The sequence below is a fragment of the Strix uralensis genome, chromosome 4 (assembly GCF_047716275.1).
Source record: "Strix uralensis isolate ZFMK-TIS-50842 chromosome 4, bStrUra1, whole genome shotgun sequence".
NCBI lineage: Eukaryota > Metazoa > Chordata > Aves > Strigiformes > Strigidae > Strix > Strix uralensis.
Genome location: NC_133975.1, coordinates 126798980 through 126917461, shown reverse-complemented (window position 1 = coordinate 126917461; position 118482 = coordinate 126798980). Strand labels below are relative to the sequence as shown.

Genomic DNA, 118482 nt, shown 5'->3' with positions numbered 1-118482 from the left:
AGAGGCACGGCAGCTGCTGCCTCCGGCCTGCGGCTCGGGCGGGGGGAGGATCTGCTGCCCCCGGAGCCGCCGTGGGGCGGGGAGCGAGGAGAGGCAGAAAATGGAGAGAGGGTGGGCTCGACAGCAGGAGCGGGGAGGGGGGGAATCAGCTGGGCTTGGAACTGAGGTGCGGTAGAAAAGGCTGTAAAACAAGAGCGCAGTAGAGAAAGCAGGAGGAAATAACATTTCCATAGCAAAGCAAGATCTGCTTTGGGGACGAGACAGGTTACAAAGTACAGTATTTCCCCTCGGTTTTTTTTACAGTTTCTTGCACCGTGCTTACGGCATCATGGTGCAAAAATACGAGTCAAAACTTTGAAATAACAATACCGCAAAGATATTTTCATGATCTGTTCAGCTTGACCTTGGCTTCTAGTTTCGCTGCAAAGAATTCAAATAGGTAATCCCACAACAAATACTGCAAGAACCTTTGAGCCTCTCTGGACTTTCCTTTAGAGGCAGTGTGGCTGCTGTTCCCTGGAGGATCACTGCTAGAAGAGTTCATTGGTATTGTTCTTTCTAGTGATAGCGTCATCTGTGTCTGAAGGTTCATAGTCCCCTCTTCTTATCTTTTTTTCCCTTTTAGATACAATAAGAGGGTCTTGACATTTTTTTGTGTGCTTTTTTTTCCCCTCAATAAATGCTCCAGTGAAATGAGAAGATGTCTGATGGCTTAAAAACTACATCATCTACGTTTCTGATAAAGCCACTGAAAGAAAACTTGTGAAAGGTTCTCAGCATTCTGTCTTCTCTGAAAAGCTGAGAAACTATCTATGTCTCATCGAGGTATGACAAGATTTGATTATTCTCAGGAGAAAACAACTCTCACGTCTCACATGTGGGAAACAAAACTTGCAAAGTCAAAATGGAAAAATCTGGACAGACCTGTGCAAAACAATACAGCTCAAAGTATTTACTAGAAAGCAAACAATCTCTGATAGGACTAAAATAGTGATATAAAGAATTTAATTGAATTGTAACCACGATGTGATAAAGAGAATGATAAAATTTTAGCTATGCACTGAAGTTTTGCATCCTCCTACTGGTTTCAGTAAATGAAATTTTAACACCAGAGTTAAAAAGAATGGGTGAAAACCTGGTAATTTCCTTAACAAATAATTTATATATTGAGAAAGCTACCTCAGCCCATGAAACTTTCTCAGCTGAGATAATCTGCAAGCAAAAGCAGAACTGATGCCTAAGTTGAAGTTCTAGAGACAAAGCATGGAGCAGAACTGGAAAGAAACGTCTGCAAAGCAACCTGATAGGGGAAACTGAAATGAAGACAATAACTGCATACAAAAAAAAAAAAGGGGGCAAAAAATTACTGGTTAGAAATGGCAGGAGACTTTTAAATTGAAAGGTGATTCAGAACATGTACTCAAAGCTTCTAGACAATTGAGAGGCATCGCACCTGGTGAGATGCTGCAGAGCAACCTGCTTGCTGATGAAATGACTAACACGGGTGACGAGAGAAAATGATGCAAACCAGCTCAGCAGATCTCTCCTAGGAAGGTGGGTCACCACTGGCACCCATCAAAGTCTTCAGAGCAAGTGGCAGTCCGGAGAGGATTTGAAAGCACTGGCAGCCTTTATAAAAGTGTGATCGCCGAAGAAGGGTGAATGGGATATGCTTTCTGTGTGAAAACTGGAGGTACAGGGCTGGTTTAACAGGAGCAGGCACCGCCTCGACCTCTCCAAGCAGGTCCAAGGTGCAGATCCATCCTTAGAACATGATGGGGCTTACTTGAGCTGGAGCCCCTGCCCCAGAGGATGAGGGCTGAGCCCAGTGGAGCTGCTACCCTGAGCCCCTTCCCTTGGCTGGGCCGTGGTTAGCTTGTGCTCGGCGTGGATGAAGGATGGGCCCGGCTTCAACCTGCGAGAGTGCATACGCACATGGGCTCCAGCCGTGCCGCTGCCCCCGCGGCAGAGCAGCAGCGGCTGCGGGAGCTGTGCTGGCAGCCAGCTCCGGCTCTCTCCATCCCACAGCCCGCCTGCTCTCCCGGGAGCCTCGGCCTGCCTCTTCCTCCGGCGGTGGCTGGTACCGGGTGGTGTGACCTGCGTTACCATGCTCGCTGGAAAGCAGCCACTGCTCCCTCCCTCCCAGCCCCCTTCCTTCCCTTCTGGAGCAAGCCTGTGCTGGGCTGTGCTTGATGCCTCGGGAGCTTTGCTGCTCCTTTCTCAGAGCTGTTCAGCCCCTGCTGAGCTGGCCAGACTTTCACACATCGGCGGTGACGGGAAGGCTGCTTTAGACTTGGACAGTGTTTATAAAACCGCAGAAATTAATAGGAACTCAATGGCGGGGAGCAGGGCTGAAACTGCACTTTTAAAAGACAAAAAAAAAAAAGACAGAATTTCCAGTTTCTTTGTGCAGTTTCAAGCTGCACAAAGGATCTCCCGTCTATGGCATTTCCAGATTACAAATGATTATAATAGTAGTGGGTTTTAATAGTTTTAAAGGGCTAATGCAGATAATCATTCTGTAAGTGAATAAGAAACAAATACGTGGAGAGTGAAGTTCCACACTTTCCACTGGATCCCTGTACTGATATTATTTCTAGCTTGTGGAAAGGTCTCTCTGAGGGAGTGTTTCTTGGGCTGTGACAGGCACTGTCTCTTAGTCAGTGTTTGTACGAGGCTTAGTACAGAGTTTCACAACTGGTGGCTTGCAAGCCCTCAGATAAAGAGGGTAGGAAAATTAGTCAGGAGATTGCTTAAGCTTTGAAACAGTTTCAGCAAGGTAGGACGGAGTCTTGTCTAAATACCAATATCGAGCTGACAGTGAAGTGTTTTCCACTCTGCACTCCTCCGTGGCTGCAGTGTTTTCTGTCTCTGGTCTAGGGGCCCTGGGATTTACGTAGCTGGGCGAATAGTTCAGAGTACGGCTGTGCAGTCAGAGGCAGGAAAACGTGTGCTTGCACTGCCGGCGCTTGGAGCCAACCAGACATGACTCAGCCCTGAACTGGAAGCCGTGAGCTGTCGTCAGTGCAGTGCTGGGCTCTGGCTAGCGAGGCTTATTGAGAGACAAGGTGTGTTAGCTCAAGCTCTGTGCTGTACTGGCACGACTGCGGGAGGTTTGGAAGAGTTTTGGCTGTGATCCCGCCAGTTCAGAACGGGGACAGAGCTTGCTTGCCTCTGCCTGCTAAAGACAACGTGGACTTGCTCAGAGTCTGTATTGTTTCTCTCATAATTACCGTTTGATTAAAGCATTTAAGATATATTTGTCTTTTTAATTTGGCTCCAGAGTAGGGCAGGAGGCCCACTTGTAATGTACCGTTTCCTTTAAGCCCAACCTGGCAAATTCTGATTACCTCTGAGATAGGCAGCATTATGAAACAGTCCTGAGTGCTTCTGCAGACAAGCACATTCCTGCAGCAGAGCTAGCCTAAAAAATCCAGGAGCAGATGGAAGAAAGGCTGAGGAAGGTAATTAAATGTGGCTGTTCCCTAAGAAGTAAGCCTGTTGTAGCAGCTCAGCTGGGTCCTGTAAGCCAGGTACAGGATACAGCTTCATTGCGTGTGGTCTGCAGTCACAGCACACTGAATTTAAGAGAAAGTGTTTTCATATCATTACACCGTGTTAATGTGTGGACCACCAAAGGCAGCTGAAAGTTCTGCTCAGCTGTCAGCAAGGGTAAGCTTCTGCTTCGCTGCTCTGAGCCAAGAAAGACTGTCACTCTACCTGTAGGAGGGGGTTGGACAAAGAAGCAGGCATCTGATGCCTGTAAAACAAACCAAAGCGTCCATAGTAAGTGAGCGAGCATTTGTGAGCTAACTGTAGCTTGATGTTGGACGATAATGATGCTGGCATCAAATGTTAGTGGCTTACAAAATGAGAATAGCGTAGTCAGAGCACTCATCGCACCAATTAATCCACGCACCAGCTAATACATGTCTGAATATGGCAACAGTTGGCTGCCTGTATTAGCTCAGCTGGGTGTTTGTGCTGGAGAAAACTGAAGAGTGGTGGTAGACAGGTGATGGGAGGGCGGGTGTATGCCTGTCGGTGCAACAGTGGCAAAGCAAATCCCTTTTTAGGCAGAAATCTGTCTGCCTCAGGCCACCAGCCTCAGGCCTTAGGTTTTATGGCTGTGGGTATCTGATCTACCTCCTAGGAGGCCAGGGGGATTAGGGGTGACGTGAGCTAAGAAACAAGTGCTTTTTAAGAACTTGTACAGACTAAGAAACTGTGAGCTAAAACCAGTACCACTGTGTTTATCCAAGTCAGCTACTAACTTTATGGAACTGATAATAAATTGCTAAGAAGAGGTATTAATATGTTTTGACTGTAGGAAATGCAGTGGAAACAGGACACAGAAAAGCTGTTAGGCTTGTACTAGTCTGCAAACTCTTTTAGCCTGCCTGGCTAAAGTGGTTGTGTTGGAGTTAAGGAGCCTTCACAGGCAGCTGTAGAAGTTGCTGACCATGAGTTTCTTCTTATGGTGAAAAGGACCTGAAAGAAAAAGTGCCCTCATGTTACAATATTTGTTTATGCTCCTCAACCACCAGGATGTGACAAAATAAAAATGAAATAAATGTTTTCAGCAAGATTTACAGTTGCCAGCCAATTCAGAGAAAGTGTTCTCCATGGTGGGTGATAGGCAAAACTATAAAAGCCAAAGGGATTACAAAGCAGGCTTAAAAAATTGCCGCCATGAAACCACAAATAATGTGTATGCACGCTGGCAGGCAGGGGCCAACAGCCAGTATGTGGCTTTGTGTTGGTAGTGGACATCTGTGGCAGGAAGGAAGCCCAGATGATACAAAGTAAAGACTTTCAAAGTGGTACCTAGTGAGATACTAAAACTACAATAGAAACCTCTAGTGGCAAAGCACCATGCGCTGTACCAAACAGCAGAAATCTCCAGATTATGCAGTAGCAGTCAGCAAAGATGGATTTTAAAGTGCTGAATGTTGTTTGCAGTTTATTTTAAGGCTTCTAAGCCCTCTTCTGGATCATCATGATAGTTTTGTGTTTGTGAGGGACAGGATTGTTTTGTTGTTGCAAAAGTGTTGCATTATAAACGTTTTCTAATAACTAGAGGAACACACCTACTTCTTTCATAACAGGGATTTTCTTTTAAACATACGTTTTGGACGCTTGAATGCCATGTTGTCTGGTGCTGCTTAAAATATGTGTTCCATATCTAAGCATAAATACCATAGGATATGACAGTTGCTATAGCAACTAAGCATCTACTATTAAATAGCACCCACAAGCTCAGAAAACATGTGCAGCCTGTCACTACACAAGGTATTCCTTTCTTCGCAGCAAGCTAAGTACCATATTTTCATCTTGGGAGTTAGTCTGTTTCTGATGAATGTGTTTGTGCTGTGCATGTGAAGATCTTTTTCCCCCCACCAGCTCTACCTTCCTTTGAAAACTGCAGATACTGTAAGAACAAAATAGCCTGAAGCGGTTGCAAGCTGAAGAAGTTAATGAATAATTCCTTTTTCATATATCCTTGAACATATATTAGAGTGTGGCTTTCAGATCTTTTAGGCCAGATTTGAGGCTTACACCTTTGCTGTTCTGCATCTTTTGATATTACAGTGTTTTGCTCTTGAAACCAGCCTTTTGGAAGGCACTGTGCTGTTTCTAGAAGCCGTGTCCCCAAAAATTACAATACCAGTGGGAAACTGATTTCTGCAGTAGTGGCAGACTGGAGCATCATAATTCAAAATCACAGTTCAAGCTAACAAAACTTTTAAGAATATGTAGGTCAGTTATTTACTTTTAAGCTTGCCTTAAAGTTATTAAACATTTGGACCGTGAAAGCTAGGGGAAAAAAGTAGAAAAATAAGAGCATTGAGTTTCTTATGCAGTAACTTAATTCTGGTGGTTGAGACTTTAGCCATTGACAGCATTAGTTGTTTTACATTTTCTGAAAGAGAAATTTGATTTTCCTTAGATCTGTCATAAATAACGAGAAGAATAAGATTATGCATCAGTAAGAGAGATATGCTGGTTATAGAAGTTGACAGTTTATCTGCAAGTTAAAATGACCCTCTGTGCTCATTGGAAGAGTAGACGAAGACTGTGATGACTTGTTGGAGTGTTTGGACTGTTTCCAAATTTTGTTTTAGAGTCTGGTGAATTGATATGTTAAACTGGAAAACGTACTGTATCCACAAATTATTGCTTCTGTTGATTTGATGGTGACTTATCTGAATTACACAGTCTATAAGAAAAATCATACGTTATAGTAGGAACATAACAATTTAATGAGGGTATCAAAAAAGCAGCATAAGAAGTAAACTAAGGTGTGAAAAGGCATATTAAAAATGTGGTATTTTTACCATATTTTTTCCCGAGAGAATGATTGCTAATGCCTATCTGCCTTATCTGGTTAAAGGGTTAACCCAGTTAGAAGCATGAGTGTGAATGCAGGTAACAGGCTGGTCTCTGCTCTGGTCCTGTTCCTTGATGGGAATGACAGCTGTGACTTTTGTAGCAATAAAGGAATGTTAACTCATGTCTCCTGGTGCTCTGTCAGTAGCCAGTGGTTTCCCGGCAATCATTTCAACATGTCTAATGTTAACGGAATAATAAATCTTTAATTGGCCTTACTTAATCTGACTAACAAATCGCGCCACATGCCAATAGACTTGGGATAAAGTCACCGGAGCTGCACTGAGCAGTGGTGCAGGATGATGTGGAGAGTGGTTTGCCACGGCAGGGAGGTGAAGCGGGGCTCCTGAAAGAGGTGTTTAGAATTTGCTGGGTGTTTAGATACCACAGGGGCTGAACACCCTAGATGGTATGTTTGCCTCCTGCCACTTAGATCCTCTCCAGGGAATCGTGGACAGATCCTGGCAAGTTCCATCATCCTCCATTTTTTATTGTGTGATGCAAAGGAATCGTCTCTCTCTTTTTTCTCCCCATGATTTTTCTTGCTTGTTTTCAGTTCTGGTTTTTTTTGCTTCTTGTTTTTCTGCCTGTTTGTAGACACCGTTTGAAAAAGGTTGTGTGTTTTTTCGCTATAGCTGGATAAACACTGTGACCCAACCTTGTGTCTGCCTCAACAGCTATCTGTGCGGTAAGCATCAGTGCACATACACACACACACACATCTCGTCGGACTGCTTTACCTAGCAGCATTAAATCTTACAAATTTATGATTACAGGCTGCGAATTTAAAAGATATAAGCGATACTACTTTATTTTCTTCCACTGTGAAGTCCACCATGGCCAGCAGGAGAAATAGGCTAGAGTCTGGTGCCCTCTTGTGACTACATTAAACTCCTCCGAAAAACATCATCCCGTGACTTAAAAGCCATCACGGCTTGAATTACACTGGAAAACACAAATTTAACCAAAACAAAAGCTGGAAGTATAGAAAAGGGGAATTAACCTCTCAGTGTCATTTCTGAAATGAAACTTTTGCTGCGTGGTTCAGAATAGAGGCAGTAGACTCACGACCCATAGTTGACTGATGTGTTGAATAATTCAATTATATCTTGTTGCTTTCATAAAAGCTTTTCTTCATGTTAGTCAATTAGACATGATACTGAAGCGCAGACAAGTCAGGATTATACACTAATATTGCTTTACATCATGGAAGAATGTGTCCAAGCTACATAAAAAAAAAAAAAAAATTTTTCTCCAGATTCTGGAGGTTTGAAGTCATTATGATCTGAAACTATGGGCCAGCAAAAAAAGTTCAGATTCACACTTGATTTTGCACAGTCTTCAGGGGAGGAGGGCTGGTTTCACAGCTTTAGTTTAACTTCATGTTGATTGCTTTGTATTTTCAGTATATTGTATTTGTATTGATTTCAGTATCCCCAGAGAAAAAAAAGAGTATTTTCTGGGATTTTTCCATGTACAGTGTTATTTCCCATCTTGGGATTTGTCTAAGAAATGGTTCTAGTATCTGAAACTGAATGCTAAGAAAACAAAAAGACAAATACTTAATATAATTTCCAGCTTCTTCCCTCTCATGAGAGGGGAACATTTCTGGTCAGAAGAGGGAGTGACTGGTCCTTGAATAAAGCAAGCAGGGTCCACTCAGCCTCTCATTAAGGAAAGCCCCTTGCTGAGTTATAAAGTCACACATGCCTTTGAATTCTGCTTTCGTGGAGTACTGACGTTACCTGCTGACATTTCGTTTCCCATCGAATCTTTTCTATTATTATGTTACAGTCTGTCTGTATCCACTTCACACCTCTGTGTACAAAGGAAGTTCCCCATTTGACCCCTTTCTCTTGTTTCTGATAGAAACTTCAGATTTGTACTTGGCCTGGCTAGAATCTCCTGCCTTTTGTTGATGGGCCATTCCCACAGTGATGGTCAAGAAAGCAAGAAGTCAGTCATACTCTTGAGTTCCCTTGTTATTTAATGTACATTTTTTTTTCCCCTTTGCATATTACTGCATGCAGTCCTGAGTTTAGTTTGGGGCTTGTGCATTTGTTATCTTTGGGACACAGCTGTTACTGCAAGCAGTGCGGCTAAGTGTGCCATTCCACTGAGAGCTATGGACTGTTCATTTTCGTAAGCCTCATTCTGAACAAAGATTTGAACAAAAGGATTAGAGGTAGACAGGAACCGTACATGCAGCTAAATGGAAAATTACAGGATTTTTTTTTAATACCTTATCAAATGTCCTTTATCCAACATATTGTCAAGTCACCTATAAATGACAAACATAGCATAATAAAAACTACCTGTAGTGGGTAGTGTGAGCCTGGTCTTCTCAACTATATTTAAGAAAGGCAAAAAACCCCCCTAAATTAATCAAACAGGTGAGCAATAGTGCTGCTGCCTCAAGCATATCAGGCTCACACTGTCAGAGACCCATTCCAGAAATCTGGTGCTAAGAAAGTGGTTCCCAACCCACAACAATAGTGCCAGGAAGGGAAGAGCTTGAGAGGCAGTGTCCACATGGGTAGATCTGAAAGCACTGAGGATTTTAGAGATTGTTACTGGTGGATTAATGTATACAGAAGTTGCAACAGCAAATGCTATTAGTGTTACTGATTTTTTTCAGTCCTGTACCCAGAGAGGTACTACCAGCCTTGCGAGGGCTTGGCCCTGAGTATTTCCAGTCTGGAAGTCAACTCTGGATGGATATTACTCTTACCTTTTGGAAGCAAGAAAACACCTCCAAACACCAAAATATCCCAGTGAGAAAAGGTCCCAGTGAAGTCCCCAAGGGTCTAGTGCCCATGGTACCAGAAGGAGACCCAAAGTTAAAATGAAAGTCTTCATTTTTTTTTTTCTGATGCCCCAGCATAAATAGAAGCAAATAAAGTGCTTTGAATCTGACCCTGAAAGTGCTGACTCATTAGAATTTGTGCTTTAGTACCTCATATTTGCCTCCATGCCATTCACTGCCCCCTTGCAGTAAGCTCTGAATATGCAGACGACACACCTGCTCACTCTTTCTAGTATCTCCTGCAAGGGCTTGTATTTTAAACCGAGAAGACAGACAATGCTCAAGGGAAGAAGTGTCCCATTTTACAGATGGGGAACTGTGATACAGGCTGATGCATTTCTAAGTAGCTTTCTGAACACTCAGGTATTTGCATACTTGTTGAGAACATCTGTGACTTTAGGTTTGCAAGGCTTTTCAGGACTTTGTACATTGTACAACACCCTTTCCCACAGTATCTCTCTTCTCTTTGATTCTTAACCTACCTCAAGAAAATATTTCACGACAGACCTTTGAACATACAGGGGATGCTCTGTGATCATGGGCTGAAATGTATGGGCTCTGTCACAGGGGGGTTCTGAGAAGGCTTCTTTTGAGGTTGCTCGTGTAGGTGATACTCATGTGATGTTTTGTGAAATTCTTACCACATACCTTATCATGTCTCCTCAGCAGACTTTCCATCTGTCTGCAAGGCTGGTTTTTGCTTCGTTATCTCTGAGCATTTCTTACAGGATGGAGTTAGAGAGTAAAACCCTAGAAGCTGTCAGTGATCTGAATTACAGTGATGAGATATAATGAGTTTAGGGTCCTACTCTTTCTTACAAGTAGCTCATGGTGGCACCAACTAACATGTATTACCAGGATATTAGTATTAGTCTAATTTGAGATAACAGATTTCTCTTTTTATGGTTCACATTCCTTTCACTGGAAGATTGCATCATGAGGCCATGCTGCATCCCTGGTGCAAATATCCAATATCATATATTCTATTCAATAGAAATTTGACATTGGGTTGTACAGGATAGCAGGGACTAAATCAGACCAACTACAGAGTCACCAACTCCAGATGAAACTTTGTCAGGCATAGAGAGTCTAAAGTCATTCATATCTGGATTTGGCTGTTCTGGTTTTGTCTGGGATAGACCTAATTTTTTTTCCCCTTAGTAGCTAGAATAGTGCTGTGTTTTGGATTCAGTATGGGATTTGATAGGAGAAGAATGTTGATAATGTACTGGTGTTTTTTGTTGTTGCTGAGAAATCAAGGACTTTTCAACTTCTCATGTCCTGCTAGTGCAGACACAAGAAGCTGTGTGGGAGCACAACCAAAACAACAGACCAAAACTGGCCAATGGAATATTCTATATCATCTAACATCATGCTCAGTATATAGATAAGGGTTGATAGGGAAGCTCTCTCTGGCTTTTGGAATTGTGGGTTTAGGATTCTCTCTTCTCTGGGATCATTAGCTGGGAACAGGCTGGGCATTGGTCAGCAGGTGGTGAGCAATCACATTGTGCATTACTCATTTGTACTTGTATTATCACTATTACTATTTTATTTTATTTTATTTTATTTTATTTTATTTTATTTTATTTTATTTTAATTATTAAATTCTTTCTGTCTCAGCCTATGAGTCTTCTTACCCTTACCCCTCCAACTCCTCCATTCCCTGGGGGTGGGGGAGGATGAACGAGCAGCTGGGTGGTGTTTGGCTGCCGGCCAAGTTTAAACCAGGACACCTGTTTTATATAACTATCCTCTTGAAGGAAAACTTAATACTGAACATGAAAGCATTTCTTAGACAGGAATAGAGTTTTATAAGTGAGTTACCCCAAACAATTACTTAAAACATGCAGTCTTTAGAAATAACTTAAAATTTATGAATAAACAAACAAATCAGATATATTGTCTGCCAAAACTAGTTTGGCCAGCTGTAGTTCATAGCCAGAAATTATTCACTTCATGCTTCACAGTCATACTTAAAATAATCAGCAATCTACTTATCTCCCAGGTGCATTATGAATGTCTGAGACACATGTAAAAATAAAATCATGTTTTATTTATTCAGTAGCCCACTCCTCTTCAAATCAAATTATGGACGTTACACCTGAGTAAATGCTGAATACAAAAGACAGTGAAATATATGAATCTTACCCCTGTTACACTGGTGAGCAGCTCACCTGCTCTGAGCCATACATGTGGAGACCTAGCTGTCTAAAGATCGAATTGAGAAGCACAGTCTAGGTTTGGTTCTGTACTCTCTCCCAAGTCATCTTATAGCTTAAGCTGAGTTGAGGAAGTCGGGGGACAGATCCAAATAGCTGGGCTGAGAACTGCAGATCTGATGTAGTAGGTGAACCCCTCTTCACAGCACGAAGCAGTCCCTGCAGGCTCACTGGTAATGTCCCTGCAGGAGGAAAGGATGGAAAGATCCACACAATCAATTCGTCCTTCAGATCTGCTCTGACCTGAGTAGTGTCCTTTGCTGTGTCCCTAGCAAGCGTCCCAGTGCCAAGACCCTTCCTTTGCCTGTATGGCACAGTCAGATACTGTGTGACAAAACAGATTGCATGCTTCAATTTATCACATGAGGAACAGTCGGCTTATGGGATAGTTTAACAATGTGGAAATAGCATTTCTTGATGTCCTCACTCAGATGTAAAGCTGCTTTTCCATTTATCCAAAGAAGTCAGAATTTGCAGTTTTCCCCTGTGGATACATTGCTTCGTACCCTGGCCCTTAATCTCTCTTATGGAATATTTTAGTTTGGAAAGCACCTCTGGAGATCATCTAAGTCATCTTCAAAGTTGGATCAGGATGTACAGGGCCTTGTTGCCCCTAAGATTTTTATTTCAGAGTGCATCTGAACAAAGAAGCCCCAAGGATTTTCATTAAGAGAAGATGCATAATAATATAGTAATTCAGAATGGCGTGTAAATTAGGCAAGGCAAAAGAATGACATACGTTGCATCAGACCCTGCTAATCCCTGTCCCCTGCACCTATGGCACTGGGCTCCAGTATTGGTTGCTCTAAAGAGACTCACTTTTTATCAGAGGAAAAACATCAGATTTCTAAGTTCATTGAGATACCTAATTTGCATCCATTTCAATGAGTTTAGAAGTCCGTATCTTTGGTTTCTTCTAAATTCACTGTTGTTATTCATCAGAGTTTTACATTTAGACTATGAAAATCCTGAGGTTGGGGCAGTTTGCATACGTGTTCAGAGATTAATCACCAATCCTCTGGCTGACTGGGCTGTTGCGAGCAACGCCTGCTGCTGTTTTTTTTAGTAATGGAAAGTTTGATTTTCAGCAGAGTTACAGATATTCAGCACTTTGCAGATCTCTCCTTGATACCTTAGAGAGTTTGATCTCTGGGATGCATGTGAAAATACAAACCCACAGTTTGTTAATTAGCATCACGACAGAATTTCACATTTTTCCAAGAAACAATCTGCTATTCAGTTCAGTATTTTGTGAACTACTTTTGAGGACACAAACATTTCATTGGTAGATGCCAGAGGAGTCATTAAATAATACAAAAATTAAATATGTCATAAATACAGTAAATTGAGGAAATGCCATTTTGGCACAATTCTGCTTTGCAAAAGTGTATAAGAATAAAGCATAATATACAGAAATACTTATGACAATTTTAAAACATTAACAACTATTGTATTTACATTAACACTGGCTAATGTGAGTTCAATTCAGAAATGTGAACATTAATAACAATTTAAAAATATTACAGAAATACAACATTGCAGATGAAACAGAATGACGCTGTGAAGCACTTTACAAACTTGTACTCAAATAAACATTCAATTGATTCATGATCTTTGTCTGTTTTACTTTGATCACATAAAAATATGAAGAAGCTGTTTAGATAAATATTGCCAGATTTGTATCATTCTTTTTTTACAAATTCTAGTTTCAAGGCACAGGAAGCTACTATCAATAATTTATTCATAGCGAAAGTGGCAGCAGCAACAATGAAATCTGCCCCAGCATAGTCTCATGTACGCACCACCAGCATGTCCGAGGGAGCCTCTCCTTGTCAGTAAGGCACTTAACTCTTGTACAGACTCCTACACACTAAAACTTGGATCAATACCAAAAGGGAAGTGTTAGCTTAGTCAGAAATGAAACACAAGTTCAACAAACGTTCAGAGACGGCATAAAACCAGTCCATGACGCCACTCAGAAATGTATACATTTTCTATATAGTTCAGTGCATTCCAGATTCAACTGCAAAATAAGTAAAATCAACTAGTTGGGAAACATCAAGCATCAGACTTGTACGTTTTAAGAATTTCAGGACAGTGCAGGATCTTGACTAATACAGTAGAAGTACTGTTGATATGTGTTATCAGGCCGCTGTTTTGTCCTTTAACCCTCCCCAGAATGTGCAAGGTAGATAAAGCTGCATACTGAAGTATTAGGAACATTTTCAAGGCTCTCACTGAAAGACTTCCTCATTTTTAATATTTTCCACTGGTTAACCACAAACGTTAACAACAGAGTACGTGTATGAGAATCTGAACATGTACCTCCTCAAGGGCTAAAAATTTCAACTATAGGAATGGGCCCTACATTGTTCTCCTCAGCAGGGATCTTTTTTGTCCATCTCTGAAGATAAAACTGGTTCTGAATTATATGAGGAAAAGAACCAGTCCAAAAAATAAGCTTTTAAGATTTCAATTTGAGTCAAATTACTTAGTTTATCCCACACATCCTTCACAAAGCAATACTGTCACCAATGAAACCGGTGGAAAAACCTTATTGTAGGAGACAAACAGAAATACGAAGTATTGCTCCAGCAGTGTCCTCAAGGAGTTGCTGGCCCATGCACTATGACAAAACTTCATACGGATGTCAGCATGTAAATACTCGTGTGCTGCAGTCTGCAGCCCACAGCTGGTGTTAGGAACTTCTTATTTGTGTCAGCAGCTAACTGCTAGCTACCACCTTCTTCGTCTTTGCCACTATTACAGATCTTTTGAATGTCAGATGAATCTGGTATTTCTTTGTTTTCTTCTCTTAGTCCTCCTTCCTGTGATTCTTTTGACATTTTCAATTTTATGCTGTCAGTCTTTTGATTAATAGATGAATTTAGCCTGGATGAGTTCAATCTCCATCTTCTCAGACTCCTATAAAAATCTTTTCTGACATTTTCACTAACCAGCACATAGATGATTGGATCAGCAATGCTGTTTGCAGTGGCTAAACACAGAAACACTGTAAAAATTGAATATATATCCTTTTCAAATGGACATGAGCAATTTTGATGAAACATGAAGTATATGGATCTTATTATGAGTACCACATGGTAGGGAGCAAAGCAGATCAGGAAAATGACAATAATGGCTATAGCCAGATACTTCACTTTGGCTTTTTGGTGACAAGTCAAGCTGCTGCTTGTTTTTGTACTTTGGAAAATTTTGTAGTTTGTGAAAATGAGGATTGTGAAAGGTATGGCAAATCCAAATAGGAATCTGGCAAAGCTGAAAGAAGCCAGTTTTATGTCAAGAGGCAAAGTCTCAAAGCAGGTCTTATTTTCTGGATGATCTTCCATGTAAAATACTGGAGTGTGGATTATTGCAACCACAGCAAAGAGAAAGCACACTATTATAATTGCCTTTTTCTGTCCTCTTCTCCCCCTTGACTCCAGAGCATACACCAGTGCCACGTAACGATCCATAGAAATGCAACACAAAAGCAGAATGCTGATGTATATGTTGCAGAAAAAGATGAATCCTGTTATTCTGCAAGGCTTTGCACCCATAGTCCACTGATGCTCATTTTGCACGTAGATAATCCAGAGAGGCAAAGTACTTAAATACATCAACTCACACAATGATAAACTGAAAATATAGATGGCAATTACTTTATTCCTTTGGATTTGTACAAATGTAAGCAGGGAAGTTAAGCAATTTGCCGGAAGGCCTATGGCAAAAACAATGCTGTAAACAGCAACCAGAAGTGTCTTGCTGTCTTTGTAGGGAATTCCTGTGCAGATGGAGCTATTATTTGTGTCTGTGCAATTTTCCATTATTCTTTTTCCAGCTGGTGTTTCCTGAGAATCAGAAGACAAGGTGGAAAGTTAGCATTTGCATCACTTAAAAATGTGTCAGTAAATGTTATGGTCCCATAGGTGCCAACAGGACATGTCAGGAAAACAAGTTGGATGCTTGTCTTGGGAAAGCATCTAAAACAAGTTTTCCAAGACCTGCTGGTCTTCTGTAGTGTTTCCTGGGAGTCAGGTGTGATTTACTTCCAGGAAAAAGTACCTTTCTTCACAAGGAATTTCTTGACTTCAACATGCCAGTTCACTAAGACAGGGTAATGGGGACTGTCCCTACACCAGGCTGCCTCACAAATAAGACAGAGCTGCTGATCATTTACTGAAGTCACTTCCCAGAGGAAATTAAGGGCATTGGTCTTCAATTCATTTTTTTCAAACCGAATAACAAAAAATGCCACCAGTAGAGATTTCAGAGGCAGACTTCCAAAAGAAGCTATCATTTATGGTCAGTCAGATGGGGGAACCATCTGAAGTGGGTGGTGGTAGTTGTTCAGAGACCACCCAGCATTCAGGAACCAGAATCTGGCCACTGGCATGTACCTTCACACTGTTTACAACACAGTGGTTCAGATCTAGCTAATTCATACTTCTGTCCTCCCTCCTGTTAATGAATAACTGCAGCTGAAGAACATAAGCTCGTAGTGGATATTATACCCACCATATAATACCCAGCCAGTGAAACTGCCTACCATATCTGTTTGATGCCTCTGGGAAACAACAGGAAATAAAGGCAGTTGGAGGAAGTAAACAAGACCAAAGAGAAGAATATCCACATATTTAAGAAATGGAGGCAAAGAAATTTAATGCTCTTTGAACAGGAGTGGTTATGAAAAACTCCACCTTTCTGTGATGACCATGCACAAAAGCAGACCTGGCATTTGGTTAGTGTTAAGGAGTGCTAGGAGAAGCATTTCTTGCAGAGTCACATGATGACTTCCATGCAGAAGTCTTCGCCAAGTGAACAGAGGAATATGGAGGTGAGTGCACCGTAATGGTGTTGTGTGCCCTTAAGAATTGTACTTTGCTGTATTTGTGAGTTGAAGATGTCCATTGTATAACATCCTCGTTACAAAGAGGTCTTGCCTGGCTTAATCTTTTGGGCATTCTCTTATGGGGTGGACATCTGCTCCAGGGAACAGCCAGCTAACTCCACAAGAAGGAGATGTCTTGACAGAGACTGAGTCCCTTCAGACAGAGGAGGGGCATGAGCTTTCCCAGTCCACACTATGCATGAGCAATTTCTCTAGCCCTGAGTTCATTCAGTGGAGAAGGTAACTTTTAGCAGCCTCAGAACATTTATTTTTGCTTGTTTGGGTCCATCTCAAGCAAACCAAGGAGAAATAGTCTGCTTCTAGTGCAGTGGGAGCATCTCCTGCATCCCTGAGAGGGTGGTAAAGCTGGTGGGGCCGTTCTTTCCCCTCCGTGTGGGCAAGAGTAGTCCCGGGGATGGCACAAGCAGCTCTACCCTGAATGCCTAACAGAGCACCTGTCATGCAAGATCCCTAGAGCTTGAAGAGCAGTCAGGTCCCCTGACTTAGTTTAGTTATCAGATAATGAGAACGGTGTAAGAAAATGGACACAGGTTGCCCTGGGCTGTGAGACTCTCACAGCTGCACAGTGCTAGCCACAGCCATAAACACCAAGAGAGGGTCTCCTGACTAATGTTCAGAGGTGTTCACTTCCACCAGCTACCTCAAAGCAGTCAGAGCCCACTCAATGACAGCAGCTTCTGAGTGAAGATGTCCTGGCAAGTGAGCAGATGGGACAGAGGCAAGTGTACCTGCTGTCCCCAGCACCAGCAGCAGAGCAAGCTGTTCCTTGAGGGGAGGATGTTTGAAAGGGGCTTCCACAGACAGAGGAACTGAGAAAGTGCTCTGTACATGGAAGAAGTACACAGAGGGTGCAGCCATGCTCTGCAACTATCTTCCACTTCCCCTCTGTGGCAAACCATGTTCCACTCGTGCTGACATGTTGATGAGGGTTAGTGGGCAGCCGGTCGCTGCACTAGTTGGTCCAAAGTGTCTTGCCAGAGGGTCACATCCCTCCACATCTGAGAATCAGACCAGAGTCCGGTGGGTATGTTGAAGCCCTCTCAAGGGGGATCTGAAGTTTCCTTTAGTTTCAAATGCCCCATCTTAAGCACAGCTGGAGAAGAGGATCCTCACTGCTGTGAGAGGAAGACAGCATGGTACTCAGCAGGGCTGCGGCAAGGTTTCTGCGTGAGAGGGTGTAAAGTTACTTCCCTTCTTTCCTAGCAGTGAAAGTGTACTGATAGCTGGTGTCAACTCAGAAAAACGATGGTTGCGATAAGGACTGGTGGTGACTTGTGTTTTTTGCTGCCTCTGGGCATCTGCCACCCTTGGTGAATGAGGTGGGGTCTTCTCTGGGCCACCAACCGAACCGCTGTGTAGAGGGGATAAACAGGTTGCTTGATTTCAGGGTCAGCAGCGGTTCTTTGCCCAGACCTCACCTGGGACGTGGCATATGAGAGCTTGTCCTCAACTCAGACGTGTCTGACCACCGTGAGAGCTGCAGTACACCTACACACCACAGAGTTGTCTTGGAGACCTCCCATTCTAAGGTAAAGCACAGCAGGTGAATACAACTCGTACGTGAGGCAGATGGTGACAGCCAGGGTGGGGCGCGGCACAGTCGCACACCATCTCGGTTACTCGATGGCTGTCTACCCCAGGCATGCCTTAACAAAAAACCTTTCAAGAGTGGTTGAAGGTGTGCTCTCCTCCCCTCCCCCTGGGGTTTGAATGCTTCTCTTGACCCTGTGTTTGTCTGAATATTCTCCTTTCTGCACTGCCTACACCTGGTGTTCGCTGCTCATTGTGCGAGGGCATGCTTACCCCGGAGGTATTTGCCTCGCCAGCGAGCAGCCAGCGATGGTGCGGGGCAGGAAGGAAGTGGTAGAAGAGTTATTCTGTAGACACATGGTTCCAAATGTTTCTTTCTCTTGACTCCCTCCTTCACCTCCTCCCTTCCTGCCCTGCTCCAAGTCTCCTTCCCATGCTTAGCACCCATGAGTGAGCCTCAGGAAGGAGATGCCTATGACTTTTTAAGCCGCCTGCATGGACCATGCCTTTTTTTCTTGGCTTTTGGCATATGGCCTAAGCCACAGGGCTGAGGCTGAGCTGAAGAAACCTCCACCCTTAAATGACTGTCAGCTGCCAGGCGCAAAGCCTCAACTGACAAAGTGCAGCCACAGGCGTGACTTTACACTTGTAGAGAAAAAGCATGTGCTGAATGCCTCCCCTGACGGTCTGGCCTGTCAGCTCAGGAACCTGGATCCTTCCCAGCAGTAATGCTCTCTGTCCCAGCCCCATATCAGGAAGGAAGAGAGGAAGGCATCCATTTGCTCTCCTCCCTCACCTTCTCCTGGCTCTCTTCTGGCCCTGGCCAGAGTCTTCTGGCCCTGGCCACCTGGGCATCCAGCCCCAGTTCTGAGCTTCACTTGTCTCTGCTCAGCTCTCCATGCTTGCAGGGGTGTTTCCTCCCCAAACTGAAGATCAGAAAGGAGCACTCAGCAGACTATGAAATTTTTCTCTGTGACATTGCCCCTCTTCGAATGAATGTACTTTTTTATTGTCTCAGGCCTTTAGAATTTGCTGGTTTGATACTTGGCTCAGCCCAGAAAATTCCCGGTTTTGTCTTCTGTGGAGGCTGGGCTGTGATGGATGTATCCCCACATCTCTCAAATATAGCATTCGTAACTGTACTGCTTTATCTAAAGAGGCAGCTGGCTACCTGTGAGCACTTTGTTGTTGTCCCACACTGATGTAGGTCTGGAGCAGGCTAACTTGCATATCAGATATTCATTCAAATAAAAAAAAAATAATTACACAGCTGAAAAAAACGTACACCATTTCAGTGTTCATTTTCTGCTAATATTTGTGATGAGAAATTTTAGTGATAGAAACATTGATAGAACAGCAGAACTTAAGAGATTTATCACATCCAGCATTATAAGGGGTCAAACATAGCTGTGATGCCAAGGATGGATGATATCCAAGAATGCATTTGTGAGAGACAAGCTGTTTCAGTGCATTAGGTTTCTTGGCTGCCCTGTAGCTTTCTGTTGAGCAAAGCCGTCCAAAGTAGCTATTCTCACCTTTCTGTGATCTATTGTGTTCTGCTAGGGCTCACCACCATTTACTAGGTGTTACATCAGGTCCTGGCTGTGATTTACCTCAACAGCTCAATGTATACTTAACAACACTCTGAGGCTTCTTGCTCTGTGAGGCTCACTGCACAGAAAAACCCTCAGTCAGCACGTGCATGTTTCTCACCTTCGAGACATACAAAACATCTCATCTTCCAGGACAGAGACACCACCTCTGGCTCAGGAAACACCTGACAAATCTCTGGAAGATGGGGTACTCCACTAAGGAAGATTTGCTGTGTGCCTGCTCTGTATTTACACTCTTCCCTGGACATCTGTTCTTGGCCTAGGTTACAGCCACAATATTGGGGTAGATAGGCCTAGCATTTCTAATGTTGTTGTGTCATGTTCACACTGTTAGATGAATAGTTAATTACATTTCTTACTCCTAAAATGGAGTGCCTACATGCTCTAACATATTGAGATCTTATGGAGAGAAAACCCTGGAAAAGGGCAGGGCACCTGGAGATGCCAAAGTAGAAAGGGTTGTAGATGGAAGAGGCATGATGGATGTGAAATCCCATTTTCTTGAGGTGTGGTGAGAAAGCATCAGAAGTGTCTTGCTGCAGACCCACCAAGCAGGGCTGTGAAACCAGATCGAGATTGACTTCCTTTTCCTCACCTTCTCTTTGACCCAGTGCACTTTGCAGTCCTTGGGGCAGATGGCCCAGATTTACCAGGAGGAATGGAAAGGTGCTCTTTCTCAGGCTTTCCTAGAAAGTGACAGAATTCAAATACCAAACTGGTGTCTGGTCTAGAAATCAGATCTTCCATCTTGTGGACAGGGACCAAAGCACTGGTTTGTCATGCAGGAGAGCCTGTGCGATGGTCATCTGTTGTCTCCCCTACCCAGCATCAGGAGCACTGAACTATCCTACAGAGGTGCCCTACTCAGCTCATGGGAGATGAAATCATGAACCTGGGATGCTGTGGGGATGTGGTTTCACACCACACCCATGACAGAATAACATCCTGACTGTCACCGTTTTTTCTCTCTGCCTTCTCTCTGCCAGAAAGTTGACCTTTCTGAAGTGGTTCACCAGGGTCAAAGCAGCACCAGGGCTGGCACAAGGGAATCAGTGGCAAGTAGCGCCTGGCCAGAAGTGGAGCCGCCAGAGGCAGGTGGAGGGAGGGTTGTACTGAGAGCATCTTGGCCATAGTGTGAGCTGCACCCTCTGTCAGTCTCCAGAGGCACTGCCATCTCTGCTGATGATTTAGGGGTCTTTGCAACCGAGTTACCCAACCGGGCACCTTCTCTGTGGATGCTGCAAGTCCTGAGCGGAGCGCTTTGGGTAAGCAGCGCATCTGGCCGTGGGGTCACATGGAGATGGACCGCAGCTCTAACCACATCACTCTCCTCAATTCTTTTGCCTTGAAAATGCCACTGCTAAGCCCTGAAAAGTGTGTGGACTTTTGTGAGCCTGCCAGCTTAGAGCTTATCACTTCAGAGTGAATGTAAAGATCTTCGCTGGAGTCTGGTCTCTGAATGAAGCAGAAAAGGCTCATGGACGGTGCAGGGATTTGACTGGTGGCTCCTGCTGCTTATGTGGGCCAGTTGCATTAATATCTGATCTTCCATCAAGAGACTGAAGTGTTTTTGCTAACACAAGGTGTAAAGAGGGAAGTGAAAGCAAGGGGGAAAGCAAAAGGCTTTATTTTCCTTTTATTTTTTTGCTTTATTTGTCTATGAGCTACTCATGTAAAACTGTTTCAGTTTCCAACACAGAAGTTGGAGTGATAAAAATAACCCCTGTTAAGAAAGGTGAAAAAGGAAATTGCAGATACAGTTACAGGGAAGAGAGGGAGAAGTCAAAAAAACCAATAGTTGAACAGAGCAGCATTAATCTTTGGATTAATTCGCCTGAGATACAGAGGGACAGAGGAGAAAAAAGACACAGTGAAATCCATAACATGAGTACAATTAGATCAGCAGAGCACATTATTTCATGTATTTTTTCATTTTCTAATAATTTTCTGATCATCGTTCTATGCCAAGGATTATTGTTAGAGCTGAAAATTTTGAGGCATTTATGTGGATATTAAGAATAATTTTTAAAAGCGCCATGCTTATAACGGTTAAGATAAAAACAAACTATTGCTTCACACCTTCCTTCCTGCCCCCAATATTCGGAAAGGATAACAACCTGCACGTTTTAAAGCATAAATCAACCTTCAATGAAACAGGACCTGGGTTTCTCCCGAGGGGTTTTGTGTGCTTCCCTTAGTAGCATGTGGTACTGTAACTATTTGACACGAGAGTACTAACATGATGTCACTCTGACCACTCAGATCTATCATCATAAAACATCAATTCCCAGATATGACAGATATGCCACCAGCAATATCACTCTTATTCTGAACCCGGGCTTCTCTTTCTCATGCAGAACCTACATGACCTGCCTGTAAACTTTTATGACCTATTAAACTTTCCAGCCACTAGACTTTGTGTCTGTTAACTTTAATAGGAAGTAAGAAATTGCCGTGGGTTATTTGCTCTGCTGTTCTTGAAAGTAGGAAAAATGTTTGTGGTATCTTTGTGGATAAAAATAAATTATGACCCATTAGCCCAGCAAGTCAGTGAACTGGTTTATTTTTTATTTTTTTTTTTCCCCAATTAGTAATAAGTAAATTAGTAGATGAAGTCACTCCTACAAGCAAGTCTCAGCAGACAAAAGAAAAGCAGTAATGGCTCCACTTAATCACCCAGCAGACCAATCCTTTTTACTGACAGAAACAAGATAGTGGGATTTGAAACTATACAGTTTCAAATTTGAATAGAATAGAATATATGAATATATAATTTTGAAATTATATAATTTCAAAACTCTGTAGAGAAAAAAGGGAGTTTTAAAGCTACAGGACTATACTGGGAATTCCACTGGAGCACAACTCCATCTTAAAATATCTACCTCCATCCTAGCTTGATCAGAAGGAAACCACCCATGGGATTTGAATGCAGAGACAAATAAACACTGTGCAAAGCAGATTTAATGCCTAGACAGGGAAAAAACTCTCCATGTAATTCCTGAAAGGTGAAAGTGGCAAGTTTCTTGTATTTGCTAGATTTCTGTTTGAGTTTTACCCTCTTTTGAATGCTCCCTGGCTGCTGCAGCTCTGGAGAAGACTCTCAAGAAACAAGAAAGACCTCTAAGCAGCCTTCTGCTGAAGCAAGGCATGGCATATGCTTTCTTTTGGTCACCAAGTGTTCGGGTAGGTTTTTTGCTAGAAGCAACCACCTCTGCGTCAGTGGTTACACTAATCTCCAACTGCAAGACACTGGACAGAGAGTACTGTGATGAAGCAAGTAATCCCTCTCTTGACCAGTGCTGGTTAAAACAAGCTATGGAGCATTTGTAGGCTGGAAATAGCTGCTGTGAGGAGGCAGCAAGACCTTGGGATTAGTTATACAGCCTTAATATTTAACTCTACACTGCAGATATAAGCAATCTTATTAAAAAAGGAAGATTTTTGTCAGAAGAGAGAAGACATTAATCATTTGCCATTCAGGAGGGGAACTCAGCAATAATTTCTGATGAGAGGAAGGTGTTTGATTTATCTTGTGATACACTGTTCATAGATGTGAACTCTCAGCAACTAGAGAGTTTAAATACCTGTCTGTGGGCATTTACATAGCTCCACACATCCACGTTCCCTGTCCCACAGTCTGCAACTAAATGTACTATTTTGCTCAAATAAGCAGCTGTGAATGAACTGTCATATAATTCAGGGTTGACAAAGGACATCGCTTAAAATTGTGATCCTTCCATAAACTGGGTTTCTTAGTGCCATGTTACACTACCTTGTGAGGAACTACAGAGGAGAGAAGAATGCCAGGCAGGTAACCCCTCAGGAGAAATGTGTAAACGAAAGCTCCTGCTACAGGGTTTAAAACCATCTTATTCAACACATCTAAACGTAGGTAAAACTACATGCATGTCATATGTAGTAGATAGGAGAAGTTCACAGATGAAAACCAGATCCCAAAATCCCCCTGTACCAGTGGACTTTTTTTCCCCAGTCTCATGATTTGGAGACCATGACTCATGATTTTGGGACTTTTGGACATGGCAAAGTTTCTCAGTCTTCTCTGAGAGCATCAGAGAACGACTGTTGCAGGGCAGATTTACTCCCTGGTACCTAACAGCTTGTCTAGAAAAGGTCCCACAGCAAGAGTAATGGCTTCATGGCCAGGAGAGCCATCAGGAACCCCAGAATTGCTGTCATAAATTTGAGGCTAAACTATAAAGCCTGTTGGGTCAAAAGGCTGAGAAAAGCGTAGGTTTTGGAGCAGAGCCAGTGTAAGTGAACAGCTGAGAGCTGCCCCAAGACTGGTGAGTTTTGTGCTGCTGATTCACACGCTGTTCTTCACACACCTTCTTCACACACAAAACCAACAAGCACTTGGGCTCAATGCCTCCCTAAAGCTATCACAGCTTAATTGATAGCCTTGGCAGTGGGGACTATTTAAATAAGGCTTCTGTTACTTGAGCGGCTCATTTGGAAACCTAACTGGCCAGACTTTCTTGCTGGCTTATGTTGGAACTACAAAATCTTGGAAGAAGGAGATGAGAGGGGGGGTTTCCCATGCACAACTTCTCAGACCCACCCCAGGGTGCTCCTGGATGTCAATGCACAGCCAAGTGCCGGCAGATTTGACACTAAGGGCTTATATGTGGATGAATATTACTCTGGACTCCTGAAAGAGCAGGCTGGGGTATGAGGGAACAGCTGTTTTAACAAGGCAAGGAGGTCTGGCCATGCCGGCACACTGCTAAGAGCTGCATGTGTCTAATTGACAGGTTTAAGGAAAATCCATCTCTGGGTGGCTGAACAAAGAAGTGGTAAGACCTATGTTCAAACCCCAAGGTGTGCTCCTAACAGAGATGTTCTGTCACCTTCTAGACTTTAGGATCTCCCCAGCAGATACTTATGGACACCTTCCACCTGCTTCCGGGCCTCAGTCATCCAGGCCTTCAAACAGGAGACTCCTGCCAAACCTCTGGCACCTCCAGTTAGCATCACCATTGCTGGGGAAAACCAGAGCAAAAAAGATGCACAAAATAATTTTGTGACCTGCCAGACTTGGGCTTATTGACATATTGCTTGTAATTGAGAAGTCTAGCTAGGGTCCCCTCAAAATGGCTGGAGAGCTGCCAGTCAGAGAGGGACCTGGGGGTGTTGATTGACAGCCGGATGAACATGAGCCAGCAGTGTGCCCAGGTGGCCAAGAAGGCCAATGGCATCCTGGCTTGCATCAGAAATAGTGTGGCCAGCAGGGACAGGGAAGTGATCTTGCCCCTGTACTCGGCACTGGTGAGGCCACACCTCAATTCCTGTGTTCAGTTTTGGGCCCCTCACTACCAAAAGGACATTGAATTACTTGAGCGTGTCCAGAGAAGGGCAACGAAGCTGGTGAAGGGTCTGGACCACATGTTGTACGAGGAGCGGCTGAGGAAACTGGGGGGGTTTAGTCTGGAGAAGAGGAGGCTGAGGGGAGACCTCATCACCCTCTACAGCTACCTGAAAGGAGGGTGCAGAGAGCTGGGGATGAGTCTCTTTCAGCAAGTAACAAGTGATAGGACAAGAGGTAATGGCCTTAAATTGCGCCAGGAAAGGTTTAGACTGGATATTAGGAAGCATTTCTTTACAGAACGGGTTGTTAGGTGTTGGAATGGGCTGCCCAGGGAGGTGGTGGAGTCCCCATCCCTGGAGGTGTTTAAGAGTAAGGTTGACTTAGCGCTGAGGGATCTGGTGTAGTTGGGAACTGTCAGTGTTAGGTCAATCGTTGGACTGGATGATCTTCAAGGTCTTTTCCAACCTAGACGATTCTGTGTGATTCTGTGTGAAAATTATTTTGTTTTTGTCTAAAGTGAATGTGTATCAGCAGATGGGATCTGCAAAACCTGTGAAAACCACAGTGCCTTGTATACTTGAAACAATCCTATTTTTAACAAGCAGTTAAAGACAGTATTTACAAGTGCTCTGAACTCAAACATCAATATTTCCTCCTTTTCCATTTACCATGAAACTCAATTTCTTTGATCTTGTCCTATGATTCACTCTCAACTAATTGGAGAACTACCGTTTTCCTTTTTTGCCATCTGCTTCACCCCCTATAGCTAGCTAGCTCACGTACCAGCAGCAGGGTTTTCCCCTTTAGACCTTAGTTATACCAGCAAAAACTGTGACGCTCAAAGATTCCTCTTTGCACCTACACGTGTCTCTGATGTCTCTCTAAGACCACTCACACCTGCTAAGTCTCCCGTAGTATCTTATCGAGATCCTCAGCTGCGATCTCTTCCGTCTGTTTGTACATCTACCCCAATGAGCATCTCATTCTTCACTGGGACTCAGGGTCTACCCTGAAAGATATTAATGTAAAAATCCCAGCTACCAGATATTCCCCAGAGTGTCCATCTTTAAGGATATCAATATCATACATTGTTTCTGATAGACCCTGTTCTGAATTTCCCACTTCTCTCGGACCTTTCCACTCCAGTCAGGCCCTGCTCGCCTGTGCACTGATGCAACCCACTTCACTTTCCACTTAATTTTCAATACTGAACCTTTGGTGTTCAGGGACTTCAGGTCGGCAGCAGGATATTTGGTTCTTGGAGAATGTTTTTGTTACATGCTCCGCTCCATCACCAGCAGCAGCTAGGTCCAAATTTTAGATATGTTTGGTAGTATCTATCTGTACTAAATACCCTGGTTTAAAAATAACATTCATTCATGAAGGCAGATAAAAATCAAAGCAGTGGTAGTATAAGAGACAGATTCTGTCAAGCCTGACATGCTCTACAGAAAGCAGCTGTAAAGATGATGGAATTTCTGCTAGTATGGTGGGATCCTTGACTACCTCCTCCTCCACTGCTCCATTATAGCCCCAGCATAGGAGGCAGGGCTAAGTGAAAATAGTGTTCCCCCATATACACTAGCCCTCAAAGGGTTCAGTTTAAAGCACTGATTTTCACACAGTGAGGCACACCCCGCTCAGGAGGCAATAACGTGTGGCAGAAGGACATGAGGAGGTGTCCAATCTGCTAAACCCTGCCAGGCCTCTCCATGCATGAAACATGCACAGCAACCCTGGAGCCAGTAGCAGTGGGGACATATCCAGATGCTTTTGGACAGGCAGCTGAGTCTGTTCAGGGAGGGAAAAGGAGTCAAAGGAGATAAAACCAACCTCAGGTGGAACTGCACTGAACTGCTCATTGCTAATTATACCCCATGGCACACTGAAAACACAATAGGTTTGCACTGAGTATCAAGAAAAGGCAAGCAAAACCTGAGCTTGTGCTGAGCTCAGGCCAGATGTACAGGCACTAAGCCATGGAGAGCAGCCACAGAAACCTGTCCTCATGTCATCTGGCACAGCAGATCCTGCAGCTGCCACTCCAGCCACGTTGCTGTTGCATTGGGACCCCGACTGCTAATGTGAGCAGTGGCATGACCCTCTTTATAACTGCAGCAATACTTCTCCGTGCTTCCCCTCTCCTGGCTCTTTCTGGTGTGGGAACCACTGACTTACAGGCATTTTTGTAGCCTCTTGTATACAAAAATAAAGGAACCTGGCTGGCAGGGCAAAATCATTCTCCACAAAGCTGTGAAATTTCCATTTCAGCTCCAAGTGGGACTGAGTTTTGTCAGGGCAGCTGAGTTAGTTGAAATCTTTCCCTCAGGCACTTCTACTGTGACAACAATGCTATTTGTGTGATCATGATGAGGCTATAAGATCGATGTCTCTGTGAGAGGTATGGGAAATTCTGAACCTGAAAGAGTCATCTGCAGTTTCAGGCAGAAATCTGTACAGAGGGGGTGCTCAAATCAAACTGTGAGTATTTGTTTTCATATAGTGTCCTGTGAACAGATCTATGGAAGAGTTCTCAGAAGAAAATCAGCCTTGACCACTGAGTGCTAAAGAGCCGAATAAGAGGGTTTTTTCCCCTTCTTCTTCCCCCCTCTGTGAGGTTAATGGAAGTTAAGCAACTGTTGGTTTAGAGGCAGCAGATGATCTAAATGGGATTGTGGGAAGGGCAGGTTAAAACTAAGCTCAGATGCTCCTTGGGTCTTTGTCAGAGTAACAAATTTTATGATAAAATTCCAAGAGAATCCAGTAGCTATAGTCTGTAGTGCTTCCTTATTGCAATATAAACACAAACAAATGGGGGAGGTAATAGGGAGAAGAAAAGCAATCACAAAAATCCTATGAGAAACTAAATTCAGGAAACAATTCAGTTTTATCAAGTCAACAGGTCAGCCCGGCTCTGGTAGGATGTTTACTCTTTGCTAAATGTTATTCGGCATAGGAAAGATCCTCTCTGATCTTAGAATATCTCAAAGCAAAAGTAGCATCCTTTAAAGTCAAAGGAGGGAACCCAAACTGATTAATTCTGCCCACCTACCAGTGTGGCACGATTGCTGTTACCAACCTGTGACTTTATCACAAGACTTGTGGTCTCCTTAAAGCTGTAGCTACTACGCAAAATAACGGCTGTGCTAAATGCAAAGGAATATCAGCTTTCATTTAAAAACAAGGTCTCTGTCTTGCTGAGGAGAGCATTAAGCATGGTCCTAGAATTTTTGAAGTCTCAGAGAAACAAGTAAACTCCCAAAATATTCGGCAAAAAAAAAAAAAAAAAATCTGAACTCAGTCTCCACATTTCTGAGTGCCAGAGATCAGCAGTACTGTGTGAATAAAAGATAGAGAAAAAGAAGAAATGTAGTGTATCCAATTAGTCACTATAGACCAGCAGGTAAACATCACAATAAAATGCCTGTCTTGCCTTTCCAGTAGAGTAAGGATGAGGGGAAAGGCTGGATGTGAATTCTCCTTTTGGTCTACCAAAGGAAGCCCAGCATTCGTGTTTCTAATACAATTCTGTATTCATGCCTCATGCTCTGCAGTAATAGTTAAATCTAACCTCATAGAAACCTGTATCCTGCCAAAATCCTTCAATCCTAATTATCACATATCCCTGACTGGAGCTAAAGCAGTTTTGCAAGAGAGAAATATGGAAAGGGAATTCATAAAGAAGACAGGTAGCAAGGACTCCATCAACTGTAACAAACTCTCATTAATACAGACCCAACAACACTTTATGTCTGTTGTATCAATCACAAGGAGATTTAGACTTTGGTGAAACATCAACAGAGTGCATTTCTGAGCACAAACACACAGCATGGAGAAGCAGTAATCAAAGCAGAACAAAGCAAAATACTGCTAAGTAGAAGTAATGCCTCGCCTCAGGGACAGAAATCACTTACTTTTTTTTTTCTCTGGCTTTTGCAGAAGAGACGATGAAGTGCTCCAACTCGTGTTGTACTCACAGGCTGCTCTGTAAAAACTGCAGGAAGTTGCTAATGATACCGCGTACAGTCATAAGTGGCGTGAGCTAAAAGAAAGTAGATTGCTCATGACTTCATCAGGCTCCCAAAGTGTGTCACTTGTAGTTAGGCACACACTTATAGATAGGAGGGCGACTGGAATACCCCATCCTTGAAAATCTTAGTCCTGTCATCATCTGAGCAGGTCATTGTGAAAAGACATCTATGGCAAGAAATATCTTTGGGGAAGATCCGCTCCTGAAAAGATACTAAAAGAGTGAGAAGAGGCAGAAGAAACTATTTGCTAGTTACTGTAAGTAGAGTATAATAGAAAGGTGAAAAAAGAAGTGGTCAGGACAGGAAAATGTGGAGTTAGCAGGAAGATAGAAGGAATAAAGAGCATTGTGCTGGTGGGTCTCTGTGTAAGTGCAGCCCAGGGACTGAGGGCTATAATCTTTCTATCAAGCAGAGCACGCAGGATATCAGAGTTTCTGCAACATTACTGCAAAGTCAAAGGTTTCAAAAAGTCTTCTGAAACAGCCTGTTCTCATTGCTGTCCCCTGTATTGCTTTCAGATATGAAATAGTACCCACGCTCTTGCAGAGTGGACTTGAGATTGGCCATGCACGGCTGCTGCCTTTCATGAGTCAGTGGCTCAGGAACCACGGCTCTGTTTTAGGAGGGGGCCTGTGAGAAAGGTCATGCTTCCTGCCCCCTCTGCCAAACCAGACAGCACAGTGCAGGTTGGGGGGGTTTGGGCTGCTGCTGATTGACTTCAGCCTTTAATCTGTCCTTCTTGCTGTGCCAGCAGAGCTGCAAGACACGCACAGGTACACTTGGGCACGATGAGCTGCTGCGGCTGGCTGATGGAGGAAGCAGAGATTGACCAGTGCTGTCAGAAGAGCAGCTAAGAGAAAAGAAAGCCTTAACAAGGCAAGTGGTTTCTTCCAAATTCTGTCACTTGTACAGGTGTGAGAAGATGTAGGTTCAGCTCTTGTAACTGCCAGAATCCATTTGTGACCAGAAGTTTCATATCTTGGACTTCTGCTATGGGTGTGCATCTTAATCACTGTGCTGATATGCCCTGGAGGGACAAGAGACCAATGAACTTCCCCAAACCCTACTGGCTTGGGCTGCCAGGCCCTGGCAGAGGAACAAGATGCCTGCAGTAGTTGCGTGTTCCTTATTTGTACAGTGGAGGCAACACCTACCCTGGGTGCTACACATATATTCCCTTGTGTATGTATGAAATGGTTAGGTATTTAAATGGATTAGGAGCAGTATTAGAGCCAAATAGAAGGGAATGGTGATATGAGGGAAAGATCATTCTGGTTGCAATGGTGCTACAAAAGACTGAGAATGCTAAAGAAGATGAGTTGGTGGTTTGAGCAGCTTTTAGAAGAAGAGTAGATTTGCTTGAGTTTCTTAATGGCAAAGAGCATTAATACAAAGGAGCATGTGAGCTTTACCAAGTGCCCTAGCTCAGGCTTTAAGTAACAGAGGAACAAGAGCCCAGTTTTACATTGCCAGCCTAAACCTTGTTTGTGAGGCCTGTTCCATGTGTCTTTCCATGTGTTACCCTGAGAAAGTCAGTTATGACCAGATTTATTAAGTTTTCAGTCAACTTCCCGATCAACTTCCACCAATCCAGCTTGGTGAGCCGCTTGCAGCACCCCATGAGGGTCTGTCAGTGCTTGCAGACTGCTGGGAGCGAAGGTAGGACAAGGAGGAACTGGGTTACAACCTAAGGCAAGCAGATAACTGAATTTACTTTTGATAGCTGTATCAGAAGTGAAACATTTCTTCTGTAAGATAAAATAAATGCTTGGCATGTACTTTCATTCTGGGTTGAAAAAGTTACTTCGGTTCAGTTCTGCTAGAGAGGGTTTCTGGGGAAGGATATTTCTGTGAAGAGCACTTCATTCTCAGGAACCAGAAGGAATTGGGGAAGAAGAGGCTGAAGACAGTTTGGTAGCTTCCATATGTGGAGGTGAAGGGGTGAAATTTGTGTCTGCACCAGCTCAGCCTGACTGGACATAGTGCTGACCCAGTCTGTGCACTGCTCCAAACCCATGATTTCATCCTTGTCCTCCTCTGTGTGGATATCAGACCCAGAGGAAACCATGAAGAGGGATGCAAATAATGTTTCTGAGATGGCTAGAACTGATTTATCTTGTAGATGACCATTCTTCATTCAGAGATGTGGGACAGAAAAGGAAAGATTGCTCTCTTTCCTGAAGAACAGGAGTTTTTGTGGAGGCTGCTGTGGTATTTGTGATGTAGCAGATCACAGTTCCCATTTAGGTGCAGTCAACTGTGCAGTCAAATACCTGCCTGATTATGCTCTCTGTGATAGTGTGCTTACTTGCACACACTGATATAGGGTTTAGGATATTCAGAGACACATATACATTTACTAACTAGATTTTATGGTGAAACATTGAAAGTTGCGTGGTTCTCCATAGAGAAATGGAATACAACGTGCCTCTGTGCCCTTGAATCTTCCAGACAGACCTGAAAAACATTACTTTTAGCCACTGCTGCTTCATGCTTCTCTCAGTGATATGGCCCCAGTCAACATCACCCACAATCATTGCCCTAGCAAGCTGAAGACTGATGCCAAGATTTCACATTGGAAGATGCTTTCAAAAACTTTTGACAAGATCTTTTGTGACTGGAGATGAAAACAGACCCAGCGCTTCTGTGGGTGGCAAAAACAAACAAAACATTTCAAGTAAGTTTAGTCTGTATTCAGTAGAGATAATACAAGCAGTACAGCAATATAAATTTTGGCCTGAGTTGTATTGCACTGATGTCATATCCAGGCAGAAAAAAGATCAGATAAAGAACCATTTATAGCAGAAGGCAGAAACCTTCTGGCCTCTGTCTGCATCCAGTTGAAATAAATGGAAATGTTTCTTTGAGCCTCAGTGAGTTTAGATTGGACATTTTGGGCATATTTCTTTCTACCTTTTAATTGCTGGGTGCTATTTAGATAGTTGCCTTTAAGATAGCATGTTTAACCAAGTTAAGCTTCAATCGAGATGCTTTCTCTGCGCTCTTCATCATTTTCCTAGTGGGGTACAGTGACTATCCAAAGAATAAAGGATAAAAGAGTCCAGCTTTGTTTTAGCTCACTGCTGCATAACACAGACCTTTTTTTGGGACTTTTACAGCACTGTGATAGAGAAAATGCTTGTGCACCATTGACCAGTAAACAGAAATAACTGTGGAAGACTGATGGGGTACAATGTCTTTGAAAGACTTTCAGACTGAATTTTTCACTCCCCTTTTTAATTTAGAAACTATCAAGGGAAAAGCTGTTGGGATATTTGGCATTTCCCTGTTCCACTGCACATGAAAATGTTCAGTATTAGTGTTGTCTTCCCCTGGTTGTGACCAACATGAACCTATGAATGGAGGAAACCTCAGATCATCTGCCTCTCCTACCTCCACATACAAATGAGCACAGAGACATACTTGCATAACAGGTCTGCAAAAGATTACCCAAGAAGACAATTTTTGTACAGTTGTACATCTTTTTTGTAAGCCACTGAGGCTCATTTTTCTTGGAAAATGATGGAATATGGCTTTAAATTTTGCAGCGTGGAAAATGAGGAAATGAAAACAGCTCCTTGAAGTATGGCTCTTGATATGAAAAAGCCAAATGTCTGGCCCTTCTCTCATTCCCAGACAGCACACTGAAGGGGGCCTGAGCTGCAGACCTGTCTGGGGAACGCTGTAGGTACAGGATGGCAAAAAGGACTTTCTTAATGATAGGAGCAAGGCAGAAAAGTGCTCAAGACTAGGACAGCAATGGCCAGGGGCTAAGAAGCATTGAGGGCTGAAGTCTGCTCAGGTCTGTGCTCCTCTGGCCAAGCACTGTACCAGTCCCCTTGCACTGGTATGATACACAAGTGTGCCTAACAAAGAGTCTCAGTAGCTTGGGGTTCAAAGTTGCTTTATCTGTGACAGTGGCTGTGATGCTGTTGATCTGGGACAAAGACAAAAACCAGCTGTTGTGTTTTTAGCAGTTGTTATGAGGATCAACCACAAGCTGGCTCCCTCAAGTTAGTGTGGGATGAGCTCTGTGCTAAAACCAAAGCTCAGCTTCCTCCCAGCAACCACGTACCTACAGAATCTTCCCCTTACACATGCAGCGTAGCTCTGCTCTACCCTGACAGTCAAGCCAGAAGAGTGGCAAAACCATTCTGAGCTGACCTAAGCCCAGCACAGATCTGGCTTCCCATGCATGTCCAGTCCATAGCATGCAGTCTGCAGGAAATGCAGGAACCTTCCTGTTCTGCTGCTGGAAATTAAATGCAGAAGTATCAGCTGCTGAGATTTTTGATGCACTGGCTTTTTTACGTGTGGTGCATGCTGTGCTATTGTAAGGCGGGGGACACAGTCATATTCCTTCTGGTTTGTCAGGCTGTATAAATACCTGCATCTCACCTCTGCGCTTGAAAATCCTTCTGCTTTTGGTTTGCCCATTTTTGTGAATGGCATGTAGAAATTTGGTCATCCTCAGTTTTCGCTGATGCAGTGATGTACTGTGTGCCTCAGGAGTGGAAATCCGTTAAGTCATATATATGACTGATGATGCCCTTATCAAGGAAAGCTCTCTCACTCCAAAGAGAAAAGCCCTATCATGTTTGACATTCCTATCCCTTCATGCACTGAAATGGATATGTACCCCAGGAAGAGCTCCCTGGCATGGCACAGCTGACTGTCACATGGCACATCTTAGAGGCCTTTGACTCTACTGACTTCTCTGGGGCAACAACAGATTTATCTTCTGCATGGTAAGCGTACAGAGGTGCCAGTCTGTACGTAGGGGTCCTTGGGATGAGGTGGGGTACACAGCTGTGTTATATCTAACAGCCTCTTTGGGAGAGCCTGCTGCCAGCGACACACCCGCAGCCGCAGCTGAGACCAGCGAGTGCTGCAGCAGCAATGAATTTAGTTCCACACTTCAAACTTGATCCCTGAACGTGCACGTCCCTGGACATCCCAGCCCGTCCGCATTGTTCTTTTGTTCAGCCCGAACTGTCAGAATAAAAGGCAACCAAAAACTATAGACTCAGATAGCAGACTGCCGCGCTGCACCACCATGTCGGCTCTGCCGCTCGCGCTGCACTTGCAGCCCAGGTCGCAGCCTTTTGACGGATATGTTTGGCTTTTTTTCAATAAAACCCCCTCCTTATACTAGGAAACTTTAACACCCACAGAGTTAAAAAGGTTACAGTCGTTAGTGCATGGGGGAGGAAAAGGGTGCGGTTCAAAGAATATGTGTTTCTGATTTTTTTTTTTAAACTCAGAGTAGCAGCAGTGATGGGCCAACACCTGAAGTCAGTCTAACCTTAGCAAACTTGGAGGGAAGAACCAATTGCACCTCTGTAGCATGGTCTAAACCCTTGAGCAACCACATTTATCTCGTGGTGCAAATATACAGAAATTCAAGCTGGTTTTGCACCTTTTCTGCACAGTGCTGTAATTTCAAGCCTCACTTTATTTTTAACTTGGAAGGCTTCTGTGAAAGAGCCAAAAGCTGATGAAATTGCAGTATTTCAGTACGCGTTAATGGGATGATTTACTGAGGAGGTACGAGTTTTTAATGTGGCTACCCAGAGCTCTGTGCTACTGCACGGTTCCTTTGATTTTGGTTATTATATCTCGGGTTACTACAAAAACTGTGTCAACAATGGAAACAAAATCATAAAATTTGTCCTCTCCAGTGGAGTGAATGGCTGAAGGAGGAGGAATCTGCATACGCAGAGTAAGTGCCTTGGGCAAACCTGGGGTTTGGATCACCTGAATCCCACTCAAACACCTCTGCCATATATCCAAACGTTTTTTTTAACCCCTGTTGTTTTCCCCCTAGCCTCCAACAGTTTGCTCTGCAGCCAGGATTGATCAATCTGATGCAGCAGATTTGAAGGGCTCTGGTGTTTACGTTGCACCAGCTCCTCCTAGTATGGTCAGGCAGCCCTGCTGCCAGCTCTCCATGGCAAAGACGATGTTAGTCCACCTTGGAGACCTGCAGCAAGCCCTCGGAGGGTGAGTGGCTTTAGAAAGCTTGTACCCTGCTAGGGGAAAATGCCTCTGAGCTGGCAGGAGCCTGTGGGCTAGCCCCAGCACGTCTGCACTGGGACCTCATTGCTGAAGAGCACCTTAGAGAAATACCACAGACAGGAAAGCAGGAAACATTTTGCAGAGCAGAGATAACATTGACAATAATGCTCTGTAAATTGTTTGATTTACTGATTCACATATACAGGAGCTGCCATGTAAGCATCACAGGAAAAGGAAATGGGACCGAGAAGGAGTGGGAGGAAAAAGGCAACAGGACAACAAAACAGGTTGGCAGATTTCATTGGGGGCAAGACATAATGTCCTGGGTTTTGTCCTGATCATGATGTGTTGTGGAGGTCTGCGATCACACATGGACACTGAGGATGAGTCCTTTGATGCAAAAGGAAAAGTCTGTATTTATTAAACAAAATGGTCAACTTGCATCATCTTGGAATTCTCCTGCACCAGGAATTCCCTCTTATACAGCTGGAATCACCCTGGGCATGCTAGCCCTTATCTAGAGCAAAGAGGTCCCTGAGAATTTGAACTTCAACACCTCTGTGTGGTGGAGAAGTGGTTGCAGAGCAGGCATGTGATGGTAAGAGTTGTCACCCCTGTGCTCCATTCCTCAAATTTTCTCAAAAGCCTCTTTTGCAAGAAGACCTCAGAAGTCTGTGTGACTTCTTGTGCGGCGAATCTTCCACATGGCATGAGCAAGCAATGGGAGACACACCTTCTGCCGGCAGCATGTATCTCTGTAAGAGCATCAGGGAGGACCTTCTGCACAACTAATGTTTTTGAGCTTTTGCATGACTTTTTGTGATCTACCTGTCTGTACCTCAATGAGGGATCTCACAGAGCTGCACAGGCTCTACTGTACAATTGTTTCTTCATTTTGCTCCACTTTCTTTGTGTCACTGACCTCCACTGGGGAAACTGAGGCTCATATGTGTGTGATGATCTGGGTGATGATTCTGCTCTGCAGTGGTCAGGCCACGGAATCGCCTCCTGTGGAGTTAGACAGTTACCTCTGATGCCTTTCTTGAGGCATCTTCTCTGATCCTTGAGGGATGCTCGCAGGTGTGAAAGGCTCCTTTCAGTCTCTGCTGCTGTATTGTCACAAGCAGCTTAATGTTTTGGAGAAAGTGCCTGACATTCAGCCTTCAATTAAAGTGAAAGCTTTAGTGGGGCACATATCCTGAGATATTTGTGTCACCTTTTCTCAAATAAATTCCTCAATACAGTCTGAAAAAATAAGTATGGTCTTCCTTAAGATTACTAGGTATGTATACACACCAAGGGGAAAAAATCCAAGCTTTTTCCCCTCCTTTCCCACAAGTTTTTCAGATCTTCTTACTCCATCATAAAGACGGAACAGACAACAGAAAAATAGAAATCACCCTTGAAAACGCTGACTTTTGAGCTCTGGCACAATTTTCTCAGTATAGATTGGTCTTTCTATAGACACCTGGGATTTTGGCTTGTGTTCAGCAGTTTCCATTTGCTTAAACAATGAATTTACAGCCTTATTTTCCAAATACTATTTTCATGCCCTACTTGATGCCAGCAATGTATTTTTTGAAGATGGATTTGTGAAGCAACCATATTAATTGGAAAGATTCTTTAACATTAAAAGACATTTATTACACCGTCTTTTCTCCTGACACTAACAGCTTCAATCATTTTGTAAATAGAGCTAACCATGGAAAGATAGATGGTGTAGCTTCACCTGGTGCTGGTGTGGTACAGACATATTTTGACACATGAGACTGGTGATGGGAAGTCTGTCTACCCTGCAGTCTGTGGTGCGTGAGAGTGATACCTGAGTTAGCTTTTCTAGAGTGAGTTTGCAGAGTGGAAGCAGGTGGACCTTGACACCACAAAGCTCTGTGTACTCCAGGTTACCCAGATGTGGGATGGTTTTGCATGAAACTTCGGTGTAGGCAAACCTGCAGGCTTCAACATATTAAGAAATGCAAATATCTGATAATTCTCCACCAGCTTTGGTCGGGTATGTGGCCAAATAATGGGAAGGAAACAGATGCAAGTCAGTTCTGGACTGATCTTGTGGGATATTTTCATTAATGTCATCTCTGTCTGAGTCTTTGGTTTCTCTGTTTAAAAAGACAGCTGTCATGTCTACTTCCTTTGAAGATGTTTCGAGATGAAGTCACAAAATATACTGTATGAGACCCAGGTATTATTACAAATTAAAAAAAATACTGGTACCTACATGTAATGAACATGCATTAAGTTCACAGAATTCTACAGAACTAAATGCCAAGACTTCTGCTGACCTGACTGGGCAAAAGCATAATGGTGTGCTGTGCCAACACCACCACTCAGATCCCAGGCCAAGAGAGCCTCTGGCAGGAGAAAGGCAGGTTGTAGTCCAGCTGCATCCCAGAGCTGCAGCTTATGGAATACGTACAGCAGATAGATGGGTGAAAATAAAGCATGTCTTGTTAGGCTCCTAAGTAGCAGATACCCAAGAAAACACTGATACAAGCACACCCATAAAATCTGACCTCCATTTCTCTGCAAATGCCCTTTCTTGTCCTATCACCGCAGGTGACATCCAGGCACTTTCGGGAGCAGGAGGAAAGTGCTATGAGGATAAAAAAAGAGAGAAGATGGTCCAGAAAGGATGCAGTGTCTTTGCTCTGCATCCTTTCAAGGTGCTTGAGATGACTAGATGTTGGTGAGGGCTCTGGGCAGTGATAAACAAGTTAATTCCTTCTGCAGACAGATGAACATGAGTATCTGTGGGTAGCTGTAGGAGCAGCCGTTGATATCCTACATGCGTATTTGGGTGCCCTGGAGAAACCTGACGTATTACTACAGCCAGGCAATCCATTTGCTCAGGACTTCTTTAAAGACCAGGAAAGCAGCAGCCACAGCAGAAATGTTGGTCATCAGCCTCCTGTTGCCCACCTCAGGTGATTCATGTCTCATTTGTTTTGCTTTGTATAAAAACAGCTACTTGTGCTCTCAGCCTGCTCCCCAGCAGACCTCCCGAAACAGCCACCTTAGTCCTGCAGATTCTATTGAGTCCAGTTTGCAATATTTTTTATTTATACTGTACAGCTGACACCTTGTTGTGTGGACCAGACTGCCCTTTCTTATAGGCACTGTGCAAAAGCAGCATGAAGGGAAACCAGAATGCTGCAAGCTGCAATTTAATGTAGCATCAAAATAGCTGTTTCAGGGCACAGGTCCAGAAGGCAGGGTAAGCCAGCATCACAGTCCGCTTCTATCCAAAGGAGAAGGTCCAGCTCCCTTTGAAAAATAAACAATAGGATAGTTTTCTGCCATTTTAGTGAGAAGAACTGGCCCAACCAAGGCTCTGACAAATGCCAGAGATGGTACAAAGGTGTTTGGCAGCAAAATGTTACGTTGGCTCAGCTGGCTGTGGAACTGCGGCTTATATCAGTCTGAAGCATGTGCTTAAGATGCTTTATGAATTGAGGTCTTATTACTGGACCAGAGCTATGGAGTTAGATCTGGGCTGCTTTAGTAAGTGGACCTCTATTAGAACAGCGTCAGGCTCCCAGGGGCTGTTCCTATTAGCACATGGCAGCACAATTTAAAAAATGCTTTGCTTCTCCTGGCTGCCTGGTGGAATGACAGCTAGCCATATGTCAGCTAGTTTTGTTGCTTTGAAATTTTATTTTAAAAAATTATTAATAAAATGGACACAGGCCTGTTTCCCTAGAAAGCTTCTTAGCAATCCAAAGGCATAAAAACAGGAGGAGAGAGTGAAGGCTGGTGTATTATTTATAAAAATCCCATCTTCTGGTGTTCTGTGGTTCCCCCATAGTGGTTTGTTGTAACAGATTATGACTCTGTCATAGTAATCTAAAATTTGTGCACCTATTCCTAGCAACAATGTTTTCTGTTAGGACACCATCTTTTATCTCCCTGTTAGAGGGGGTATTACTAGAAGCATCAGCGGTAGGATAACAAAACAATAAATAATCTGACAAAACCCGTTTGAAAAATACTAGCAGCATGGTGGTATTTACTCTTCAAAGTCTAATCCATTATTTGGGAATAAAGAGAAGCAACCTCTTGTAGTTAAAAACTGTGTCAAGCTCAATCACAAAATCAAATTAAAAGCTGTATTCAAATACAACATACTTTATAAGGTGAATTATTACTTCATTGAATAAGAAATTCAAAATAGTCTAAAATGAGCAGATTCTATCTGCTCTCGGTCTTTTTTTTGGTACCATCGGATCACAAATAGTCCTTCCTTCCATGTCTGCTACTGAATTTCAGTTCACTTTATTTTAGCATATTTGAGGGGAGTTTGTTTATGGTATAATTAAGGGGAATTTCCAGATGGAAAGGAGGAGTTAGTGCACACGAAGCTGGACTCTCAGCTTTTCTTGTAAGCTTTGTTTTTTTTCTGGGAAGGAAAAACCAAAACAACAACAATTCCCCTTTACTGGTGCTTTTTCATCTCACTGTGTAGGTGGCATGTTGAAATAATAGTTTGATGGAGATTAAAGGAAGTGTGACTACTATGTAACTTCTATCAGAAGGGGGAATCCCAACTCTTTAAAGAGCATGCGCAACTAGGCATGAGTAGTGTTATTATAGGGTTCAAAAGAAAAACCAGCCCAAACAATCCCCTTCTCCCAAAACCTCCCCTGGATTTCCAGTATGTGTAAAAGTGGGCCGGGTCCTTGACTGGGGAGGTTTCTGCCAGCATTGGTGTACGGTCGCTGAGTCTGGGTAGGGTCGACATAGCGCTGAGGGATCTGGTGTAGTTGGGAACTGTCAGTGTGAGGTTCATGGTTGGACTAGATGATCTTCAAGGTCTTTTCCAACCTAGATGATTCTGTGATTCTGTCTCACCCTCATTTCACCCTGTTGCTCTGCGTTGAGTCTGGAGAGGTCCCACTGGGTTAAAGCATCTCCTGCAACGATGTGCAACCTTGCTCTGGAGATGCAAAGAATGGAGTACCCCACTGTGTTTGGTCACTTTCCATGGTATTTTGTCCCAGTTATCAAAGAGCACTGCTGAAAACTGTCTCATTTCTTCTAGGCTCAGTACGCCTGGACTCAGCAGAAGGCAGTGCCTCATTTAAATACAGGGAGTACACCTGTTTAACACACAAGGAACACACCTATTTCAACCTTCTCACCTAAAGTAAAGCAGTCTTTAGTTCCTGGCATTTTCTTCCATGTAAATTCAAGATACAAAAAAAGGCATAACTCCCGGAAGTCATTCTTAGTAGAACAACAGACACTTAACATGAACCCCCCTTTCTGTGCAGCCCACATCTAACCCACAATCTGTTTCCTCTCCTTAGATCTGTGGTCCCTAGGTACTTGCAGCTAAATCTTTCCATGTGCCCAGTGCTGAGCAGCAAAGCACCTAATCCTGGTGTGGATTCAAAAACGTGCTGAAATCATGGTCCTTCTCCCCAAGAGTCTCAGTACAGCAGATCTGCAGTGGGGATAACCGCATCAACAGCTCCTTCCAGAAAATGCTGCTGCACCCAGGATTTACTTTTTAAATCCTGTTGTAACTTTTTTCTGTAGTATATGGCAATCCAGCAGCTGTAGTTCTTGACTCCCCAGCTGGTGGTGGGTACAGCCCGTGCCTGTTGGTTCCTATGGGGATCTTAGTTGCTCTGGAGAAAAGATCTGATGAAGAGAGGAGGGGTAGAAGAGGGTGAGGTCTGTACCTCTCACACCAAAAGCAGGCCAAGTATATGGAAAATACATTTACATTTCAGAAAGAAAGTGATTGGGGAACTGGCCTGCTGACTAGGGAACTTGTCTCTCAGAAGGAAGTCCCAGTCCCTGGTGCCAAGGCTATTTTTGTCTTTTAACAGACAGCTGTAATGGATCAAATGGAGAAACAGTCCTGACAGCTGGGCCCAAAACACAACTGTTGCCCATGCACATCGCCAAGGTCATGTACAAGGCCAGATCTGCACTGGCAAGGCTAAAAAGCCGTGGTGATAACTAGGAATTCAAGACACAAGTAGTTTTAATGCAAATATTTGTGCAATTAACATGCACACGGTCACAGGAGACTGAGAAGTGATTTAATGTGATGAATAAGGTCTAAAGCCAATAAAAGACCAAAGAGCAGAGCGAGTCCTGAACCTCATACAGGATGGTGTTTGCTCTGGTCTTTGCAGATTGCAGTTGTAGGTAATTCATGGTTTCCTTTTTTCAGATTGCTTTGAAGAATACACCCATGGGAAGTGTGCGGACAGCATAAGACAGTAAGAGTGACTTTACTGGGGGACCAAAGGTCTGTCTAGTTCAAGATCCAGTCTCCAGCAGTGGCTAAAAGCAGTCCCTGGGGAGAAGCATTGTAGCAGAGGCAGCACACATTATCCTCTCCCCAAAGCCTCTCCCTGACTCCATGAGTCTGCAGGTCATGGAATACTTTAGCCTTGATCTTTCTACTACTATGCATGAATACACAAAAGTAATTTCCCTTCATCTCTGCCTACATGTAACAACAAATACCTACTCACAGTTGTGTCATTTCCTTGTGTTAGAGGACTGTAGTGGGAGCCTGTGCTGCGGTCATTCATTTGTATTTGAAATCTCTCCCCTTCTCCAGCTCTCACATCAGTTATGGGATAACTTTTAGTGTTTTACAGGACACAGTTTTGTTTCCTGGTACAGCATCCAATGCCTTGGAAAACTCTAAATCTATCATGTCTGGGCCAGACTCATAAAGGCTGGAACTCAGTTTGGCAAATAAATCTTGTTGTTCTTTTGAAAGATTCTTATTAGCATCTGCAACACTCCCACCCTTAGCTCACAGTTGTTTGCATCTCTCACTTCTATTTGACTGTACTTATCCAGTTCATCCTCTTTTCCCTTTTGGAGTATCGATGCACTGTGAGCATTTCCTCAAATGGAAGCAGGAGAGATGATGTCATCTCTTTCAGGAATGCTAACTAGTCAGACGGCTAATTTTAAATATTTTTCCCTAGTAGACCTTGTTTATCATCCTCTCGATATTACTGAGCAAAAATGTCCATCATCAGTCCCATGTTATACACGTACATGATCTGGCTGCTTTGTGAATACAGACAAGTATATTTTAAGTACGCCTTCTTTTACATTGCTATTAATTTTACTACCTCTCCCTAGTGATATTGCTGTACTATCGTTAAACTACTTTTGTTCTTAGTAGATGTTAAAACAATTTCTTTGCTCTGTCTGTTCTGAGGTGTTTCCAGATGGTTTTAATTTCACTTACTCATTTCTTACACTTAGTTACTTCCATCTTATATTAATTGGCAGCCATTTCCCCCTTTCACATCTGTGATAGATTGCTTTTCTATTTCACATTGATTCCTTCATTTTGTCACTGAACCAGGAAGAGGCTTTTTTAACATGATCTGTTTTTATTCTTGACTTGGAAATCCCAACTTTTTGACCATTTGATAAACTCTTCATCAAAGGACTCAACTTTCATTCAGATTTTTCTACCCACATTTTTTCTACCAGTGAAACCTTCCTTGAGTTAGAGAACTTAACTTTTTAATGCTGAGTGTTTAGGACAGTCAATGCCACAAATAATCAGGTCACAACCATGTTGGCTGGTCTTCAGAGAGCAACAAATTTTCTACCCAGCAGTTAGTTCACCATGGTATGTCGTAATGAGTGATCTCACCTTGGGTGCAGTACCTGCTGGATTAGAGAATTCACCTGTACCACCTAAGTGCTATTTTTCTATTGGCTGCATGCATCTCTGGCATACATCTCCCATTCTGAAGTCCTCCATGGATACAGAACTTTCCACAAATTGGGTAAGAGTTTAATGAATAATGGGTTTAAGGAACAACTCATCCTGCTTTTTGACTTTCTGACTTTGTTTGATGGTCTGTGGCAGTTCATTCTGTAGATACTCTGCCTCTTCTGCTCAGCATCTTGTAAATCTGACTTAGCAACTCACATGCTGATAGTGATGATATAAAGAACTGTGCCAGTCTGCCCTTCCTAATCAACAGTTTTATTACAGTAATCAGGAAAGTCATCTCACCACACTTCCGTGGCATTAGTTATGTCAAATTCCTTCACAAGTAACATAACTTCCTGTTCCTTTCATTTGTTATTGACTTTTCTAGCACCAGTATAAATGACTACAAGTTCTCATTTTTTCTCATTCAGTTTGCTGAGTTCTCTGTGTGTGGAGTTGAAAGACACTGACTTTCTCAGCACTGTCTTTAGTGCTGCTGGTCTAATCAGCCATGTATGTCCCCCTGTAAAAATATGTGGAACCTACATGTGACGGTCATTCTTTTTCTGTTCCTGCTGTTACTCATCTTCCTCAAGAATAGGAGACAAGCAAAAGCACACCTGGTTGCCTCATACCCGTTGTGCTGTTCACCTACAGCATATTCCCAAAGTTCTTCTGTTTTGCATTGATATGTCAGAATATCAGTCAAATACGAATCTTCCTTTTTGTGTTCAGGCTATTATTTCGTATCAGCTCTATCTGGATGTAAACAAGAAAGACCTGAATTCTCATGAGAAAATGTTTAGTTTTAGGAGATTTCAAGATAACTTTTGCTGATCTGTTGTATTCACATGAACATAGACAAGCGAGATTGACTCTAAACCACTGTTACAGTAATGAAAAATGAAACATCATCTATAATATCTGGGTCAAGGGAAGGTGCTTGTGAGAAAAGCTGTTGTGGTGGGAGTGTCTTCCAAGAAGGAGGAAGGGAAGAAAGTGTGAGACAGTAACAGCAAGTGAGTGTGTATTTGAGAAAGTGAGAAGCATGGTGAGCCAGACAGCCTCCTTGGGGAGCTGCTGCAGTATGTGGCAGGGCAACACAGTGCCCAGCATCACAGTCCCAGCTCCTGGCTCCCAGGTCCCAGCTCCCACACTATAGCCAAGTTCACCTAGGACTTTCCCGGGTGGAGGGGGTGGCCTAGCTACTGGTTGCAGAGCCTAGAATGGGCTGGAGGAACTTAATGGAAATCTTGAGCCAGAGGAAGGCAAATTCTGCATAAAGGCAGAGGGCTACTGAAGCAGATAGATGCTCCGATCCCAGGACCCACAGCATGGATGCTGCATCAGGTAGTGTGAAGAGGTTTGGATGGAGCCTCCTGAGAGCAGTCAGGAGCATAAGGATGGAAAAGAGTCATCATTGTGTCAGATCTAGAAAGTCGGGATGAGACAAAGATATTACAGTCAGAGGAGGCATAAAAAGAAAAGACAGGAAGAGTGGGCTGGTGCAGGGAGGGCAAGGGGGTTTCTATAGCTGTGGCATTTTGGATAGGAAGTCAGGCAAGAGGAATTTTTGCCACTGAAGGTGAGGGATGGTGAAGAAGGTGTGGACAGGAGATTTATACTGTGAGCGAGATGAGAACAGCCCCAGAGTTTGGTGATGTCATAAGCAAAGGTGTAAGTTATCAAATCTGACTTCAGGGAGAGAATAAGAAGACATGAGAAGAAAAGCAGAGTGAATTTGTCATGAAGGTGGAGGAGAGAGTTAGCAGGAATGGGAATGGGTCTAAAAGGAAGGTTTATTGCAGTCTTTGAGCTGGTGGTGGGACATGTAAGAGTTCACAGCTACAGAGAGGTCAGACTAACAGTACAGATGAAAATATCCTTCTCAGCAAAATGATTATTGTGATAAGGAATAGGGACGAGTTTGTCAGGGGATGGACTGACAAATGGTGATGACACATCCAGTGGCAAGGCCTGCAGAGATGACTTGTGGGACAGACACCAAGGGAGCAGACAGGGCTGAAGGTTCACCAGGGAGGATCTGGATGGAGTCATTGTACCCACCACCAGGTTTGTTAGTTCCTCCTCAGAGAGGAAAGCAGTGAGGAGGAGCTCAGGAGTAGAGACTGGGCAGATGAGCAGGCAGTATCAGTTGTCCTGAGAGGTGAAGCACGAAGCCACCAGTTTTCTGAAATGAGACGTGGCTACAGGAGAACTGAGAACAACTGCCCAAAATGGGGAAAGGGACCGGAGAACTACTCCAGGGATTTACCGAAGAGAAGCCAGGGGCTCCCCCAAGAATGACCGAGGCCATCTAGTGATGGCCAGGAACATTGCGGGGTTTTCCCTCCGTCCCTCGGGCTGGTGGCATGGTGGTGCCTTCCCACTGACTCAGAAAATTTCCCAAGGCCCTGCTGAAAGTGCTCTCTGCGTGCATCAAAACTGTCTTGTGGTTGTTTTTTCGGGAGATTCAAAATGCAAACGAAGGTTTCTAGCTCCTCTCTGTCTGACTGGGAAATAGAGTAAGTCACTGGGAAAGCACGTGTCAGAGGGGAAATGGGTTGCCTGTATGTGTGTCTGCTTATCTGTCCCCAGGCAGGACCTCCTGGACACTTGGACAGCTGGCTAGAGGTGCAGAATCGTAACTGCCACAGCCAGTGGCAGTGTCACCACCTGGCCACCTCGCCAGGGTCACAGCTCCAGATCTGAAAGGCTACATGAGAAATGGTCTGAATGAGCCCTGTTTTCGACAGGAAAGATAACTTCTAATTCTTAAAAGTAAAAATTTTACTTTACTTCATTACTGCTTTGCTACTTTACCACTTGTGGATAACCTCTGCAGCCTCCCTCAGATGTAGGTGCCTTCTTTCCTCATGCTTCCATGTGTCTGAAGGACAGAGCCTGGACCTGCACCGGCAGAGGAGCATGACCCTGCCCGAGAAGCCACTGGGGAGGAAGCCTCAGGCTGGACCAGGAGCCACTCAACAGAGCTACCTGCTGCTTATAGCAAGCTGCTTTTAATTTTCCACTTGGCTATTTATTAAAGAGACCCTGCAGCAGTGGTGAGGAGCCCGTGCACACTCTCGGTGTGTGAGTACTTAATGGTGCTCATTTACATTTTGCCTGTGTTGTGTTAGGCTGGCTGCTTTGATAAATATCCTCAAATGCCTGCTGTCCATGCAGAGATCTTCTTGTTCTTGTGTGACTTTCATGCAGAGGAGTCAGAAATGGCACGGAAAAGCCATCACAATTTAGTGATCTGAAGGGAACCTTTCAAAGCTTATGCAGTCAGGGATAGCTTCTTTTTTTTTTTCCTGGGTCACTCATTGTAAAACTATTTGAGTTACTCAGGGATAGAGAAAATTATCAAAGAGTTTAGAAGAGGCAAATTCAGACATGCCTCAGCTGTGCAGGCTGCACATCCAACCTATTTGCTTGTAGAAGGAATGTAGCTGTTTCCATGTTGAAAAAATAACATGACTAAGATGTGTGTTTGAATAATAAAGCAACCCAGTCTGGGGCCCGCTGAGTATTAAAGCAAGACTCAGCTTGTAACATGTGGCTTCGAAGTATCTTGTACCTCTAACTGACAGATGATTTTTTTGTCTGAACCTCTCGAACCAAAGGAATTCAGAAATGGCCCAGTCTGACTCTACAAATACTGGTTCTGCAGAATAGATGTGATCCTCAGGGCACGGGGCACGACTCCCTGTTCCTGCTGAGCTGTCAGTCTGTCCCCCTGCTCCTCTCCCCACAGCTGTAGCTCCTCTTGGCTTCACCTGGCTGGATGACCCTGGTCTTGGAAACTGCTCAGTCCTGGCAGGGAAAATACCTGAGACACTGTGGGTACAATGGGCAAAGCCAGGGAGGCCCCGGTGAGCATTAGACTGCAAAAGTGGGATACAGAGAAAGGTCTCCTGTGCCTCTGTGGCTGTCACTTGCGCCAATGATGAGAAAGAAGTTGGGAAGAATGGTTCTAGCATTTAGACTTTGAGGGCATTTGTTGATCTGCTCAGGTGCTTTGAAGATGATGGATAACAGCCAGACTCACTGCTTGGGCCATTCACTTTTTTCATTAGTGTTTTGGAGAATACCAAAACATACCAAAAAACCCACGGAGCTGCGAATGACTCTAGGAGGCCCCTTTCAGCTGCCATTGAAAGGGTTTTAGACACATGTTCAGCATCCCTGGAGAACAGTAGCTTCATCTGAGTGATTGGCACTGATCATATTAAAAATGTGGACTGGTGGAGACTCCATCTCCAAGACTTAAGACTGTTCCCCTGGCCCAGGGACAAGCTTAAAATAACAACTGTGCATCATCTTCCCATGGTTTGTCCTAGGTTTTTCTACACAGAGCTGGTAGGTGGTCTCATCCCACCCAAGATTTTACAGAGACTTTGTTTTCCTCACGTCAGTCAATATATTTTTCCTAAACCACCAGCACTACCACCACCACAAATGAATAAATAAATAAATAATCCTGCATCCCAAAAGGAAATCAATTATTCAGGTTGCTTTCTGGGTATAAAATCTCTGGAGCAGTGACATTTAGGAGACTGTGGATCAGCTCCTTTGCAGTGTCATGAAAATTTCATGCTCACTTGGCAAGGAAGTTGATGAGTCAGGCAAATGAGCTCTTATGCCATCTCCCTGACCTGGATACAAACATACAGAGTTTCAGATTACCACTGTGGGTGTACAGCTCAGAGAGGAAGAGACCCAAGTGCATTTAGGCCTTCGACATCCAAGGGAACTGAATTTCAGATGTGCAACACCCTTAGGGATTTTTTTAAAATTTCAGCCCTGGCATCCCTAAAATATAGCAACCTTACAGATGGATTCTTGGTTTCTAAATGCAAAGGTTCAAGTCAAGCACAGGGCATCCACCTGAGAGTAACTTTATTGCTCTACTGGGACTCACTCCTCCTGCTCCTGGCCATTCCTGCCACAGCCAGCAGAACTGTCCCATGACCACATATTTCACCTGGTCTGCCAGAGTATGGCTGGAGGTGGCAGACAAGCGGAAAGAGAAAATGTGTCAACTATTTGCTAAAGTTTTGAAGTTTAAAAAAGGCCAAGAGTGGGGAAAATGAGGGAAAAGAAAGAAGGAAAAAAATCGCAGTAGACCCAGTAGACAGGTTTAGCCACAGCAAAACCAAATAAAACAAAGTGAGAATCTGGACTTTTGAGTTGCTTACGGTTTTGATGCAGCAAGTTTGCTATACTGTGCTGCTTTATTTGCTCCTGACTGTCTCACTCCCACGCTCTCCTGAAAGGCATCAGGACCAGTTCATTCACCTCGCAAATCTTTTCTGCTTCTCTGATGGGGCTCCTGTGAGCCCAGGGATGCTCCAGCCTTGAGCTGAAGGACTCGTACCGGCTTTCACCAGACGATGTCACGCTAATCCCACAGATGCTCTGCAGCCCGGAGTTTATCTCACAGCCACAAACACTGCAGTGGAGGATGGCTTTCGTCCTGCTGCATTAATGCTTTATCAAGCTCTCCTTTTTGTACCAATCATGCAGTACAGAAGGTACCATTAAGGCTTTAAAATTTAATGAGCTCTAATAAAATCTCCCCCTGTGATATACAACCTAACCAAAGGCTATGCTGCAGGAAGGTCACATTTGTGTATGCCTTTATATCTTTCCCTCCGCTCTGTTTTAACTGTATATTCCCAATCACTTAAATAGCATTTCTGCAGCTTTATGTTGTGGAGTTATTGCAGATTAACTCCATAAAGGTACGTAGGTATCTAATTGCCACTTTGAGCCTAACTCTAACACAGGGACATCTGCCCCTCCCAGATGTAGTGTTTACATTTCTGACATGCTGATATATGCAAACCTGCCTAAATCTTGGCTTGGCTGAAACGATCATGCCTAAATCCTTCTTGATGACTTCCCAGCCCATGGAAACAAACAGGAAGTCCATCCTTTCTCCTGATTTGACTAAGAGTTCATCCTCTAAATTTACAGGACACAAGAAGCTCTATCAATGGCTGTATCGCATGAGCTTTCTCAGCGCACCAGTAATCTGCACTGAAAACAGATGCCACAGGTCTAAGCCCTCTCCCAGGCTGTTGGAAACCCAGACTGACCCTCTATTTTCTATGGTTTATGCAGAGCCTCCCACAACCTGAAAAAGTGCTGTGAGCATCCAACTGATTCTCTGGGGTTTGGTCTCAGAGTCTCCTGCTGAAGCTATTCCATGTTGTATAAATAATTAAACATTCACTGGACCAGAGAGAAGAAGTGGAAGATGGACTCTCCATCCCCATAGTAAGGACACTCATGTGTGTGATGTGGAAAAGTCAAGTTATACGTTCCTGCTCCAGTGAACAACTAACTAGCAAGCACAAAGTGGAACAGTTCCAACAGGAAAAGCTGAAATCCCCTTTTCCCAAGACCATCCAGGGCCTGCTCCTTTGGGCATTTCCCTGAAACAGAGGAGAAAGGAAATCAAGAGCAACCTGAAAAATCCGCAAGCATCTTAGATGCTGATATAAGAGCTGAGATGTCTCTGTGGGAAGAACCTGAGCTACCTCACATAAAGCCTGAAGCTTGAGCTGGGTCAGAACGGTCCATCCAGCTCCGTGTCTGTCTCCAGCCTTGGCTGAAGGCAGGTGTTGGTGAAAGAGCAAAACCACAGGGTAAGTCTTTAATGATACCTCCCCAGGATACACAGTGGCCCACCAGAAGTGATGACTTTCACAAGTGGCTATAAACACCTGGTCACCTCTCCTGGGTTCCCCATGGGTTATTCTTGTGTCTTAACCAGTTAGCTCATTTCTTAAACCCCTCATTTTTCTTATACCCTGTGGCAGAGGGCTGGACATACAAATCTGAGCTGAGAGATTCCTGGGGTGTCTGTGTGCCTCAGAAGTGAGCACTGTAACTTGTCTGCAGGTTTACTGTTGTGCAGCACCAAGCATTGTGCATGTCTGAAGCCCACAGGCACCACCATAGCACAGACCTGAGTGCTAGTTCTGTTTTGCCACAAGTGACACCAGCCTCTATTTTTTTTCGCCTGATGCATTTCTTTAATGACCTAGTTGTGCAAGAGCATCTGGGATGATTTTATTTAGTCTCAGATTGGGTTTGCTTATTTTGCAAAAGGACAGGGGAAAAGAAAAAGTGCTTCTTTTTGAAAACCCCCCTGAATACTTAATAGTTAACTTCCATGCACTGTCAAAGGATGTCTCAATTCCCCAGTTTGTTGCACCAATTTTAAAGTGGAGGCAAGGTGTGGCAAGAGAGTCAGTGTCTTTTATAAGTCCCTCTGGTATATTTGGACAGAAAGGCAAGTGTCCAGGTCTTGACTGGCCTGAAACAGAAAACTCCAGGCTAAGTTTAGGAGCTTCTGTTTCAGACCTGAAAACAGTGGGAGTATCTGAATTTGTCCAGATCAGTAGTTGAGTTAATGAAAAATATTCCTCTGCAGACCTTTCCCAAAGGATATCTTCAGCTGGCAGTGAGATTCAGCTGAAGTGAGTGAGCTGAATCTGCAATAGTACACAGAAGATCAAGGCTCTCCTGTAGGCTCCTTGTTAGGAAGGTTTTTAAGCACCTTTAATGTGTTTGCAGTTCCCCTGACTTCAAGTCAAGCTCTGTACTTAACACGTTAAAAAGTGGAATGACTTAGCTTTGGAAGCCCTGGAGACTTCAGCAAGAAGTCTTTTGACCTCCTTGTGCCTTAATCCATCCAGAACATGAGAGTGAAAAATAAACAGCACCTCATTAAAAAAGAAATAGATAGTGTGACTGACCTGAGCTTGCCTTGGTAAATAAATTACAAAGCCATAAAACTGCTTGAGGAGCTGCCTTGTCCCTTTGAAACAACACCCACTTTAGACTCTCTCTAAACACATCTTGCTGGGGGTGACGCAGAGTAATTGCCAAGGAGATGTTATCATTATCTACCTGTCAAGCCCCCATACATTCTCCCTGGGCTCCTGTCTGAGCTAAGGAGAAAGTACAAACCAGTGATGAGAGGTCCCAATAAACACCAAGAGAACAATTAACCCATGAGCTTTCCCAGCTGTTCGTGCCGCACAAAAGTGTCGCAAGCCCAGATATATACCTGTGTCTTTCTCCATACTCAAAGGACTCACCTTGATAGTTCAGCTACCCTGGACATTTAGATGCTGGTGCTCTCAATGCTGTTTGCTGAGATGCCCCGTATTTCCCTGGTAAATAGTGGGGTTTGTGAGGCTGGCATGAATAAGGAGTAAAACGGTCAAGGATTGCTGGGAGAAGTGTTGGAGGAGAGATCGGAGATCTTGAAGATTAAAATAAACAGCAAACCAGGCAAAGTTTGGTGCTGATATGAGTTGATTTAAGCACTGAGATGACAGAGTTGGTCTGAAAGTCAGTGTCTCTATTTCAGCACCAGATCTGAATGCAGAGTGGAAAAGTCCCATGGCTGCAAATGGAAAATGTGTCTCTATAAATGCATTTGTAGGGAGTTCACCACAGATGGTGATTGATACTATTATAACAGGATTCAAAGTGGGGAAAGGCTCCAGATATCACGTGACCAGATGAAGAACGGTCCCCTACCACCAGACTGCTTCAAAAGCAAGCCTGAAGCAAAACACAGCATCCTGTCAAACATTGCAAACCTTCAGCCCCTTCCCCAGTGCTGCATGGATTACCTGCCCATGACCTGAAACTCTCATCCTGCCCATTCCCTCACCTCTTCATAGCCTCTCGTTTTGGGAATGCAACCTGCCATGGGTCACATGAAGAGACTATTTTGGCCTAGACATTTAAGCTACATCAACAACTGCCCCTGTACTGTGTCCCATAGACAGGTAGGATGGCAACAGGATGTTTCCTCCTGTGTGTAAACAGAAACGTTCCCAGCAGATCATGGTCCTGTCAAAGAGAATGTGCAGACTTGCTCTTCAGTAGTTGCAGAACTTAGTTAAGCAGTGCTTAACTAACATGGAACTGGCGAGGAAAGATACAGTTTCTTGGCATGGCCTTTCTACACTACATTTAAATTCTTGTGTAATTAAAAAGAAGCAAGGAAAAGAAAATCCAAACCACAACAAGCACCACTTCTTACTGCTCCCCCTGTGCTTAATGAAGTCCTGAAGACTAGAGAACTGTACAGACAAGACTCCTGAGCATGGCAGACCAGAGCTTATGGGCTGTATCCAGTCTGCTGCTGGCACTGCACACAGCCAACTACTATAGCATATGTCTGCAAGAAATCTGTAAGTGATTCAGGTCACTTATTATCCAGGACTGCAAAGCTTTGCTACAGTGAGTGGAGAAAAACAACTGTGGCACTTACATTAGGTACCCAAATGCCCTTTGACTCGAGCAGGAGGTGTGATTTTGTGTGTTGTGTCAGCTCCTCTCCCTTCTGCTTAGCTGTGTGAAAAGCTCCATTGCCACCAGACAGACGTTTTAAGATGAGGATGGAGTTTTGTCTTCATTTTTGAATAGCTAAGCAGTGACTCTGAATGAGTTTGAGATACATTTGAAAAGCAGCTAAGTGATAATCTCTGCTAGACAGGATCATTTGAGTGGAATCATATTTATTATTTAATTTTACTATTTAGCACTGCATGACGTTGTTCATCTTGAGGCAGACATTTGTTGAGAGAAGTGCAACAAAAGCACAGCATTCCATATGGAGACGGTCAGTTATATTTACATGATATAAATATTCTATTACATACAATGCAGCAAAAGGAGCTGTTTGCTCAGGGTGAGCTAAAGCATTTTGCTGGCCTCCTGTCATGGCAACTCATCTTGGGCCAGACCCTGTGGGCTCTTGCTCAGCAGGGTTTATTGATGCTATCAGTAGTGGCGACATACCTGCAAAGGTCTTACAGGTACAAACCTCCTTGGCTAAGCCACCCCAGGAGTCCTTGGAGTTACTCTAACACACACTGTTTTCCAGCTAGGGCTTTCTGAGCAATGTGGATGACTTTACGGGCAGAGTTCCTCGGGCTAATACATGCTGAGCTGTATTTAACTAATGGGACATCTTGGAGAGTAAAAGGCTGTGCAGTGTAAATAGGAGCTCAGGCCTGGTCATGACTGGGAAATATTGCTTACAGTTAAGATCTGCACACTCCAGTGAGATAGTTAATGCAGTTAGTGTGGTTAAAATCAATGGGCTGTGATAATTTACCTCAGCTGAAGTCCTTGGTGTCTGCATTTCACATGGCTTTTCAGTGCTTCCTTTAAACTCTATTAATTTAATTCTAACATTTAATTGCAAACAAACTGACTAATGGATCAGTTAAAGAAAAATCAACTGTAAAGGGTCAAGGATTTAACCTGTCCTATCTCTATTACTCCCACGCAGATATTTCAGACCAGTTATTTGCATATTTAAAATCTAATTTGAGTTGTTCATCACATTGAACTAGGTAAGCTTTCTTTTTTTTTTTTTTTTTTTTTAATGAGAGATGTAACTTCAGGGCACTATTAAATTCTAATTAAAAATCAGTCAAAAGCACCCTTCTCTTAGTGTTTGTGCCTGCAGCAACACTTCCACTGTGGTATCAAAAGCTCAGTTCATTACTTCTTAATTATTTTTGCCTTGAGATGCTTTAAGTTCTCAGAGGACCTGTTGGATTTTCAGAGCGTTGTCTACATAGCGTTGGCTTGTATGAAGCAGCCGCAGCCAAATGACATTCAGATCAGGAATTCTTACCCATGTAATCCAATTTGATACAATGTCTGCAGCCTGCCAGCTTTCGGGAATCTGAAAGACCCTTGAAGCTCACAACACAGAGGATATCCTGCCTGGAGCTACTGATCTTGTAGGGATTTTCCTATCTCCCTATTCCCAGTGTTGGTATATAGATTGTTTGGGTTGGGTTTTTTCTGGTGAAGAAGATCATGATGAATAAGAAACTCGACTTGTGCCTGCCCCCCAGGAAATCTAGTTTGGAAGTCCTTGAGTTGGCCAAGATTTTTTTGCTCCACCAGGCTCCTGAAGATGTGCACGTTCATTTACAAGATAAGAATCCTGCAATCATGATCTCCCACTGCAAATGATTCATTTCCCCTCTTGGCCCGGCTGTGTGCGCACGTGTCTGAGGGTGGTGAGCTGGGGGCTGACCAGTGCCCTGGAACAAAGAAAGGAAAAGAAGGGAAAGGGGTGGAGGAGAATAATCTACCCAGTCTCCTGGGGAACAATTTTTACTGGTTTAGGGCGTTTTCACCTGAACAGTTTTTGTGATGAACAGAGCATAAAGGGGCCCATGGTGGCTTGAACATCCGAGCAGTCCCCAAACTCTACAAGACAGGTTTGACAGGAGGTGTGAACCAAACTTACAAACGTCCCTCCAAGCTGGGCTGAGCATTTGTAGTTGCTGTCTAAGCCAGGGGAGACCTGGATGGTATAAGCTTTCACTAGAAACCTTTGTATTAAACCTAGTTTGCACAAGCAGACCCTGTAACTATCAAAGGCAATAGTTCAAATCTACCTTCATGTGTATCCAAGTCTTCTTGCTGCAAGGCACAGAGCTAGATGGGTGTGACTGAGGGAGCTGTGGATGAAAAAAAGTAGAAATGGGGAATGGGGAAGGCTTAAAATGAGGTTTTGAGGCAATGTCAGCTTTCAGATTCTGAGGTTTTGAGTCAGTGTCAGCCTTCAGATTTCCTCTTGGAGAAAGTGCACAGAGAAAGGGTAAAAAATTAAAAATAGAAGGAAAAGAAACCTCAGCAAGTGGATGGGGGCAAGGCATTTTGGACCCTGGGGAAACCCCCCTCCGTTCCGCAGGGTATCCTGTCCTTATCTCCAGTAACGTTTTAGATAAAGCTTGCCTCTCCTTTTCTCAGATACAGATTTGTGGGCAGAACAGAGGCTGGATATTTTGCTCCTCCTCCTCTCTGCTGTGGATGGTGAGGAAGCTGATCAAGAAAACTGATGGGACATCTTAAGGGGGACCAGATATGAATTATCTGCTCAACGCTCTCTTCTCAGAGTATGTCCACACTTGACCCAGCAGAAGCAGATCTCAGGGCTGAGGTCCTGAGACACATGCCTCCCCCTTCCTTGTTCCCAGAGCCACACTTAACAGGAGGCTTTAGTAATGGATGGATGGATGGATGGATGGATAGATATCTCCACAAGGCTCAGGTGGTGTCATTTACATGTTATGGAGGCCAGGACAGATTGAAAATCAATCCTAGGTTTAGTCCATATGCTCTAGGATTTGATGCTCCTGCTATGTCATACAGCATCAACACTAAATACCAAGTAGCTACCAGTTGATATAAGCATACAGTTGAGCTGAGAAAGCTGCAGCCCAGCCTGGGTCAGGGACAGCCAGTCACATTTCTTGCTGTCCTCAACAAAGAGTCAAAACCTCAACCTTCTTGATGCTGCAGTTGTGGATGTGCTAAGTCAGTGTGTACCCTTCAGTTGTGGTCAGTGCTATGTTGTACAAATGTAGTCATGTCAGTCCTAGAGAGAAGCCACCGAAAGTCTCCTCAGTTTTGATTTTGAAGTTCATTCAATTTTGCCAACACTTGGTCAGTGAAAAGCAGCAGACCTGACTCTAATGTGCCCCAGAGATGTCTTCATTCAAATGTCAAGGACCACAGGGGCTCTGGAGCTTAGATAGGAGAAGACAATGAGGAAGGAGGGTTGAGTTCTTAACTATATCAGGTAGGAACAAATCTGTTCTGGCTTTCCATGGAGGAAAAAATCACAGCACAAGACTGTGCCAAGGCCACAGTGGTACAGAGATGGCAAATTTTGGGGGGACAACAGGGGGCCCTTGCCAACTTCATGTAGCAAGATAGAACCCTTTTTCCTGTTACGCTCTGGGATCTCACAGCTACGTAATAAGCTCATAAGGGGGTACACAGAAGGGACTGGGCAGAGTGTGAAGAGGCCATGGGCTGTGTAGCAAATGAACCTAAGCAGGCATATTAGGAGGGGTATCTGCCTTACACTTTGTATGCACGAATAGGCTGACTTACTGTGCCTTCCCAGACCCACTGCTTCCCCTCTGCACTGAGTGCTCATGAAAGAGGAAATAGTCTATGGTCAGGGAGCCTTGGAAGATGTTAGCCAAAATTCTGGGTGGGGAGGTGAGTAAGGCTGCAGGCTGGTTTTAGCAGGAATCCCCTACATATTTGAACCTACCTCCTTTTCTTTTTCTGTCGAGAACACCTGACCACAGGGCTCTTGCTGCAGTGTGTGCAAAATGTCCTGGCAGGGAAAGCAAGTCACTTGTGAAAGACTTCCTAAGGGAAATGCTTACATCCACTGAGGTTTAGCATACTGGAAAATGTACAAAAAGGAAAAATTCTTGTGTAGGACAGAGGATGGCCTGGATAAGATAAGTAATCTTGTCAGTCTCTCAGAGCCTATCTGTTTATTTACACCACGTTGCGTTGAGCGAGTGTGTATTGGCATTCTTCCAGCCTGTACCTCCTCACTTGCATCTGGGCAGAAACCCATGAAAGAGACTGAGCCCAGCTGGAGAGCTGAGCATGCAAGTGGATCTTCTCCCTCACCCCCTGAAACTCTCCCAGTCCCTCTCCTTCTCTGCCCTCCCTGCCACCCCTTCCACCACCTGGCAGAGCATGACCCTTGGAGTACGTGCCTCTGACCACCCTGCCTCCAAGCCATTTCAATGCCGAGCGCTCGCTGCTCCAGGATTACTGGGAGTAAGTTTCCAAGGAATTCATTTGTCATTACTTGCTAAATAAATGGAGTCTGATAAGAATCTGCATTCTGCTTCCATAAAAATCTATAGATGGTGTATCTTGTGTCTAAGTAGTTTCTCACAAGAACGCACAAGTCACTCATTCTTCTCCATAAAAGCCGGAAAAGTCTGCCTGGATCAGCTGTTGTGGTTAATGCTTGGGAGGGAGGCCTCTGCTCTTTCATTATCAGCAGTCACCATGAAGTGTTGGACAGGGAGGGCTCAGCAGCACAGCAGGAAAAGAGTTTCATATCTGGAAATAATCTTGCAGAAGTCTCTCCTAGGGCTGAAATTCTTGGCAGGAGCCTTTCATCCGAATCCCCTGAGACAGCAAGGCAATGGGCTCTCGTCCTTTGGTAAAGTCTGGCAAGTTTTACATATTTTTAAAAAGCAATTATTATTTTTTTTTAACTCCATATGACAGGAACCATAAAAAGAATACATCTAATCCCTTTTTATGATGGACATAAACCAGCATATTCCACAAGCAGCATCCTTGGCATTCTTCTTAGGGAGTGGGACTGGCTCAGATCTCCAGAGCACCTGAAGACCAGATCTTTAGATGCTTAATTGCTGCTGAAATCAGTGTGATTTAGTTTCCTACTGAAATACCTTTTCAAATCAAGCCTGTGCTGCCTTACATGTGTTGATGCATGTATCCTCATAAAATCTCTATGAAGCAGGACTGTATTTCAAGGTTTTGGGGTACAGGGACAGAGTAACAGATGGTCATGTTTTCTGAAGAGCCTGGAGTAAACCACAGCAGTTTGAAAACACCACCCCTGCAATTTGTCCAAAGTCTGGGAGAGAGCCTGGGGGTAACACTCACATCTCCAGCCTCCAAACCTGGATTTCACAGGACCAAGCAGGCATCAGCTAGAGCTCATTAGCTCCGGTAGTCTTTTAATTTTTCTATTATTGCATATACTTTTTCCATTATAGAAACATCAGGCACTGGGGAGGGTGGGGAAGACTTTTGTGCTTCAAATAGGTCTTCACAAAAGGGCTAAAAAAAATCTCGCAGAACACCCAAGATAACATTGTCATCTGTAATATTAGTAATGCACTCAAAATGGAAAACAGTCTTGTGAAACTCTCAGGTTGCTGTTTTGTTTGCTCCTTATTAAGAGTTAATAAACAAAACTGTTTGGGTTAATTTTGTCATGTGTACTGCGAGTTGCTAAGTAACATGGCTCCACTCTGCCTGAAGTCTGTGTAGTGAGACAACTGAGAGAGGCATTAAAGTGCTATAAAATAAATGGGATGGATCACATTATATTGTACCAGACTCTGGCTTGGCATTTGGAGCATGGATTTTTTTTCCCCTTTCTTTGTTTTTGGTCTAGAAAAACCAAAGATATGGAGACCACCTGACGTATGAAGAGCAAAGAGCAGGTTATGCTTTTGGCCGGCGGGATGTTGAGCAGCTCTTGCTGGGAGATGATGCCTGCAGATCCCTTCTTGCTGCTGCAATCATTGCTGGGCTGGGGGCGATGTGCAGCAGGAGGGCAGACACCCAAGGACCAAGGAGGACAGTGAGGAAATTGTCTTGGTTGTCACAAGATCTGAGAAGTTTATGAACAAGAGTTTTGATCAGCAACAGGTGGAGGTCTTGATGTCTCTGGAAGGTCCTACATGGTGGCCCATCACCGCAGGGAAGGCACACTACATGCTGTGTATGTCTGTGGTGCTACAGGGACTAGAGTCCTGCTAGATTTCCCTGCTGCTTTCCAAAGAAAAGCCTCTCTGGAATGGCTTTTATTTCCTAGCAGGGCCAGGCAGGACAGGCTGGACACAGTTTCAGGAGCAGGGCTGGGAGAATGGAAGGGCTGGATTAAATGGTGACCATGCGAGATGCTCAGAGCAGAAACATGTCTGTCTTTGAGGGATGGGAGAAAGGCAATGATTTTGCTGCAGCTTTCAGACAAATGGACTTCTCTTTAAAATGGTGACTGTCATATGAATGTAAATTGAGAATTATTTTCTGCAAACAAGTACAAAAAGAGGTACTTGTGTGTAAGGTCTAATTTCATACTAAAAGCAACTAGCAGAGAACAAGACACTATTTTAATAGCAATAGAGATGAAGCATGTTGCTGGGCTGGGAATTATGAAGGAACACTTAAATGTTTTGTCAGATCTCTTTTGTTTTGCAGGCATTGTTCAGTTTTTGAAGAAATCTTAATTTGGATATGAGAATTTCAATCTTTCAAAGGGGTGTTAGCAGCAGCGTAGTTTGTCTCTGTCTTGGTCTCCTCCTAGGACAGGTTACTCTTAAGAAAGAGGCGTTTATGTTTGGGCTGAGGATCCTAAAGGAAGAATCACATACATGTTTCTTAGGATCATTTCTGTTCCAGGAGTGAAGATGTAGTCTGAATAAAGCAAATCATTCTGGGAAAGTCTTACATTGGTCCATTTGTATGGTGAGCCACAAACTTTCAGCGTATGTTATTTTAGAGCAAAGACTAGTGTTTTCATGATACAGTTTTACAAATGTGAAATTTCCCCTTGAATTCAGTGACTTTAAATAATATTAATTATGCTGCAAATCAAGCAGGGGTTAGGGGAGAGAAACAAAACCCAGGAATACCAGTCAAGGCAGATGCTGGAGGAATGTGAGCAGTGCAAGTTTCAAACTTTACAGATTTCTCAGGGCTAAACTAATACTTGTCAGGATGATAAATACCCACCCCAAAATTTTCTGGTTTTTGATGAAGTGTGGGTGGTAACTTCTGGGTTTAGGAATCAAACGGCCTCTTCTAGAACATACCTAAAGCTGTTTCCTGCCAATAGCCAGCTAGAGATCCTTCAAGTGCCTGCAGACAAGACAAGAGAGAGGTCCTAGCACCATCTGGGGTTATAGTTAAAAGCCCAGATTGGCACTTCCCAAGATCCTACCAAGAATGCTTTAAAGGATACTTGGAGTTCATTTATGGCTTCTGCAAGCAGAAGTTGGGCAGGATGCATTTCACACAGCTTACGTGTAAAATTCATATAGATTATGCATATGCAGTCTATTTTATTTTGCCTGCAGTGCCTGACATAGTACTGTCTGACAATGAATCATACAGATCCAAACAGTTCAGTGTGCCACAGATTTAAACATGTAAGTGCCATTTCCTATTGTCCCCAGTCCAAGGAGTTGGTAGAACGTCATGTTAAAATAATAGGGCTGCTATTAATAAAGCCAGCAGACTCTGTATTCAGCACTGCTACACGACAAAACACATCCGTGAGGCAGAGGTTCTCACCTGCTGGCACAGACAGCTAAACCCAGCCGTGCTGGAGCTGCTAACACGCTTCTCAGTCTCACTGGAGACCCTGTAGAAATACTGAGATGATTAAGACAAGACAGAACAATACAACTAATGCAACCCAGGAACTGACACTGCTTCTTAAAAATGCTGTTTTGTGTATTTCTGCTGGTGGAAGGCGGACTAAATCACTGGCACTATGTCAACTGGTTGCCTTATTTGTATGAAGTTCGTTATGCCAAATAGCTGCCTGCTCCGGGGACTACATAGACACCTTCAGATCTCAGGAGGAGGGGAGATGGGGACACCTATGTTGAACAGGAGTGTCTTGGGAAAGTAGCAACAACAGCAGGTTGAGACAGTGGGGTGTCAGGGCATGGTCAACAGGCCTGCCATCTCCCGACAGCAGGAGGAAGTGTGAGTGACAAAATGCAGTGCAGCCAAAGGATTATTTGAACACTCTTAGTCAGTCAAAGGTGTCAGGTGGATTATAGATACTTCTGATTGCACATCGTATATTCTAAAATTAATTATATTCCAACCTGGAAGGGAACTTCCCCAGACAGACCATAGCTATGTGAGTGATGATCACTTGCTGGACCAGCCAGCAAGAACTAGAAAAAAACCTCGGTCAGAACCTGAGGCCCAGATTCATTTTCCCTGTCTGTAAGGATCTAACTGAAGTGCCTAATCACCATGGCTTCTTCCAAAGAGAGGTATTGGGAGACACCTAAACCCCACCTCAGTTGTGCTTTGGAGAGGTCTGGCTCTTTCTGAGTTGCCTTTTGGTGCTTGGTATTGTGGGGAATGAATCCAGGACTGAGCAGCACCTGAGCCCAGACCGGGAAGGTTCCTCTCCTCCCCCTCTGGGAATGCAGTCTTTTCTCTGGTTGTTGTCTTCTGCCACTTTTGTACCCATCTTTAGTTTCACTGCATCCTAACCTTATTCTTTGCTGGAACTCCTTGATACCCAATCTCCCTCCCAAAACGCTGACTCAGGAATGCTAACACCAAGCCCTTGAAACCCTGATATTTCAAAATTATTTTTTCCCTTCCCATCCATCACAGCGAAAGCCATATCCCTCTAATTATTTGCTTCCTGAGAAAGATAAGCAATCTGTTGGTCTGCTTGTCCATCCTATCCTCATCTTTGCTTCCCACTGCAGATGGTCCCATTGGTCTGGTGCAGATAGGTCACACAGGCACAAGCCCATTTAAATTAGGGCTCGAATGATATTTTAAGTGACACATAGGCCTCTCAAGGGTCCTTCTGAGACCAATTGAATTTCAATTCATTGAGAAAGAAGTTTCTTTCTGAGCAAAAAAGAGAGAATTGAATGGGGCTGTGCTTTGCTACATGGTGCTGAGGTTGATATGGCAACAAATGTTCTAAAAATGGTGAAACGCAAATGATATTCTCCTGCTATATAAATAGCTGCATCAAGTTGTTATGGAAACTGTCAAGTAAACTGGGTTAAGAAGGGCTACTCTTTCTGCCCTCTTTTGCCAAGGCTTTCTGAAATGGTTTGTACCAGCACAGTACAAGAACGAGGACCCACAAAAACTGGGCGATGCATTAGAGAATCTCTACAAATGAGGTGGGATGGTATTACAGCATCTGTCCTCTTTAGAGGCTGGGTCTTCTAATGAAGTGCTGTACTTGCTCTGTTCTGATGATATACTGGTGGAAGTCATGATGTGGTCTCACCAGAATCCCCTCCTGGAGACCTGGGGCATGATTCCCTGTGGAGACACAGTTGTGTGGGTAGATTTTTTTTCCCTGAAGGCCCAGAGCAAACGCTCAGGTGGTGAATGCCAGGTGGAACTGCAGTCACAGCTGTGCATACAGTAAAACACTTTTGGGGCAGGCAGGTAGAAGAAGCTTCCATCAAGATTAAAAGTGTAATTCAGTGGGTTTTGAAACCAATATACCAGCTGTGAATTGGAGGGGGCATCATGTATCCTTTGATGGGAATATAAAAAAGGTGTAAATCAAAGCAAAAATGTTGAATTACACCTTGGGCACCAATCTTTTGTCTTAAAGATATTCCAAGAGTAGATAGACCCAAAACATTTGAATCGTCTCTGAAGGATCCTTCTATTCTTCAGCCGAGAGATTGCTTTGACATCTTGTTTTCAACCCCAGTCCCTTTTGTGAGCTGCACAAAGGCATCACTTAAATTAACCTCTCCTTGTGAGATGCCCACTGTGTTGTATTGTCAGATGGGTGATTCTGACATAATGCACTTGTTCTTGATTCATTTTACGTCCTTAGGAATTTTCCAGTAATGAAATGCAACTTGATCTCTTTGAAAGATACCAGGCAGGTAAATTAGCCACTCACCCTATTAATGCTGTCCTGTTATTGTCATTGTATCTGTCCAAGAACATAATTCAAGCAATATAACTGTTTATGGTATGCACAGCCTTCTTATCTTTGTTTCCACTGATACAGTTATCTGGCACCTATCCCTCTCAACACAATCAAGATTAGAGTCAGAGGGAATGAGGTTGTTGAAAGGTTTTCCTTTCATATTTCCAAAGACATGATAGCAATGAGAATTTTAAAAGGGTATTACTGTGTTGATGTACAGTGGGTATTCAATCCCTATAAAAAGCTCTCTGTCATACATTTGATTCACCTTTCTAGAGCTTAGCAGTCAGCATGCAGAGTTATGCCACAAGGGGTTAGTGGAATGTACTTTGTTCCTGTGTATAAATAGCTAGCTTTTAATAACGAGCATTCAAAAGTATGCAGAAGTGAACAGGATGTTAAGACTGAGGAATCCTTTTCCTCTGGAGCTGTGCAAAAAATAATAAAAAAGATAATAAAATTTCACACATACAGAGAAAAGAAAGTAGAACACAGCAAGTTGGCTTGGTGCCAGCATTACAAAGAGGGGCAAAAGAAGGACAAGAAAAGTTCCCCTTTCTCTCTGGGAGTAAATTTTTGCCTTTATCCCTTCAGTGAAGAAAAATTGCCATTTGTTTGGCAAAAGAGTAGTATGGATTGACAATGGGGAAAGGCTGCGACTCAGGGGTCAAACGGTAAAAACTGTGCCCTGCAAACCACTTTTGAAAACTGAGTAAGTTGCACCATGCTCATGCTGGGATGAAGCTCCCGTGGAGAAGGACCTGACCCAGCTCCAGGCCAGGAGGACAATACTGCAGGGTGGGTCGGGGCAGGAGAGGACTCCTCTAGCTTCTTGGTGCTTGCTTGTGAAGCAAGAGATATTGTTCATGTCACACTTCACTACAATGTGGCAGGCAGGGGAAACCACAGTCAGGGCAAGGATGATACTCGTGTGGTCCAGATGAAGGGTGCAAGCATGGTGGTCTGTCCTTCTGCACCCCAGGTGTCCATCTGTCTTGGCCATTTCAATTATAAACTCCTCAGATGATGGACCTTTCTCCCTGTGGGCCTGGCACAACTGGGGCATGTTTCTGGTTGTGATCTCTGAGTCCTATATTGTATAAAAATATGAATAAGTAATGAAAAGTAATAAGGAAGAGGATCATATGCTATGGACATGGGCAGCAGTAAAAAGACCTGAGATAGGTTAGTAATGCAAGTATTTCTACTGAGCGGTAAACCTTTCAGAAGGAAGGAGGAGAGGATAAAACAGAACAAATCAAGCGCACAACCGAGAGAAAGAAGGAAAGGTTTCTGGTAAATGGCTCCCTGCCAAGATGTTCAGGCAGAGAAAAGAAGAGAGCAATGTTCAGTCACTGGGGCAGCAGTGCAAGGTGTTTCGATGTGCATTTTATATGACAGAATTGAGGATCTAAAAAAATCCACAGAGGGAGTATCAGCCTCTTCATTTGCTGGAAAATGCAATGTCTGTCTACCTCAGATGGCTACAGCCCTGGCAGGGAGCAGGGGAATTAACTCTTCTACCTGCACCATGTCTGAGAGGTTCATGGTCACCTCAGCAGGGATTTCAGAGGCTGGTGGCTGTCCCTATCTCCTGGAGCAGGGTACCTTTGCCCCTCTGCTGGCTTGTGCACAACAGGTTTGTGGGACAGGAGCAGAGCCACGGCAAATGGCCCACATGAAATAGCGTACCGATTTTTCTTGGCTTTCTGCTGATTTGGTAAAGGGGCTAAGACAATACTGGATCCAAACCTTTCCTGAAGGCATGAATATGTCTAAGCTACTCCATGACTTCATATTCATCACTTTTCTAGCTGAGCTCCATGTGGGATTGTGGGTGCAGGTGATACGTGGCATGAGAAACGCTGGGTTTTTAGCATTTGTAGTATGATTTTAGCATGGGAACTGGCAGAAGGGAGCTGGACGGTCTTATGCTCCTGAGACCTGATGAACAAGACTGACTCTACAGTGCTTTATACTAGGGCTCTGCTTTCAGAGGTCAGTCATGCAGATTATAGGAAGTACCTGCAGGATTATATCTGAAAGATGAGCACTTAGAAACTCTGTATACCAAGGTTACAAGTTTCTGTTTTGAAAGAGTCTCACAGCCTGAGACTTATTCCTGACTATAAAAATGGAGAGTTAGAATTGATGACATACCTCCAAATGAGGACAAATAAGTGCAAAGCAGAAGCAGAACTACGGAATTGAATTGAACATTCACATTTCCTGTGTTTTTTCAGGTCGTTTTAAGGGAGACCTCAGTGGAAGAGCAAGCTGTTGACAATTCCTCAGAAGTCATATAGCTCTTAAGTAGCTCCTGGGGAAAAGAAACAAATAAAACACCCCCTGCATCTCAGAGCACTGGGCAGTGATTTTCCAGTCCTTTCCAATTGCTTCACATTGCGTGGGCTGAGCAGTGATTGGGAGCTATTGCATTTTAATGCCAATTTTCAGAAAGATCTTTCTCGATGTCTACTCCACCTTTGTTTCCTCTTTTCTTTGTGGTTTGGGTCCACCCAGACTCAGAAGCCAAAGAAAAGTGGATGGGCTGATTCACTAGACTTTGCACTTGAACGGCTTCAGACATTTTTCATTCATTCCAATCCTCCTTGGAGGCATTCATAACATTTTTGTTATTTTTTTCCACAGCCGTACATGTATATACATTGCACTATCAGATAGGGTAATAATAAGCATTAAAGAAGGAGTGTGCTTGTTCGCGTCTTCTAGGTGATGTAAGACAGAAATGTAGCCCTCACCTCAGCTCTCTGTAGCTCTGCAGCCGCTCAGAGACTGCCCATGGCAACATCTCTCCTGCTCGCCAAGCTCTATCCATTTCTTAATTTCATGTTCTTCCTTGGTACCATTGTTTCTCCCTGAGATCAGGATGCACGTCCCAGTTTCCTGCTGCTTTTATTCCCACTCAGCCTGTCTCATTTTAGCATTTTATTTCTGAACTGAAGCTGTTATCAGCTATGTTGTCAAGCATGCTTTGTGGTCATCCCTGGAAATGTGGTCTACTACCCCATAAACCTAAGGAAAGTTGGCACTAGAGGGCAGACACATGATCCTTGCTGTTTTCTTGCCTGGTGGGAGCTAAAAATTCCGTGTCAAGTCCTCCCAGGAGTTACAGTACCTTTCAGAAATCTCCTCCCCTCTTTTCTTTTCCCAACAGTGGAAATGCTTTACATACTTTACAGATGTGTAAGGCTGTTACGTAAAGCATCACATGAAGACAAGGACTCTTGCAAATAATAAAACTGCAGGCTAGTTGAAACTGGCCCCCTTATTTCATTTTCCTTAACAAAATGTAAATCTACACCCACACAAACTATGTGTGCTCGGAGCAAAACAGTATTCCACATTCTGTGGCAGGGAGGGAGCCAGTCTCGTCGAGGGGCAGCTACCTGGCCACACTCCTTCTCCGCTGAGCTCGTGCTTCGTTTCCACACCAGATTTGATCAGCCTGGGCATCAGCACGGGTGCTGGCAGAGGCACTGAGGTGAGGAAGTGGCTTGCCCGTCTATAACTCATCGGACAGCCTTCCTTGAGGACCTGCCCACCCCTGTGGGCTTTGCAGATGTGGGTTGGAAAGTGCTCAGTCTGTTTTCCTTCAAGCTCTTTTTCACATGTCCAGGCAAACTTCCCACTGGATGCACTAGTACTGACATGGGCACGAGCGCAAGGAACAGGAGAGGGGCTCTGTCCAGCTGACGTCCAACCTGGACCTTCTCCATTTCAGCAGCCGGGGTTTTGTGCCCTCTTCCCTCCTAGTTCTTGCTGGAGCTGTCCCACTTTCACACTAGCTTTCATTTCCACTGTCCCCTCATCTAGTTTAAATATAGACTAATGATAATAACCCTACCTCCCACCACCCCCTTCAAAAGAAAGAAAAGTCCTAGCAATCTAGGAGCAACACTTCAGTGGGCACCTCAAAAGCACTGCTAAAGAAGTAACTAAGTCACAGGGCAACCTGCAGGACAAGACATTTCTCAATCCTAGGAAACTGTTTAACATGACTAGCTTGAATCAAATTAATTGTCTATTATTCAATTAAAAATAAGGAAGTAATAATACAAAACCTTATTTAATTTCTTTCTGTCATCAGCCTATGTAATCTGCAGTTTAATGAACCTGATGGGCTGTCTTCACATGAATAAAGAATTTTACCTCAGGCCACCTACTCCAGTCATCACTGGGGGATGGGGAAATCTCAGCTCCATTAACAAAGGAGAAGTCCAAAGGTGCTGCTCTGCAGATGGGACAGGACAATTCCCCATTGCTATTAAAGTGCCTTAACTGGAAAGGGCGCATTTGGGCTTGCAGAGGGACAACATGCCCCATTTTCTAAGAGCAATGACTCCCTTTTCTCACATATCTTTCGTGACAATTCATTTCCCTTCCTCTTCCCAGAGGTGACATGTTTTATATGCAGCTGTTTCATAATTCCCTGTCAGGTCCCAGGAACTGCAGTGTGGACAAAGACACATGCTTGTGAAGAAATCCTTCCATTGAGCAACCAATGCACTGGCTCTAACCCAGTCTCCAGGAAAATTGTACAGAAACCCTTAGCTTCGTGCTCTGCGGAGAGCCTGGAAGAGGAGTGCAGGCTGCCTGCAAGCTGCTTCTTTGCTTCTCCCACCTCTGGACACCAACTCAAGGCCAGGCTTAGTTTCCCTGAAATTATACTCCTTGAGGCAACATTAGAAAGCTTCATCTGCATGGTTTTGCCCCACATAATCACCATCAGGTCCCTTTCTCCAGCAGAGTTAAAGAACATAATCTGAACTGCTTCTCCATGTTTTCTGCACCTACACACAATGTTCCTGGTGCAGTTGGATAAGATGAAGTTCAACAAATGGTCAGTTAAATTAGACTTGGAAAGTACAGCCAGTGGGAATAGGAAAGATAGGGAAAGGCTTTAGTGGAGATGGTACACTGCTTAACCCTGGGTATTTCAGATGCTGATGGAACTGGTGGTGGCTGTTGCAGTATTTCTACCCTACTGAAGCGCAGAAATTGGTGGCCAAGAGTCACCAGTTTCAAGAGTCTCTCCTCCATTTTGGTCTCACTTCTGAGTTTAACCTCCATTTTTTCATGCTCAATGAACGTGCACACGCACGTTTAGTTATATACTCGGTGTGCGTGCCATTTCTCCATGCTTGTAACCCCTGTCAGTCATGTGAACCATCCTGCAGCAGACACTCTAGTTTGTGGAGGCTGTTGGGCCAAATAAGCGATCCTAAATCCTTCATGATGCCAAAGTGAAGCTGCTGCATTAACAAACTCCCTGGCGTGACAGCCCCAGCCTTCATGGCGATCCATGCTCTCTTCTACCTTCGTTAGCCTTATATAATGTTACTGCTCAGCTGCAGCTAGTGTGACACTGGCTCCTTTGTGTGACTGTAAGGCTTTTGTGCATCAGCCAAAATGCAATGCTAAACCAATCAGGATAATAAACAGCCAACTCTTAACATGCCATTTCCGAACAGGGGGTTGTCTACGATTGCGTAAGTTATTGGAAGTGTCTGTGTCTGGGGTAAATCTTGAGGCAAGGTGGGCTCATCCTGGGGGCAGGTGTCCTGGTCTGCTGTTCGTACAGCACCAGATACTGCGCTTTGTGAGCAGTCGATGGAGAAGCCTCACCTGGCAGCCAGGAGCGTTATACTGGTGGATGGTGGGAGCTGATCACTGCAATACTGGTGCCTCTGACACCTTTGCCATCCCGTGCTCTGACTCCGCCTGGTGCAAGCCATGAGAACCAACATTTTTGGTAGGATATTGTGGAAAGGGGAAGCAGGAGCTGTGGTGACTCAGAGCTCCCTTTTCCCAGGCACGATGTTCTGGTGGGATTCAAAAGCTCCCTTCCCTTGGCAGAAGTCTCCTCCACCACTGCAGCTCCCAGAAGGGTGGGTCCTGGGCCCTGGGAAGTGCTTCCGCTCGGACCTTCAGGATGAGCCTGGCCTGACGCTGTTACAGCTGTAGGAGGGGCCAAGCTTTTCTTGTCCTTCACCCCAAAATAAAACAGAGGCACGGAGGGATTGCTTGTGAGTCCAGGCCCCGAGTCTGAGGAGAGAGGTCAGAGGATTCCCCGTGAAGCAATCAGAAATCAAGGGAGCAGATGATAAAGAGGCCAATGTTCCTTTAAGTCAGCACGCAGCTTTCCCCAGCTGCCCGGCCAGCTCTCTGGCATTTGAAGCACTGTGCAAATAAAGATAACGTAACATGACATCCTGTTAGGAAGCTCATTAACTGGTCGAGGAGCAATCAGGATGAAGCACTGTGAGTGGATTTTGGCGTTGGAAACGCCATCAGCAAAGGCAGCCGGCGCTAAGGGTAGGGGTCACCTCCCCGCACCCAGGGTGCAGGGTTTGTAACGGCTGCTGGTGGGGTGGACGAGCCCCGACTCGCACCTTGACCTTCCTGGGTGTTTGATGTGTGCCCCAGGGGAGACTCAGCCATGCCACTGGGCTCGGGGTCACTGCAGGAGGTGAAGGGAAATGTTTGGGTGCGGAACAGTCCCAGTTTCAGAGATTCCTGCTGTCCAGGGACAAAACCTCTTCCCTGCAGCCTGTTGTTATGGATGGTGGTGGCAGTGGCTGGGTCTGCAGGCTCCTCTGCACGTCCGCCACCATGCACAGCATCTCTTTTCTAAAGCAGCAGGGTTCTCATTCAGAAACTAGGCTATTTTAAATGGAAATAGTTGTTTAGTCACAAGCTCAGTTCTCTTGGTCTTCTCTGGCAGCTACTCTGAGATGTAACTGGTGGGTTGCCCTGTGCAGTGGTCAACAGAAATTCTGGTTTGAAGTAAGCCATACATCTGAGAAAACATTATGCCAGCCTTTAATCAAAAGGGAAGGCTGTTAAAGCTGTCCATCAAGAATTGCAGCTTCAAATGCCTTGTGCCCTGGGCTATGCCAGTTATCATGCCCAACTCCAACATCAGCCCACGGCCAAGCCTAACCATTGCATTGTGGCACCCCAAGCAGCAGAGCAGAGCAAGATTTAGGCTGCACAATGCCCGATCATTTCTGCTTCTTTCCAGTTTGGTGTCCTTGTGACTGAGTCCTCTAGCAATCACCTGACTACTGTAATTTTGGTCCAAAGCATGTGACTTCAGTTATCATCCCTGAGCTAAAACATGTATTGCAAAATTTAACATATTTCTGTACAGTCTAGAAAAACATATTCTTGACTGGGTATGACTTGACACCTTTCTGGATAGCATGACTACTTGTCTCTTAGTTTGCCCAATGGGAAATGTATATTACCAGTAAGCCAGCATGACATATCAAATTCTGCTCCCTGAGTAAAGCATATTAAAATGCCATTTTTACATCCCAAATTATGTTTCATTATGCAGTCAGTTACAATTTTGACAGCAGCAGTGCACAGAATGCATTTCATATGCTAACTAAACCAGACTTTTTTTGCTAATTTGCTGAAAAAATATTATGGTATATCTATGTTTCTGGAGTGAAAAGAAGAGCAGCATCAGGGATGTAGTCTGTGATCTTTGTTTTGGGTGCTGATTGTAATCGTACACTCCACTCAAGATGAAGTGACAGACATTTCACCCAGTATTACTAAAGAACCATCCCATTTTATGAATTTTTGTCTCATTTTAAGAATTTATACACAGCTCTGTAAAAATACTTGTTTATATATCTAACATGCTGTTGAACTAGATGATCATTGTAGGCCACTTCCAACTGAATTATTCTATTCTACAAAAACAATTTGCTATTTCAATAGGTTATTGTCATATAAGATGACACATTTTTCCAGATGGCTTTTAAAATTCCTAAGTATTTCTTTTAAGAAAGAGAAGAAAAGGTGAAACTAGGGTTACAGTTTACTCTAAACCATATTGAAAATCTTTTTGTCTGTAGAGGTGGATGTGCGGTTTAGAACAGGGCAGAGCAGAGACCGTTTCTCTTAACACATGTTGGCAAATATGAGAGATTGCATTAACTTTATTTTCTTGAGCTGGTCTCATGGCTTATGTTGTTTACTCACTCAGGGAGGGAGGGGTATAAAGTGCCATCACGCCTCTTGGGATGGGCAGTGGTAGGACAAGCTGTGGCAGCAGGGAAGTGACATCTAATTGCCACCTACTTTATGACGTTGCTTTCTATGTGACAATCAGCTCAGCTGGAATTGGGTATAACCTGCATCCATATCCAGCAAACGCTACTTCCTACCATCACTGGGAACAAAATCAGGAGCCAGGCTGTGCTTGAGGTGCTGCCAGTCTTTTGCCTTTAATATTGCTGTCTAGACCCTGCTGTTATTCAGGGCTGCCTACAGCCCTCCCTGAAATGACTTCCCTATGTCATCTGTCCCTATGCATTTGTCCATAGTTTGGCCTGGAGGCACCCCAATGAGAGCTCATGTACCTGTTTTGGGTGTTCATCAAGCAGTTCATTCTTTGTGCTGTTACTTCTCCCAGCTACCTCCTGCTCCTGACTTTTAAGCAGCATTTAGATACCGATCAGCACAGCAGAATAGATCAAAGATCTGTTTAAAAAGTAGTGTTACATTAATATATGACCTATGGGGATGGTGTGTAGTGTGCAGGGGATACCCGGCATATGGCAAGGCTCTGAGGACCCTGAAAGCCCAGACCCTGCCTGCCCACGCTCTGCAGAGCAGCCCAGAGGCTCCCTCTCCCCGGGCACCAGCACAGCACCTATTGGCAGTGCTGCATTCATTTTGGCTCGTGCCAGGCCAGCAAAGCATGATAAGAGATAATTAGAGATTAAATAGCAACCTTTTATCTTGGTAAACGACAGTTACTTCCTTGTAGGCTACCTACGTTGACAATGAGTGTTCAGGACAAGCTGAACAAATCTGTTTACTTTGATCCTGAATAAAAAACCTGGGAGAAGCTTCCCAGTCCTTAGGCAAGGCAGGATGGCAGACTCCAGTGGCTTCGGCTGGGAGCCTCCAGTGAGAAGTTTTGCTGGAAATGGATGCGCACCCCAAGTATCTGCCTGGGTCGGGCCGTGCAGCAGCAGAGGGCAGTAGCTCAACGTGATGCTTCCTCCACTGCAGGCAACTCCTTCTTGTCTCACAGCATCTTTTCCTACAGGTTTTTACAGCCTCCAGGTCGACATGCATGCTATTAACGTCAGTCATGCCTTTTAAAATAAATCTGAATGTCCTCTGCAGGAAAGGAGGAGTGCTTGCCTGTACTCCCAGCCTCTTGCAAGGCACCCACAGGCAGCACTGAGTGCCTGCAGCTGACTCACTGCCACAGGTGACTTGGTGCCTCTCCATCAGCCTTGGAGGTGGAGGTGGCACAGGGGAATGAAGGCACCGTGTGGGATGTGTAGGGTGGAGCAAGCCTCCCGGGAACTGAGACTGAAGAGTCAGAGTGGCTGTTGTTGCTCGTTAGGCTCTTCTTTGCAATGGATTTGGATCCCACACAAGAGTCTGTCTATACAGTGCAATTAAGGCTTTCAGCAAAAGTGGCCATAAGTCCTTGGCCAGTGCTGTCTTCTGCAGAGTCCTGGATGTCAGTCTTTGAGAATAAAACCAATTCCTATCCTATTCAAGGGTAGTTTCCAGTGTAGTACCGAGCACCCAGACCTTGCCTCAGCAGCATAAAAACCCCCCTATTCGCAGTCCTCTGCCTTGTGAATACAACAGAGTGACCCTGAAGCCAAAAACTCTTAGGACACAGCCTCATCTAGAAAAACAGGCAGAGGCACAAAAATATGATTCCCTCTAACAGTCTCAAAAGCCTCTTCAGAGACTTCAGAAACCCCAGCAAAGAGAAGGGAAATAAATCATGGAAACCTGTGATGAACCCCACCCTGAAAATACTGGTGTATACACTGTTGGGGCAGAGAGTAATAAAACCAATGCACATGCAGCAACATGGCAGGTGGGTGCTCACAGCCACATTTTACACAATCCAGTGCAGGTATGTGAGTTATTGCCTAGTGCCCTCCTTCCTCTCTGAGACACAGTCAAAGAGCTGCACAAACACGTTGAGGGAGCTGCAGGTTATATCTTTACCTGCTTTGGCAAGCTCAGCTCAGTCATTAGCTGGGTGAAAGCTCTGCCCCACAGCAGGTCCCGGGAACTACAGCTGGCCCAGGTAGTACCTGGTCTGTGTATGCTGGCGCGTAGGCTTGTTTCCCAACGCAGGTCTGTGAGCTGTAGCTCACCCCTAGCCCTCCTTGGTTCCTGCAAGTGCACGGCATGGGGCAGCTGCTGGCTGACGCTTTGTGCAGGAGAAAGAGTCATGAAGGGGGACAGGACCCTCCAGCACAGAGCAAATCAGCAGGAACAGCATGTTCCCCTTGCCTCTGTGGTGTGTGGCTGGTCTCCAGACCCAGACAGACCCCCAGGAGGGCTGGCACTTGCTAACCCCTCCGTTTCCCGTGGGGCTGGAGAAATCATGGGCCGCGCTTGCTGCAGCCTCCCAAGAGTCTGGCTTTTCCATGTCTGCAACCATCTTTACTGTGTGCCCTGCTGCTGGTCTGCACGCTGAACCTATAACCTTGCACCAGACCTTGGTCTTTCCTGCCTGCTGCCATCCCAGGGAGCAAACACAACAGGAAGGAGAAGGCCATCACGCTGGAGCGCTTCCTTCTCGCTGCCGCAGGGGAACACCCGGCATCAGCCCCATCCCAGTGACAAACTTCCTTGCGCTGCAATCCCCTCTGCAGGCAGGACCATACACTTTGCATCCAGACTTTCTGACTGCAGTCACTTGCACCACATACAGAAATACAGCATTTATTTTTAACCTAAAGAGCGTCACCCAGGTTAGGGTTTCATACAGAGACCCTCGGAGCATTCAGGCTGGATCAGATTTTTAAAGATGTTAGCACATTATAAAGCAATACATTCGCTGTCTGCTTTCTTCACTTCTGTTAGAAGAGAAGGTCCATCCAGCACCTTGACGTTCCAGACACAGTTTAGGTACCACCAGGACTTGCTAAAGGATGTTTTTGGAATGTCTAAAACACCAGAATTAAATGGGATCCTGTCAGTCTGATTGTCTCAAGGGGTTTCTTGTCCACTTCTTGGGCCCTGCAGGTTCATCGTTGTGTAGCTGTGCACAGGAGAACACTCAGTCTGTCATAAGCAATACTTATCTCTAGACACCTAACCCTGAAACTAATGAAATCAATAGAAAGAGTAAGTATCACCCCAGACAATCTTTTCCTCCTTTACAGGAGAACATCACAGCTCTGCCCTGTCTCAGAGGGCCACTGGGGTGAAGTGATGTGACTGAGGGCATGAAGTAGCTTGGTGGCAGAGTCTCCAGGTCCCTTCTGCCACACTCGGAACACTGGTGTGCAGAAAAATGTCCCCAAACAGGTCACCACTGATGGCACAAGAGTATTTCAGAGCCTCACGTGGCTGAAGGAAAAACAGAAGTCTTGTGCAGATGAGGATGAAGAATCAAAGCATGAAGTGAGAATGAGGGAAGAAGAGGTCACTTCTGGATGGCCTAGAAACTCCCAGAGCTGAGATCTGGCTCTTGATCTCTGGTCAGAGGGTCGGAGACTTGAATCTCACTGATACTGAAGCAGCCCATGACACAGACCTTCAACAAAGCCATCTGGATTGCTGGTCTTATGGTGATGACATAAAGGACAATCTTGGGAGAGAAAACCAGCAGTCCCAGCTGTCACCAGTGCTTATCAGAGCTGGAGGAGGTATTGATCATAAAGATTTAAAGAGGAGGATTTGGAATTATCTGGCTGTTAATAATCCCCAGGCACTACCTGTTGCTTGCTCTGTAGATGGCAGCACAAGGAAACCAACCAACTTTGCGAACTCCGTGCAAGGCAAATACACAGGTCTATCATTAACAGGGTCAGTGGAGGGAGTTATTTCACCTGAGACTTGAACCACTTTCAATTTTTAACAGCAATGAGTTAGGAAAACGAGAAAGAAACCACAGCTGCAAACAAGTAGTAAAAGTAATTTGCAAAGAAAGAGAGGTCCTATGTCATGTAGAGATAGTCTTCAGCTCATAAAAACCCCAATGGCTACCACATAACCATAGATCAAGAGAAGAAAGCTATCTGAATAGATTTATTAAGTGTCTGTGTTCTTTTGGGCACAAACCTGACCTTTAGTCTGTGTTTAAATAGCAAAGAGGGACTCATCTTGATCCCCAAATGTTTTTGCAAAAGGGGTTGGTATGGCAAAATTTATCAAAACACAACATGTTCTAAAGCGCTTGGAATTTCCACTTGAAAAATGTGGGTAGCTAATAGTTCCTGATCACCTCCTCTGTGTATGTGCCCTGAAATTGTTTGGTTGCATTGTGATAAAGCTTGGCTTTGCAATTCCCGTTGAAATACGGAGCTTTTGTTTTCCCTTCCACAGAGCGCATTTGAGAGGGAGCCTGGAGGGACCTTCATCTTGTGAACTCCCAGGGCTGCTATTTCTGAGCACTGATTTCCTACTTGGGATGTAGATCTTGACCTCCATGCCCCACGCTGACTGGTTTGCATAAACAAAAGAGCATCGCAAAGAAGTCAAAGCCGGATGTACCTACAGCAAATAAATCTCTTCCTCTCTGACAAACAGAGAATGAATTGACCTCTTGCACGTCATGTCTGGTTGTCTGACCAAAACTGTCAGTCACAACTTTCCCTCTGGAAGCCTTGGATGAGACAAGGGATAAAAGGGACATAAAAGTGACATCAGTAAGACTAAAACAATGAATGACAGGATTTCCTCTACCATCTCCATTACTTGATTCCTACAAGTTTTCCAATCACGGCTGGTCAAATCCCAGACAATGTCTGTGTGTGCATTTGATTCACCCATGGCGAACTAATAAACCATCTCCTGTCACTCCCTCCCTGTGTCCCAGCCCCATTTTTGCATTCATTTTCTGGAAACAACCCAGCAAACAAGTTCACCAGTGTGAACCTTTGGGCTGAAGTGAATTAAAAAGCAAACATCTGGGATCTCTGCAAACAGGAAATCCACCACATTTCTGGGCTGGAAACATGCGTAGCTGAGAACCGGGTGCTTTCTATGCTCAGGCCGTGAGATCCCTGGGAGACGCCCTGTAATCCACACATCCAATCAAGCCCTCGCAGTTCTCCTCAAATTTCAGATGGTGAATCCTAGAAGCACAATGCTAGGAGTCATGCCACAAATTATGGCACGAATTATTATATCGTGAGTCAAGGGAAATTAATCTGTGACTACTGAACATTGCTCCTGGATAATTTGGCCATGCCCAGACTATGGGGGATGTGAACTCCAAGGCAGAGATTGTCTCCTCTCCAACCTTGTGGAGGGGGTCCTTTCCTGGTGAACTGGGGAGATGGGAGGGGGAATCATGCATGGCCAGCCCTTGTCCCAGCACAGATTTGGGGCTCAGGAGAAGAGTGCTCATTGGTTGCATGATGACTTTGTGAGTAACCATGTGGCTGCATCTGTTGACTGGATGATTTAGAGTGAGATATTTGCTCAGCTTTACTAACAATGTGACATGTGACAAAATGTCACAGTCAATTTCCTCCCAGTAAGATTTTCAGCCTCAGTCACACAGAGCTATATTTTCTGGCATACACCAGCTGGCCCTGTTGGACCTGCACATATTTATGCCAGCTAAGGCTCTGGCCCAGTAATCTCAGTAAGAGATAGACATATAGATACATACATGAATATCAGTCACAAAGCTGCTAGGAAGATCTCCAGTTTGCAGGGACAATATGCAGGGCAGCCCATAATGAGAATCACCCTTGTGTGGGCCATGAAACGGTGGTGTGAGATGTCAGAGTACAAGTGCTGCCCCTTGGATACTAGCGGAGGCTTTAGGATCCTCCCTCAGCCTTCCAGTTACCTGTGAGATATGGAAAAACCTCCTCCCTATGGACACACCACAGGACTAACCAGCCCCTGCCAAAGCCTCCTTCCAGACTGCCCTGGGAATGGCAAAACTGAGGCAGCAGCTGCTGCAGAGAAGACCTTGGAAATGGGGTCTGCCCAGGACCCTTCCCCATCCCTTTCATACTAAATTGGTCCAAGAGATGCAGAGACATCAGGGCAGTGGGGGCCAGGCTCCTGGGTGTATGCTGAGCTCCATTCTCACATCTGGGCCGACCTACTGCACTGGTGTAAATCCAGGCTAATTTGGGCCCCATTGGTTCATGTGGGAATGATGCCTGGAATGCGCATCTGTATAATTTTCATCCTTTTTTAAGCCCTGTCAGATTCCAGGCTTGTGAAAAAACAGCATGTTGGGCAGGGAAGCTCTGCACCATTGACCAAAGTAAAGAGAGGATTGGCATGCTGCTGGGAGATGCTAAATTGTCTCAATTTTTCAGTGCAGCCTGGAAACAGCGTCTATTTTTTCATACCCTAGAGGTTAAACTGGGAATCCCACCTGAAGCTCTGAAGCTCAGTTCTGAAAACCTCTGCATCTACCTCTGCAAAGGACGTGCCTTTCTGTGGGAAAAAAAAAAAAAAAAAAAAAAGGATCGGGATTCAAAATAGAAGGCAATCAGGCAAGTGAATTCTTGGTGGCCTCAGCTGCTTTATATCTAAGAGGAATGTAGCTCATGGATTTGTTTCCACCTTTCCCATTCTTGCTGTGCTTCAAGGAATATCATCTTTCCTTTGGAAGCATCATGTGTAAAGCAAAGCAATGCTATAGTCCCTGCAGTGCCCAGCGTGTTTCTGCAGGAAATCTGGAAAGGACAAGGGCTCAGGTTGCTGTTGAGCTGGTCACAGACCATTCCTTCATTTTGGGTCTGGTTCTATGAGGCTGAGCCCTTCATGGGGGCTAACCGGGACCAGACGTGGCTGTTGAGTACAGATGACCCACAGGCTGCAATCAGTTCCCTGGAAAGGCTCCAGGTTCATCCTTTGGATTTTGCATGTGCTTCCCCACATGCAACCTGGTCCTACTCCTGCCCTCCAGCCCCTGCTTGGACTCACTGGAAGGCAGGGGGGGAGAGGAGGAGAAGTAAGGGAAAAATATAAAGGAATGACAAAGGCTCCACCCTAATTCCAGTTTAGCTACATCAGCAGCCTTCTGTTTTTATGGATCTTGAACTTAAGAATTCCTCCCACCATCACAGGGGTTTCTGGTGCAACACAGCAACCCACAGTCTGGAGGAAAGAGTCTCCTTGTGCCACCATTCGATTGGTTCAGTGCTCCATGAAGATTTTCTGTGTCAGCCGTGAGCACTGGGTAAGGATTAGGAAGGCTTCAGATGGTAGGGAAGTGTCTCACTCATTTGTTCGTTGGTTTGAATGTTGTTTTAAGAGCAGTACGGTCTCTTGTTCTGCTGCCCCAGTGGCCAACTCCCAGCGCTCGCCTCAGGTTTACTCTGTCAGAAAGGTTTGGAGTATACACCCTCAGGCACCACCTATTTATCTACACAACACGGCTGTGGGAAGGGAAGTGCTGTTAGCCCTTAAAAAAATAAATTAACATAGAGCGATTGACAGGCAGATGAAGGCTCAGAACCCCAAAAGGACTGAGATAAAAATCAAAGCGAGGTGAGGAACAAGGCCATGTGACTTTCCCAGGGGTGGCACAAGTAGGACACAATTGCCAACAGTCTGGTGGTCCCTGGGGGATGTGCCACTCCTCAGGGCATCTGGTGGCCATGGCATGAAGCACTCGGAAAAGACTCCTGAGAGGAGCAGAGGCTGGCACACAGGAGAGGCTAGCCATTCTCCTGTGTATCTTAGGATGCAGCTCAGCTAGTATCATATCACGCTGGGCTAGAAATCACATTTGCTTGCTGAGTTCCCAAGATAAAGCAGCATATAATATCTTGGTAATTTTCCATCCATCCATTCAGTCTCATACACTCAGCATTTGCTATCATCAACTTTATTGTCTCTTCCAATGCAAACAGCCCCACAGCTCAGCCTTTATCTTTTCCTTCTTATCTCCAGGCTTCCAGGCTGGGGTAGCTCTCTGGAAAAAGTGAGGTTTTTCTTGAAGAGAAACACGACTGCAGGCAGTTCACTTCAGATAGACTCTACTACTTCTCACTCTTGCAGTGGGGAGGCAACCCTGTTAGGAGCCCATTTATTTTAAGTGGAATACTTCAAAAACTGGGAAAAAACCCCATCCTGCTGCTGAAAGTGTGGGACTTTCATGACTCTAGCCAGCAGAAACCAGGGGAGCCCAGTGGTCTGACAAAACTGACCCTTCTCTGCGTTGCTCGGTGTTTATTCTGAGCAGGGCTTTCTGATAGGAGTTTTCCTTGATCAGATGCTCCCTTCCTGATGGCTCTGCATACACCAGCAACCAGAACACAAGAGGACACCTCACATTTTTTCCAGATAAAAGTAGACTCCAGGGCACATGGGGACAGGAAATGTTTCTAGAAGATGCAGGGAAATGGAGCAGAAGCTTCTCCAGACCATCACTGGTGGCAATGAGGGTTCAGGGAAGGATGGCAGGCATTGCCATGCAGTCCATGCTCAGAGCAAGGCTTGCTGGGCATGATGCTCATGGCATAAAGTTTGAACTGCTCTACGTGCTGGAAATTGTATCAAGCACTCTACCTACTTAGTTCGGTTTCTTTAAAAAGTCATTTAAAAGTATTTGGAGAAGCTGAAAGAAGCCTTGACTTGAAAGAGGAAGTGTGGATTGAAATCCTAAATGCTTTCAATACACTAAGTCCACATGTGAAGCATGATTTAAACTGAGATATGTGTTGCCTAACTCAAATGCTTGTAGTGACAGTTACATTAACCTCTCTGGCACCAGAGAGAAGATCACATCCCACTAATACCAGCTCTAAACAACAAAATACATGCCAGTTGAAAAGTTAACACGCAACTGGCATTATCTCTGTTTTCTATCCAGGCTGTGCCAAGATACTATTTTCTTATGAAGACTTGATCCAGTTCAATTTAGGGAAAAAAAATAAAAAAAAATCCATTCTCCGAGTCTGAATCCTAGTACTTGGCAAACTGCGCCCTGGCGAGTACACTTCTCTAAGCAGGATACATCTTGTCTGCTGGAAAAGCCCAAAAACCAACACCTCAGGGTGCATTATTGCAGGAACTTTTCATCATGAGGGAGCAGTTTCCTGAAATCACACAGTGAAAAGGGTGCGGGAAGGTATGGAGTTTTTCTTCGATTCTACCCTAGTGAAAATACCTTCTGCAGAGACAAGATTACTTGTTTGCAGGCTAGACTTACGTTGCACCCTCTTGTTCTGAGGGCATGTATCATCACGAAGCACAGCTGAAATTTGGCCTGTCTCAAGGTCAAGGGAAGTGAGCCACCTGGTACGCTGTTGGAGGGGACGCTTTGACCAGCTCCTATATTTGGAAAGGCCATAACTAAGCAGAGCTTGAAGACTGAGCACATCCTCAAGGTCTAGAGTGTGGCAGGACCTCTAGGATCAGATCCCATGGAAGCAGAATTGCCATAATACGATGCCGAGAGGTGCTATATAAATATGTCGTTCCCAGTGATTCACTCTTCCCACAGATTCTTGTCTGTGCCGTGTTTCTATTAGTGTTATAAGCAATTTGTGGGTGAGACGGTGTTTTACCAAGGACAATATCTGTGATTCAACACTTTCTCTCATCTTGCTAGTTTGAGAGCATGTGAAAGAGACGTATGGATACAAGACACATTTTGTAGTTCCTCTGCATACTGGAGGGTGTGATTGCTGAATTCTCACTTCCCTGACCCAAACCTTTTTGCTTATCTCTACTGTGACTCTGCCTAGAAGCTCCAGCTGAAACTCAGGTGGTGGTTGTGCTGGGTGCGGTACACAAACGTGCCCCAGATGACACCCTGGCATGAGCAGGGGCCAGGCTAATGCATATTTGCAAACTCTTCTTCTCTCTCTATCACACACCCCCCCACACCACATTTTTTGGAGAAAACATCCCTGTTGCTTGTTCCCCACGCTCCCAAATGAGAACTATCGAAATTGCCTGACTGTGTGGCTCCAGATGAAGCTGTTGCTCTGAGCAAGTACAGACAGACAGAGCAATTGCTATAGCAACAGAAGTTATGTGTGAAATCCTTGGGAACCGGTCCTCCTCCTCCTCCCCCATCCATTCAGGTTCCTTTTCAGTTTTCTCTTTTTTTTTTTTTTTTTTTTTTTTCCCAAGGTGCCAGTATCAATTCATTCCTTGAGCTGAGCACCTAGGGAGATGCTTTGAAAACAACCCATCGGGTTACGATAGCATGCCACCAATTACCACAGTGGCAGGACAACTTTGTGGAGCATCTTATTGGCAAAATGCATCCTGCTGGGTCTTGGGAAAATCTTAATAAGGCAAATTGAAAGAGAGCAGATAGTGGGAGGTTTGCTGCCTGCATTTAGGACCTCAAGGGCATATACCATATTTGTTCCTGATCAAATCTGCACTGAACTATTTACTTTTTGAGGCGCTAAGTCAACAGATGTGCATCAAAACAAATTAAAACTATTTAATATCAAGCTGCTAATGGTTAGAACCACACAAAATAATGCAGGTTATTAACCCCATAATAAGGAGCTCATTAAAATGTGAATTACCAATTAGGTTACTTAAGAGTTCCATTAGGAGAAACACGAGCAACAGAAAAACCACTGAATATTTGCCAGTTGCTGGGTGCAACACACTGCAAAGACTGATGGCCAGGGAGATGTGTCCAGCTGGCATAGACTGGCAGAATTGCCGAGGGCTGCAACACAACCAAACTGTCTTAAATCAGAACAGGATCAAGTTCAAACATCTCAGGGACTTGACTTGGACCTTGAGGAGGAGCATTTTATGCAGTGAGTGCTGGAAGTTTCACCAGTGTTCAGGATTATGGACACCAATGCTACCACTCACATTTGAGTTTGGATTGACATTTAGCTTCCTGTGGCAAGCAATGCTTCCTTTAGGTCAGAAGGGGCGTATTTAAACACCCTATGGACATGACAATCAGCCCAAAACTTAGCAAAAGCTTTTTATGTTGTAGGATCTGACAAGAGGGACATTTAATGGGACAGCTAAAAGCAGCATGACCTTGCACATGGACATCCTCAAACTGCTTTGGAGAAGAGTTTTACTTCCCAAGTCTGTGCCCTGCATTTTACTGTTTTACACAGCTCTGGGGTTTTAACTTATTCTTTCCAGGTACTAGCATTTTTATGTCATCTGGAAGGAGCTGGCAGCCTCCCACAGCTTGCTTTGCTTTATATGTGTAAAAATATATTTTCCCCAACATACTGAAAATGGCATGCACAGAGGAGACCTTTGAGCTTTAGTTTGTTGCTGCATAAAAGCAGCATAGTAACGTGCTCATGTTGAAATCACCAGTTCCCAAATGGCATCCTTCTTGCTTTCCCACTCACACTTCAGCGGATTTCAGATATCACCAGAGAATCTAAGAAGCAGCACGTGCACTGCCTGGCAGACAAGCTGAAGGTATAGAAAGATAGAGACAGAAATACATATCAGCTCTTTTTCACTCATACACTTAACTCTCACAGACCCCAGACTTGAGCTGAATAGTCCAAAACAGGCTTTTAAAGATATCAAGACTGGGACAGAGATTTAAACGTTTCTGACTTAAGAAAAATGTTTTTTTTAAAAAAAATCCAAATTTTCCCTTCTGAAGGCAGGGAAAGCCACAAAGTGGCAGGCACTTCTCCAGATGGAAGAAGGAAGAAACATGCTCCAGGAAAGGCTGGGGTGATGTCTGGGTGCATAAGGCAAGGTCTGTGACAGACACAGTTTCCTGAAGCTCTCTGAAAGCACCCAAAAGGGGCACTTTTTCCCCAGAAAAGGAGCCAGCATTGACCCTGGGAGGACAACAGCTGTGATAAACCCCTTCTGTTGCACAGTTGAAGCTCTATACCTCATGGACCACAGCACCCGGGGACATCCGTTACAGTCAACCTAAATGACAGTCTCCCTATGACTGAACTTTCAGGAGGAGGTACATTTAGTCAAGTAAATCATCCTCCACTTTGACAACACCCATCTTTATCCATGCCTCAGCTTCATCACCCAACATTTGCTTTATGTTCTTGTTCAATCCTTCTGGTTTTACTGAGGTAGCTGGTTACTATCCATGTTTCCTGTTAATAAATGCATTAAGGAACAGCTCAGCTGAGCATATTCCCTGTAGTACAGGCTGTGGCTGGCTGTGGGGCCAAAGCACAGCGATGGATATTTGTAGGCTCCCAGAGCACATGGGAACAGCTCCCATACAGCTGAGCTGGGCTCTCCCCTCAAAGCAGTGGGAAATCTCTGCAGTGCCAAGCTCAGTGGCATGCCAGGTTGTGCCCCACTGTGGGGTTAGACTGCACTGCCTAGTGCTGGGGTGAGCTCAGCTGGGAAAGTGGCTTTCGCTGTACTGGAATGTCACTCCTGCAGCTGGCACACATTTGGGAAAGCTCTGTTTCAGCCTCTGTTTAGGCCAGCTTGCAGTCCCCATTGAAAGCTCTGCTCATGACGCTTGGTTTCACTCATGGAACCAGCAGCTATCCCAAAGACATACAGGCAAAATGAACCTAGGGTGGGGAAGAACACATAGGAGTTAGCTGCTCCATCCCAAAACATCATTGGTCCCTGATGGGCCCCCCCGCAACATCCCATGGGGAACATCAAGGTGTGGAGATGAAAGACCACACAAGGGATCACCAGCACGTGGCGACTCCAGGCACGTACAAAGCCCTGCCAAAGCAGTACTTTCATGGGGCCATGAGAGCAGTGTGTGTGTACTTCTTTTTGATACAACTAGACTGGCACTTCAAGGGGAGGAATTATGTGAGCGTATCAGTAATATCTTTATGCATCCCAAGGTGAACATTTGAAAGTTATTTAATAGGCAAAACTGTGCTTTGAACAGGCAGCAAATCAAGGTCATCTCATTCAGCAAAATCACAAAGAACAGCAAAAGTGTTAAATCAGTTTGGTCATATATTTACAGTGAATAATTTAAGCAGCACCAGAGTTGAAGCCAAAAAGATTTGCTTCAATGCTGTTTCCAGAACCACTTAAAATGGTAAATTATGTTCTTCTATCCCACTGGTCTTATGGAAACTCAGTCACTCCCATCATGACTTTGTAAAGGATATTTGCCTTAAAGATGGAGTGGGGACAGGTCCTGTTCTCTTTCGCCTTCCCCAAGATGTTAACTTTTACCCATATGCTTTTCTGCGGACAGAAACTGAGATAAAACAGGTGACTTTACTAGCATTGTTCCAGAAAGTGTTAAAGATGTTAAGTAGATTTTAAACTAGAACTATGCTGTAATCTCAGCTGGTATAGACTGACATATTTCCAATGGTGTAATGGACCTATGCCAATTTACATCAGCTGGCCACAGCATAAGATGTTGAAAGCAATTGGAAAAACTCATCCGATATTTAAAAGCAACATATGGGAGCAGCAGAGACTCCAGGAAGACACTCCATTTAGGATATTTGAAAACAAAATATATCCTACTGCAATGTGGAAGGAGGTGTATCCTAGGACAATCTATGTCCTGTGGACAGTAATTATAATTTAAATGTTATTAATATCACTTCACATCTTACTTTACACTCATTGTCATGGCCTTTTAGGGCAAATGAGTAGAAAGTGAATGTTGTATTGCCATATGCGTGTTTAAGGAAAATAAATTTTAAATGCACCAACAGAAATGCTCACCCTGGCAGGACTTGATTTTGCAACTCAAATGCTGCTGCTCATAAAGAATATGTACAAAATGTAGAGATTCAGATAGTACCAAATCTGAAGAAATTGGTATTCAGTGGCCACAGAGGCTATACTTGACAAATAGACTGGTCACTGTGAATTGTCCCATCTACCTCTGGGACTGAAGTTTTAAATGTGTTCATCACACCCACATTCATCAAAGTAACCTCGAGAGAACATCAATGTAACCTGGAGAACTTTACTCAGCTGGGGTCTGTCTCACCTTTGGTTTACATGAAAGTTCAATCTGCAAGCTTGTCGATGCTCAAATGCACAAACGGCGCTGTTTGTAGAACAGACACTATGAGAGGATGACACAGACAAACATGGGAAAAGCGTCTGTTTTCTCACTCTTCCTTGGCAGGAGGTTTAAGAGAACAGTGCATATTTTATAGTGATTCAGCATTTGAATACCTAAAAAAAATCAATATTTCCAACTCTGTTTCCCTTATGTCCTTTTACTTCTTTAAAGAAGCTGCAGTGATAAAAGCCTTATTGTAAAGATTAGTCTCATCTATAAATGCAAAATAAACCTGTGATTTTTATTAAAAAATATGAGCCTGCTATTGCTACAGGGTTTATGAAGGAGGTTTAAGTTAGTCCCAGTGAAAAATTCAGATGGGGCACAATGTTAAAAGGTATTTTGTCAATAGAAGTAATGTTGAGGCAATTCAAATTTTGGCATGGCTTCTCCAGCTTGGCTGAAAATCTCGTTTTTTATCAATGTACTCATCATTTCTACACATTGAGCCCTTCACAGACCTGCTCTGAAACCCAGATTTCAGTGTGCTCTGTGTCAGGTCACTTACGACTGTTAAGAACAGAAACAGAAAGCAACATGTATCAAACATAAATTGAAAGTGGCACATCAACACAGCAAAGAACTCCTGGTTTGCAAACACTGACACCTCCCCTTTCATCCTGTTTATTAAAACAAACTCATGCAGGTATGGGTAAGGAACACTGAAAGTGAAATTTTAAACTTTCCTTCCCTATTAGCTACAACTCCATCCCTGCAGAAGGCTGAATACAAGGGCAAAGCAGTACCTAACCAGGTACTTTAGGCTTCTGTTTATGGACTTGTACATGACCTTGTGGGGATGATTTAGGTGGAAGGACTCAGATCGCTATCAGACTGTTTCCTTGTAACTCTATAAATTCTAGGGCAGTTGATCACCCTGAACCCAATGAGTTCAGGGGCAGTTATGTGTGAACTCCTTTGCACCCTGTTAGAGCTTTTTTTCTTACCAGATTGTCACTGTGATAAGTTCTCCAACGAGAAGGGTTAATTACTCTGCCCCATTGGCAAAACCAGTGATTCTTCATGCTCTTACAATGACTACAGAAGAGCCACATGAAGAATTGCTCTGCAGAGTTGTTTCTCCAATGACTATGGTGCCTAACATAGTTTATGCTCTTGACTTTCAAGCATCTGAGATTGCATGAGATGACTTCAGGCCTGGATGTGGCTCTGAGTGTCCTCAGACACTTTGGAGAACAAGCCAAACAAACCCAACCAGGCAGCAGAACCCGCTCACCACCATCTCAGCACTGACTTAGCCCCACAGCATACAAATGCTTTGCTCTTAGCCTTACACGGGTAAAAAACATTAAAGTTAAAAGGAAAATCATATGCATTATGTACAACAAAATGACTGGTTTATACCATTATGTTTTGATTTCCTCAGGAAAACTAGGACAATTAAAGGCAGGAAGGAAGATCATAAATTTGAAAGAAGACTAGGGGATAACCGCTCACCTGAATAGGAAATTTTAAATAGTCTATCATTGACTCACCATGATTCTCAAAACAGTATACCTTACACTTTTACTCTTGCTTGCAAAACATAGAGTAGATATTATACTATGAAATAAAGTAGACTTGCATGGTAATCTGTACACAGACTGATCAAATACCTACATTAGTTTTAATTATACATGTTACCCTCTCGTGGTGTAGACATATAGTGAAAATGAGTTCTGGGAGCCATTCCATGAAAATGAAGAGTTAGTCTTCAGCCTTTCAGTCACAATAAACTCTCTATCACAAGACTTGGCCCCTTTGTAAACCACTCAGTCTCTAATACATTGCCCACACCTAGACAGATATATATGCCTCTTTAAACCACAGAGACAGACTCATGTAATAGTTAGCTGTGCTCTGTAACAGTTGTTTTTTGTAATAGTCTACCTTTGTATGAGAGAATATGGTGGGACAGCTGAAATTAATGTAAATAACAATAATGTATATGTCCACAATCAAGATGAGGCGTTCCACTGTGCAGGAGGTTGTGCATCTTTATATTAAATCTTCTCTCCATCTCCCCCCATTATTTAATGGATAAAATAGAAGAAGTATGAAGAAAGGTAGTACTATCCTTATCTCCTGATAGGGAACTGTTGGACATGAGGGTAGGAGAATTAAGTAGCTTTGGTTCAGGAAGTCATGGGCTAGAACTAGGAACTGTCCCTGTACTACTCATCCCACCATCTTAACCACAAGCCTCCACTTCCTCTCATTTAGTAACACCAAAGTAGTATGCAATTTGAAGATTAGACAATGTAATATTTCCTTTGAAAATATAATAGCAATTTTGGGTCTTTGTTTACTAGTCCCAAATCTAACAATTGTTCACATATCTGCATATTCCCTTTTGATTCTCTGAAACAATACTTAAGGAAACACTACATTGTCCAGTCAGAATAGCAGCCCTGAAGCCTTGGAATGCCCCTTAAATCTATTTTCAACAGCTCATAGTTACCGTACACACATGGCCTTTCTCTGATAATCATGCTCAAAATGCAGCTAACTCAGCCAGCATTTGAGCAAGATGGTGCCTTACTATGGCTTCTGTGCAGCCAAAACACGCTTCTGAAACAGGCACGGTAACCAGAGATGAGCAGATCCCAAATATTTTGATAGGCAGAGCCCCATAAAGCATCAAGTTAGAAACTCAGCAGCCCACAAACACCCATGACTTCAGTGGCCGCTTCAACCTGTATCTAAGCAGCAACCCACATGAGTCAAGTGGTGGGAGTGAATTTCTCATTCCCTTCCTTCAGAGCTTCCGTTAGTGTTGCTACAGTCGCTGTTACGGGCACTCGAGTGATGCTGTATGATTATAATGTGCTGTCACCCTCCCAAACATGTAGGCGGATTTCATATCGCTTACATATAGCAAAAGCCTTTCCACCGGGAAGAATTGCCAGGAATTCCTTAGCCTACTGTGAGCAACACTGACTGAGCAGAGAGGTGAAGAGCTGCCACTTCTGGTGAAGATCAGATAAGAATGAGGAGTGTCTCTACTGGGTGCAAATTTAAGAGCAGAGGCCCTGCTGTGGACACATCCTGTCGCAGGTTAATAAAGGCTTGGAGATGACGTGTGTGAGAATGAAGAAGAACTGGCCAGCTGGTTATGCACATTTTGAGGTTTCTGGATCAAAAATTACATTGTGAATCCCAGCCAGAAGTCAGTAGGCAGCCAACACAGAGAAATGGGGGCACTGGTGGAATGAGTGGTCCAGCAGCTTTGTAAGGTAACCACTGAGATTTCCACTAAGTCCTCTCATGTTTCCCCAGATTCTGTGGTGTTGTCCACAGAAGAAGCAGAGACACTCAGAGATTATGGACAAAAGTAGGATTCTAGTGTAGTGTTAATCTCCTCTACGGTGAAAGTCTAGTTGATGTTATGAGCTAACAGGAATGAAGCCCTTGAGGTATGACATCGTAGCACAGCTTTCTCCCAGTTCTCATATTGGAGAACTGTGGTACTACCGCAGGGATATCAAGAAGGAGGTGAGATTTATCTCTTCTCTGGCCCACGTTGATTAGTTTCCAAGAAAGGGTAATAAATAGCACCACTGGAAAGGACATCTGCAATTCTTGTGCTGGGATTGGACTTCTCCACGCGATAACTCGTGTCCTTTCTTTACCTACCATACGTTTGCCTTGACCATCCCTGGCTGTACACACATGAAGTGATCTAACTCCATGCAGCTGGGATTTTTCACCTCTTCCGCAGCAACTTTCCTTCCACTCCCCATAACACTTTGCCCCCGGTGTTCAAGCTCTGTTGATTTTGCTTCCATTTTCACAGCTTCTGGCCCAAGGAACATTGCTGAAAATTTGTCTGTAAGCATGCTGTGAACTCTAAGGCAGCCAACTGGTGGCTCTGTGTAGGTGGAGAACCTAACACAGGGCCAGAGTGTAGGGTGGTTTTGAACCCTATTCTTCTGGATGATAGAGACCTTTCCAAGCCAGTCCTGCTGGAGATCTTGTCAAGTCATCAGATCATTACCCCCTTTCCCAGCTTGAGTGTGGCCCTGTGTGTGTAGCCCCACCATTGCTAACTGATGAGCCCTGGTTTTCCCTCCCACTCAGCAGCATTCTTTCATGGTAAGGTTTGTCTCTATATCAGACTATACCTTGCTGCCTCCTTTTTTTCCAGGCTATGTATGCATTTATTTCCTTTGATCTTCCTAGTAAATAGGTCATTCCTTCCACCCTCTTGTCTATACCAGTTAATCTATAACATTACCTGTTTGCCTGCACTCTTTTCAGTAGGCCCTGCCCCAAGTGGTATTCCTATTAGCACTTCAAAAGTGGATTGATCTGGATTTTTTTACAAATTATCAGTTTTTAAATGAATTATCAGTTGTAGTTTTCTATCAACACTTGCATCTAAGGGTCTTTTCTGGATTATTCCCTCCACAGTCTCTAGCTTACTCTTTTGACCTCTCTTCAGTGAGCACTGTTACCATGTGGAAGTTTCTGCACAGATTTGTTCAATTTCTTGCTATTCCCACTGTGTCCCACTATTCATTTATTGAAATCCCTTCAGGATGGTGTTTCTAATACATGATTTGCAATTCACACTCCAGCTGGGTGTTTTCTTTGAATTTGGTTGATGTATTTTTCTTCTTCTTCCTCAATGCTACTGCAGATGAATATAATGTCCAACACAGCAGGAGTCCCTGAGGAGCCCAACATGGTAACATTTACAAGCATACTCTACTTTCTGTTGTAGGAGTTGATTTTAATCTCTTTCATTGTAATTCTCTGTGTCCACCCTACATCTTTCTCGTTCTGCTTTGGGCCCAGTTCAACCACTGTTGAAGCCAACTGTGTCTGCACGGAATCCTTTAGGGATAGATCAGGATCTATGGGAATATTATATCTGAAGAAACTGAATAAAATTACTTAATGAAATCAAGGAGCTCTCTCCAGGAGAGCTCTCTGTACAACAGTTGTCTTGTCAATGAGTGAAACCCTTAAAGGCAAATTTCCTGAGTGACTCAAGGGACTGTATGCCCCTCCTCCTCCCACCAGCATGGCCCACTATGGTGTATATTCCATCTCACATGATGGATAAGCAGCTGATTATTCTTCAGTCTCCCCACCCAACACACACACCCTCTGTGGTTTTCCTCCTCCCATAATCTGGCTGTAAGGTCTATCACTTGGATGCAACTGCTTCTCTTAATGTCATCTGTCTTTGTGTAACACATTTCTGTTTCATTCTTCATGCAGAACAACTACTAGTAGTTTCTGATTATTAGAGACCAAGTTTCACCTGGAAAGGATGTTAAGTTAATTGATTTGTAATTCCCCTTTTGGAAAAGAAGTGTGATGTTTTCCCTCTGCCAGTCATCAGGGCTTCCTCAGTTCTTCAGGAGCACTTGAATATAATGGATAATGGGCCTAAGAGTTTTCCAGCTAATTCCTTTAATACCCTCGGGTATGTACCATCTGGCCCTCTGTGCCGATTTGAATGCATTGTGCTCTTAATATTACTTTGCTGTTTCTTTAATGATTTTGCTAACTTTTAGCTCTCAGCTTCTTAGCTTTCCTTTGATTGCTCATTGCACATTATGTTTTTAAAGGAAATCTAGAAAACTGAAATAGTTGATGATCTTTTCCACTCACTACGTATGTGGCAGAACCAAACTCACTTTTAAAATTCACCTTTCATCAAGAAGCATTAAGTCTTAAAAGTCTGAGCTGCAACTATTTTCTTTTACCCTATTCAAGCAAGGCTGCATCTACAGAACTTTTTCTGCTATTTGAAAGGTCCTATGCAAGAGAATTTTCTCTTAGTCTAAGACCCTATATCCAAGTCTTGTCTACTTGATACTGGTAGGGAATTTTCCCTTCTTCCTATCACATCCTATTTTCTCTCTCTCCAAGTACATTTATGTGACCCTGCCTACATCCTTCAGATACTTGTAGACTCATGTCTGCTATTTTCTTATCTCTTCACAGCTTATATCTAAGCATCGCTTAATCTTCATAAATCAAACCCACACCAAATGACCTGATCATGTCTCTGCTCTTCTTTGAGGCCTCTGATTTTACAGTGTTTGGCATTGGGATGCCAAGAAATCAACAGCAACCTTCCAGCTGTATCTAAGCCAGGCCAGTTAGTGTAATGCCCACTGAGAATGGCATGGGTCTTTTGCAATGCAAGCTGGCTGCCAGAAATTACATGTAGATTGTCGTCCTATATCACCTCAGCCTTTCCTTACGTGGCTGCTTCTGAGTGTCCTTCAGGGTTATTTTTTCCTGAGTGCTGGTAGCCTATATTATTCCAGTTTCATTGTGTTATTTCCCAGCCACACTGCTAATCTCTGTAGGTACCACAGTGTAATTTCTCTGTTCAATAGCATTCAAAACTCTTCCCATTTTAGCATCAACACCATCTTGCTGTACTCTGCATTTCCTCTGCTTACTTATACATGACTTGCTTTCATTTTTCTCCAACCTTTTTTTCCTATTGTCCCATATTTTTTCCAGAATATTTTTCCGTTAAAATGACTTCTATAGGATTTTCTTTTCTTTTCCTTTTTTTTTTTTTAAAAAAAAGTATTCTTCTTTCTACATATGCATGTTAGACACGACAGGTTTATACTATATATATATATAACATATATATAAAATATAGAGTCTTCTTGAAATAGCTACAGACAATGATAGGTCTACCCACATCCTGGAAGATGTAGTAAAAGGTAAGTAAAATTCATTAGATGAAAAAGCAAGTAGGCAGCACATCTACCAGGGCATGCTCCCAGGATGGTTTCAGTTTGGATGTGAATCATTCCGTGTACAATTCACCAAGGATAGAGGGGGACAGTCTCCTTGCTTCTCACTTTTAGGTGGCACTAGATGAGAAAGCTCCTATCTTATCTCAGGTCAGACTTGCCAAAAGGACTACGCCGGACCTGCTCTGCACTTCTGACTTTCCTCAGCTCCTGCATGGGTGGGGAGGCAGGAACAGAGCAGTTCAGCCTCCTAAACCCTGTCACCTTTGATGACATCGATACTGTTGGCTAAGGGTATTTCCAAGGCTGCTCTCAGGACCAGGTTTGCCTCCCTCCTGCATTGCATATGCCCTGAGCATAGCCATAGAGTGCCATGGAGGAACACACAAGCCCTGCATATCTCTTCAGTCCCAACACTCAGGGTCCTAGCAAAGACATGGGGAGCCCCCAGGCCCTGTGCACGACATTAGCGAGGAGACCCTTGGACAGCACACAGCTTGGATGGCCTTCAGGCCTCTCCAGAAGCTGCTCTCAGTGCCACGTGGACATTGACTTCAAGCCTGGTAGTTGTGGTTGCCTTCCCTTCACCCTGACTTTGGAAAATTGTCATGCCATGGTCTCCAGCACTCCATTCCTTTGGCATGTCCAGCAAGGTGGTGTCTGGATATGGACTAGTCTGTGCCTGTCAAAATGCTGGATGGGAGGCAGACCAGGATAGGGTACTGGGTAAGTTCCTTGAGCCTTCAGGCTCCAGAGGAGAAATGACCCCTTTTTTCTCCTGAAAAATGAAAGAATTGCAGAGACAATAAACAAAGGGCTGCATTAAAACCTGTGTTTGCAGGAGATTGTGAAGATTTTAGTGATACTGTATTCCCCTGCAGGAGGAGGGATTAAGAGTGTTACAAGACAGATTTACAAACCCTGGAGAGAGTAAGTATCCAACAGAAATCTTTGGCAATATCCTTCCCTTCCTCTTCTGGGTCTCACCCTGGCTTCTGGTAACACTTAGAGAAAACCACCAGCTCTTGCTTATTTTAATATGTTCTCTATTTTGCCCTGAACCCAAATGAAATATCAAAGGTCTGGCTCAAGCACTTGCAAGTAAAAATAGGTCTAAAGCCAATATATTTAAGGCCCTTGAATGATATCTCTGAAATAATTAATCCTAAACCCATGAGAGGGGAATGGTGTTGTTTGTTAAAGGAATGTGTGTTGTGCTGATAGTGGACAGTACTGACATGTACAGAGCAATGAGTGATACTGCAAAATGAGAGGAAGGTGAGAAAAGGGGCATGAAGACTGCATTGCACTGTATTGTGGAAGAGGAACAAAAGATATTTAAGATAAAAGCCAGTTTCAAGCTGCCTTTATTTTCTCTTCTAATCTGATCCTTCTCTTCCCTTCTTAGAAATTTAGATTTGAACATATCTTTCTTGGTACACGAGAGTACGGTAAAGCTTGGTACATCCGTGGTACACGGAAGCATGACCCTCTTTCTCCTATATAATACTGCAATTTGTTTACTACCACCCAGGACTCATTTATTCTCTGTGAGTTGCCCATGTTTGAAGTAAAATAAATGAAGGCTATGAAAGCATCAGACACATCCCGTGTAGTTCCTTTATATCAGCCTTCTGTCTCTATTGCTCTGTATTTGAACAAAACACTATGCTTTCTACTTTCTGTCACTACAAACTTTTGTTTTAAATTCCTTTGATTCACGCATAAACAATGTTTTCTTTGTCTTTCTTCTAGCAAGGTAAATGCACCTTTGCATTTTTCCTTGCTGTCTTTACATCTGCACTTTCTCACTGAAACTTGGGCAAGGATAGCTTCAGCCATTGCAATACCATTACCAGGTGAGATTTTCTGAAAGAGATCAGTATAAGTAACTGTCTTTCTCTGTTCTTATGTTTTCCATCACCATTTTTCAGCAAATGGTTCCCAAATGCAACATTTCTAATTAGTATTTCTCAGATATGATGGAGGGGTGCCACAGGGTATTCCACAGACTCCTGCCTGTCTTGACAGACAGTTTATGAAATCTCTGGAGTTGTGAAGGAGACTGTCTTTAATAGGACAGTATTCAAAAGAAGTTGGAAAGTATACTTGATTTTAAGCACAGATACACATCCTTCAAAGGCTGCTTCATAAGGAAACGCATTGAAGTGAGTATATCCTTATGGCTCACCAGTGAGGGACATGAACATGGCCATATGGAGCAGATGCAGGTTTCAAACCACTGTCTGTGAGCAGTGCAGTCCAGAGTCCCGTTAGCTGAGCCAGAGAAGAGGAGAATAATGGGTCAAAAATGGACAAATACAAAGGGGCAAGTGCTGGAGGGTGTGAAAAAAAACAGACCTATGACTTGCAGCCCTCAAGGCTGCTCTATTAATATGAGGGCTTGCTGCATTTATTTAAGCAGGATGAACAGGATGAAAAGATCCTGTTGGCGTTGGATGCTGAGGCAGAGTTTAAGACATCCCTGACTCACAGCTCACAAGCTGGGACTCGTTTTGCAAGTTCAGTCCCTGTTCAGATAGAATCAGGGAATGTCTCTGGGCTGGATTGCGAAGGAAGCAGTCTTGCCAAATATGCTCTGCCCACAGCACCGTCCAGACCCGTCAGATGATATTTCTTCTAATTTTACTAATGTATGCTTGGCCCCGATTCCACGCTACCTGAGGCTACAGCCGTAATAAAAACACGGCACACATGCTGTGGGTGGGTGCATGCAGCTGGTGGGAGTTGAGGCACGTGAAAACGAAAAATACAACCCTTTCTTAATTGCAGCATAGAAATCAAGAAGTGATATTCTTCTCATTCCCTGCCTTCTCCTTCTGTCTGTGGCACACCCTCACCCATAGCCCTATCAGTTGCCAGAGAAGATGACAAAAGGTTTCCTCTGTACGTAGATTGCTCCATACCCTGAGCAATGCTTAGATTTTCAGGCAGAAGTGGGCTTGTACGCCACACACAGCTTGTATTCAGGTGTGGCTCCTATGCTAGGACCATCCCACGTACCCACCTTGTGGATTACACTGGTGGATGGAATGTTGGTGGTCTAATCCTTACCTGAGGATGAAACTGTCAGGCATGGTCCTGCCACGGTCATGCAGGACATCCACTTCTAGGATGGAGTGAAAGAGCCTTGGTCACACATTTGTCTCCTACCCGTGAGCTGCTTCTCTTGGGCAAGCAGGTTGTCTTGCAGCTCTGGGCTATGTGAAAATCTCACTAAGCAGCTCATGGATTTAGAAAATTTGGACTTCTTTGGGCCATGAGTCCTGAATATGCAGCTTATAACAACATCACCACTGTCTGTGTAGAAAAGAAATTAAAACTGAGGCCCAAGAGAAGGCACAGGCTTCATGGGGAAAGCAAAGCTAGTACTAGCATCCATGGGACTTGTTAATGAGGGGACATGGGGAGCCTATTGACTTTAACCAAGATACAGTGTTGAGCCTGGAACTGGACATCCGTTGTTTCTGGGCCAGGTGTGCTGGCTTGGTGAGGTCGTTTGCCCTGGGGGAACATACCTCCAGCACATACCAGTACTGACCCTCACCCTGAAAGGGAAGGGGCAGAGAGGAACTCCTTGAAGCAACCCTTGTTTCTGCTCTCAGAATGTAAACACAGGCATTAGAGGGATACTCCATCAAAGTACCAGAACATGCTGAGGTACAAGTATCATGCTCACCACTGAAACCAGCCAGCCATTGCAGCTCTTTATCTCCCTGTCACATCACCCCACTAACATGTTCTCCTGATATCACTTGTTAGGGGTCACCTTGTTCTCTGACGGCTTTTCCCACTGGAATCTCTTGCAGGGAGAATCAGCATGGGTTAGAGAAACCCATGGGTAGTGCTGAGAAGGCAGTTTATGCGCTGGGAAATTTGAGATTTTTATGGACCTGTAGAAGTTTCAAGCTTCTGACTTTAGACTGGATCCTTGTTTCTGAGCTTATAGTAAGCATTGCAGACACCAGGAGTATTTTCAGTCTAAAAATTTACATTCATCACACATAGCACAGTCTATTCGTGTTGATTTTCAGCAACAGCATTTTATTTACTGGCAGCATTTTTTGCTAGCTGATGTTTAGCCACTCAACCAGCTGATGCTCAACCTTGCAGGACGATATGCAAGTAAAGATGATGCAAGAAATAAAAAATGGTTACTTCCTTCTTCCACTTCTTCATATTGAGTTCACACAGTTAATGACTGCTTTTTCACTGGTCTGTGCTGTCATTTGTCTCAGATGCCTTAAAAACACTGGCCCAAGCAATCTACTGTCATATCAACAGGAGTTTCTTTTCCTCACTCTCTCCAAGGGAACCTCCACCCCTCTCTAGGCAAAATACATGAGATGTTAAGGCTTAAAATTTATGGAGCTGGATTTAAAAGCCAGGACGTCTCCTGGTCTCAAGGGAAGGGAAATGACCCTTGGCTTGTTTTGCAGTCACTCCTTTTCAGAGAAGGAAGTGCTAATAAGCGTTCACTTGAGGCACAACAGTTTAGGACAAATGAAGGCCAAAAAGCAGTCGCATAATTGCTGTGACTAGGAATAAAGAGAAGCCAAGGAGAACATGTGAGAAGTTTCCCTTGTGAGCCGTGCTCTACGAGCAATACACATCAGCAGTCATGCCAATGTCTGAGGTGGGAGCTACCAAACATCCAGAGCTGTCCCTGGGGGCTGCTTCCCCTCCCAAAGCAGCTCAGCTGGAGTCTGTTGTGGGAGCTGGGTGGTGGGGACGAGTCCATGGTTGCAGCAGGGTAGAGGAGAGAGAAGGGAGAGGCAGCACTGGGAAGAGGAAATGCATAAAAAATGCTGCAGACGTTGGTAGGAGTTAGACATAGAGAGAGTACATCGCACACCCTGCAGACACATGAGTGCTTGAGCAGTTTGAGAAATAGCTCTGAAACCTGGTCACGGTCACCCAGGGGAAACCTCAGGTGAGATTTCAGAGCACAACACCCTCAGTATCTTGGGATCCCTCCTGGAGGTGTGTCAGAGCACTGGCTCCAGCTGCAGCCAGCACCTTTCCCCTTGTGATGAGGCTTCCCACAGCATCCCTGGTGGGGACCTGTTGTCTTGGCTGTGCCACCTCTGAGTGGCCCACGCTTGGGTCCCCCCACACACACCCCAAAAGTGACCATGCTTTAGGCCCCAGGGAACACCAACACACAGCAACATGGACCAACTCATAATGCAGCTGGAAGTCAGAAGGGGCCATTAGTTTTTCTTACCTCGCTTGGCAATCACAGACCATCAGATTTCACCCAAGTACTGGGTCCAATGACTTGGTTAGGCAAAATATCTTGGTCTTCTCAAGACTATAGGGTCTCAGTCAAAAGTCTGGAAATGGGATAGACCAATCCTGCTGTTGTCTGATGACTCATCAGTGGCAGAGAAGGGCTTGGATGAACTGTACCTCCATGATACCAGCAGGCAACCAGCAACCCACTACCACAGAGGAAGGCAAAAAGAATGCAGGTCCTTGTTGTCTGATCTGAGGAAAAAACAGTTTTGAACCCCAAACACAGTTATCACTTTGACACTCAGCAAGTTAGAGTCAAAAGGGGATGTGGCAACACTGCCATGTACAACTGTTGCACCACTTTTCTTGTTGCACTTCCACTTATTGCTCAAGCACTGTCCACGACCCTTCTGTCCAGGATTTGCCAGTGTTATACTGAATAAGAGTTCAGAGTGCTAGTGTATAACATCCTCATTAGTAACTGTTAATAGTTCCCAAACAATGTATAAAATGAACGTAAGTAGTTTCTTAATGAAAGACTTGATTCACACAAAAACTTGTGCATGTCACTTGAATATTACAAATAGCTGATAAGAAAATCAATTATCAAACAGTAAATCTAGGAATCCTTGACAATAAATTATTTTGTGTTCCTCATTTATATGGCCTTCTCTTGCTGTTACATACTATGAAGTCTCAGAAGGGGATTTGCTGTCATATATGTATGTAAACACACATTCCCACCAGATCTTTCAGAGATGATACCCTTCTGCATTGTCCTCATCTTCCAAGAGTGAGGGAATGGCAGCACCTTAGCCTCTCCCCAACAAGCAATTCATCAATCAATAGAGGTGATTATCCCACTGTATTTAGCATTGGTGTGGCCTCACTTTGAGTACTATCTGCAGTTCTGGGCCTCACAATTTAAGGGAGATGTTAAGGTACTCAAATGCTTCCAGAGGAGGACAACAAAGCTGGTGAAAGGGCTGGAAGACATGTCCTGTGAGAAGCAGATGAGGACTTTGGGCTTGTCTAGTTTGGGTAAAAGGAGGCTGAGGGGTGGCCTTATTGCTCTCTACAGCTTCCTGAGGAGGGGAAGTGGAGAGGGAGGTGCTGATCTCTTCTGTCTAGTATCCAGTGATAGGATGCATGGGAATGGTTCAAAGCTGTGTCAGGGGAGGTTCAGACTTGACATTAGGAAACATTTCCTTACCAAAAGTGTGGTCAAACACTGGAACAGGCTTCCTAGAGAGGTCGTCAATGCCCCATGCCTGTCAGTGTTTAAGATGCCTTTGGACAATGCCCTTAATAACATGCTTTAACTTTTGGTCAGCTCTGAAGTGGTCAGGCAGTGGGCTAAATGATCATTGTAGGTCCCTTCCAACTGAAAATATTCTATTCTATTTGATTTGATTCTATTTGATTCAATTTGATATCCTTTGCCAGACACCTTTCCCCTTAGCCCTCAGTTGCTGGCAAAGGCCCCTGCTTGCCTTCCACACATGCCATGAAGTCCAACTCCCCTGGGGACCTGGTTCCTCAACCCAAGTCCACAAGAGAGAACTGCTAAAACAAAATCCTCTCTCTCTGTGTCCTGGTTTGGTGAGTGTGACTGAATGAGACCTGCCAGCTTGACGCCTACACTAATGCTCTGTCCTGGGGAAATGACACCTGAGCAGTTCCAGTAAGCGCTGCATCCTTTCACTGCCTGCTTCTGGGAACTCCCGGCTGAATCACCTAACCCTCTGCAGATGTACGTGCATTTCCTACTGTTTCTCTTTGTCTCTGGAGAAACCAATTCATGTGCAGCCTCTTAGGACATTTGAGGTGTGCTGGCTGGCAAGGCCAATCAGACAGAAGAGTGTTTTCAGGAACACTTCAATTTGCAGGTCTCTCCCTTTTGCTGTCATATTGGGAACTGGAAGCATCCTGAGCCTTCAGAGGGAGGTGGTAAATGAACAAAAATTATACTCTTAGAATGCACCTACTCCTGTAGGAGCCATGAGCTTGTATTTTTGTCTTATTCTGAGGACAGAGCCATGTATGTGAGAACTATATTGAGGACCATTGCAGGTGGTGTTCTTCTCAATAATGTCCAGGAAGAGGGAGTACAGATGTCGGATTCAGAGGGAAGAGTAGACCCCACACCATGCAATCTTGCCCTATTGTACATAGTCCCTTCACTAAGGAGTATTCCCAGTAGCTGGATAAAAGCATGTTGTGTAGAAAAACATCCTTTCTTGCTAGAACAAAATGGGAAGGTGAGATGTCAGTGGACTCCTTACTGCAAGGCTGGATTTGCCAGGCTTCATGTTGTTTGGTCGTGTAGTACCTTCACTAGTAAGGCTGAAAAGTCTCTCCAGTTCCCCCTGTCAGATCTCTTCCAAGTGGAATTACCCACCCCCAGTGATTAAGTCACTTCTCAACCTGCTGTCTGACAAGCAAAAGTCATTCTAGTTCTCAATCCACAAAGCTCATTTTCCAGCTGTAGCCCCACTTCTCTGATCCTCCTTTACACCCTCCAGTGTCTTCATGTCCTCTTGCTGCCCTAGCATAAGTCATTCTTGTAACACATGCAAGATTGCTTTCCTGATTACACACCACTTCACCTCCTATCCCTTTGTGAAAGAACTAGACTTTTCTTGTCACCCCACTGCATAGAGAGCATCTCTTGACATCACTGGCATGGCTTCCCAAAGTGGCCTCCCATCCTGTAGGTAGACCTGAGGTTTGTTTGAGATGGAGAGCTTGCAGCTGTGCCAGGCTTCCCAGATAGCATTTGTCAGATCATAGATAGTTTAAGCAAACAGAAATTTAAAGAACAGGCTGACTATCCATACCCCTTGCTAGCCAATTTCTACACATGTTCCCCAGTAAAATTCCCAAATGAGGTCAAGGCATTTAACTCATTATCATCATAGAGTTCCCCCCAGACTGAAGGGTGTCCAGACATATGACAAACACTATATCTAAGTAATATGGATCATCAAAATCCACCACTGCAACACAGCTGCTTTGGACTGGAACACAGGAGTTATCCCAAGCCATCAGTGTTACACAACCATTGCCTAGAAAGGAGGAAATCAACAAAACTTCTCTGGTTTAAATTGCAGCAGAAAATTAAGTAAGTTAAAACTAGTCTTGGCCAATGACACTCAAACTCCAGCATCTGGGAATGGGAGATCATGGTGGTTCTAGTGGCCATAAGCCACCAGGAAATTAAAAGTAACTTTCTATTTGGGAGGCTTGAGGCCAGCAGCGCCATGGCCCCTACCAGCGCTGAATTAGTCCTAGGTTGACCCGGCCTGACAACACTTCCTGCAACATCTGGATTTTCTTTGGATATCTCTGCCAAGTTGCATCTTGTTCCAAGACTGCTGAGTTCATGAGGCCTGAAAACAGACAGCTGTCTGAGAGCTGGCAGCATCAAAGGCAAGAACTCTGCTAAGAGCCTGGTTATCCATTTGCCAGCAATCACGTGGGCATCTGCCCAGACCAGGCACAGGCTGCCGGGGATGCTCCAGACTTCACTCCATTAGCAGCCCCACTGCTGTGTGGCAATGGCAAGGTTGCACAGGGCTGGCCAGGTCCCGTCCCCATCCCTGACAGGTTTGCCCAGGGTGGCTGCACACGCGGAGCAGCCTACTTTCAAGCAAGCTCCAACAGGAGCTGCTCACAGGGAGGGATTCTCCCTCCGTTACACAAGCGGACGGTGCAGGAGGGTGAGTCACGGCACCTGTGAGGGCAGCTGAGCAGACAGGTCTCCCCCAGGAGAGATGCACCTCCTCAGCCCCTTGGGCCAAGCTTGTCCGTGGGCACTAACTCCAGCTGAATATTCCCCATGTCTTGTACAAATTTGCACCCAAGAAGGGTGCTTTTCTACAGATCCACTTAACCTCTTGACGCCATCTACAAACCACATTGTAACATGCATTAGAACAAAACAACAGATCTGGTTGGCAAACAGTCTTCCTCCTTTGGACTATTGGGATGGTCCTACAGGACATAGAGATGCATAAGGACATGAGCGAACATTGCAGTCCCTGGTGGCACCCGTGGCACTGGGTCATGATGGCTGGTGGAGCCAGTCGGGGTGTCCGTGCTGGCGGTGGCACGGTGGATGACATGCATTACAGGTGTTTCCTCAACAGCACAGCTGCCTGGGCTGAGCTGAATTTTTGAAGAAGAAAGCAAAGCCCTGGTGTAGTGTTTTTGTGCACGTGGAGGGTGTGCCGCGGAGCCAGAGTGTCTGGGACAGCCGCAGTCAGAGGAAGCCGCTGCGGCTGCTCGCGGAGGAGGAAGTCGGTGTCCCAAGGCTGAAGGCAGGGCGAGCGCTGGTTTTTCCCGGAGAGCAGGGGAGGTGGCGGGGGCGAGCCGGAGAAGGGAGTCCAGCCTAAGAAAAGAGCACGGAAGGAAGAGGCTCAGAAAGTGCTGCTGATGTGGACGCGGACACGGAGGAGAGGGCTGGGAAAGGAGCTTGTCCCTACAGAGAGGAGGACGCAGCTTTTGCAAGATGTGGGAGAAAGGACTGAGGTTTTGAGCTGGAGCGAGTAGAAGGGACAGGGACACATTGGGCAGACATGACTGGGGGAGGTGGAGAACTGCTTCCAAGTGGAAAATAAGCCAGCAAATGGTGGCTGGAACTGGAGGGTAAAAATTGAGTGGACTAGGAGAGAGGGAAAATGTCACTAGTGACTGACAGTCATCATTCAGTGTTGCCATAAAGGCCCAGGCTGAAATGTGTGTGAGCTGAGAGGCATCCTGGAGCAGCCAAGGTGAATCAAAACCAAAAATTTGCCCTCAGGTATCTGTAGCAAACACGCAATCAGTCTTACTTTATACCCATGGCTTCATTTCACCATCATTTTTGCTTTGCTCAGTTAAAACCCTTAAGCTTTACCTGGCACCATTTAAATCCGATGGAAGGGAGCGCAAGAGCAGGGAAGAGGCATATATTTTTTTCTGGAAAATCCCCACGTGCCTGTACACAAGCAGAGAGCAGGCCAAAGTCATGCAGTCAGGAGCAGGCTAGAAACATCCAGCAGTACGTGGGGCACGTAACCAGCATGTGCTGTAGGCGTCTCCTCCACTGCATGGGGAAGCCAAGCCAGCAGATACTGGGGTACGCAGCTCCAAGGTCAATAGCAACTAGGCATGGGGCAGTGCCAGGGGAGGATTTATAGGGAGCTGGGGCAGGAGAAGAGGTCTGCTGTGTTGCAGCCACACAGGACAGCTCCCCCAAAAGGGGTCAGATAACGGTCCTTTCTGGGTACGGGTTTTACCAGTCAGTTCTGCTAAATCAGATCCAAGTACTTCCTTCCCAGTCCAACCCAGGACTAAAAACTGTGTCTGTTGTTGTGTCCTAACACCTTTATTCCTTTGAATGTACCCTAGAGATGACCTAATCAACTACTGATTGAGTAAACTCCTTACCCAAGGGCAGTGCAGCATTTAGCAACAGTCTGCAGCGCAACACAGGGTCTTTGCTCTCCAGTGCATGACAATTCCTCAGTTTATTCTGCTCAGTCCCTGGCACTCGCTGACATCAAGGGGTCTGCAGAAATCAAGATGGGAGATGACTGATGTTAAAGCTCAGCAGTGGGATCAGTCTGCAGAAATGCTGCCTTTGGCTCAAACTGGCTGGAGTTCAGCAAAGAGATGCGTAAGTGAAGAAGCACGTGTTGCTGATGTGGATCGTAAATCGTGGGCTGTGGGCTGAGTTTCTCATGTTGGCATCTGATGCGTACCCAGCAAGGTTTTAAAACAAGTAGCTCCAAGAACAGCCAAAGAGGCAGAGCTGAGCTGCCCAGGGCTGTGTGTCTTGTGACTGGAGACTCTGGTGTCTAATAAAACATGAGATGTGGCTGTGGCTGGGCTGTTACAACATCTTCTGTAGACGCCCTTTGTGTCTGCTGTGGTTGAGGTCATTTTGCAGCTTTTCCCTGAAAGCTAATGAGGTTTTGCTTTCCTTAAAGCAGAGACAAGTATTCAGAAAAGTATTAGGAGTGTAGCATATCTGAGAGACATCCCCTCCTGCCAAATGTTTGTTGCAAGTGGCCAAAATGATCAAAAGTTGACCTGGAGGGAGAAAGAATGATACAAACACACTTCTAAATCCTGACTAGAGAAACTGCATGAAACAAAGATACAAAATTGTCATTTTTTAAAAAATTCAGTAGAGTTTTACTAAGGAGAGGCGTGTATTGTGGCTATCACATACAGAATTTGGATGTATAAAATATTTCTAAAATTATATGGCACTCTGATGTGTGTTATTACGTGTCTATTTGGGGGGTTTATGTGCAACAGCCCTAACAATTAAGTCTGTATAATTCTTGCTAAACCATCCTGCAAGGTCAGAATTGTTGTCTGTGCTTCACTAAAGAGAAGAGTTGAGGTCTGTGAAGAACAACTTGTCCAGCTGGAAAACATGTAGGACCTGCATTGTCCCATCACACGTGGGAGAACAAATACTGTTTTTTCACACCAGCATTTTTCCTAAGAGTATCTGCAGTACTTGTTCTGACTACTGGCAATCTGTGAGACAAGGTGACAATGTTCCAGGCACCAGAGTAATTTGTAATAGCATGGAGCTTGCAATGGAAAGTGTCAAAAAATGGCTTCCTACAAACAAGACCTAAATTCACCATTTCTGCTCCTGATGAGCAACACCTTAGGCAGTTCCGGATGTCGTCTTGATTTTTAAATATGACTTGGAGAGTGTTAAAATTAATTACAAGTACCAAGAGCTTTGCAGGTTCTGCTGATTTGGATGGAAAAGCAAAGTATATCCTTTCTCATTTCATGATTCAGCCCCATAATTGATGGTTTCAGTTCTGATGGCAAAAATCACCATGGTAGTAGAGATGCAGGAATAGTAAGCCACTGTTCAGATTCCCAGCCTGATCTTTACTGTCTGAGTTGTAAACCTGAAACTTGTACAAAATAAAAGCTGTATCATCTTTCTTAGCAGACAGGGAATTTATAGAGCGCAATATACAATTACCCTACAACATATATTCCTTCCTTTAGGAAGAGGAAAGTCTTTCACTAGAACTTGGCATTAAATATGGAAAACTTAGTTTAAATGGATTAAATATTTGTCAGAAAAAAATCTTGGCAAATATATATGCATATATGTATATGTACACATACATGTGTGTATATATATACATGCATACATATATACATAAAATCACACATACATATTTACATGAATTCACCATTTCTCACCGCAAGAGCCTTCTGTTAGTGCTGGGTGCAGGTGTTTGCCTGCTGAAAATAGTATATGCCTGATGTTCAGGCAACAGTTCTTACCAGCCCTGCCTGCCAGTGGCTGCATCCCCCTAAATATTACTGAGCTTTTACAACCTGCCTGAATAGCTGAAAATAAAGACCTTCATTAAGAAAACTCAAGCTGGCCAGCTTGGTCTTAGGCACCTTTCTCTCTGCTTTCAGTCTGAAGTCAGTTTTCCATGAATCAGGGAGGAAAATCCCAATAAGAAACTGGTAAAAGATAAGGAATGCACTCAATACAGAGATCCAAACAGAAATAAGGGTGTGGCTTGTGTTTCACCTTTAAGCATGAGACAAGAGAGTGGACATGAAATACCTCAAATAGAGACATTATCAAAACACAAACCATATTTTCTCTTACAGCAGCCTTTGTTCAGGGAATCTGACAGTAAGGTCTAGAAATGAGAGCGATGCTGAATATATACCAGAAGGGGACTTTTATATCTGTAGAGTCAATGCACAGAACCAACAGTGAGCACTTACATGTGTTGGGTATCTATAGATGTTGCACCAGTGCAATAGAGAACCATAGAAATGAGCAGCAAGCTGCCCCAAAACCTGTTCTGTTTCACTCAAGGAAGACTGTGTTGTCACCTGGTGAGTAAGCACATTCCCAGGGAAAAAGCATATTCATCAAGAGTATTGGAGCCAGGAGGAACTGAGGTGCAGGGTGGTGTAACTCCACCAGCTCGGATCTGAAAGCCACACTGGGCCAGTACATCCATTTCTGGGTTTGACCCTACTGTAGCAAGCTTGGTTTGATCTGCACCCACCGTTACCAGTTGTGCCTTAGCAGTGAGAGTGCTTATTCACTGGAACAAACTGGGCAGGGATTTTTTAGCATCTGGCTGGAAGCTTTGCTGTAGCCTCAACACAAGTGATAGGGCTCATCTCAGGGGTCACTGGATGAAATACCATGACCTGTAACATGCAGGAGGTCAGTCTAGGTGACCTAATTGTCCCCTTTGGCCTTACGCTCTATGAATACCCCTGCAAGACCAACTGCCTTAATCCCTTACCAAAGAGATGGGGGGATAGTGATCTTCTCTCGTAAGACTTTCCATCTCCATTACGGTGCACACTCTTAAGCAGCTCACGTTCACCCATATGGTCAAGCACATACTTTGCATTTGTCTTCTTCTCTAGTGTTAATGATCCTACCAGATGCATTCACATATGACTGCAGGAAATTCACCCAGCATGTGCAGTCGTTTTGGAATAGTGCATTGAGTAAGAGATACCAGCTTTCGGGGGGTGAGCGTGGGGAGCTCGTCTTGACTCATTCCAGCAAATTTCAGAGAATGAAAGACAAATAGGTGAATTCTCTTCTTTCTGGCAAAGTTTCCTGCCACTGACACAAGTGTTTCTTCAAACAAAGGATTTTCCCCCCTCCTCAGATGTTCTCAGACACTGAATTTGTAATATCTGATAACACACATTTCCATAGCAACAAACAGTGATGACCCAAACACAGGATTATGTGACTTCACTCAGAGTCGAGCAGAATATTAACAAGGATACTGATAGCTAATACTTTCCACTTCTGTGGCACCTCCCTGCAGAGGATTTCAGGGAGCTTTACGCACATCATCCCCAATTTGCAGATGGAGAAATGAAGAGATGTAAGTGACCTATTCTGAGATCAAGAAAAAAGGCTGGGCTCAGGGCGCCCAGGAGGAGGGAGGAGAAGAGTGGCAAAGACCAGGTCTTCTGGACTGTGAGCAGCACATGGAGCTGATAAGGTCCTGCTCTCTCCCATCCCTGAGAGCTGCTTTCTTTGGGATAACACATGCACCTGGCTGCTTCCCATCCCCTCACTCTACTCCCTCAGAGATTTTCTGGGGGTAAAATGGCATTTGTAGGTCCAGCTGCCCTCTGTTAGCATGCAATGGGCTGGCGTTACTCCCCTAACAATCCCCAGGCTGCTCAATCCATTGTGACTGGGCCCAAAGGCACAGAAGTTTCATTAATTCAAAGTGATTTTCTTCAGGTGATGCAAAGGCAGAGGCTGTTTTCAAATACAGGGTGCCTGGCCTCAGACCTGAAATACATGAAATGCAAAACCAGAAGAATAAACTTCATCAAAGGGACGTTAAAGAAGCAACTGGGTGAACAAGTACCATGCAATGTTCTACTGGAGTTGAGAGAGGGGAGAGAGATCCTAGTGTCTGAACTTATACAACACATCATGGAAAACAACTTGTATCTCACTGACGGCAAGTTGAAAAGACTGTTGCATCTTCAGAAACTCAATGAGTCTTTTAATTTCAAAAGAAATTTAATGAAAATGATAAAAGGAAGCACATCCCTATCTCTCCTCCCTCGGATAATTGGGTGTAAATACCAGCTTCTTTTCATGCATCAAACCTTTTATCTGTAATTAGAATTGGCTTCATCCAGATCCACTGGTATCCCATGCAAAGAGAGTTCTGATGGTGTAATAAAATGTCATGTGATTATTTATTTATTGTTATAATACATGTCAGAACAACTTCCAGAGATTTGTCTGGGTTTAGAAATGAAGATCTGAAAGGTTGCTCTAAACTGAAGCCCAAGAAGAGGTCCTTTCGCATGTCTCTCTGATGGTGTGCTATCATGGTTGTCTGTTCCCTGTGTTCAAAGAACAGGGGGAATTCATTCAATGAAGCATTTAGGCATGCGTTTACCTCCAAGAATTGTAGAAAGTACCTTTAGAAACCAGAAGTTAACCACAGGCTTAAACCGTGCTTGAAACAACCTAGTTTTTTTGGTTTGCTGGGAGTTTCAGAAAACCAATAAAGCTTTAAAAAAGCAGATCAAATAAAACATTTTTTTCAACCCCAATAATCTGCTTCACCTGGGACTACTTGAAGACATTTTTTTACAGGAGACCTAAAGGATAATTTGGAGGGAAAGGGACCAGCGTCACAGAGGTTTTTGTAAGTGCGTGTAGGGTAAGGAAGCAGAGAGTGGATGTTACCTGTATGCTGCAGCCCAGTGAGTAGGATGTCCACCTACTGCATGGGAATCCCCTTTTGCTGCATTGGGTTAGCCACATAAACCTTGGCTCTTCCTTCCTTCCCTCTGGGTGAGTGGCTGAAACACCTATTTTGCGGAGCGCTGGTTGCATGCACCCTGTTTTTAGGGTCCCTCTCAGAAGGTTGTAGCTTGCAGGGGAGCTGTCAGAAATCCATGCAATGTGACCTCCACCCTGAAGCAAATAAGTGGTTTCTTATGTTAGTAATGCTGACCCAGATATAACGGGAGAAGGGTTTCTTTTCAGACCTGCAGATGTGTCACATATTATGAGAGCACCAGAGAAAATTGTCCTATACTCAGTCTGCATCTTCTTACCAGAAATAAGCCTCCCATCAACTTTTCTCCCTCCCATTTGAGATAAGTTTGGGTTTTAAAAAAACAAAAGTACTTCGTTACTCTCAGGGCCTTTTAGAGGGAACTAATAATATTCTGTGACAAAAGACCTGGCTGGGTTTAGGGTGGAATTTCTGAGCAGCACTCTGCACCGAGGATTTGAGGCAACCCCGTATCCAGTTGCTGTCCTGGTTCAGGAAATGCTGTCTATGTGTAACAAAAAAAGGTGCAGTGTAAACTAACCGAGTGTTAAAAGTTCTAAGCAAGATCATAAATTAACATCCACTATGAAAGAAAATACGTGTATGTTACTGCACGCAGTTATTACACATCTCTGCTGGAGAACAGCTGCAAAATCCCTGAGCAGCTACTGGAGCCGCGGTCTCTACTACCCAACTCAAAGAGATTTTAGCTACGGCTCACTTACTTACCCTCTAGAGAGTCAAACTGGGCTTTGGAAAAAAAGAAAAAAACAACAAACCAAATCCTCAGAAAAACAGCCTTACCTTGGACTTTATGCATGTGACTTGAGCAGTCAGCCTGTCAAAGGAGAACTGCTTTGGTTTATAACTCCAAAGCACATTTTCTTGAGGCTCATTCTAAAGAAGAGACTTTTGTTATTTTTGAGCGACATAGGGTGTTGATAGATTTTGCAAAACATTTTGATACTGATGGAAAGCACATTTCTATTTTATCCCTGTGGCTGGAACAAAGTGGACAAACAGTGCTGTGTCCAACACGGATCAGGTCACATTTGTACCTGGATGCTAAAATGTCTCCAAACCTTCAAGTGAATTCAGGGACAGAAACATTTTGCATGACAATTTTTTTCTGTTAGCTCCATGGTACCTATCACCTGCCATACTCTTCCTTTCAGTGCTAGCCTAAAAAAAATAAAGGGAATGGGGATTTTATATCAGTCAACGAGCTACCTAAACACTGCAGAACAAAACTGAGGGACAAAGAACATCATTCATATAAATTAAACTCAGCAGTTAGAAGTGACTTGGAAGTCAAAGTGCATGAGGTGAATGCCCAAAGCAAGCTGCAGTGCATTCTGCTGAAGTCCAGAGGAATCATCATACCCTAAGCTGCTTGCAATGGCCTTGCAAACTCTCCCCACCACCAGTAGACCTATTACAAGCAAGAGGCCTGCCTAGAAACTCAAGTACATCTCTGTGTCCTCTGATACATCCAGATATGTGGACCAAAGAAGCCGTCTTGAGTCCTGGACAGATGTTGGCCCCATCCCCTTGGACTTCATTCAGGGCCCACAGTAATCCCCAGTGTGCTAGGACCCTGTTGGCAGACCTTTCACTCATTGTTTTCTTCAAATAAAAAGCAGGATATGACGGGCTGAATTTTGCCCTGAATTCTGTGGATAGGATGACTCAGAGACTGGGATATTTCAGGGGGAAAAGAAAGCGGGCTGTGTGGTTGCTGGGAGAAGGAAGGTCTTTGCAATAAGGAAGCTGATGCAATTAGCCCTTGCCGTTAGGGAGCCTGGGTAGCCTGCGCTTGGCTGTGGTGGCAGCCAGACGCTTCTCCTCCTCACCACATCACCGCAGACATTTCTCCAGCTAAGTCAGTGAAGAAGCACTGCAGGGGAAGTGACTTTGATGTTTCCTGCAGGCAAGTATATATAGACCAGCCAGTGCCTCATGCTTTATGCGCATGGCCAGGTCAGGGTGGATATTACACTCAAACATGCAGGAGTTGTAACACAATGGATCTGTGTGTGAGCGAGGGAGGGACCAGATCCTCAGATGCTTCCTTCCCCACCCTGCCCCAGTAGTGGCATGCACATATATTGCTTCTTCTCCTTCCTAAAGAGCATGGCCATTTCTGACTGCAGGCAGCATTCCCGTAAGGGCTCACCTTCAGGCTGACTACCATGCACCAGGCTTAATTTCCACCACTTACATTATGTAGAATATTGCTTGTTACTACTTTTTGCGAGATGGAAGTGAAAATAACTTTGGAAACCCCAGACCACTTAGACCTTATAAAAGAAAGTGTTTAATTTCTTTGCAAGTTACCTAAGCCCTTAAGAAAAGCTTGGAAGGAGGGGACTATGAAAAGAGGATGAGAATGAAATGAAAAGATGGTGTTTCCAAACAAAACACTAAACCAAAGAAAATTCAAAATTTTGAAATCTTGTTTGACCTTTTCATCATCTTCTTCAACCCCTCGCATCCTTCCCCTACACCCTCCGCTACACAGCATGTGTTTGTATTTGGCTGGGCCAAAACTCATGGTACTCCACCTGTTTTCATGAATAGCATTCATTTCTCCAAAACTCTGTTTGTGGGTTTGTTGAATGGACTAGTTTGCACAGAAACCCCATCCAGCTCTAACACTTGAGTCAGCAGGAAGTTATAGGTACATTTTTCTTTCCTAAAGTGATTATTAAAGCCTTTTCCGTCAAATCCCCCTGGGAGTAGAGCCTAAGGAAAGGCTCAAATATGGGCTGATCTGTAACATCACTATTGCTCAGCAGGGAGGCTTGTCCCCAAGGTAACTCATGCTGGATAAGTTTGTTTGCCATAAAAGTAAACACTGCTATAGTAACCTGCCCCGTGAAGAACGGCCCATGCCAGCAAATCTAATAATTCACTGCATTCACAGAAGTAACTGCGGGGCAGATGCACCCAAACTGCTTTTAAATGACTCACTTTTGAGCAGCACGTTGCTCAGTGCACACTATTTTTCAAAGCTCATCCCGTTGTCTTCAGTTCTTGCCTGCACTCTGACCCAAACAGTCCCAGCTGCTCCTGTTCCAGCTCCCCGTTTGGATGGTTTTTCTCTTCCTTCTTTTCCATTATTTCCTGACCCAGTCTGCAATGAATCCAAGTTTCATTCTTCTTGGAGTCTTCACCCAGGCTCTGTATTTTTCTTTCCTTGTGGTCACAGTCAGTCTCACTGGCTTCTACCTTGTACCAGGGCTCTTCCTCAGACCTGCTTTTTCTCTTCAAATCCTGCTGCTATTTTGCTGACTGTTCCAGCCTCCTTGACCAAGCAGCTGCCATCTCCTCAACCTCTAGAAAGAACATCTTTGCCCAGCCAGGACAAATGTCCTCCAACCCCCTCTGCCAAAGGCTCCCTGCCTCTCTACCAGTGCAACATCGGTTCTCTTCTCACGCAGTTTCTGGAAATCCTTGCTGCAGGGTATTGGAGAAGTCAGACCTTTTTCATGAAGTCAATGCCAGATCACAACAGAAGAAATTATTGGGGACTACGTGGGTACAAGTCCTGGACCAGGAAGTGAGAGTGCCATATAGTCCCAGAGGTTAGCAATATTCCAGCAACATGTACATCTGCCATATTTTTATCTTTTTACAAGCACCACGACCAGTAGGTCAAGGCCAAGAGAGAGGTTTCTGGCCAAGATGGATCTGATGACTGAATTGGTGTTCAACCCTTCTTATGTTTTGATGAACAACTTCTCCACATCTCCCCTTCCAGACCAAGTTCTCAACCCCCAGCACTCAGGTCAGTTGGCCGCCTCCTTCATGCCACCCATGTCTAGCTGACAAGGGAGAGGACAGGCTGAGCAAGTTCAACCACTTGAAAAGGTTGAGTCTGCCATAGGCCTGGACATCAGCTTGCCCAGACCTCTCCTTGGTGTGCTTGCTCTGCTCTCCCAAGCACCAGTGGGAGCACAGGGCTTGTCCTGACCATGGTGCTGCTCCTGTCCTCGTGCTCTCCTGGTTTTGGAGGTCTCTGCATTTCCTCTCCTGCTGGTCTTTACATCTGCTGCAAATTCCCACAGCAGCAGCTCAGAAATATTGAGATCTTGTGGACCTTCTTCTCCTGGTTTTGGGATCACCTTTGCTGTCTTTTAAGCATCTCTAAAGAAGCAGCTAAGCCCTGGGGAAAGCTGCAAGGTCTGTGAACATACCCAGTAGTAGGCACTTTACTTTTACTGATCATCTTACACAGCCAAGGTCTGTATAGCTTTTTAGTCACCCCTCCACACACGTCTATAAACCCAGTCCTCAGCCATTCAAATTAGGAGCCATGGAGAGGCAACCAATTGCCTCTCTACCTCGTGCACACAAAAAGTATCACTACGTTAGGACACCTCATAAATAAAACATATGTCAGAATTTTTCCTTGCATCAGACACAGTAAACAAATGCATTCAGCCCTGTTTGAGCGAGGAGACTTAAGTACCAATCAGTGCTGCAGGTAATCATGTTTATACCTGCACAGAAATTGCTCAAGAACAGTATGTCCTTGTGAAACTACTACCTCTGTCCTCTCCCTCTCTCCCCCAACCCCACCACGGCCAAGGCTATTTGTCCACAGGGTTGAAACTACACGAGTACAGCACGCCTGGATGCCACGGGTCTGTTTGTTCAGTGGCTCTGAGCCCTCATTCCTCCTCCTTCCTGGTTGTTCTTTGTCTCATCTCACTTTTTCCTGCGCCCAGATTGAGATGGGAACCCCTTCCTCCTCTGAAAGGCTGAAGAAACCCCCAGAAGACAAAAATGGCCTTTTGGAGAGGGCAGGGAGCTCCCTCCCCACAGAGAGGGGCAGGGAGCGGGTGGCGGGGCTGCACTTCTCTCCCATCCAGCATCCGCTCGTCAGCGCAGCTGAGCTGGTGACAGATGACAATTTGCTCCTGGCATCGATCCCTAGTAAATTATGACAGGAGCAAGAAAGGAAGCGGGGAGATTGCTGGAGATGCAATCTCTTGGTGTGAACCAGCGGCAGGCAGTTACTCAGAGGCAGGCTGCAGCCCCGGGGGGTCTGCTGGCACGAAGTGAGCCGAGGACCCTGGTTTCTGCCTCCCGTGGAGGTGGGAGCAGCGACACAGGTCTTGTGCTGGAAAACATCTTCTCCCACAGTGTCCTGAAATCTCTTCATCCAAAGGGCACATTGCAGGGCATGGCTGCACCTGGGTCATGGCGTATTGTGTCCGGAAAGGCAGGATAGTGGGGAAGACAAATAGAGGAGAAGTGTTTTAACTCTTCACAGAAGTGAGCTCCAAGGTGCGGTGCTCTACTTCCTCTGTACAAAAATGAGAAGGAGACTGATTTTCAAGGGTCTGTTATTTTTAGGGAACGAGTGTGGGCGTGCCTCTGTGGTCCTCCATCCTCAGTTTCTGACTTTTTTTTTTCCCCCTGCTGTGATCAGCCATTATGGAGGGATGTACAGAAAGGGTTCAGGAAAACATAAAGTGCAGCAGTTGACCCCCTTATAAAGTATCAGAAATCCTGTCCAAACCATGCATGTTTTTGTGTACTGAACTTCAGCAGCCTGAAGGAGGATGAATCCGATTTAGAAGCTCAGAACATCACTGACTATAAGAGTGGCTGGGAAGAGGTGAAGAAGGATGTGACTGGCTAAAACTAGAGAAATGTGACTTCTCTCTGTCATTCTCTTTGTTAGGAAAGAGAACAGCCTCAACAGTTTTATTTCTTTCTGTTTTGGTTTTTGATCCTTATTTGAATTATTGGCAATCCACAGTGGAGCACGGGGGATACTGATCATCATCCTTTCTCCTCCTTGTCTGAGGGACTGCTGAACAGCTGCTTTGCCACCAACCTTTTCAGAGCAGAGACATCACAAGTCAGGACCGCTTCATACCAAGGAGAGACTTGTCCATGTGCACAGAAGAGCTGGAGCCAAGCCGAACCCTTGGCAGGGCTGGCAGATCCCATAATGTGCCCCTGGGAAGAGAACACTTTACTCAAGAGGGGCAGGTGATTAAATACTGAAGAGTCCGTGGAAATGAAGGGGATGTTTTCATTATTAATTGGAAGACAGCAGCAATGAGAATCGCTTCCTGTGTTCACTTCATGACAGAGAGCAAACATACAGCACCGATTTATCACTTGCACAGAAACAGAGGCCAGCGTGAAGTGAGGGGACATCACCTTTCTCTGGAGAGCCTGTGGGAACAGCATGAGCTGTCACACACCTCTTTAAGTTGAAGCCACTTCATACTCCATCTGCTGAACCCTTGCTGTGTTTAGGAGCCCCACTTGCAAAACTTGGAGTTACCACTCCTTGGGTAATTAAGTAGCTCCCATAGAAATGTATATAAATAACATACCTGAGTAAATGAAAAATACAGCATGCAGGCAGGCTGGGCTTTATCTGTTATGGAGACTTCTGAAACAGAAAGCTGTTTGTCAGACAGGGTAATAGGTATAGAACATCACTGCACATATCCCCTTTTACTGAGTTCAGAACGGAATCAGAAAATCACGGCTTGATACAGGGCCAAAAAATTTTTTCTGGTCATTTACACAGGTTATGGAATTTCACTTCACAGCTCCTGCTGCTGCCCTCATAATTTCCAGCTGATGTAAAGTATGCCTTTCAAAAATGATCTGATCTTGATTTACAGAATTCAAGTGTTAGGGAGTCAGTTGCATCCCTTGGCAACCTCCCACAATGGTACATTGCCTTCTCTGATCAAGAGAAAAACTGTACCTAACTTACAGGCAGGATTTGTCTACATGGAACTGCTGGCCATGAGGTGCATCTTTTACTCTCTATTTAATATTTAAAAATTGGGCCAGGCAGATAAATGTCAATGGGAGTAAGACTAATTGGTTCTATTGAAATCTGGAAGATTTGTGAAATTAAGCAGAAAAGTTGTTGAAACAACTTGTTCCACCTTTCTGAGAATAAATTTGCATTTTTAACCATAGAACAGCTTCTGATTTTGATATGTTATTATAGCATGGATCATACTGCAAGAAAATCTTCATATGATATACTGCAAAATGGAAACAGAAAAATCAAAACTAATCAGATTAATAGATTGAATTAAAATCAAGCAACTGTAACCCATGTTTGTTTGGATTTTTTTCCCCAATGTTTTCCCTTACAGTAATTTTGAAATTTCAGGTTTTCAACACCACTCAGAACAAAGACAAACTCTGGAAATCTTCCTGAGGCAGGACATCAGCATTCAGTAGGACCTTCCAAGATTTCTTTTGCTGACCCAGCTTATGTTACCAGGAGACGCAGAGTAACTGTATCAGATAAGGAGCTCCTGTCATTAGTATATACACATCTACATCTGGGGTCTCTGCCAATGCAGCCATTCCAGCACATCCTCTGAAGGAGAAATTCACCCTCCGTCACTGCTTATCCAGTCTGTTCCTGTTTAGCTTCATATCTCTACACTGGCTCAAAAATGTGCATTTATCTAAAATAAAAATTGAGCTTTGGAGTTCACTTGGCTTGTGAAATTTGGTCATATCCGCTTTTATTTTGTTTGATTTTTATATACATACACATATATACACGTGCATTCTCACATACAAGGAAATATACAATATCAAAGGGTGAATATAGGCCTTTTCTAATGTTTCCAGGTGGTTTTCAGGCCCAACAGCTGAGATTTTTTTTTTTCTGTCTAAAGTACTAAGCGGATAAATACTGCCATTTAAAAACTAAACTTCCTCAAAATTGTCCTCTCTGTTCTGAAAGATCGTCGTGTTCTTTAGGTGATTTATGACATCAATCTGTAACTACATGTGTATTGTTCAGAGTGTTCAGCAAACAAGATGTGAGTGTTTGAAATACTTCAGGGCAGGAAGACACACAAAACGTTAAAACAGTCTCCCAGTTCCAGTATGGACACTTGAAATTCAGTGTCTTCTTTCCCATTAATACATCTCATGCTGTCATTGCCTCTTTGTATCAACAAATGAGCATTGGCAGGCCAGCTAGAGCAAGGCATTTGCTGTGCAGAGACCAAAAAGCAATTTAAGCTGGGTACATCCTCCACTTTTTTAAAGTGTTGGACCATGGGCCAGATGGGCCAAGATTGTTTGATGTTTTTTTAGAGTGAATGCTTACTTGATGCCCTGTCAAAATTTCTAACAGATCTTTGCAGGCTTCCCATACTAGGGCTGGCAAGGTGGGGACATGAGCCAGGTAAAATGCGTGATGAATGTTAGGAAATTGGTGTACTATGACCATGGAAATGACTGTTTGGTGACAGGGTTGGGCCAGCTCTTACCCTGGCCAGCTAAATCCCAGGGGTTCTTGATGGAGTGAGAGCGCTGTGGATCTGCTGCCTGAGGAAACCAGTGTTTCTGTTTCAAGGAGCTGGGACTGGAAAACCTCCAGGGAGAAGAGCAAAGAAATTAGCCTTAAGAGACATGATACCTGAGAGTATTATGGGAATCCTGAAGGCCACAGCCTGAGGGTAGCTGGGCAAGAGGGGAGAGCAAACCCATTCTTCTGCAAGACCAGTTGCATTAGCGAGAAAGCAAGCTAGATGAGGAGAAGAGGAAAGAGAGAGATGAGTAGAAGGAAGAGCTGGTAACTCAGTTAGAGAACCAAGGAATCAGTTAGGCTGGGAGGCACCTCTGGAGACCACTCAGTCCGATTCAAAGTAGGGCTAATGGTTTAGCCCTAATGGTTGGACTAGATGATCTTCAAGGTCTTTTCCAACCTAGATAATTCTGTGATTCTGTGATAATCAGATCAGCTTGCTCAGGGACTTGTCCAGTCCAGCCTTGGAACACCTCCGAGGATGGGAAATCCCAGATCCTCTCTGGGTGACTTGTGCTATATTTGACCACCGTCACGGTAAAAAATTTTTTGGCCTTGTATCTAACTGGAATTTTCCATGTTCCAACTTGTGACATTAGAGGGCACATCCCTGCTTGCTCCTTTTGTTTATGAATTTGTGTAATCCCCCTTGGCCCTGCTGGCACTCCTTGCCTCCACAGCTTCCTAAAGCAACAAACTCCCCAAGCTGACTAGTAGCTGTGCAAGAAAGGTCCTGGCTCAAAGGCTAATCCTGGGGGTCTAAGCCAAGAATGGCCTTGGGGTGGTGACAGGGAGATGGACTCCCTCTTCACACACCCTCACCCTCTATTAAGACTCTTTTTTCCATCATAACCTATTTTCTAGGTTGTGGCTCTGGGACTAAGAATTCCACAAGCATTTGATTTGCCTGAAGAATATTGTAAAGCTTTTTCATTTCATCAGTGGTTGATTTGCATAAATTTGTTCAGCCAGCACTACAATAGTTCTTCCTGGCCAAGTCTGAATGAGTTACACATCTAATATTATATATCTCACACACATTATATATGTATTATCTACGTGCACATGTACTCACACATACATTCATCACCTTGATACATCCTTTCGTGTCAGGTATGCGAATTATTTTGTTTATAAGAAACAAAGTTCCCTCCCTGTGCCAGGATTAAGACCTGCGTACCTTTCCTGGCTCTCTGTGGGATCCCATGTGATTCAGCCAAGTCATTTCATGTCTCTTTGCCTCTGCCCCCCATCTGGAGAACAGGGGCAGCACTTCAGAAGAAACAACATGGTTCACTCTCATCGGAGCTTCATCCCAGAGATGCTGAGCAGGAAGAGCAGGGATGTGTCACTATCAGCAGAACAATGGCAATTCTGACATTCTTAATGCCATGGCAATATGAATATTCAAAATAGCAGGGTCTTTGTTGGAGATCCTGATTAATCAGAGATTAATATCACTGTCATTTCCTGTAAGCTTAGAATAACCTGTGCTATGCTCTTATCTGCAGAAAAGGCAAAGAGAGAGGGGAAAAATATAGCACTTGATTGTACCGGTACATGGACTTTAATCATGTCTATAAACAAGGGCAGAAGACTTGTTTATGAAAAAACACTGGTTCCCAAACTGGCCTTATTCCTGTGACATTTATGCTGCTCAGGCTCATGTACTTAACACTCAGCTCCAGCAACCCTCCCTGATTCTCAAGTGGTGATGGTCAAATCCACCAAACTCCAGAATGACAATTACACACTGCAGCTATTTTCATCTTTCTCTTGTGAACACGCCGTGCCCCTCAGCTGATCCAGCTTCACAAAATTCTCCTCTGAGCCACAGAGCTCATGGAAGACCTACATTATACCTTGTCGTAATATCTGTTGCTGGTCAAACTGTTTCAACAGGAATGCATTTTTGAAGCACACACATTTTTTAGTGGAAAATTAAATTATTAAACACAGTATTTGGAATGTTTCTATTTCACTGGAACATTGAGGCTAGCTTTACCATCAAAGCAAACATATCACATAATTGCACCCAAGCAGCTGGCCACGGTACATCTCCAGCACATCTTCTGCCCCTATTTTGTGGCTCAGACAGAAGAATTTTGCCCTCAGATTCTTGTTATGCACACATAATAGTACATACTTTCTCACTTAACAAAGCTTAACTGTACACTGTTGCTCTTCAGTGAATTATATCTCTAGGATTTAACTACAAAGGCCCATTAAGAAACTATAAATGCAACATGGACCCCAAAGGACAAATTCTACACTTTCATCAAGGCAAAACATAGAAAACTACTTAATTATAGGAAAACATGGGCAAGAGCACTAGCCACATTTCTTCAGAAGAGGTCCAGATTTGACAGATGTCCTCTTCAACCAAGGAGCTAAGAAAAGAATGTAGTCTGAAATAATCAAATGGGAGAGCTGGGGGGCAAATTTCATTCATACCTAAGTTCTGTAAATTAAGTTGCATATGAAGATGTATGTTTCTAAGAGGACACTTAAGCAAAGATAAGCGGTTAAGTACTCACAGCTTTGCTTGTGTCAATGTTATCTGTAGATACTCTTTTTCCATAACACTCTGAGTGACTTTTTAATGTATAGATAATACATTCCTTAAATGTAGACCACATACATGCACTGTGAATGGCTATACCACTAATAATACAAATTTTGTCACTTAAATAATACAATTATCCCTTGCAGGATTCTTGCCTTTGATTTAATTTGATGAAGCCTCTTTAAACATGCTGAATTGAATATTTCAGCAATGGCTTTCTCCATCAGTGCTGCACTAGACTGCCCTGTCTGCTGGGGAAGGTGGCAGCTTTGTTTTGGTAGCAGGGAGGGAAGTTTCTTGCCAGAAGTCTCACACTTGCAGTTCTCAAAAGCGGCAGGGATGGGGACTACAAGAGGGGGGACTAAATTTTAAACAGAAGCAGACTTTGTTTCCCTGTTAAAAACAACCAGATCCTTCTGGGTTCTCCAGGCCAGGAAGGTCCTGGGGTCTGAAGGAAATTTTCATGTCCTGGTTGCTCATATTTTTCTTCATGAGGACTCACTGTCAGCAATGGCCAAAGCTAAACTCCTTGTTTTCACTCCCAGTACACTCTTTTTCCATCATCATTCAGTGCTCTTGGCAAACTCTCCATCTACCCTGACACTAGTTCTCTCCTGACCATGTTTCCTTCCACTTTTATTGCACAGTCCCAACTCTGCTGCTTGCTCTTCTGTAAACTCATCCTTCGAGCCCATCCCTGCTCCAGGTTTCCCCAAACCATGCTGACTTTCCTCATCTATAGTGAAAAATGCTTCCAGAACCACCTCCTTTCAAAGGGTGACAGCCGGTGGGTTGGGAAGGGAAGAGGGAGGATGGGAACATCGCCCTCAGGATTTGATGGCAGCAGGATGAGGCGTGGTTGTACTGGTGCGGGGGAGTGGGGGATCGACACGTTTCAGGGCTCCTGAATACAGCACTGGAGACATTTCAGTCCCCTGCTAGGAAAGGGCACACAGCTCGTAGCAGAGACAAGGTCTGGCAGTACTCTTCTGTAGCAAGGTTCTCTTGTTCCAAGTATTAAATCTCAATTGCAAGTGATTCAAGGGTGTTGCTCTTCTTCCCTTGTCTCAGCTGCATCTCCTGCCTGCCTCCGAGCTCTAGTTCATATCACTGGCTATTTTCTCCATATCTGATGGTAGTTGAATGCCTCTTGCAAACACAGGCTGAACAAATATATATCTATCTCATGCTCAAATAATCTCAAATATCGTAGTGGCAAAACCAACAGTAGATTTCTTTTTTCTTAATTTAATCAGATTGCTTCTAGAATATGAAAGCTTAAACAAGATCTGTGGCAAGCCCTGTATAAAGATGCATATATAGAGGGATATTTCCTAGTTCAAGGAATTTAGAGACAAAGTATAGAAGAAAGGA

The 118482-nt window shown here is 44.3% G+C and overlaps 1 protein-coding gene across 2 annotated transcripts; it reads right to left on the bottom strand.

Annotated features, from left to right (window-relative positions):
* Nucleotides 1-11153: 11153 nt before the first annotated feature.
* On the bottom strand, nucleotides 11154-96060 carry GPR132 (G protein-coupled receptor 132). 2 transcript variants are annotated; one of them, XM_074869059.1, is made up of 2 exons: nucleotides 95857-96060; nucleotides 11154-15269 (listed from the first exon to the last, which is right to left on the bottom strand). In XM_074869059.1, exon 2 carries the CDS (start codon nucleotides 15243-15245, stop codon nucleotides 14151-14153), a length of 1095 nt encoding a protein of 364 aa, XP_074725160.1. In that variant the 5' UTR covers nucleotides 15246-15269; nucleotides 95857-96060; the 3' UTR covers nucleotides 11154-14150. The 2 variants fall into 2 exon arrangements, with proteins under 2 accessions (XP_074725160.1, XP_074725159.1); XM_074869058.1 differs by lacking the exon at nucleotides 95857-96060 and adding an exon at nucleotides 28710-28781.
* Nucleotides 96061-118482: the final 22422 nt, after the last annotated feature.

Excerpts from the sequence above, each read along its gene's own strand:
- GPR132 (XM_074869059.1), bottom strand. The coding sequence starts at position 15,245 with ATGGAAAATTGCACAGACACAAATAATAGCTCCATCTGCACAGGAATT.